The following is a 144,179-nucleotide window of genomic DNA, read 5'->3' on the forward strand; positions in this document are numbered from 1 at the left end:
GATCTTTGTGGAATTTATAAGTAGTCTATGAGGTCTGAGTTGGTGTATCAATTTTTCTACCTATTTAATTACTATTTATCTTCCCACAGAGGTTGCTTTCTATATGCTCCATTTTTTTTTTTACAACACCGTTACTGTTAGCCTAAATTTTAAAAATGCTCCCAATTGAACTCTAAATACTCTTCCTTGTATGAAGGATAGACAATAAAACTGCCACCCATGGCTTTGAATTTTCTTTTGTCTCTGCTCCCTATAGCCATACTCCCTCATAGTTTCAATAATGATTGAGATGTCAATTTTTAGATAGGGTAAAAAGGCTTTATTGCCCTTTTGGTTGGTCAGAGCAGAAATGGAAAGAAAATTATTTTTGATTTTAAAGGTGATTTGCTTAAAATAAATTAGTTCAAAGTGTTTTTTCTTTTCTTACAGCTAAATGTTTAAAAGACTGGTGAAAAAGAAGTGTGGTAATTTAGTAACTGTAAGAGGACAAACCCCTTAGCCCTCTGTAGATGTTACTTCAACATGATTTCTTTTGTTAATTTTTATAATTTAATATAAAGTCAAAAAGATACAATTGCTTTAGATATTTATATTTAAGTTACAAGTATAAAAGCTCTACAAATATTTGTAAGTCCAACCTCCCAAAATGTAATAATAATATCCAAATAAGGGTTAAAATGAGGATAAATTGCTTTTAAACATATAAGTGTATATTAAAAAAATTCTCTCCTTTTACAAAAATGCGTCGAATTGTAGGTAGCTAGATTGGAAGAGTTGCTTATATTATAAATAAATTATGCCTCCTGAATTTTAAATTAAAAAACCTTTTTTTTTTTTGTTCTCTAATGCATGACAAAATAATGTATAAGTGACAAGCTTTGTTAAGAGAAAATCCAGTTTTGTAAGTACACAGTTTAATAAGGTAAACATGAATGGGGGTATAATATTTTAAATGGAATAATACACTTATCTACTAAATAAATATAGTATTCCTTCACGCTAAGAAGAATAGGTAAAATAACATATATCCTTTCCAAGGTTTATAGTTAAAATTATCCAAAATGTCAGCAGTCAACTCAATTAGAAAATACCTCAACTGAATTAATTGAAAATAAATAGTTAAATGGATATGTGATTAGAACTTTAAGAAGGAACTCTATTCTTCACAATCTAGCATCCACACAGAGGTCTCAGGGGTAGCCACAATTTTATAGGCTGAAACAAAAAGTTTCCTTATAATCAATTTATCAGAACTGAACAGTAGGGGACGATATTTCACCAGCTTGTGCAAAATCCTTCAGCATTAAAACAGAAAAAAAGCCTTTAAGCATGTGATATACCTAGCCAAAAGTAAAACAAATCTACAGATGATGATTAAATTTAACTACTTTTATTTAAAAATGTTTCCTTTTACTTGTTTATCAAAATCAGCTTTTGTTACTTGTAGAATATTTGGCTGTACTCTCATCAGCTTTTTTTTTATATTTAGATTTTATTGGAAGGAAATACTTATCATTAGTGCTATTTCCACTACATCTTCCCAATTAGAATTCTCCATAGAGGAAGAATTTACATTAAAATAGATTGATTTATATTGGAAATGTTTTATCCTCTAGCTTTGCCAAGAAAAAAAAAAAAGCCAAGAGTTAAAAACATATCAGGAGGGGCAATATCACTGATTACGTTTCAATGGAGTTTATATCAGTGCTTTCAATTCTATTCTATGTAATACTCTGGGCAAAAATGAACCTTATCAAAATTACATTTTTTTAAATTGCGTTCCCAATAAGAGAATTCAGGCAAAGAATGGTTCTAGAATTTTCACTGACTAGGTTGAATTTCACAAAATAAATGGCAGAACATAAATCCATATTTATATACAGGTAAAAAGCAAGTGTGTTATAGTAAAATATTCCTGAGTAGTTTTTGCATGCTTTTGAGGTTTGCTACATATTTCTAGCATGACATTGTCATGAAAACCAGAATTGGGAAATATATATGTTATTTTAAGTAGAGCATATTTATTGGTTACAATTATGTGGTTTTGATATCAAGCATTTTAACTATATATAAATGAATAATTAAAACTAATTAGTAAAAGGTTTTAGCAAGACATTTCATAATTCATATTTCTGTATTTTTTTCTAGAAATAGGATTTCTATTTAATACTCCAAGAAATTATGCTGAAGTAATTGGAGTATAAAGCCTCATATATATCTTAGTTTTTCATCCATTTACTTAATGTGAATTAGAATCCTACTTTTAAAAATTACAAAATATAATGCATTGAGTGAATATATGAAGGCAAGTTCAGTAAATTGTTGTTAAAACAATGTTCCTGAGAGTTTAATTAATCATGGAATAATGAACAAATCGCATAATCTCCATAAATCTTAATTTCTGTGATTGTCAAAGGCCCAGAAAACCAAATACAAAATTTACCCCTTTATAAGTTTGTCAATGATTGGATTGATTTGTAGAGAGTATTTTCTTAGGAGATCTGATTTGGCTAAAAGAGAATTTTGCTGAAACAAATCATAGTACAATGCAAAGATCATTTACAATACAAAAGTAGGACATGGTTTGAGAGGAATTTCTCATACTGATCTGAGCTTAGCTGGAAAATAAACTAGACCTTAGAATTCGTCCTGAGTTTCACAATAATGACACTTATATATGACTCGGATAATGAAAGGGATATAAAAGATCAATAAGGGTAAAAGATGATTAAACAAGGAAGAAAAAATATCTGAGCAGATGGAATGAGAGCAGCTCTCAGATGGCATGCTGTCCCTAACTTCTCTTGTACCTGAGGATTTTGCAAACCAAGAAAAAAGATCCTGGACTAATAGTAGTACATATAGGATTGATTTTAGACCTTGTCATCACAAAGATTTTATATACAACACAGTAATAGATTGTGCTTTATCTTTGAAGATCTTTTCAACATACCAAACACAAAAGAACAACTACCTGGCATAATGAAGTTCATGGTCTCATTGAGCTCCCATCAAATTCAAGGTGTTTGTCTAGTTCTACAGAAACCATCTGGCCCCAAACAACAACACAATAGAATCCCCTTCGCTATCCTAGGAGCATGTGAGCTTTGTTTTCTGAGCCACATGTGAATGTATGTGTAGAAGTTTAAAGGCACTAAAATAGAACTTTTAAATTACTATGAGTAAAAAATGAGTAATAGATTTAGTGAAGTTTTTCTCCATGGGAACAATTTTGCCCCTTACGGGACATTTAGCAGTGTCTGGAAACATTTTTGGTTGCCATGACTTGAGAGGGCTGATGCTACTGGAAATTGGTGGGTAGAGTCCAAGGATGGTACTAAATATCCTACAATGCACAAGACACCCCCTCCTTTCTCATAAAGAAGTATTATCTGACCTACATATCAATAGTGCCAAGGTTGAGAAATTCTGATTTACAGGGAAGGGAAGAATAGTCAGGAAAAAGATAATTCTCTCTGCTACCTTTGAGGTCAAGTGGAACAAAAGAGTAAAGAAATATGAACGATTCTTTGGCTAGAGACAGGTTGGAGAGCCCTGAGAAAAGCCCTATGGAGATTTTTCAAACAAACACTATGTGCTAAGAGATGTGATCCCTTCCTGTGACTTACAAATCTTCAGTAAAAGTACAATTTATCTGTTGTGCTTGATATCCCTCTAAAATCCTATGCAGGGACTGAGTGTTGCAATTAAGGCTGTTGAGTCCATGAGGATGTAAGAGAACAAATGCTATTTTAGTCAGTATTTAGTTGGTGCATGCTAACTCACTGATAGTTCAAGTATTGTTATATTTTCACAATATTTGATAAATAATAACTATCTTGAACTCCCTAAGTGTTCTTGATGCTCTGACTACCCTCCATACCTCTCACAATCCAGCAAATAAAGGGATGATGTCTGACCCAGTTGGGGGCCCAAACTGGACTCCAACACTAGGCCAGTGTCTTTTCAGATGGTTTTGTGTCCCTACTATACTGCGGTTAAATATTTTGAACTTAACTTGTTATACTCTTAATACAATCAAACCTCAGTCCTCCAAAGTTGGCACCTAAAGGACAACCTACATAGGGGGTCACGGGGAGGGCAGTAAAAAACAGTTACTCTTTCATAAGTATAGATTTTTCTTTCTATTGCAAGATTGGAAGTATAAATTTATTAATGAAGGTGGCATATTTCTGATGAGACATTTAGTGTGTGAATCTTATCAATATGCTAATTTTCTAAGTAAAGCTAAGGATATTTTAAATAGCATAATATTTATTTGCTTAGTTTAGGACCCCTGAAGTGAAAATGCTTTGAGAAAACTGGCTCAGTGTCAAAATAATAAACATGTCAAGGAATGGAAATCTCCTTAAAAGCAAAATGAAGATGGGGATGGAAATGTCACGTTTGGGCTGTACAGGTTCTCAACTCAATGATCTCAAATGCATTTTCATTATCTGAATTTACTTGCTATATTTGATTTTAAGAAATTTTTATAGTTGCTATAATACTCATGGCACAGCAACTTGAATTGGTTTGCATTTTTCTCTAAAGGGAGATCTCTGAAGTAATGTTGTGCATAGCCAAAGTAAGACAGAGGTCCTGCATACTGAAAGGCTATGGAACTCTACATTTGTGTGTAGGAATACAAGATCAAAATGTAGCCTGAGCCAGAAAGTTGTATAGTAGTAGATATCTTACTGTGGCATTTGAACAGTTTTTTTTTAATTTTTCTTTTTTTATTGAATTATAGTTGATTTACAATGTTTCAGGTGTACAGCAAAGTGATTCAGTTATACATATATATATAGATATGTATTCTTTTTCAGATTGTTTTCCATTCTAAGTTATTACAAAGTGTCAAATATAATTCCTTGTGCTATACAGTAGGTCCTTTTTGTTTATCTATTTTATATATAGTAGTATGTATCTGTTAATTCCAAATTCCTATTTTGTCCTTCCCCCCTTCCCCTTTGGTAAACATAAGTTTGTTTTCTATGTTTGTGAGTCTATTTCTGTTTTATAAATAAGTTCATTTGGGTCATTTCTTTAGATTATACATATAAGTCATCATATGATATTTGTCTTTCTCTGTCTGACTTACTTCACTTAGTATGATAATATCTAGGTCCATCCATGGAAAATCCTAAAGGTGCCACCAGAAAACTGCTAGAGCTCATCAAGAAATTCAGTAAAGTTGCAGGATACAAAATTAATATACAGAAATCTGTTGCATTTCTATACACTAACAATGAAATATCAGAAAGAGAAATTAAGCAAATAATCCCTCCAGTATACCATGTTCTTGGATTGGAAGAATGAATATTGTAAAAATGACTATACTACCCAAGGCAACCTACAGTTTCAATGCAATCCCTATCAAATTACCAATGACACTTTTTACAGATCTAGAACAAAAATTTTTAAAATTTTTATGGAAACACAAAAGACCCCAAATAGCCAAAGCAATATTGAGAAAGAAAAACAGAGCTGGAGAAATCAGGCTCCCTGACTTCAGACTAAACTACAAAGCTACAGTAATCAAGATAGTATGGTCCTGGCCCCAAAACAGACCCATAGAGCAGTAGAACAGGACAGAAAGCCCAGAAATGAACCCACTCACTTATGGTTAATTAACCTTATGACAAAGCAGTTAAGAATATACAATGGAGAAATGAAAGTCTCTTCAATAAGTGGTGCTGGAAAAACTGGACAGCTACATGTAAAAGAATGAAATTAGAAATTCTCTAACATCATATATAAAAATAAACTCAAAATGGATTAAAGGCCTAAAGGTAAGACCGGGTACTATAAAACTCTTAGAGGAAAATATAGGCAGGACATTCTTTGACATAAAACACAACGATATCTTTTTGGATCTGTCTCCTAGAGTAATGGGAACAAAAGCAAAAATAAACAAATAGGACCTAGTCAAACTTATAAGCTTTTTCACAGCAAAGAAAACTGTAAACAAAATGGAAAGACAAGCTATGGAATGAGAGAAAATATTTGCAAACTATGCAACCAATAGGGGATTAATTTCCAATATATATAAACAGCTCCTACAGCTCAATATTAGAACAAAAACCAAAAAACTAAAACAAACAAACAAAACCACAACCCAATCAAAAAATGGACAGAGGACCTAAATAGATATTTCTCTACAGATGGCCAACAGGCATATGAAAAGATGTTCAACATTGTTCATTATTAGAGAAATGCAAATCAAAACCACAGTGAGGTGTCACCTCACACCAGTCAGAATGGCCATGATCAAAAAGTCTACAAATAATAAATTCTGGAGAGGATGTGGAGAAAAGGGAACCCTCCTACACTGTTGGTGGGAATGTAAACTGGTGCAGCCACTATGGAGAACAGTATGGAGGTTCCTTAAAAAACTGAAAATAGAGTTACAATATGATCCAGGATTCCCACTCCTGGGCATATATGCAGAGAAAATGCTAACTCAGAAATATACCTGCACCCCAGTATTCACAGCAGCACTATTTACAATAGCCAAGACATGGAAGCAACCTAAATGTCTATTGAGAGAGGAATGGATATATATATGTTATATATATAATATATATATATTATATATATACACACACACACAAAATGGGATGAATGGAATATTACTCAGCCATAAAAAAGAATGAAATAATGCCATCTGCAGGAATATGGATGGACCCAGTTATTTTTCTTAAATGAGTAGAAAGTATCAGTTATTACCTTCATGAGATGTTCTCCCAGATGCATTATATTGTAAGGCTAAATGACATTTCAGTGAAATACTAGCCTACGTAGCATATTGTTTTGAAGAGTGTCAAATTCTGTTACAGAGGTTTAGTAAAGAAAAAGTTATCTGATTTAAAGAAATGGATATTTAGATGATGAGCTTCACAGCATGGAATATGGCAGTGTACCAAAACCAGAAAGATCAGATGGCTTTGGTAATGAATATTAAAATATTATTCTATTGCTTACACTGATATTAAAATAATTTTCTATTGCTTACACTGATAAGAACTAAATAAACTTTGTGTTCAGCCCACATGTATACCCAGCTCTATATCCACACCCATCCAATTTGCTCTCATGAAAACACTCACATGTGCACACAGAAACATGTCACTCTGCTTGTTTTCAAAGAATCAAAACTCCAGTGCCATCAAGACACATCATAATCAAATTGTCAAAATCAAAAACTAAGCAGATTTTACAAGCAGCAAGAGAAAAGTAACTCACCAAGTACAAAGAACCACCATAAGTCTGTAAGTGGATTTCTCAGCAAAAATCTTACAAGCCAAAAGAAAGTGGGATGATATAATCAATGTGCTGAAAGAAAAAACTACCAGCCAAGGATACTATATCTGGCAAAATTATCCTTCAAATGTGTAAGATAAATAGAAATATTCTCAGGTAAACAAAAGCTGAGCGAGTTTATCACCACTAGAGCTGACTTGCAAGAATTGCTAAAGGGAATCTTTCAAGTGAAATGCATAGATGCCAAACAGCAATATGAAACCATATGAAAATATAAAGCTTGCTGGCAAAGGTAAATATATAGACAAATACAGAATAATATAATACTGTAATGGTGATGCATAAATCACTTTTAATTCTTATTTAAAAGTTAAAAACAAAAGTATAAAAATAACTATAACTAAAATATGTTCATGGATATACAATATAAAGGGATGCAATTTGTGATATCAATAGTATAAAGTGGGGGAATGAAAAAGTGTAGAGTATTTGTGTGTGGTTGAAGTTAAGTTGTTGTCAGCTCTAAAGAGGTTATTATAACTATAAGATGCTTTATGTAAGTCTGATGGTAACCATAAAGAAAATAGAGAAGATATACAAAGAAAGTGAGAAAGAAATCAAAGCATGTCACTACAAAAAAATCAACAAAACATAATGGAAGACAGCAAGAGAGGAAAAGAGAGGGAAAAAAGCAGCAAGACAGACAGAAAACAATTAACAAAATGGCAATAGTAACTTCTTCCCTATCAATAATTACTTTAAATATAAATGGATTAAACTCCCTATTATGTATGTGATTTTTTGATGTGATTCTTGTGAATATATACGTGTGTGTATATATTCATATATATATATATATTATACAATAGGAAAGGAGTTCTTTGAGGCATGGTGTTAGCTCCATCAAGCATGAACTAAAGCCTAGACTGGAGAGTGACTCCATGCCTTATGAGGTTTCACTTTTTGTTATTGTTGTAACTTAGCCAAGATTGATCTGTGTGTGCTGATACAAATAAATGGAAAGATACCCAGTGTTCATAGATTGGAAGATTTAATATTGTTAAAATGTCCATACTATCTGTGTGGCTGAACCACACTGACTCCATTTTGTTGGCTCCATCTTAGGCCTGCAGTACTACCTGCTCCCCTTTCTGTGTGACTGAACTTTAGCCTACTCACACAGAATGCACCCTAGCCAGATAAATTCCCTGCCAACTTTTACCCTTGCCTTTGTCTGATATGAAAACTGGAAGTGTGCCGTTTGCTGATGCATAGATAGTGAATGGTCAGGAGACCCCCCATGGTGAAGAAAAATCCCCAGTTCCAGTCAGTGCAGATGTGCTTCTCACTTGGTAGTCAGATTCTATTTTTAACTTTGTTCCCTTAAATCTCCCTATGCCCCTTTGGGCAGTGTGGAGTGCAGCTATGAATGCCTCTAGTTTGTTCATCCACCCAATCTTTCCCGCCTGTATGTAAGTTGCCCACAATAAACTTCATAGTTGCACTTTATGGAATTGCCCACTTCATATTTTGGTCTCCTTCTCAGTTCAGAGGATATTATTCCATATCTCCACTTTCCAAACGCTATCCGAAGTAGTGTACAGACTCAATGCAATCCTTATCAAAATCCCAATAGCATCCTTTAAAGATATAGAAAAATTAATTCTAAAATTCATATGGAACCACAAAGGACCCCAAATGGCCAAACCAATCTTGAGAAAGAAGAGCAAAGCTGGAAGCCTCACACGTCCTGATTTCAAAACATATTATAAAGCTACAGTAATCAAAACAGCATGGCACTGGCATAAAAATGGACATATAGGTCAATAGAACAGAATAGAGAGTCCAGAAATAAACCCACACATATATGGTCAGACATGATCATGGACAAGTGTTCCTAGACTACATAATGCGGAAAAGATAGTCTCTTCAAAAAATGGTGAAGGGAAACTAGATATCCACACACAAAAGAAAGAAATTGGATCTTTATTTTATGTCATACACAAAAATAAAGTCAAAATAGATTAAAGACATAAACATAAGACCTGAAACTATAAAACTCTTAAAATAAATCATAGGGGAAAACTTTCACAATGTTGATCTTGGCAATGATTTCTTGGATATAACACCAAAAGCACAGGCGATAAAGCAAATAGACAAATGAAGTATACCAAACTAAAAAGCTTGATGCACAGGAAAGGAAACAATCAGTACAATGAAAAGCCACCTACAGAATGTGAGATATTGTTAAACCATATACCTGATAAGGGGTTAATATCCAAAATATATTTGGTACTCTTACACCTCAATAGTAAAAAATAGACAAATAACCCTGCTGAAAATGAGCAAAGAACTTGAATAGAAATTCCTCTAAAGAAGACATACAAATGGCCAAGAGGCATATGAAAAGATTTCAACATCACTAATGTCAAGGAAATGCAAATCTAAATCACAGTGAGGTATCAAAAAATGAGAAAAAAACAAGTGTTGTCAAGAATGTGGAGAAATTGAAACTCTTGTGCACTGTTAGTGGGAATATAAAATGGTGTAGCTGCTATGGAAAACACTATGGAGGTTCCTGAAAAAATTAAAAATAGAATTATTGTATTATCTAGAAATCTTGCTTCTGAATATTTGCCCAAAATAATTAAAATCAGCATCTCAGAGATACAGCTACATTTCCAAATTCATGGTAGCAATTTTAGCAATAGCCAAGAGGTGGAAAGAATGTAAATGTCCATGGATAAGTGAAAAAGGAAAATGTGAAATATATGTACATATATATATATATATGCACACATATATATATTAGAATATTATTCAGCCTTAAAAAGATAGCCTGCCATTTGCAACAACATGTATGGACCTTGAATATGTTATGCTATGTGGAATAAGCTAATGACTAAAGGACAGATTTTACATGATTCCACCTTTATGAGGTATCTAAAGTAGTCATACCTGTAGGAAAAAAAGTTGAATGATGGTTGCCAGGGGCTGGGGAAAGGAAGAAATGGGGAGTTGCTATCAAGAGATCAGTCATACTAAATAAAAAAGTTCTAGAAGTCTGTTGTTCAACATTGTGTTTATAGTTAAAAATAGTGTACTGTACATTTAAAAATTATTAAGAGGGTAGATCTCATGTTATGGATTTTTTACCACAATAAAATAAAAAAAATAAGGAGGAAAGCCATAAATATGGAAGACAGAAAAATAGTGGGCTATTGGGTCTATGTGGGCAGGGGTTCTGCCATCTTGTTCACTGATGTACTCCCAAGGCTTCGAATAGAAGTATCACAGTTGTTTAACTCAAAAAATGTATTGACTAAAGGAAATTTAAGATCTGCATTGTTCCCAGGGGGAAAAAGGAAGAAAGGACAACCAAAACCCAAAGCATTTGCAAAAAACTTACCTAGAACTGGAAAAATAACATGCTCAAAATATTCTTGAGAAATACAATGAAACCTTAAAAATTAAAAATGTACTGACAACATTTGAATTAGCATGGTGAAAGGGAGTGAGAAAATGGAGAAACGCTCCTAGTTCTAGTAAGATAAAACGCTGACATATCTTTACATATATTCTTTTTAGGTGTTAGAATGTTGATGCTGAATAAAATATATTAAAACTATGATAAATGTAATAAAAATATAAATCATGAAATATAATAAATGTTAATGGAAATCTTTTGGCAAAGGGGAAAAAATGAGAAAACGCATGGGAAGCCCTCAAACTAACACTGATTTCCCTTAGTGTGTAGAAGGTTATTATCCCCCATTTGTCTACAACTTCATGTTTTAAAGCCTAAATGAATAAGGAACAAGGCTTTAACCACTGGGTGAAGTATGGAGTTTAAATTGAGACCCCCCCATTTAAACTTGGGCCTTGGAAATTGTGATCCTAAGAGACATGATAACAATTCTGTTCTCTGGCATAGTGGATTTGAGAAATTAAAACTCTTGACCTGTGCTCTCCATAGGTTTAGGATTTAGATTTATACTTCTCACTTAGTTCAACACCCCAGATAAAAAATTAACAGCAACAAAAAATGGATCCTTAACTGATGATGCCTTTCAGGTGCTTGGCAGAAACAAGTGCAAAACCATTCTGGAAGGAACTCATACATATTTCTTAAAAAAATATACATTAAAAAAAAAACTTCCTTAAAGGTGAGCTCACAAACGTACATAAATATATAAATACATACATGATAGTATATAAACAATATGCTAGCAACAGATTCCAAAAGTTCTGAGAACTTGAGTTTCCATGACAACAATGTCCCATGACCTTATATAGCATCTATATAATGACAAATCATAAATGTGTATCTCCAGCTTGACCTCTACTCTGAATGTTCATATATATGAGAATAATAATATATGAATAGTAATAATATATCACTACACTTATAAATAAACAAATATATTATGAACTCAACATCTCCAATTGGATATCTAATGGCCATCTCAAACTTAGTATGCCCAAAATTATTAATTTCTTTAAACTGTTCTTTTCCCTGTCTTTACCATCTTTAATTTCTAATTTTCTTTCACATCCTTTGTCCAAATATTTGTACATCTTCTAAGTCAACCTTTAAAATGCATTCTAAGTTTGATAACCTTTTACCACTTTCTCCAAGCTTACCCTAGACCAAGCCATTGTTAGCTCCTTGTACTCCTGCAGTAACCTTCTAAGTGGCTTCTTGTCTTCTACTCTTATCTGTCTTTCAGTTTGTTCTTTACATACAAACCATTCATTCAACAAGTATTTATTGAACATCTACTATGACCCAAGTACTCTTCTAGGTTCTTAACATACATTAGTGAATGAAAGGGACACATTTTCTATGCTTGCAGTGTACATAGTTGGCGAGAATTTTTTTTTTTCTTTAAGTCAGATCATGTCATTCTTCTCAAAATACTCTGATAGTTCCTATCTCACTCAAGGCAAAATCTAGACTCCTTATAGGCATGAGGTCTTAAACAGTCTAAACCCCTTTGGAAAATTCCTGATCTCACTCATCTCCTACTGTTTCCCCTTACAATTCAATTTCATCTACACTGTTTTTGTTTTTAATCTTCCTCTTGTATGTGAACCATGCTTCTCCCTGAGAACATTTATGCTTCTGTTCTCTCTGTGAAGAGTACTATTCCTTTTGTTCCTTCACACCATTCAAGTCTGATCCAATTTCACCACTCTCAGTGCTCGCATGATAACCATTTTAAATTGCACTCATATCTACCTCTTGATCCTGATTTATTTTTCTTTAGATAATTCATAATGTACTAGGATTTTATATATTTACTTGTCATACCTCTCTACGCCTGCAGTTCATAAACTGCACCAAGAAGTACTGGGCCACCACAGTGAACTCACAGGGCCACTGCCGGATATTGTAAATATGTGAGGGCAGCATCATTATACTTTGTATGTTTCAGAAGCCACATAAACTGCTAATTTGAGGAATATTCATTTTAATGTTAGATCAATTACATTCTTTTGGGGTGCCATATTTTACAAAACTGGGTTTTTGTCGGGGTGACAGTGATAAAAATGCAAGGACCATGAAAAAAATCAATATGAACTAATAAATGAGGATGGTGGGTTCTAATGTAATTCCAAAGTCTGGGCAGTGCCCAACAGCTGCACACTTCCCATTACTAATTCATTGTGGTCATTAAAGAATAGGGTAAAATATTTTTTCAACTTATGTGTATTCTTGTTTTAAGTGATGTATTAGGACATAAATACATTGTTTAGACCTAAATACTTTTTTTTGTTTTTAATTTATTTGGCTGTGTTGGGTCTTGGTTGCTGCGCGCAGGCTTTCTCTAGTTGCATCGAGCGGGGGCTACTCTTCGTTGCGGTGCTCAGGCTTCTCACTGCGGTGGCTTCTTTCCCTGTGGATCATGGGCTCTAGGTGCGCAGGCTTCAGTAGTTGTGGCACGTGGGCTCAGTAGTTGTGGCTCGTGGGCTCTAGAGCGCAGGCTCAGTGGTTGTGGCACACAGGCTTCGTTGCTCTGCGGCATGTGGGATCTTCCCATACCAGGGATCGAATCCGTGTCCCCTGCATCGGCAGGCAGATTCTCAACCACTGCACCACCAGGGAAGTCCCTAGACCTAAATATTTAATAAATGGAACTGTTAGGTATTTCTTTTGGCCTAGGGCTGCTGCAAAAAATTACTGAGAAACTAAGGGTGCTGTGAGCCAAGACAGTTTGGGAACATGAGCCCTAAACTATTAGGTTCACGCAGGCAGGGACTTTGTCTCTTTTGGCTTTTTCCTCAGTACCTAAAAGAGAATTGACATATAGCAGTACTATAACATTACTCAGAGGTAGCATTGAAAGACAGAAGTAAAAGGAAGTCTTCCTAGGGAGAAGGATTTTAGATATTTCTGGTGGTTCACTTTATGTGAAAGAGATGGCCTGAGGCTTGGATTGATACTGACTTACAGTGGCTAATAGTTTAGGTGGTTGATAAGATAAAACTGGAAAAGTGATAATTAAGAAATCCAGGTGAGAAGTATGGGGTTGGACCTCTCATAAGTGGAACAGGGTGTGAAGATAATACCTCACAGAATGCCCGCCAGAGGCCATTCATTAAAAGGAGACTCTCATTAAACAGATAGACAAGATGACCTATCCTGAAGATATCAGTTTGTTTCTTTCCCTAGACAACCTTGATCAAAAGGCTTATGTACAAAGGCCTATGGACACAGGGATTGAAGCTGTACATTGGCTCAGCAACATGAACTTCTTTTCACCAAGATTGTTCTGGCTTCTTTCCCAGTTGAGTTTTCAACTTGCCAACATCAGAGGACATTCCTGATCCCCTAACAGGGCACCATCCACCACTGGCAGGTAAATTACATTGTCCCGTTGTCCCATGGATAGGAGCAGAGATTGACACATTTTATGCAAATTAGGTTTCTTCCCTTTGGGTGGTGCTTCTGTCAAAACAACCATTCAGGAACATTAAGAATGCCTTACCTATCACCGTGATAAAATTCCATACAGCATCACTTCTAATCAGATGATTCATTTTATGCAAAAGAATTTCAACAGTGGGCTCTCCCATAAAATTATCTAGAAGCTTTATGAGGCTCAGCGGAACCTGGCTTTCATCACCCAGTAGCAACAGCTTTGATAGGATGAATAAGTAGCCTGCTGAAGACTTAGTTGTGGTGCCAGCTGGGAGAAAACATGGGGCATTTTCCTACTGGATATGCCATATGCTATAAACTTGTGGTTGATAACTGCTGGGACTATCGCATACCCAGAATTTGTTATTCTAAGGACAAAAGGGTAAAAGAAGTGATCCCTTCATTATTCCACTAAATTACACACTGGAAAACATTTTGCTTATCTTCTCTGCTACCTTGGACTTTGTGTGTTTGGAAGTCCTACTTACTACTCCAGAGAGGAATCCTATCTGAGAACACTGTCATAGGTCAGATGAATTGGAAGTTAGGCTGTTATGGGTATGTTGTTTAAACAAAAGGCTGAGAGAGGGGGGTCACGTAAAGGCAGGGAGAGTGATCCTAATTATCAATGGGGATATTGACTTTCAGCTATACAATCGAGGCAAGGAGGAACAAGAGCCCAGGGGATTTACTTAGGTACCCCTTCGCACTCTCGTGCCTAATATTCCTATCAGTGGAAAGCTATAGCAACTCCATAAAGATAAGATCACCAAGGACTCAGATCCTAGGAAAATGAAGGTTTGGTTCACACCAGTAGGGAAAGGACACTATCCAGTTTAGATGATGGATGACTAAAGCTAAGGGGAGCATGGAATATGTGATGGGAAACAAAAACTGAAATTATCAATTTGGGTCTCATGGTCAGTTATAGAAGGAGGATTATAGCAGTGATTTTTTTCCTTCCTTCCTTCCTTCCTTCCTCCCTCTTTCTTTCCTTTTTTTGTTTTTCCCTCTTTCTTCATTTTTCCTGTTATTTTGCTATTTATATTTTCCTTTTCTTCTTATTTGCTCATGACCTTTAGAAAAGAATACAATAAATTGTGAACTGAAATTACACAGCCATTATCTGAAAACAGAAAAAGAATACATTTTACAAGGCAAAATGTGTGGATTTTACATGATATTTTCAATTTTCCCCTTCATATCTCTACCATTTAACTCCTTGCTTATTTCTTTGGGAGACAAAACTGTATGGACTTCATTATGGGATTCCCTTGCCTCTGGCTTCTGGTTGGGTTAGGCTTATGTGGGGTACCAGCAGGAGATTGTGGGGCAGGTGATGAGTGAGGTCCTGTCTCCTTTGTCTGCATTGGCAGTTAACTCCAACCCTCTATTTTAAGGCTGCATCTGCTGTGAGTTGTCCTTCCCTGTTTTACAACTACTCTCTAAGTTCCAGTAAACGCTCCTTCTACTTGTTCATTCAGATCTTGTGCTAGGAGCTGCACCAGTCCTTGTTAGTTTCATTTTTTTCCTACCCACCCATTTATAAATGGTTCTTTTTAAAAAATTTTTTTTGCGGTACGCAGGCCTCTCACTGTTGTGGCCTCTCCCGTTGCGGAGCACAGGCTCCGGATGCGCAGGCTCAGCGGCCATGGCTCACGGGCCCAGCTGCTCCGGGGCACGTGGGATCTTCCCGGACCGGGGCACGAACCCGCGTCCCCTGCATTGGCAGGCGGACTCTCAACCACTGCGCCACCAGGGAAGCCCCTATAAATGGTTCTTTTATTAAGTTCTTAAGTGTGCTATTTAAATGTGCTATATCTTACATGCCAGGACTCCAACTGATAAAAATAAATAAACTTAAGCAATAGTCTTGGTGGATATACGCTGAGGTCTGTTTAGAAAACTGGGTGTTGTGGGTAGACAGTCCTACTCCAGACCCTCTCTTAACTACTCTATATCATCTTCAGGAAGTTTGAAAACACTTTTTTGAGGTCTTTGCCCTCATTCTTTAACTCAGACTAAAGTTTGGTTACATTGTCTCATCCTTTCCTTCTATCTGCAAACAATTTCTCTGTTGTCTGCTGTCTTACTCAAGATGATACAGTGAAACTGTACCCCACCTTACACGGTCAGCAAGTGCCAGTCCATTTATCTGTATAAAGCTTAGTCGAAACATAAAATGATTAACAACTTATTACAGATGTTTATATTTGAATCTTGTATTATAAATATTATTTAGGCATCCACAGTGTACTGATTATTGTATTTCAGCTAAACCAACAGCCAAAAATAATTATCTCCTGGAGAATAATCAATAATCTCACTTCTCATCTATCTGCTAATGAACCTAGATACTTTCCAATTAGATTTCCAATTAGTACTCCATTCTACACGGCAAAATAATTACCTTTTCTCTGACTTGTTCCATATTCTCAATGGAAAAAAATCCCTTTCATGTTCTCTTTATCCAAAATCTGAGTTTGAAACAAACTTTAAGCTCAAACAAATGGTACGGTGGTTATTGGCAAGAAAAGAAAAAATGGCACGATGGTGTGCAGCAATAATGAAACACAGAATACTCAAAAGCATTTCAAGCAGGTGGTGCCACCTGTACCCATCTAATTCCTATCCTGACAGTCTGCCATCCACTTGTTAAAAGGATGGAGAACTTGATACTGGTTCAGTTTTGGTGGGGAAAGGGGCCTGTGGCTCTAGCTCAAGTACTAAGTCAGATATGGAGGAGGGGATTATTACTATTAGTGCCAGTGGATGATTTTCTTTCTGTGAAACAACTGTGGGGATCCCCCCAACAAATCTAGCTTTGATATTAGCAAGATATCAAATGCGAGGCTGGACACCTGTGGGCCAGGAATTCCCAGCTGTACTTGTTGTCCTGCCGTTCCAGCTGGCTGGCATTTCCTGACAAAGAGTATAGAAGAGGGTCTGGATGAGGGGGGAGATAATCCATTAGAGAAGATCAGCCTGCTCTGAAATCAAGATATATATTAGGAGATCATTTTAAGGGGTGTCATCTTTGCGGAACCCATAGAAGAAGAATGAACCCAAATAAAGGAGTATCTTTTAAGAAATTCCTAGGGTGTTCTTTGTTTCAATACCATTATGGTAGGGATGCTATGTGATCGGCTCTGGAAAGAAATAATGTGAAGGATGTTGAATGAATAAACACATGACTAATTGAATCAATCAATGAGTGTTATAGTTTGTTTTTTTTCCCCACATTCAAACATCATAATCAGGCTATACATGCAGAGTTCACTTTTGCATCTTTTTACTGAAGATGCTGTTGTTAAAGATGTTACTATGTCTGCCTTGTGTTGGGATATAAAATTCATCACAACTATTTCTGGCTCTGTTTGTGTTTGGTCATAGATGAATCACTTCACAATAAGCCTTAGATTCCCTACCATCTAATACTTCTGCACATCATTGCAAAGAAATTGGACTAATATTGTAAGAAAACAGTGTCAACTTTCCCAGGCATAGGAAAATCCAAGCTTCTCTGATAGATAATCCTAATCTGAGCATTTCTTTTTAAAAGAAGTAAGACCATGTGCCTTTGAGAAAATCTGTCAATAGATATTATTCCTCAGCAAATGATAATTTGCTTCAAGTTACTTTATGTTGATTTTCTTCAAGTTGTACTTCTTGAGTAAAATCACCAAGATAGGCCGTGTCTTAGCATAACCCTATGATCTCTGGCCATTGTTTCCTTTCTGGTCAATGACAGCAGAGGAAGAGAGTCATAATGGTGGTGATGTCTTTAGATTCAAACTCAGCCCTTGATTTATCCATTTCCCAAACATGCGGTCACTGATGGACAAGAGTATTTACGTCATCTTCTCCATCTACCTAGATGTTGCATCTGAAATCCATTCTGGTTTGTGTGGCCATAATTATCTAACAATAGTAGGTAATCTATGGAATTATCCCATCTCCCGTAATAGGGAGAAGTAACAGGCAAAAGATGTCTCTTGGAGAAACTAAAGTAGCTAGCATTATAACAGCAATTATTGAGAGCTAACATGAGTTATCCAGGTTTGAAGTAGTTAAAATTGTCTTTTATAAGGTAATGTGTTCTTCCGCTATTAAGTCATTTTGTTATTACCTGTATTCCAGAGAGAGGAAGAGCCTGACAGCCCTGGTGGTGTGAGGTCCAAAGTAGGATCCTGTTACTAAATTCCTTTTAGAAGCCTAGAATTTCTTCAAGAAAATGAATGTCTTATGCTGCTATATCTTAATGGATCAAAGGGGCCTGTAATTTGTGTAAAACATCTATGTACATGGCAACATATCAGAGTTCCATGTTAAAAAATTTTTTTTCTAGTAGGGATATAAAGGAACTAAAAACCTAAGAAAAATAACAATGGACACTTTATATTCATTTTCTAGGCAACCTATTCAGATTGTCGTGTGAAACAGCATTCAGCACCATACTTAAATCTCACACCAAGCAGAGTAACTAATCTCAGTACAGTGGTGACAGGTGCAAGCCTTATGGCTTTTTACTGTAGGTTCACTGGGAAAAGGCACCTAATAATGCTGCCCAGGTTCATACTGATTCAGAGAATCTGCTTTCTTACATCTTTAAGTCACAGATTTTCTAATTTTTTAGAATGATGTTTATTAGTAATCATTCAGCTCGGTAAAAATATTTCCACTTTTCTTTTTTTTTCTGCTCACCCTGTTGTAAAGAATTTTTGTTGTTGTTGTTTCCTTTTACTGCTAAAGGAATAAGACTGGTTTAGAGGAATGTGTGAAATGGTTATGTGCAAACCACTCTGAATTCGAATGTATTTAACATTTCTCCCAAAGAGCAATACTACCAAAAGCAAATGTTTATTTAACATTATGCATAGAAAAGATCAGGTGTGCACTACGACATATGCAAACAGATCCAATTATGTGTGTTATATTTGCAAATGGCCATGATGCCGTCATTTATTTCTCATATCATTCCTGCTATAGTGGTTCATTTGTATTTTTAAAGACATGAAAATTGTAGGTTGAGGCTCTTCTTTTGGCCAGGTACAGATTTAGTCTCGTTTACTGGCTCTTTTAAATCATAAGATACCTTTGTAATTTTGAAGAAGAGGAAATATCATTCATAAACTCCTTTTATTTCACAATCCAAACAAATGAATAGTGACCGTCACCCGACCCACGCCAACACACACACACACACACACACACACACACACACACACAGAACAACATTATAATTTAACAGGAATTCACATTATTTCATAGTTAATGAATATTTTCACATTTGTTTACTTATGGAGTCACAGGGGTTGGGTGGAGGGGCTTAGGGAGGAAGAGGGTGTACTTGACTTATTATGACTGCTGTCCCCTCGTCCATCCTGAATTATTCTCCTACTGGAATCTCACCCTTAATTTTACCTATCAACAAAGATTCTAAATAACCTATACTCATACATCCTTGATGGTCTGAAGAAAGCTCACCAAATCACTAACATAGATACTCTTATAATGCTGCCAATTAATGAGTGAAGAAACTGAGGCATAAAGAGGTTAGGGGACATTCTTCAGGACCAGGGTTGGCTTTGTGGGCATGAGACCTGCTGTTGTATAGGGCCTCATGCTCAGAAGGGTCCTGTACTTGAATTAGTGCTCAGTTGTTACCTACTTAATAATTTTTGAAAAAGGGTTTATGTGTTTTAACTTTGCACTGGGCCCCAAATATTATATAGCTGATCCTGTATGGATACATGACCAGTTAAGTGTAAATTGGATTCACTACTCTTACAACAATATGATTTGAACTCAAACTCTTAAAATTTAATGTCTATTGTTCATTGTTATCCTTGTAGCAGTTAGTATGAGCTGCATGGAATAGAAAACACAATTAGGACTCTGTATCAAGGCAGGATGACTGAGTGGCTTGATCTAATCTGGACTTAGCTTTAGGAACTGCTTATGGACCAGCCTTTACCAAGGCATGTGGACATGTAAGAGTAAATTAAATTGCTGAGCAAAATTAGAACTTGTGAAGAAAGGAGGAAAGAGACTCTATATTAACAAACAACAGTATTTATCTCAACTCTGAATTTTTTACTTAGCAGGTTATTAGTGCTTTTAATTGCTGTAATTATTGCAATAAATTATTTAGAGAAATGTTTTTCCAAGAGTAGAGTCTGTAGATTAATTTCACAAGTCTGCTACGGAATGAAATAATAATTTAGTAAATTTTTCATAACACTAAATTTATTTAATTTCAAATCTATTCTTTTCTCAATATCTGTCCAAATTTTAGTGTCACAACATTTTTCCTTTATAGAAATAACAATAGATAACAGATAATTTTACTTGACAAAATTAAGTTTGGTAATAATATAGCAATTCTCTTATTATGATTATTATCATTGGAGTTATTTTTTGTTACTTTTACTGTTTATTGAAATCTTTGAAATTTAATTAGAAAAATTTAAAAATTTAAAGTAATAAATATTTCTGAGACAAAATTTGGGCCTCAAATATGGTAATTAAGTGAATAATAATAATAAAAATAGGTAAAGTTTCTTGAATTCTTGAATGCTTCCTCTTTGTCTGGCGTTATTCTAAGTTTTTATATGGCATGAAACTCTGGACAGTAGTAAATTTCTGATCAAATGCTTGAGTAGGTGATATATTGATAATAGAGGTGATACCTCTATTTAAAGGTAGTGAAGCCAACGCTAACAGAGAGGAATAAGTGCTTGGTTAAGAGCGTAATCTATCTGGATTCAAATTGTGCCACCACCACTTACTACCTGTGTGAACATTGGCAATTAATAAAAATGCTCAGTGCTTGAGCTTTTTCATAAATTTAGATAATATTAATAACCTCCCTAATACCGTTATGTGAAGATTAACTGATTTAGTAAGTATAAAGCACTTTGAAGGAAGTCAGTCATGTCATATTGTAAACTTTATAAATGTGTTAATTACTACACAAGTCAGGGTTCAATCAGGGAAACAAATACTACCCTGCATGTTTCAAACAGAGAGAATTTAATGCAGGAATTGATTACACTGGTGATGACAGAGTCAAGATGCCACCTATGGCACAGTGAGTCAACAGAGAGATTAGGAACAGCAGAAAGCTGCTCTCATAAGGCTGAAGGGATATGGATAGGAAGAGAGGTTAAGGGAATTTAGAGAGAATTCACCCAAGAGAAACTGTAACTAGACCAGAAACTCTGGAGGAAGTTGAAGTTATGGAGGGGATGTTGTTGCAGCTGGAGTCACTGTCCAAAGGAGGAGTTGAACTATTCTAGCTTCTCCTGTTCTCCTAATCTCCAGTTTTCCACCTGTGTCTCTCCTGAGCCACACCTAGCTAGAAGTCAGCAATGCAGGCACCTAGGGAGCCTACAGAAGCTAGCCCTCCTACCATACAGAGCAGAGCAGCTGAACTGTGAAGAACTAATCTGTGAGCAAACAGAGCCAGTGCTGGTGTAGATACTGCTGTTATCACTTCTTTAGGTGAAAAGTGCCTTGGGGAAATTGTTGCCCTACTTGTGGTCTGTTTTTTGTGATAAAAAAGATAAATAAGATATTCATGTTTATCAGTTTATACTATTTCACATGTAAATTTATTTTTTCTTTAAATTGCCTTAAAGTTTTTTTCTTTCAGGATGTATTCATGTCTGTTATCTCTTGGTAGAACATGAGGTAAAATAAAAGGCAACTATTATATTCTCTTTGCAACTGAAAAAGTTGAGTGTTCAAGTTTATATATCCAATTATTTAAGGCTCCTTAGTGGGAAATGGGATGGATTCCTTTCATTTCTGTAAACTTTAGTTCATTAGTCCTAATAAGAGTCCAACTGTAGATTGTTATTTTAGGTTACATATTAAAGTGTTCTTTCTGCTAAGTAACCTCTATTCCTACAGATATTTAGCATTCTAAAGAGCTGTAGCCTGGAGACGTATCTAAATAACTATCTGTCTATCTATCTATCTATCTATCTCTGGTGTATGCAGCTGTTAATTTTTTCCTAAGGATTCTGGTAGTATAATTTTGCAAAATAATGTCTTTTGTTTTGTTTTAAAATTTAAATTTATACATGAGTATATGATGAATTCCTTACATATTGGGTTCTATGATTTTTATATATTTGCTTTTCAAATTCAAGTGTATTATCTTCAAATAGTCCAATTTTCGACCACTCAGATTCTACTGAAGTATTTTATTTGATCTCTTAGCAATGGCTTTTTATATTGGAAAGACTTTCATGGAGCAGAAAACCTGGTAAATTATTTTAAGATTTAGTATAGCATTTTATTATTTTTAAAATTAAAAAAAAATGTTTTAAATCAAAGTATAGTTGATTTACAATATTGTGTTAGTTTCAGGTGTGTGAATCAGTTTTATATGTATATTTTTTCCCAGTTATTTTCCATTATAGCTTATTACAAGATATTGAATATTGTTCCCTGTGTTATACAGTAAATCCTTTTTGCTTATCTATTTTATATGTAGTAGTATCTGTTAGTTCCATACTACTAATTTATCCCTCGCTTCCTTTCCCATTTGGTCACCATAAATTTATTTTCAATGTCTGCAAGTCTGTTTCTGTTTTGTAAATAGATTCATTTGTATTATTTATTAGATTCCAAATATAAGTGATATCATATAATATTTGTCTTCTGTCTGACTGACTTCACTTAATATGATAATTTCTAAGTCCATCCATGTTGCTGCAAATGGCAATATTTTATTCTTTTTTGTGGCTAATATTTCATCATATACACACACACACACACACACACACAAACCATATATTCTTTATCCATTCATCTGTTGATGGACACTTAGGTTGCTTCCATGTCTTGGCTACTGTAAATAGTGCTGCTGTGAACACTGGGGTGCATATATCTTTTTGAATTAGAGTTTTTGTCTTTTCTGGATATAGGCCCAGGGGTGGGATTGCTGGATCAAATGGTAACAGTTTTTAGTTTGTTTGTTTGTTTTGTTTTTGGGTTTTTTTCTTTTTGTGGTACGTGGGCCTCTCACTGTTGTGGCCTCCCCCGCCGCGGAGCAAGGCTCCGGACGCGCAGGCCCAGCGGCCATGGCTCACGGGCCCAGCCGCTCCACGGCACGCGGGATCCTCCCAGACCGGGGCACGAACCCGCGTCCCCTGCATTGGCAGGCGGACTCCCAACCACTGCACCACCAGGGAAGCCCCAGTTTTTTGGTTTTTTTTTTTTTTGCAGTATGTGGGCTTCTCACTGCCGTGGCCTCTCCCGTTGCGGTGCTCTGGACGCGCAGGCTCAGCGGCCATGGCTCACGGGCCCAGCTGCTCTGCGGCATGTGGGATCTTCCCGGACCAGGGCACGAACCCGTGTCCCCTGCATCGGCAGGCGGACTCTCAACCACTGCGCCACCGGGGAAGCCCGAAGCCCCAGTTTTTAGTTTTTAAGGAGACCCCATATTGTTTTTCCATAGTGGCTGCACCAATTTACATTCCCATCAACAGGGTAGGAGAGTTTCTTTTTCTCCATACCCTCTCCAGCATTTATTATTTTAGACTTTTTGATGATAGCCATTCTGACCAGTGTGAGGTGATACCTCATTGTGGTTTTGATTTGCATTTCTCTGATAATTAGCAATGCTGAGCATCTTTTCCTGTGCTTATTGGTCATGTATGTCTCCTTTAGAGAAATGTCTATTGAGGTCTTCTGCCCATTTTTTGATTGGGTTGTTTGTTTTATTGATATTGAGTTGTATAAGCTGTTTGTATATTTTGGAAATTAACCCCTCATTGGTTGCATCATTTACAAATATTTCCATAGGGTGTCATTTCATTTTGTTTCTTTCTTCTGCTGTGCAAACCTTTTAAGTTTGATGAGTTTATTAGTTTATTTTTTTTAATTAGTCATCAGTTTTATACACATCAGTGTATACATGTCAATACCAATCTCCCAATTCATCACACCACCACCCCCACCCTTCCGCAGCTTTCCCCCCTTGGTGTCCATACGTTTGTTCTCTACATCTGTGTCTCAATTTCTGCCCTGCAAACCGGTTCATCTGTACCACCTTTTTAGGTTCCACATACATGCGTTATATACGATATTTGTTTTTCTCTTTCTGACTTACTTCACTCTGTATGACAGTCTCTAGATCCATCCATGTCTCAACAAATGACCCAATATTCCATTGTATATATGTACCACATCTGCTTTATCCATTCATCTGTTGATGGCACTTAGGTTGCTTCCATGACCTGGCTATTGTAAATAGTGCTGCAATGAATATCAGGGTGCATGTGTCTCTTTGAATTATGGTTTTCTCTGGGCATATGCCCAGTAGTGGGATTGCGCTATCATATGGTAATTCTATTTTTAGTTTTTTAAGGAACCTCCATAGTGTTCTCCATAGTGGCTGTATCAATTTACATTCCCACCAACAGTGCAAGAGGGTTCCCTTTTCTCCACACCCTCTCCAGCATTTGTTGTTTGTAGATTTTCTGATGATGCCCATTCCAACTGGTGTGAGGTGATACCTCATCGTAGTTTTGATTTGCATTTCTCTAATAATTAGTGATGTTGAGCATCTTTTCATGTGCCTCTTGTCCATCTGTATGTCTTCTTTGGAGAAATGTCTATTTAGGTCTTCTGACCATTTTTTGATTGGGTTGTTTGTTTTTTAAATATTGAGCTGCATGAGCTGTTTGTATATTTTGGAGATTAATCCTTTGTCCATTGATTCATTTGCAAATATTTTCTCCCATTCTGAGGGTTGTCTTTTTGTCTTGTTTATGGTTTCTTTTGCTGTGCAAAAGCTTTTAAGTTTCATTGGGTCCCATTTGTTTATTTTTGTTTTCATTTCCATTACTCTAGGAGGTGGATCAAAAAAGATCTTGCTGTGATTTATGTCAAAGAGTGTTCTTCCTATGTTTTTCTCTAGGAGTTTTATAGGGTCCGGTCTTACATTTAGGTCTCTAATCCATTTTGAGTTTATTTTTGTGTATGGTGTTAGGGAGTGTTCTAATTTCATTCTTTCACAAGTAGCTGTCCAGTTTTCCCATCACCACTTATTGCAGAGACTGTCTTTTCTCCATTGTATATCTTTGCCTTCTTTCTCATAGATTAGTTGACCATAGGTGCGTGGGTTTATCTCTGGGCTTTCTATCTTGTTCCATTGATCTATGTTTCTGTTTTTGTGCCAGTACCATATTGTCTTGATTAGTGTAGCTTTGTAGTATAGTCTGAAGTCAGGGAGTCTGATTCCTCCAGCTCCGTTTTTTTCCCTCAAGACTGCTTTGACTATTCGGGGTCTTTTGTGTCTCCATACAAATTTTAAGATTTTTTGTTCTAGTTCTGTAAAAAATGCCATTGGTAATTTGATAGGGATTGCATTGAATCTCTACATTGCTTTGGATAGTATAGTCATTTTCACAATATTGATTCTTCCGATCCAAGAACATGGTATATCTCTCCATCTGTTGGTATCATCTTTAAGTTCTTTCATCAGTGTCTTATAGTTTTCTGCATACAGGTCTTTTGTCTCCCTAGGTAGGTTTATTCCTAGGTATTTAATTCTTTCTGTTGCAATGGTAAATGGGAGTGTTTCCTTAATTTCTCTTTCAGATTTTTCATCATTAGTGTATAGGAATGCAAGAGATTTCTGTGCATTAATTTTTTATCCTGCAACTTTACCAAATTCATTGATTAGCTCTAGTAGTTTTCTGTTGGCATCTATACTATACTATGTATGTACTGTTTTTATATTCGTTTATTTTTGCTTTTATTTCATTTGCCTTGGGAGACTGATCTATGCTATGATTTATGTCAGAGACTCTTCTGCATATGTTCTCTTCTTGGAGTTTTATGGTGTCATGTCTTATATTTAGGTCCTTAAACCATTCTGAGTTTATTTTTGTATATGGTGTGGGGGAGTGTTCTAATTTCATTGATTTACATGAGGCTGTCCAGTTTTCCCAACACCACTTGCTGAGGGGACTGTCTTTTCTCTGTTGTATGTTCTTGCCTCCTTTGTTGAAGATAAATTGACTGTAGGTGTATGGGTTTATTTCTGGGCTCTTTATTCTGTTCCATTGATCTATGTTTGTTTTTGTGACCATACCATGTTGTTTTGATTACTGTAGTTTTGTAGTATTGACTGAAGTCTGAGAGAGTTATGCCTCCAGCTTTGTTCTTTTTCCTCAGAATTGCTTTGGCAATTCTGGGTCCACATAAATTTTAGGATTATTTGTTCTAGTTCTATGAACAATGTCATGGGTAATTTGATAGGGATCTCATTAAATCTGTAGATTGCTTTGGATGGTATGGCCATTTTAACAATATTAATTCTTCCAATCCAAGAGCCTGGGTAGTATAGTATTTTAATGGTTAAACAAATAATAGGCTAGAAAATGTAAATTTCTGATAAGACACCAGTTTAGCTACCTTCAATTTTTTCCATTAACATTTCAGTCTTAGGAATTGAATAAAAAGACCCTAAGCCAATGTAGCATTTTTAGGTATGCCAGAGGTTAGGATTTAACCTTCGTAGACTCTTGGTTTTATTTGAAGGTAGATAATGACCTCTACAAATTTGAAGACTTCCCTTTAGAATATGAATTTTTCTACCTAATCAGCCCTCACCTGTGAGAATACAAGGCCTTCAGGATCCATTCCAAGGATCCTTTTTTGATATAAATAAGTTCAGTATATTTAAGATACAATTAAATTTTAGATTCTTAAAACATTATCTTAAATAATTATTCTCTCAATTATCATAGAGCTATGCTAATTCTAAATTTATTTCACAGTAAGAAGAGGAAAGGTTCCTTTTATTCAATATTATACATTTATAGGGATCACATAGCAGGGTTGCTTGGACACAAAGTAGTACAAGTGTTTAATGAAATGGCTTATGCACAATATGTCACATAATGTCACAGAGTCACAATGTCACTCTTTCATTCTTAGGATGCATAACCTGTCCAGTGTGCCTGGGTCAAGAAGACTTTAAATAACAGCCACTAAGCTATACCTTACTGACTTTCATGCTTTATTACTGAACCCCCCATATTAGGTCTGCTTGGTCTTTATTTTAATATTAATTTTTTCTCCCAGAGGCACAGATTCCCTCATGGTAGATTCTATCATTTCTTTTTCTGCATCCTTTTATCCCAGTTAACTTTAAGCCAGTGCAACAATCATGAACAGAATTAGTTTACTTTAGGAAAATCCATATCATTACATATACCAGGAGAAACAAATCTTACGAGAAGGTGTAAATAGTAGCTGTAATGGGGTTAAACCAGTGCTAAGCACATTGTATGCACCAAGTGCTTTCTATTAAATTATTGCATGTATAAATGAATGAACAAGTTAATGAATAAATGAATTGGACTCCATCCCAGATTTATTTGAATCTTCACTCCTAGACCAGTAAGTAACCGTAACAATACAAAATAATTATTTATATATTTTCTCTCAAAATAAAAATTATTTTCCTTAGGAAGCTGATCTGGTTTAAATTTGGTAAATAAGCCCCAGTCTTTCTCCCACTCATAGACCCAGACTGGTTTTTGACATCTGCAACTCTCCTGGGATGGAACTTAATGCTGGTCCACATGGTTACACCAGTGTTGAAGTTTCAACCTGGAAGCTGGTTATTTCCAGACATAGCCCACCGTCCATAGTTAATACTGTTATTCATAAATATGTCTGATTAGCCCACTACAGTTTACATGCTTTAGAGGGAGAAACTAAGCGTTATGTATCTCTTTACTAGAAATTTGCATCAAAATGATTTGTACATAGTTAATAGGTAATAAAATGATTTTCTAATTATACAAATAAAACAAGGAATGGTAGCTTTTTATATTTCAAATTTTTATCTTTAAGAATAACCTATCATTAGTGGAATATTTGGACTTAACCTATTGACAATGAAATAATTGTTTTATAGATAATGAAATTGTCTCCTGAAGTTCTGTTTTCTACTTTTATATTTAAATCCTCAGATATGAGACTTGATAATGACAAAATATTCAAATCCTTGAAGAAATTTTCGTGAAAAAAATCCACAAAATATAAATTACTTTTATGAATCTTTATCTGTAAATTAAAAGTTTTATGCATATTTAAGACTTTTCAAAGACACATGATAAGAATTGCAAGTTAAACAAAAGAAACACTCGAATACAGTTTAAAATTTGGTGGCAAAAGTGCTTCTGTCTAAAGGTGCTAATCTTGCATGCATGTCTATATAAACAGAAGGTATTTTCCAAGTTTTTATGATGGACACTTTTCAGTTTCTGTTTGAAAAAGAAAAAGGAAATATCTTAAGCTTTCAGGAAGTAAAAAAAAAAAAATGAGTTTAAGCTCATAAAAAAAAAAGTATTTGTGGCCCTGCTTAATGTTCATGTCATCAGTTAAATTAGATGTGACAGGACCAGTAAGCCTGGAGATTTTCACCACTACTGTGATTGCCTTGAAGTATTTTGTCTCCTTAGAATCTCTTTGGCTCCATTTCCCAAGGAAGTTGACTCCATGTTAATCCTGTTGACTCTTTCACAGCGGTTTTAAACAGTCTGCATCCAGCCCCAGGGAAGAGAATGCTTCTCTGAAGACTGCTAGCCCATTTAGACACCCAACCATCATCCTTCTCCTTGGAAAGAATGCTAATTACAACAAGAGATTGCTTATATCTTAACACAGCGGTGAGAGGTGAAAGAGTCAATTACTTATTTAGGGATTGTGTATGAGGTTAAAGAGTATGCCCTCTCAAAGGCCTTTAAACTGAGAATTGCCACATTCAAAGAAGAAATGGCTTAAAATGGTGATGAAGCAAGACAACATATTTTCATCACTCATAACACAAGCATACTTTATAAGCAAGCTGGTGTTTGGTTGACTTCTAGGGATCTGAACTCTTTATCATAATACACAAGACACTTGTTCAGTAGGTTGACCAATTCTTAATTAATTATTATCACTTTAAAAGTACCATTTGAGTAACTTGCTGTTACATTACACATAGGTGAAGATTTTAAACTTTACCCTGTTTTTGCTTCTATGATGAAAATATTGGTGTTTGCTTTTATGCCTCTTCACCATTTATATAACTTTTAAGGTAGATGATTTATTTAAATAGTAAGGAACAAGAATCTCGAAGGAAATGAATGAATAATTTTGAAATAAATTACTACTAAGAAAACATGGTTTATTAATAACCTAGATCATAACTTTGGATGATGAGTGACAAAAGACTACAACTTAGTAGGAAAGAATTGCTTTTGAAGGGTAGAAAATATTCCTTGAGAGATATTCAGCTAGAAGGAGAAGTATACACTTTAGAGCAATACTCTTATATTACCTAGGGTTTAAATACATTTAATTTTTATATTTTTTATCATGATTATGATTCAGTTATCTGATTTCTCTAATTGTATTTCCAGTATGAATGTGAAGTAGTTACTGAGTAAGATAAAATTATTACTCTGTAAAACATTAACCCATATCTATAGAGCTTTCATCAGTTTTACAGATCATTGATAGACCATCTGGTTTCTAACAGATTTCTACTCGAGATGGTTATGTTTCTCATCTTTAATTGTTATCCCTTCTAATGTAACAAAATAAAACTGAAAAAAATTCTCATGGGATGTATTCATATAAGGCCTTTTAGTAAATAGTAATAATAACAACTTAGACTAAACTATTTGTAGGGAAAGGTAAAAGCTGACATTCCTTCCCAGGAGCTACTTTTAAGCAAGGGGGCAATTTGAGATACTGTTGGTACATTCCAGAACTCCCCTTGGTATTAATTAGAACAATTGAAAGAAACTGTTAATTTTGATCAGCTGGTGAAAAGCCCTGCTGTTGCAGTCAGTCATTTCTATGGAGTTCAACTTTCAAGTTCATAAGCAAAAGGGTTAGATTAAAGGATTTTTCCTCCCGGTAAATCATTAGCACAAATGCATCATTTCAAAATTAATACTTTAAGATTGAGCTGTATTTTAAGGTTATAGAGTTGCTAGTTTAAAATGTGACACACAATGTATGAGTAATTCATTTCACAGTGGGTAGTATATTTTTAGTTTCCATATTTAGAGCTAAATAGAATATTTTAATTTGTGGAAAATCCATCTTTGGGGAACATGTGCTGATATTCATGCTATACATCTACATGATAATAAAGAATATTTTAGGGAAAAAAGGGACTGTAGAAAGGCCACACAATATGTTAGAAGGGGCTACAGTGAAGGGAAAAATAAAGCAGGAATGTGATGGGTGACGTGCCTTCAACAACTTTTATGTTTGTAACATAAAACTAAACCATGGGATAGTGAGAAGAGAAAGCAAGATAAGACACCACACACAATTACTCACAGGAAAAACTGCAACACAAGATTTCTCATGGACTGAAACAGCAAGCAAAGAGGGTCTCCATATGCTTACCCAAGAGATCTAGCATTGATGGTCGACAAATCAGCTGTTGGTGTTTTTGATTTGCTTTCCCTTTCTATGTGGATGGTGATTACTTTTGCTACCGCGGTGATCTCCAGGTATGTGCACTTGATGGTACATGCCGGGTGCTCTCTTACATTGATGAGGACAACACTGGAGCTTCTGGGTATATTTGTTATTTTCTTTCGTATTTTCTTGTATGGTTTATAATATGAATATTGTATTAATACAGTAGTTCACATATATCTGTTCACATTAAATACACAAATATAATGGTGCACAATTGAAAAGATTTGGAGGCTACTGATCTATGTAATGATTAGGTGTCAGTTATGATCAAGGTCACTTCACACCTAACATGTAGATTCTAAGCCTGTGATTTTGTGACTATATATTTGTATACAGATTCGATATCTAAAAAAATTTTTTTTTTTGTGGTACACAGGCCTTTCACTGTTGTGGCCTCTCCCATTGCAGAGCGCAGGCTCAGCGGCCATGGCTCACGGCCCAGCCGCTCCACAGCATGTGGGATCTTCCCAGACTGGGGCATGAACTCATGTCCCCTGCATCGGCAGGCGGACTCTCAACCACTGCGCCACCAGGGAAGCCCTAAATAACTTTATATCTATATTTTGTATTGCGCAGAGGGAAGGTTTTCTGTTAACTACTTAGTAACATCAATTAAATACAAGTATTTATGTACACATCTCCACTATCTGGCCTGCAACTTGGGTGCATATCTCATCTCATCTTTGAACACTACAATTCTTGATTAATCTCTGTTGAGAGGGAGCGTTTCTTAAGAAGTTACAGACATAGTTTCATTTGCCTACAAAATTCAAAAAGCATAGGATATTAGGACAGTTGTTAAATATCCATTTATATCTCCATAAGCATCCTTAAGTGGTAATAAGTAAGGAAGATCCAATGTAAAAAGCAACAGCAGCTGGATGAATTCACCAAGTATGGAGGCTGAGGGGAACTAGAGGCTGGATACCAGAAGAAAGTATACAAAGCTGCTCAACCCTAATTCGCAGGGAGTTCATCACTGGGCGGTCTCAAGAATTGTACTGGTGGAAGCCAGCCTCAAAAGTTAATCAAAACACATACTTTAGTTTTTCAATTGGGGCAATGCAGGAAAGAATAGGCTATCTCCTCCCTTTTCCCCAGATGGATACTTACCAGAACATAGGCTTTTGTGTAGCTTTCTGGAATGGTCAGTTCACAGCTTCTCTATGTGCACTTAGGAGAGTAGCCACTAAGGTGTATGTGGCTCCTTTTGCTTTCTAGTGGATAGAAGAGGGTGATTCTTAAGCTAAGCAACAGGCATTACCTGGGGAGGTTGTTTAATAATGCTAGAGCTCAGGGCATTTCCCCAGATTCTGAAATCCTAGTGTCACCCAGGAGTCTTCCCTTTCAAAAAGTAATCCAGGGGATTCAAAAAATTCTACAAAAATACTTTTCTCTAATCCCTTATTCATATTTTTAAGCATTAGAAGTATTTTGGAATTCTCAAGTTTTTGAATTTTAGAATGGTAATATGGCATATATCATATATTACATAATATGCCCAGTAGTTTCTGGGGTAACATGCCAGTATCAGTCAGGGTCCAATAAAGAAAAGAGAAATCTCACTAGGTACTTCAATACTGGAAGTTTCATGTACAAGATGGGTTATACAAGCATTGAAGAGATGAAAGAACAAAACAAATCTCTAGATCCAGAGAAAATAACAGCAAGAAGAGTTTATGGGAACTTACAAGGTTAGAAAAGGTCATCGCCCAGCTGGAGCTATGAGGCTGATTCTGGAGATTCCAGAAGAAACTGGAGGTTGGAACCAATTGTGGAAGTGGTTCTGTTGGAGCAGGAAACCACAGAAAGAAGCAAGGCTCCTCCCCCGTTTCTGCCTCACATTAGTGCCAGTTACCAGTAAAACAGAATGAGAAATGAGTTGGCAAAGGAGAAAATCTCAGCCCCAGATTTTCAGAGCCAAATATGGAAGGGTGGATTGGAGTATGAGACAATAGCTTAATGAGAGGTTACTATGTCTATAACAAAAATCATGACTATTCACCCCAAGTATGAACAATAAATAAATGGTGTAACATCTGTTCAGTTGATGTTTTGTAGCCAAATGAGTTGGCTGCAAATAAAACAATAAATTAGAGCTTTTTGGATTCTGAAGTTATGGATAAAGCAGTGTGGACTTGTACTAGTATTCTGGGTTAGAGGGAAGCACCTTCTCTGAAATTATTCCTGAAAGATTTTTCCCTAAGCACACATTTTGCTCCTTTACTGGCTGTAAACTCAAAAAAGGTAGAGTGACTTCTTTGAGAAGAATAACTAGGCACACTCAGATCATATCTGGGCTTTTCCTTCCTCATGAGTACAAGCTTGACTCCAGAAGCAACAAGTTCCCTTCTGCTCCTTCACGTCATAAATTGGACCCAAGAAGGCTCCTTCTATGTGAGAAATCTTGTCCTAGTTCAGCTTTGCCAGTAACTGGAATTTAATAGTGCAAATACGTGTGGCAAAGAGACCTAAAGCCACATCTACCATTTGGCCCCAGACAGTAATAAAGGTGATATTTTTGCCTCCTGATTTACTTAGTAGAGAAGGTAGAAAATAGTGGTATAAATATTTGGGGATCTCTAAGAGAATTTATTGTTTTATATAGTAATGCAAATTGCAAAGCTCATGATAGAGAAGGCACTTTGTAAATACTTTCTACCTCTTGATGGTAGTAGCTAATACTGTCCTTAAAAATTGTTGGTTCTTGGGAGATGTATACAATGAGGTTCTGTTTACAAGTAAAATATAGTCAAATAGGTTATCAGGTGTGTTGAAATTTACACTGATGAGGAAATCTAATCTGGTTGGCCTTGACTCACTCTGGAATCTTTCAAAACATGGAGCCCCCAAGCCTCTTCCCATCCAGCACTTACTGTGTTGCTGATAGAATTCTGAGATAATATCTAGATTTAATGATTCACACTTGGGAAATGTAAAAATAGGATAAGAGAGATAGATCCAGGATGAGGTCCTAGCCTATGAATGGAGTGAAGTTTCAGGTAAGAAATTTTGAAGAAGGAGTTGGGGGGCAGTGCCAAATCTGAAAGCAGGGAAAGATGATTAGGAACTGGAGGCCCATGGGGAAGCAACACCTTTGTGAAGAAGAGCTTAACCTCTCAGCTGGTAGTCCTTTGGATCCTAGAGGAAAAATCTATTTATATTAACCTTGAACCTTTGACCAACTTTAACCATTCACCACCTTTGCTAAAATCCCACTTATAAATAGCCCTAACCCCCAGGTTTAAAAATTGTGTACTATATTTATTTGTCAAGACAGTCATCTTGGATTAACTGAGGGGATGGTTTATAATCTTGAAGTGTGATTTTCTTATTTATATTCATCTGCTGTTGCCTGTTAATTCTGCCTTCTTGCACTCTACACTGCTACCGAACTCAGGTTCAAAAGCCAATACATGAGAGGGAAGTGTTGGTAGAAATGAAAGTTTGCTTTAATTAGAAGCCTGGAAATCTGTTACCTAGTGATCGCATTTTTATAATTAAGGTTTAAGGGGAACAGAAATAGGCAAACAGGAAAGGGGCAAAAGGGCTGTTTACAAACCCTCAACTGTCAGACATCATTCCATTTCTATGGGATTAGGGGTGAAGGTCCATCTTCTGTAACTTCTTCATGATGACATAGGGCACCTTATTCTTAAGAGTGGAAGGTGTCAACATGAGTTGGTCGCGTCTCCTTGCTGACATTTTTAGATGCCTGCTCACATACATGGGCCGAGCAAGCTACAATTATTTTGTTGCCCACAAAGATATAGATTATTATTCCTCATAATGTTAATCCCATTATCTTGAGGCCAGTTCTTGAAATTGTGCTAGCCATAGATTTAGCACTGCTCAAGATAGAGTAGCTTATGTCATGGCTACAGTCTGGTCATCATGCAGTTAGCTTCTTCCCTCTTGTGGCAGTTACAGTATCTGTAAAACAACTCAGAAATGTGCATCAGACACTGAAAGATTCTGTAACTATTTTCCTAATCATTAACTGCTTGAGCTTGCTTTTTTGTGACTCAGGGAGGCTTGGGAGACTTCAGCTTTTCTACAAACAAAAGGCATGGGGCATAGAGGGGCTTTTGTACTTGAGGGAGGGTGGCTGCAGTGTTCTCTTTGGCTTCAACACTACTGCTAACTTGTACTGCATTATGTTCTTCTACTGCTTCCTTGTACCTACATGCCTTTACGAGACTCTCTCTCTAGAAAGTCTTTCTTTGTATCTTCACATGATCAATTTGTCAATTGTTATTTAGCTCTAAAAATGTTTCCCATCTCCCACACTTGAGTCTTAACATCCTTAGATTTGACTATAATAACCTGTGCTTCCTCACGTTATAGCACCGACTTCTGGTTTCTGCCCTAACGTGGAAAGAGATTAGAATTCATCACTCCTTTCCTTACAAGAGGAAAACAATTGGACAAACTGAAAATCAGTGACATATTGGTTCTATCAAATAACTGAGGTACAGGGCAAACTGCCGCTCCAAAATCTGGAGAGATAGACTCACACCAAGAAACATAGTTGAGGTCTGCTTGTATGGAGCATACGTTTGTTGGAGCCTTACACTGGTAGGAAAACTTAGATGGTAATTTTAACAAATTATTGGAATCTGAGTGTTGACTGGCATGAGAAGAAGAAGCTCCTGCGGTCACAGTCTTATGCAAGCCATCCCTTTTCATGGGCTTTACGTACCCAAATTTTCATGGTGAAGATCTGAGAAAGATCCCCTTATGATTCTGACAGGGAGTAGAAAGAAGCAACCATTGTGAAACATGCTCAGAACCTTTTCCATATAAATTGGGCTATGATGAAAGAAAATCCATGTAAATGTCTACTAATTCCTTTTGTAACCTAGTAGAAATATGGGAAGATCGATTGACGGGGGAATTGAATGTGTACCTTGTATTTCTTATATTACCTTTCTTAGGAATCTACTTTGATTGTAGTTATCTATTTCAATAATAGCAGTAGAGAGATATGATTTCTAAAACTTGTGTTGTGATAAAAACAAAGCAAATCTCTACTTATTTTCATGAGGATTTGGTCATTAAGTACTATACTGTTTATCAAGGGTAGTGATGACATGAGCTTTTGAGAAAAATTAAAATAAAGCATCATTCACTTGATGTAAGATTCATAGTTAATTCATTTAAGTGTCCTCTAATGCATGTCTCACTGGGTATTCCGAACTTGACAGCTCCTAGAAATGTGCCCACCTTACATAGCAAACTTTGCTTACAGGTTATGGGGTTATAAATGATGAGTCAGGTCTCAGAGCTTTTTAAATTTAAAGTTTGTTGGTACTGAGACAGTAACACATAAGTTTAGTTGGCTGAATTACAGAGTGAACGCAGGGAAACCTACTCAACCACATTTTGGTAGGTCAGATAGTATCTGTTGCTTACTACTCCGGTCACTGCTTACCCCAAGTCTTCCCTATAGAATGATAACTAACTTTCCTCATTACTCAGTTTCACATTCAATTCTTCATAACTTTCTAATGTAATCCTATGATGACATACAATTTGTAGAAAGCATTTTGGATTGCTTTGCTTATTTTTCTTTTACTGGCACCAGCATAGTTTCTCTGAGCCCTTTCAACATAGGTTCTCTAAACCTGCTTCTGGACTGGATTATTTCCTATAATGCAAGAATACCGCTAAAAATGCTTCACTGAAAATAGAGGATGGGCAAAACACTTAACAAATAATAATGGAAAGGTAGGTAATATTAAACAAATTTTGTGACAGGCTTTGCATGTTTATTGTAAAATAATTATTTTCCTTATTTTAATTTTATTAGACAAACTATTCCTTCAGCTTAGAATTTCCTATTGAAATAGGAAATATTTATCTTTGGAGACCTGTTGTAAAAGAAAATATTTTTGAAGTAGATAGATTACTCTCCAGTGATAAAAGCTACATGATTACCATTTAGATTTTCTCTGTTACTGATTTTTGAGCAGCAGAGCCTTACAGAAGAGTACTGTAACTAAGAGTATTGTGACTTAGTTAACTGGATGAATTTCCATAGGAATTTCAAGTGCTGTCAAATGAACTCATTTTATTTTAACTAGAGTATGTAAAAACCTACTTTTCTTGGATATTTATACTCACAGGACATTACTAGCAATGACCTGAATCCGTAATAAGACAACACATTTCCTTAAATATCTTCTCTTGAGCTAGACTAAAAACTTATCATCTTCCATGAATGCCAGTACTAACATAACTTTATTTCTCAAGCAGAATAATATAAACTCAGCCCAGTGGGTCGGGGGAAATTGATGTTCTGCCCTGCCATTAAGTAACAAAGAAAAAAATCCTAATCAGCATTAGAGTGTAGTTCTATGCAAAATAAATAATATGAACCTCCAGTCAGTAACAGGTAATATACAAGGTATTATCAAAGATGAATTCATTTGGGACTGACAGGAAACTGAGAAAGCTGTAAGTATAGATTTATTTTATATCAATGTTTGTATTATAGTATCTATATACCAAAGTATAGTGACAGAAAAATATATCACTCACAGAATGACATTTAGGACAGATACCAACATATAACTCTAAGATTCACTCACTCTTAAATCAGAGACCTTCATATACCTATATCATTCAAGAGGAGGATGGATGTCACATAACAAAATCTGTGGGAAAAATGTTATATGGATTAAGGTTTTCTCAAATTGATTTTAAAATAGAACATACCATATTTTGCATAGGAAAACTTATTTACTTTCATTTTCTCCAGCAATTATTTGCCAAAGCTAATTTATACTTCCAAAATAAAGTGAAGAACTTCAAAGACTACCCACAGAATATTTATAGAACACATGCTTTTTACAGGGTTTACATAAGAATGTGCTTGCAGTGGAAGTGGGTGGGGAAGCAGAGACAGGGAGGGAAAGAGTAGAATTTTATATGTGGTCTAAAAAGCACTTCCATTTCCCACTTTTCCCCCTCATAAATGAAGACAGGATGAACAGCTAAAATTACTAATTGGTTTACTGATCAGTTGTACTTTGTTCGATTGATTTGCAATTAATTCTGGTTTGTGGTGCACTGAAGAGGAAGGTTGGCGCCAACCTTTGAGGCAGCTGATACTTAATACCCTGCTGGAGACGGCAGGCCAGGGTATCAATATTCGGTCTGGAGACAGCTCCTAGACCCTCGTGTGAAGAATTTCTCTGCTCCCTCTTTCTAGGGAGGCTGAACTCATGTTATTTGTTTCAAGAAACAATAAAATGTAAGCTTTATAATTTTATGTTTAATCTTAAATAATTAAGAATGAAAACACCACATACAAACATAATTTGGGAGTATAAATCCTTTTGCTCATTGTCTTTCCTCTTATCTGTGTCCACATCGAGTCATACAGTCACACATAGGCACACTCCCAATTGGCTAAAGAGAATCTGATGAACTGATTTCTACTAAGTAAAAAAGGATTAATAAAAACTTAAGTATTAACTTTCCTAGGTTAATTTTAAATGTCATTTCCATTTTAAATATCAGAGTCAGAGGGCTGAAGAAATAAAGCTCTAATATTGAAATTACCATTATTAGACAATCAATGGGTTAAAAGTGTGGAAGGCAAAAATACCATATTGGTCTTCATGGCATTGTGCATTTGCTGACTCTGCTAATATTAGTCCCTCTCTATCGACCCCCTACTAAGAACATTATGAGTTTGGTGCCTTCTGTTCTTTTTTTTTTTAACTTATATAGATATTTATGAAGATTGATTATTTTATTGAAGTATAGTTGATTTACAATGTCCTGTTAGTTTCAGGTATACAGCAAAGTGATTCAGTTATACACATATATATATATATTTCAGATTCTTTTCCATTATAGGTTATTACCAGATATTGATTATAGTCCCCTACGCAATACAGTAACTTCTTTTAATCTATTTTATATATAGCAGCATGTATCTGTTAATCCCATACTCCTCATTTATCCTCACCACTGCCCCCCGCATTCCTCCCGTAAGTTTGTTTTCTACATCTGTGAGTCAGTTTCTGTTTTGTAAATAAATTCATTTGTATTACTTTTTAGATTCCACATATAAGTAATATCATATAATATTTGTCTTTCTCTGTCTGACTTACTTTGCTTAGTATGATAATCTCTAGGTCCGTCCATGTTGCTGCAAATGGCAATATTTCATTATTTTTTTATGTCATGCCTTTGGTTCTTTTTTTTTTTTTTTTTTTTTTGCGGTACGCGGGCCTCTCACTGTTGTGGCCTCTCCCGTTGCGGAGCACAGGCTCTGGACGCACAGGCCCAGCGGCCATGGCTCACGGGCCCAGTCGCTCCGCGGCATGTGGGATCTTCCCGGACCGGGGCACGAACCCGTGTCCCCTGCATCGGCAGGCGGACTCTCAACCATTGCGCCGCTAGGGAAGCCCATGCCTTCAGTTTTTAAGTGATAATTTTTCTGTCCATGTCCAATCTTTTATAAGACTTTTAACAGGGTCATTTGTTTACTGTATTGTTTTATAATCAGGAATATATTAATATCAATATTATTAAACTATATGATCTTGTTTAATAAGAATTGAAATCATAATTAATGCATGTTTTTCTGGCCCTAAAATCTAAAATCCTCCTATATAGATACAAAATGTAAAGTTTCACAAAAAAATTTTAAACATTACTTGTATATTTTCATAATGGTAAAATATCTCTCACATTAACTGCTGACTCTCTGAAACATGCGCACACATTTTTCTTCCACTTATACCTGAATAACCACTGAGTCAGCTAGGATTGCATTGGGGCGCACTTAACCGAAACCTAACTAAGTGGCTTAATACATGTCTGCTTGTTGGTTTATTTTTCTTACCCGACACGGAGCCTACAGTTAGGCAAGCCATGGCTGATACTGCTACTTAAGAACTAGGCTCTTCTCTTCCTACTTTGCATCCTTAGGGCATGACTAATTTTCATGGTTGATAATCATCTGTTCCACTTTTCAAGTAGGAGGATGGATAAAGAAAAGAAGGCGAAAAGCAAAAGAGCCTTGGCTGGCCCATCCAGTAACTTGAGCTCATTGGTTAGGAGTGCATCACATGGACATACTTAATTACAAGGAATTCTTAAAAGTAGATAGGTTGAATGACACACTGCCATCTTAAAACAAAGTTGGAGTTCTCTTAAAAAAATGAGAATTGATATTAAATATAATATTTACTTATTTAATATCTGTATTTAAGGCTCCAAGATTTTATATTCTTTCTTTTGTTTGTTTACCTTACTCTTTTTGAAGTTACGTATTTAATGTTTATTTCTATCTTTTCCTAGTAAGTTAAAAGCTCCAAAAGAGTGGAGACTTTGTTTTCTTTTAGCTCATTTTATTTTTAGGGCCTAGACCAGTTCTTGAAATATAGTAGTCATTTAATATATATGTGTTGAATGAATGAGTGAATACATCAAAGTGCTTAAAGTTTGTGAAGAAGTCAGTCATGGAAACAGGTGAAATGATACGTGATAAAGGCCACCATCAAGGTTTGTACTGAGACGTTTTCCTGGAGACAGGGCATCTAAATCCAGGTTCAAAACAAAAGGTTCTATGAGCTGGGGGAAGTATGGTGGGGATTAGATGGACAAGAGAGGGAGGAGATATGTTAATCAATAGGACAGAAGAATAGTATATGAAGTCAGGAGCTCCTGGTACAGTCAGGAAACCCTAAGTAGGCTAATATAACCAGACAAGAGTTTGTGTGTGTTGGGCATGGGGGAGAGGGTGGTGGGGGTGTGTTGACTGTGTGAAGAAGGTTAGAGTTGGAAAACAAAGGCCAGGTTATAAAAGGCTTATTAGTCAAGCTAAGGAGTTTGATCTTGAAGGCAAATAGAAAGTTTGACACTGGTGTATGACATGATATGATTTTTAAAAGTACATAAGGTAAATCAGAGGTAAGGAAAAAGTCGAGAGCAAAAAGACAGTTTAAAATGAGTTGGATGAGGGAATAAGGGAGATGGATTCCTAAAGAAGAGAGAAATTACATGACATGGCAGCAGTTTAGGTGGTGGGTTAGTGTAACAAAGGGAAGGAAGAGTCATGGATGACATGATTTCTGAACTGGTTACACAGAAATACAGAAGGTTTACACCTTAGTGGGGGACAAAGGGGAGAGTTCGGTTTTACAAGTGTTCAATTGCATTTTCATTTCTTAATAATGTTTCTTTACCCTTTGTTTTCCTCTCTCATGGTAATTAATTGAAAATAATTTAAATTCTCCAGTTTGTAACACCCACTGAATACGCTATTAGCAACATTAGAATCTTTTCTTACCTTTTCAAGTTAGACTTCACAGGGTTTTCTGTATATAGTTCCTTACAGAAAAAAAATGCCTAAATTAACTTGAAGCAACTTGTGGAATTAATTTTAAGTATGACATAACTTCTTTTTTTCCCCACATATTACTTCAGAAAATTTATCCTGCTATAAAGCAAGTTTCAATGAGTAAACAAAGAATGTATTCAGCTTACTCCGTTGTAAGTTTCACTTGGCAATGAGAACAGTCTCATCTCACCTGGAATATATTTTACAAAAGAGGTACCTATTTGCATTACTAGAGTTTTAATTTCAGCACAGATGAGTTCTGATTTCCAACAATCCTAATCTTGAATCTTGTTCTTGTGTAATTTATTAACACCTGATAATGGAGGCCCTGTTTATAAATGGACATTTGTTTCTTTTCAGTAAGAATGTGACGGCATGCCACAGATGTATAACCAAAAGAACAAAATGGGGCAAATAAGTTGTTCAGACTCCGTAGAACTAATAAGTTAGGTGCATGATTTGAAATATTGAAGAACAGTGATCAGAAAATGAATCTCAGACTACATATTACTCTGGAGTGCCCTTTTCACTCTATTGTGATCTTGCCTCTGGTGCTGAATGAGTTTCCAGCTCCATTTATAATCAGCTACATTAGGGACACTATAGTCACCACAGAGCATCCCCATGAGAACGGTGAGAGGGTTTCTTGACTCCAGTGTAAGAAAGTTATCTGTCAATTTATCTGATTGAGCGCTTTTAGCTGATGCCAAGCCTGCTTATATAAAGGCATCCATACTTTCTCAGAGAAGCTTGTGTGGTTAGCGAGGATGTGAGGCAAGATGGGGGGGGGGGGAGGAGACTGCCTTTGCTGAATGAATAAATTGATCCATGTGATTTTTTTTAATCCGATCTATTCATTGTGATATTTAGCCGTACAGCTTCTCAATTGGGAGAACATGAATCCTTAGGGGACAATTTCATGACTTATGTCATAATTTAGCCAGCGTGTCACATTATTTATGTGTTATAAATCAAGAACCCTGATGTTGAGTCTAAGAAATCTATAGATCTTGTGCTTGATAAAGAGAAAGCTACATGTTCTAGTATTCAAACTATCAAATCAATCACTTACTATTAATTGAGCACTAGTCCAAGGACAGTAGTTGGTAGAGAGGATGTTAATAAGGCAAAAGATGCAATTCTTAAGTTCACAGATAAATAATTATCACACCACGTGACATTGGTGATGAATCTACAGGGTAAGAAAATGGAGAAAACCACCATGAGGAGAAAGAGAGAGAAGCACAGAAATACAGGAGTTGAATTAAATTGTGAGAGACAGTGGAGAGGGTGGGAAAATAAATCATTATATCTTTTTTGTTTGTTTTTTATATCACATCCTTTTTAAAAGTACATTCTCAAAAAATAGATGTGGTGCTTTAAGACAGCATCATCTGCATGAACCACACCGCAGATCTGTGGTTCCCTACAACAGGAATAACAAATAAAAGTTGTGCTTATTAAAAACCATTTGAAGGGAAGAGGAAAAGTTTGAGTGGAAAAGAGTTCAAAAGATGCATTCTCCAAAAGCAAGCTTATGAGAAATGTGCTGTCTGGGTCTAAAGTAATTGTCAAGGTGCAACCATACCCCAAGGGACGAATAACTTCATCACAGGTCAAGAAGCAGGTAAAGAAGACATGGGCAAGTCTTATAGACAGGGAAAAGGAGTAAATTTTATGTATGATTTGGAAAGAAGGAGTAGTAAGAATATTGCAAACAAAACAGAGGATAGGAAATTGATGAGGCTGTTAATAAATCAAGCATTATGACAGGGCCAGTGTTCAAATGCTATACAATAGAATGGGCATTATGATTGATAAAATGCTGGGATACTACCATGTAGATGGTAAACAGTGAGTGCCCCAGACCCTCCAAGTGTCTATGCTGTTCTAGTCCCTTCCATGAAACTCTCAAGAGTTTTCCCAAATCCTCAATTAAGTGCTTAAACCTGGAGCAGCAGGGTCTTTAGAACCCTGTCCCAGATCTAAGGTCACCTTCCATCCTGATTGCAGCACTAGTGCTAGTGCCTTACTATTATTCCAGCATTGGGACATCAAAAAAATACTTTAAAATGTATTTTAGTGTTTTTCTATACCAAAATGAGGATAATGCCTTAGCAAATTTAGAAGTGGGACACAAATTTATAGACCTGTACAGTTATAGTGGTGCAGATGTATTGTTCTTAACAGAAATTAATTTGAAATAGGGCTCTATAGCAGAAGCACCACAATCACGTAGAAAACAGAAAATTTTCATCAGTATTTATAAGCACTCTGTGTCTATCATTGGGCTGAGTTTTGGGAGTAATGGGAATGGATATAAAATGTGTGTAGAAAAATTTAGAAATCTTACAGCTGCAAGGGGTTTTATTTTTCTCATTTTCATAATAGTTAAGCATACCGGGTAACAGGTACTAACAGGAAAATGACTATTGGATATTTTCTTTGTATTGTTTTCATGCAGCATTTTTCATATGGGTAACAAAGTGTACGTATTTGACACTAATGGAATTTAACTTTTTCTTTCCAAATTCTGAAAGATTGTATTTCATCTCTTATACATGTTACAGCTACCAAAACATCAGGCCATACTTCTATCATTTCTTCCCCTAAGATCTTAACATATTTTACTTTAATTTTTGTTTTTACAATCTTCCTCCAGGAAATATTTATCCATTTAACTTTTTGCTCTCCAATCCTCTTTTCTCAAAGTTATTTTAATCCATTTTCCACATAGCCAACAGTTGGGTTTAATGTGGTGGTTGTTATTATCATTATTTTATATTACATTCTGCTTAAAAACCCTCTGTGGTTTTTCATCGTCTTTAGGATAAAAACAGAAGTTTTCCACAATCTATCCTGCCTAGTTACCTTTCCAATTTTTCCTTGTGCATCTAACTCTCCTATGTCTTCAGCCTTCCACCCTTCCACAGACACACATTCTGCTTCAGCCAACTTCTTTTACTTTTTGAGTGTCACATGATCCTTAAACTTTAAGACTTTATACCAGACATTCCTTCTGTCCGAAATCCTTTTATCCCCTCTAGTCTTCCACACTCAGCCAACTCTTACTGATTCTGCAGATCTCAACCATTTCATCTTGAATTGTCTTCCCTATGCATGTGTTGACTATGTAACACTGATCACCATGTCTTGAACGTCGTAGATGCTTGGCAAATATTAGTTACATAAATACATAAAGAACACCCCTCAACTTCCTATCCTCTTTTTAAATCAGTTTGGAACATGACTTTACTGAATTTTTTTTTTTTCCTGTACTTGAAGAGGGGATGTCCTTTTTGCCATCCAAGGCTAATTTCTCCACAGGAACTCTCATCACCATTTCCTAAAACCCCTTACACAAAACCATCTTTCATCACTTATCCCTTCCTACTTAGATATTGTCAAATTTTCCCTATTTTCATTGAATAGGTTTTTGGCATCTTAAATGTAAGTATAAAAATAAGGATACTTATTACTTACATATAAAAGGAGACATTATAGATTTCCTAAGAGTAAACTAAAATGGAATAAATCTCACCATCCATATTTTCTTTATATTTCTATAATTCTCTGGTTAATGCCAAGCATGCTACATTACAGGACCAAAGTAAGCTACTCAAATTGCATTGTTTATTGATTGAATCCATTTGAAACATACAGCAGGAAGTAAGGGAAAAGAGGTAGGTTTACACACTTCGAAAAGGGTATAGTGGGATGGACTAACCACACTACCCAAATCCTATGGTATTTAATGTTCATATGGAAAGTAGGTGAAACTAAGTACAGAAGCAGGTAGCTTGTGAGACATTTTAGACAAGATAAAATAAGTAAAGTATATGTGTGATCATAGATAGGAAGGGATAGAAGGACCAAATAAATGATAAATGTTCATATACTCATCACTTCCCCATTGACAATGTGGCTATCAGGACCAGAGTTGTAGGCATGCAGAGGCACTCAGCACATGAAACTTTCTTGGAGCCAAACACACTTGCTCTATTAGAGAGATGCATGGCTCACAGGACAGCAACCATTTCTGCACTACCACTCCTCATGCTGCTTCTGCCTGGGATATCTGTCTTGCTTCCATCTCTGTTTGAGAGATCTTCACCACGTTTCAAATTCCTGGTCAAGCCGTCTGCCTCTAAGAACCCTTGATCTCTGCTTTTGAAATTCTAGGTGCTATTGTAGCAGAAGACTATCCTCTACGTTGCTAAATAGAAAATATTTTAATGTAGAAAGTGTCCTTATCATATGTTATACATAATTATATATCTGTAATATGTGTATCTGTAATACATATATGTAATAATATGTTTGCAGATAGTTTGAATTATTGTTGAATTTGTGTTCTGTGGACCACCTGTCAAATGCTGCTCCTTGTCAAAGATATGTATTTTTCCAGGACATCGCTAGTAAATATTAATATTTGGATTTTAGAGAAAGCGATACATACAGTTTTATTTCTAGTAGTGTAAATCTAGTAGTGATGCCTGCTAATTCAATTTTGTGTGCATATTTCCTCATTTATAAATATGTATCTATATATTATAATTGGATTAATTATAAAAATATGAGGTTATTTTTTATGTTCTTTGCTCTAGAGAGCTAGACTAGTTATTTTAACTTCGATTAAGGCTAGAATGAATATTTATTAAAAAGAGAATCCTAGTAAAGAGGGGAATCAAGGGTACTTTCGATATTTAAACATTCAGTAAAAATTGTTAAAGTGAAAGATTATTACCAGTATCTTCTCTTTAAAAAAATCATGCAAGCATTTCATGTTTTCTTTTTATTAGAGAGAACTATTACTTCAATAAAAAATTGTTAGTTTCGGGCTTCCCTGGTGGCGCAGTGGTTGAGAGTCCGCCTGCCGATGCAGGGGACACGGGTTTGTGCCCCGGTCCGGGAAGATCCCACATGCCGCGGAGCAGCTAGGCCCGTGAGCCATGGCCGCTGAGCCTGCGCGTCCGGACCCTGTGCTCCGCAACGGGAGAGGCCACAACAGTGAGAGGCCCGCGTACCGCAAAAAAAAAAAAAAAAAAAAAAAAAAAAAAAAAATTGTTAGTTTCAGAAATAGTACTTAGTGATTCAAAACATAGAAAGTTAATTGCATGGTTAAATATATGTACCCAGGACCCTCTGAAAAGTTATGGTCCTAAGACCCATATAACATGTTCCTATTTTCCTAGTACTTGCTTATCTGCTTTTTATCAACAGGAGTTTTACAAGGTCCTTATTTTCGCAGGCAATTTAATAGTGAGTTGTTGTAATGAAATCTCAGCTAGGCACTTTGATTTCCCAACATTCTAGGTTACATTCTCATTCTTGTTTTTTACTAAGTTTTTTGCTTTCAAATAATTAATCAGAATTTTATTTTTTAAGGGCTTCTTGAGTTCCTTAAATCAATCACCTGTTCTCTACTTATGGCTTCCATATGATTGCTTCTATCATTTTAGGTAAAGAAATGGAACAATTTTAGAAAAATTATTACATATACTTCAGTTCTGAATCTGTTGCTTTCACATATTACTACTTATTCAATTTTAGTTCAAAATTCTTTACACGCATGTGTTCTGTGTGTTGCGTGCCAGTTGCAAAATGTATGAAATTATTTTCTAAACTTTTCTTTTCCTTAACAACAAATAGATTATTTTAAATTTGATTAACATTGGGTTATTTTCTAATGAAACAATAGTAATAAATTATAACAGAGGGAGAATCAAAGGCCAGAAAGTGTTCTTGCCTTCCATATTCAAAGATTCAGTAAATATTTGTTAAAGTGAAAGATCATTAAAAGAAAATATCTTTCTATTCAATTTCCCATAAAGATAGGGGGTGGGCAGTGGTATTAGTAGTCTGGGGTTTCTTGAATTTAATTGCCTGAGAGACTTAATATGCTACTTAGTAACTTCTTTTACCTGAAACAAGTACCTTCTCTGTTTCTCTCTATATAGAGATGTAGAGTTGAGCTCACCAACTGTCTGTCTTTTGTATTCCTCACTCATTTTTTTACATGTTTAACGTGTTGAGAACACAAAAATAATTCGTGAACCTCAGTTTTTGAAAAGTTGTTTTTTACCCCAACAAAACCATCATTCTTCTGAATCCACTAGCTCCTAGGGGAGAGAAGTAGAAGGTTTGGAGAAGGATGTTCTAAAATACAATAGATTTTTAAGAAGCATCTGAATATTGCCCTAATTAGTCATATGACATGAGATGAGAGGGTTATTTGTTTTTGCTCTTTTATTTATTTTTGAGCAAATTGAAGTTAAGAGGCAGGTCAGTATTTAATTACTGGATGAGAAAAGAGGTAATTATGGTTAACTGAAAATATTACATATATTTGTTTAATTTCCTACTATTAATAAAAAGTAAAATCTCCCCTATTATGTGGATTATGGCATGTGGACATTGTTTCCCCAACTGTTCAGAGAAGATCAGTTGATAAATAAATATAACAAAAGACCGATCAGGCATCAATGAGCTTTGAAAAATGGTGATAAAAATGAGAGGATGAGATTTGGGGTAAAACAGACTGAACTTCCATTCCTACTTATAGCATTTACTGGTCATTAACACTCTGTCACTTGATTTTCCGTTATGTTTTTAGAAAGGTTAAATGGGAAATGGCACATAAGAAAATTATTTTCAGTCTCTAGTTGAGTATGTTTTAATTACCCCTGCTGTCATTTTCCCACTTTGGCCATATTGCCCCCTTCTCCTTTACCTGTTTCCACATATATACATATATATTAGATTTCTCCCCAAGGTCTTTCCCTGTACCTCTTTTCTTTTGTCTTTATTCTGAGGTGTAATCAACTCAAATGTCTTTAACTGTCAACTGTGCAAATGACTCCCAAATCTCCATCTTTTACAGTGAAACTGCTCCAAATCTTACATTTTCTTACTTTTAATTTTTTTCTCATTTTTCTCCATAAGTAGTTTCTTTACCTACCCTATTTTACATAAAATTCTTGAGGTACAGCCTTTATTTCATCCACATTTTGTAGATAGTTTCTTTGTCTTTTTAATCTTTTATTATTGCAAAGCTGCTCTAGTTTTATTTCCCAGCCATTAGTGCTCATTAGAATTTCTTGTCTTTATCTTTGTAATTAATAAGTAGGTATCTTTTTTCATTAATTTACTTAGAACACAGTGAACCCATGAGGAGTTTAATTTGAATTGTTATTATAAACAAACCGTATTATTCAAAATTTGTATAACTAATTCATGCTGCATTTTAGAATTCTAATTTTTAAAATTCAGGCCCAAATGTTTATATATCAAGCTTCCTGACTTGAATTTAAAGATAAAAATATGTTAAATAATACCCATTGATTAATTAAAAACTAATTCAGAAGAAACAGGGACCGTAAATTTTAACCTAGAAATTTTACAGGCTCTTGTTTCAAAGGAACAGTATAATTCTTAATTTTGAACAGTGTACAGTTCTGTGAGGTTTGGCAAACACAGCCAAGATTTAAATGGCTCCATCATCCCTCCAAATGTCCTCCTAACCTTTTGTAGTCTCCTCCTGCCAGCCCTAGGCCCTGGCAACCACGATCTGTTTCTTGTCTCTATTGTATTGCCTTTTCCCAAACGTCATGTAAATGGAACCATCCGTTGTGTACTCTTCTGGGCCTGGCTTCCTTCACTTAGCAAAATGCATTTGCAATTCATTCACGTTGTTGCATGTATCAATCATTTTGTTACTTCTTATTTCTGATTAGTATTCCATTATAATGTTAGTATTCCATTACATGAGGGTATCAGTTTAACCATCACCAGTTAAAGGACATTTGAGTTGTTTCCAGGTTTTGACAATCATGAGTAAAGCTGCTCTAAACATTTGCATATAGATTTTTGTGTGAACACAAGTTTTCATTTCTCTTCAGTAAATATCTAGAATTGCTGGGTCATATGGTAAATATGTGTTTAAATTTAAAAGACAAGTCTGTTTTCTAAAGTGACTCTACAGTGTATGTTTCCACAGGGGATGCATTGATGTCCAGTTGTTTTAAATCCTTGCAGCTACATTTTATTGTTAATTTCTTCTTCTTTTAAAAAAAATAAAAATTTTTAGTCATTCTGTTAGATGTGTAGTGGCATCTTGTACCACTACAATGGTGGTACAAAATTGATTTAATTTGCATTTCCCTAAAGACAAATATATGAGTATCTTTTCATGTGCTTATTTGCCATCTGTCTATCTTTTTTGGTGAACTGTCTCCCCAAAAGTTTTGTCCATTTCTTATTGGATTGCTTTCTTATTCTTGAATTTACGCATGTATGTATGTATACATACACAAATATAGACATATTGATATATATTTTTTCCTGGATACATATCCTTTGTCTCATGGATTTTTCAAATATTTTCTCCTAGTCTAAGAATTATCCTTTTTTTTTTTTTTTTTTTTTTTTTTTTTGCACTGCTCTAAGTGCATTTAGAGCACTTCTGCCCCTGATTTATAGTAAAATTTGCCTTTTTCTTAAAGGACTATTTTTTAGAGTACTTTTAGGTTTACCACACAATTGAGAGGAAGATACAGAAATTTCCTATATACCTTCTGCCCCCATGTCTGCATAGCCTCCCCCATTATCACTCACCAGAATGGTACATTTTTTATTGAAGATGATCCTACATTGACATATCCTAATCACCCGGAGTCTGTAGTTTACCTTAGCGTTCACTCTTGGTTGTTCTGTAAGCCTCCAGGACCTGTGGTTTGGTGTCTGACGTTAGTTTATGGGAATCCTCAATCATTATAGTTTCAAATATTTCTTCTGTTTCTCTCTCTTTTTCTCCTTCTGATATTCTGATTACATGTATATTATCCTTTTTGTAGTTGTCCCACAGTCCTTGGATATTCTCTTCTGGTTTTTGCCAGTCTTTGTTCTCTTTGCTTTTTGGTTTTGAGGATTCTAGTGATATATCCTCTAGCTCAGGGATTCTTTCCTCAGCCGTGTCCAATCTACTTATATGTCCTTCAAAGTCATTCTTCATTTCCGTTACAGAGTTTCATCTCTAGCGTTTCTTGTTTTTGATTCTTTCTTCAGATTCATATCACTCTGCTTAGATTACCCATGTGATCTTGCATGCTGTCAATGTTATCCATTAGAGCCCTTAGCATATTAATCACAGTTTTTAAATTCTCTATCTGGTAATTCTAACATCCCTGCCTCCAGGTCTGCTTCTGATGCTTGCTGTCTCTTCAAGTTGTGCTTTTTGCCCTTTAAGCCTTGTACTTTTTGATTGATAGCCAGACATGCTATACCAGGAAAATGGAACTGCTGTAAGAGGCCTTTAGTAATGTGGTGGTGAGGCGTGAGGGGAGAGGGCAGGTGTTTGATAGTCCTATGATTAGGTATCAGTCTTTTAGTGAGCCTGTGCCTCTGTACTGTGAGCTTCACAGGGTTTCCTTTTTTCTCCCCGCTTGGGTGGGACAGGATGGCTAGAGTGGGCTGGAGTTTGTTAACATATTTCCCTTCTCGCAAGGAGAAGGCTAGGCTCAGCTGGAGTTGGATAGTTCTCTTCCCCTTGGTTAGTTAACTAGTTTCACCTGAAGGTAGGCCTCGTTAAAAGGAATGGAATGGTCTGCAAATGGTTCCTTTTCCCTCCCACCTGCCAGGAAGCTGAGGGGATTTCTCTTCCATATTTACGGTGGGCGTTCCGTTTACCACTCCTGGTGGCAAATCTCACAATACTGATGATGGAGTCTTCCTGGAGTTTTTAATCTCTTGAGTTGTCTGCACTGAGCCTTCAGCAATTTGTCAATTAAAGTTCAAGTTTTCCTACCCACCCGTGGTTCCCGTGGAGGTTTCTTTTCGTGAGTCTCTGCTCTGGTAAGCCAAGACTCCCTTTATCTGTCTGTTTGTGTCCAAACTTGGGAGTAGTGTTTTGCTCTGTGTCCTCCCCTATCTTATGGATGCAAGAAGAATTGTTGATTTCTTAATCTATTCAGCTTTTTACTCGTTATTAGGACAGCATGGTGACATCCAAGCTCCTTTCGTGTGGAACCAGTGAATTATTTTCTCATTCTCTTAACAATGTCTTCACAGAGCAAACTATTTTAATTTTGACAAAGTCCAATTTATCTTTTTTTTTTCTCTCTCTGAAAGATTATATTTTTGGTGATGTAGCTAAGAACTCTTTGTTTAACCTAAGGTCAAAAAGATTTTCTCTTGGGCTTCCCTGGTGGCGCAGTGGTTGAGAATCCACCTGCCGATGCAGGGGACACGGGTTCGTCCCTCGGTCTGGGAAGCTCCCACATGCCGTGGAGTGGCTAGGCCCGTGAGCCATGGCTGCTGAGCCTGCGCATCCGGAGCCTGTGCTCCGCAACGGGAGAAGCCACAACAGTTAGAGTCCCGCGTACTGCAAAAAAAAAAAAAAAAAAAAAGGTTTTCTCTTCTTTTTTCTTACGCAAATTTTATAGCTTTATATCTTTTGGTAGATCTTTAAATTATTTAGTGCTAATTTTTGTTAATAGGTGAGGTTTAGATTAAATTTTTTGTTTACAAAATGGATGACCAATTGTTGTCAGCAACATTATCTGAAAAAAATCTCTTCTTTTTCACTTAAATTGTGTTTGCGTTTTGTCAAAAATCAATTGCCAGTATTTGTGTGGGTACATTATTGGATGTTCTATTCTGATAAATTGATCTATGGGCCAACCTTGACAACAATACCACACTGTAGTCTGGAAGTCAATTAGTGTGAGCCTTTCAACTTCATTCTTTTTTCACAATTTTTTTTGGACAATTCTAGTTCCTTTCTTTCCATATAAATTTTTGAATCAGCTTGTTCATCTCTCCAAAAAGTTCTGTTTGCATTTTGATTGAGATTTCTTCAAATATATAGATCAATAGAGGAGAATTGTCATCTTAAGAATATTGTCTTCCAATCCATGAACGAGGTATATCTCTCCATTTATTTTATTTAGGCCTTGTTTGATTTCTTTCATCAATATTCTGTAGTTTTCAACCTATAGTTAGTAAATATATTTTGTTGGATTCAATGCTATGTATTTTATTATCATCAGTGCTATTATAAATGGTACTTTAAATTTGAATTCCAATATTTTATTGTTAATATATTCAATTGATTTTAATGTACTGACCTTGAAACTTGTAACTTTTCTAAACTCACTTATTAGTTCTATGATAGTGTTTTTTAGTTTGAGAGGTTTTTTTTGTTGTTTGATTTTTATGTAGACAATCGTCATTTGCGAAAGGATAAAATTTTATTTCTTCTTTTCTAATTTATATTCATTAAATTTCTTCTTTATGCCTTATTGAACTGATGTTAGGACCCTAGTACAATGGTGGATAGGAGTGGAAAGAGAGAACAATCTTACCTTTTCCCAGTCTTAAGTGTAAAATGTTCAGGTTTTCATCATTAAAAGATTGTATAGGGCTTCCCTGGTGGCGCAGTGGTTGGGAGTCCGCCTGCCGATGCAGAGGTCATGGGTTCGTGCCCCGGTCTGGGAGGATCCCACGTGCCGCGGAGCGGCTGGGCCCGTGAGCCATGGCCGCTGGGCCTGCGCGTCGGGAGCCTGTGCTCCGCAACGGGAGAGGCCACGGCAGTGAGAGGCCCGCGTAACACAAAAAAAAAAAAAAAAAGATTGTATAAAAAGATTGAATGAAAACTATTTGTTCATTAAATGTGTGATAAATTGTGCAGTAAAATCATCTGGGCCTTAAGTTTTCTGTTGGAAGGTTTTTAACTATGAATTCAGTTTCTACAGTAGATATTGTCAACTGAAGGGACCCATGGACTATAAAGAGGCAAAATGCAGTTTATTAATCTGGGGTCTTAGAACTGCAATTTATGAATCACAGATTCCAGAGGAACCCAGAATATTGTCCCAACAGAGGAAAATGGGTGAGGGCTTTTATGAGAAAACAGGGAAAGTTCATGCAGGGTTATACAAATTGTTTACCAAATATTTGGATTGGAGGGTAAATTTTTTCTGTGCATGTAATTGGGTTATAGAACACATCTCATTTGTCACTAGAGAAAGGTATATTTTCTTTGTCCAGAAAAAGTCCCATTCTCAGCATTATTTCCTTTTGGCAACTCACCAACTATTCAGCAGTTTTATTTCAGAGTCTTTAGCAAAGGTTCAGCTCAGGCAGTAAATATAGAGGTCCTTAGGTCACGTCTCATTCATTCCTGATATAGCTCCTTTCACAATATAATACTATTCAGATTATCTGTTCCTTCTTGAGTAACTTTGGTAGTTTGTGTCTTTCAAGGTATTGATCTATTTCATCCATGTTTTCAAATTTATCTGAATACAATATGATTCCCTTATTATTCTTTTAATATCTGTTGGGTTTTGAATGATGCATCTTCTCTTGTTCCTAATATTGATAATTTGAGTTCTTTCTTTTTCTTTTTTTCTTGGTCAGTCTGGGTAGAAGCTCATCAATTTTATTGATTTTTTTCAAGGAACTAATTTTTGTTTCTATTAATTTTCTTATTTTAATTTCATTGAGTTCTGTACTTATTATTTTCTCCTATTTGTTTTGTATTTATTTAGAAGTCCATTTTCAAATATTAGAATATTTTAAGAATATATTTTTGTTATCGATTTTTTTAATTTTAATTTGATTTTATATGAACAGAGTATAACCTTCGTATGATTTGTATTTTCTTTAAGTTAACAAGGTTGATTTTATGGTACAAAATATGATCTATCTTAATTAATGTTCCATGTGCACTTGTTAAGAATGTGTATAAGAAGAGCTGTCGTTGTAAGAAGTTTATATATGTAAGTTAGATGAATTTGATAGAGAGTGCTTTTCTGGTCTTCAATATTTTAACTTTCATTTTCTGCCAATTAGTTCTGAGAGAGGAATGTTGAGGTCTCCAACTGTAGTTGTGGATTTGTCTATTTCTCTTCCAGTTTTGCTTTATGTATTATGAAACCCTGTTGTGGGTGCATACATATCTAGGATTTCTCTGTTTTCTCCAAGAATTGAGTCCATTATCATTATGTCATAGCTCCCTTTAACTGTGGTAGCATTTCTTATTCCAAGTCTTTTTTTGTCTAATATTAATATAACTACTTCAGCTTTTAAAAAATTTGTTTTCATATTATATCATTTCCCATCCTTTAACTGTATATGTAAAATGTGTTTATTGTTGACAACAGTCAGATCTTGCATTTTAATCTAATCTTACAATTTCTCTTTTAATTGGTGTGACTATTAAAATGACTGGTATAAATTTTACCATCATGGTACCTGTTTTTGCTTATGCAGTTGCTTTTTTTTTGGGTGGGAGGGGAGCTATTTTCTTTCTATTCCCCTCCCTTCCTTTCAGTTGATTAAGCATTTATTTATGATTTATGTTTTTCTACTTTTTTATTATTTATGCATTTTTAACTATTCTAGGAATTTCCTAACTTTTACAACATACAACTTAATTTAATTAGAGTCTACCTTTAAATAATATTACATTGCTTCACATGTTGTGTAAGGACCTTAGATACATATATTTTTAAAATTTCCACCTCCCAACCTCTGGGCTATTTTTGTCACACATATTACTTTTACATATTCTATAAACACAAAATACATTGCTACTATTTTTGCTTTAGATAGTGTGATGGTTAATTCTGTGTCAACTTTGAGAGGGTTTTTGTATGAGATTAACATTTAAATTGGTGAACTTTGGGTAACACAGACTGCCCTCCATAATGTGGGTAGACCCCATCCAGCTGAAGGGCTGAATAGAAAAAATGACTGGCCTTCCTGAGTATGGAAAAAAAATTCTCTGGCAGATTACTTTTGGACTAGAGCTGCACCATTGGCTCTCATGGGTCTTGAGCCTACTGGCCCATCCTGCAGATTTTGGACTTCCCAGCCACTATAATCACATGAGCCAATTCTTTACAGTAAATCTCTGTCTCTCTCTGTACCTGTATCTCTCTGTCTCTGTCTCTGTCTCTCTCCCTCTCCACACCCCTCTCTTCATATGTATACCTGGAGACCTCTAACTAATACAGGTAGTTACGTTTCAGAGTAATTAAAGGAAGAAATATATTTATTTTATTTTTTTTACCTTTGTTTATTTTGTTTTACCTTCCATGTTCAGTAAACTTCATTTCTTCGTACAAATTCAAGTTTCAGTCTGGTATAATTTTCTTCAACCTGATAAACTTCCTTAATATTTCCTTTAGTGCTAGTCTTCTAGCAATAATTTCTCTGTTTCTCTGAAAGAGTCTTTATTTGAAATGCATTTGTGGGAAGTGAATTTTTTCTTTTTAGCACTTTAAAATATCACTCCATTGTCTTCACATGTGTGGATTCTGATACGTGTAATGTAATTTATGTCATTCTTATTTCTCCATTGGTAATGTATCATTTTTCTTGTTTTTCAAGGAGTTCTTCATTTTTCTCTGGCTTTGGTAATATATACGTGTGTGTGTGTTTTAAATTTATCTTGCTCAGTGTCTCTGAGCTCTTGGATCTTTGGTTTGTTATTGTAAACTGTGGAAAATTATTGGCAATTATTTCTTCAAATATTTTTTCTTCCCATTCTGGAATTCTGATTTTATGTAAGTTATCTCATTTGATATTGGCTCAAAGTTCTTAAATCCTTTAGTCTTTTATTCTATTATTTTCATCATTATTATTATTAATTTATTTTATCTTTAGTTTGGGTCACCTCTTTTGACTTATCTTCAAGTTAGGTCTTTTATTCTTTCCTTAGCTAAGTTGTGTGTACTTTCTTTAACTGAATCTATGAGCCTGTTGAAGGCATTCTTCTTTTCTATTACATGCTTTTGTTTTCTGTTTCTAGCATTTCCATTTAATTCTTATAGTTTCCATCTCTGCTGAAATTATCCATCTGATTTTTCATTTTGCCCACCTTTTCTATTAGAACCTTTAACACATTGATTATATTTATTAAAAAAATTTCTCTCAGTTGCAACATATGTGTTATATCTGAGTTTTTCTTCATTAACCTCTTGGCAGTGAGTTGTTTTTTCCTTTTTTTTTCTCTACTTCATAATTTTTTGTTGTGGTTGAGTGCTATGTATCTTATGTAGAATAATAGAGACTGAAATAAGTAGTTGTAATGTCTGGAAATGGGAACAGCATTCTTTTTGTTATCCCTTTAGTATCAGGGTTTAATTTAATCAAATGAGGAGATGAAGTGGATTTGAGGTTTGTCATTGCTATGGTTACCCTCAGTGAAAACAGGGTTCAAAATTTTCTAATGATACTGTGTTTACGTTGAGGGCTTGTATGTCAAGGAGATTTTCTCAATGCTTGCTCCATCCTCAGCTTTTATTCTTTTCTTTGTTTTAAAGCTCAGAGATTGTCTCTCTCCATGTTCTTATGTGTCTCTCAGCAACATTACCCTCTTAATTGTTACTCAATGCTTATTTGCCTGGTAGCAGGAGTTATTCTCTGTTGTTCTGGTTAAACCTCAGTCTTAGGCAGTCACTGTTTCCAAGAAGGAGAGAAATCAGAGAGACAAGAATGTTAAAAACACTTGACCCACCGTTGGTAGCTTCGAAGATGGAGAAAGGGACCCCTTGATTTTAATGCCCTTTTTATTGCCTTAATTCACCTGCATGTTATCTCTGGACTGGATGTGGATAAACTCTACATGAACTTCCTTGACATTAGATTGACCCTCTTTTAATCCATTGTTCACATTGTCAAATTTATTTTTTAAAGCACTGATAAGACTTTGGCACATCCATGCTTAAAAGCATTTCATGTTTTTTTAGTGCAATGATTCATGCATTTATTCTTTCATTTATTTGTAAAAATTGAAAATGATTTTTGAGAATTTACTATATACCAGTTATTACCCTAAGTGATCAATCTGTACCAATTCATATAATAGTCATAACAACTTTATGAGGAAGATAGAGTTATTATTTTTTTTTAAGTGAGAAAGGTAAAATTTCCAAAAGATAGATTTTAAAAGCTAGATATAAAATTCTGGAAGCCTAATTTTCAGAACTCATGAACTTAACCACCATATTATTCATTCAACAAATATCCTCTGGCTGCTAACTAAATGCTAGTTATGCATTATGCTACATGCCAGGTCTATTTGAAAAAAGAAGATAGAAAGAGAGTCTTACAGAAACAAAATTATACAACAAGAGGACTATGGCAAAGGAAATGGAAAAACAAAAGATTAAAATGAGAGAAATATTATGAAAGAAGTTTACCAAGAGTTATTAATTAATTTTGAAGAAAAATAAGTATAAATATTAAATAATAATTCTGAGATTTAAAAGATGCAGACCAGTAAAATGATGGTATCATAAACATAGATGAGGAAATAAAAAATGATCAAGTGAAATAGTGCTATATTAAGCCATTGAAGCTATCCATTTCTTCTTGAGTGAACTTTGGTAGTTTGTGTCTTTGAAGGATTTTTTTTCATTTCATCTAGGTTGTCTAATTTATTGGCATAAAGTTCATTATTTTCAATATTAGTAGAATCAGTAGTGATAGTACCTGTCACATTCCCAGGTCAGGGATCAATGACATTCATTGACAAATATCCAGTGTCTTAAAAAAAATTGTTTTCCATTTATTTTGTTTATTTATTGGCTGTTTTCGGCAGGAGGTAAAGTCAATTTCTTTTCATCTTTCTAGGTAGAGAGCAGAGATACATACCATAAATTGGATTTCGAAAATGTCAAGAAATTTGCATTAAAGTAATTTAGTCATTAGAGAGAAGGAAATAGAATTCAAGAAAAATTCTGGATTAATATGTAATCATTGTATCTATAAATGGATGAACTGTTTAATGAAAGAGTATATAGGTGTAGAAAATAAAGTGAAGAACTCAGGAGTAGTCTTTGGAGATAAAGATTTAGAATGGAAATATTCTTTAGGGATGTTTAAATCAGTGATTTTGAGGGAAAAGCATGCCCCACTCCCATCTCATCTCCCAAGGAAGTATGGTAAAATCTCTTTGGGTGAGAAGAATTTTGTTTGAAAACATAAAGTAGGATCTATCTAACCTCCCTGTTTTACAAATAAGAAACCTAAGGTTAAAATTTTTTTTAAAATCACGAATTATGAGTTTGGGATTAACAGGTACAAACTACTATACATAAAATTGATCAACAACAATGCCATACTCTATAGCACAGGAAACTATATTCAATATCTTGTAATAAACTATAATGGAAAAGACTCTGAAAAAGAATATATATATACACATAAATATGCATGTATAAAACTGAATCACTTTGCAGAAACTAACACAACATTGCAAATCAACTATACTTCAATTAAAAAATTAAAATTAAAAAAATCACATGACATCACAAACATGAAGTTACTTGGCAGCAGAAATATTTGAAGCACAAAAATTATATTGAAGCAAGTATTTGCTTGATGCTGAATCCCCATTTTGGTTGATTGGGGTTGAAATACGTGGATCTACAAATTCTTTTATTCGTCCAAGTATCTGTACCTTTTGAAATGTTATTTTGTAGCTCCTGACCACAAGATGTGAAATTTATCATTTACTCTTTTATATCTGGTCTGGTTGTGTGAATTGTGTTGGCAAACCTGTGTCAGAAGTGATGATATTGCTAGTTCTGAGCTTAGCTTTCAAGAGGCATTACATTCTTCCACTCACTCTTTCTCTTCCTCTCTGCACCCTTCTCCAGAATGAGAATAAATTCAGGCTAACCTCCTGAAGGGTGGGAGAACACATGCAATACAGACAAGTTGTCCCAGCTGAGGTTATTCTGAACAAGCTTGTCAAAACTTACCTGTCAACTGACCCCAGAATCATAAGCAAACCCAGCCAAGATCAGCTGAGTCTGATTCTTATCAGAACTGCCTAAAAATCAGCAGAATTGTATGATAAAAAAACATTTACTGGTTTAAACCATGCAGTTTTGGAGTGGTTTGTTATACAGCAATTGCTAACTGATACATCCATTTAGCGTTCTACCAAAAAAAATAATAATTATAGTTTTGTTCCTCTCTTGACTAACAAAGATTTTCACATTATTTTCCTCTTTAGCATAGTAAGAAAAATCGAGTTCATTGTTTAAAGATTTTCTGATTTAATCATGTGCGTTGGCAGTTTTACATGCTGAGGAAGATAACATGCATGTTTTGATCCATGCTCATAGTTTTGCATCTCCAACATGAACAATACACTTCTAAAGCAGATTGAAAAAAAAACAGATTAAACTTATTTCTTTCCTTTAATTCAGATATGAATTTCTAGGAGTAACTCAACTTTTCTTAAAAGTCAGAAGTTTTGGGCAGAAAAAATGTTATCTCCTAAACCATAGCCCATTGTGAATTAATCTGTCACACTAACCTGTCATAGATTTGAAAATGTTAATGCTATCCAGAGAGATTTGGCAACCTCTACTACATTTAATTGCAGAATTTTTCTGTATATATGATAAGGCTTTTGTATCAGTTCTGCGTCATAAAGTTATTTTCTTGAAGACATTTGGAACAAGAATTTAAGATTTATTTTTAAGTTCAATCAATTCTAGAACTACCAATAAAAATATCTCAACTGAGATGACAAGCAGGTACCTTCTAAGCATTTCTAAATTTACACAAAAACAAGAAATGACAACTATATCATAACCTAATCCATTGCCTGACAGATGACACATTTCTCTGGCATAAATCATAAGAAGAATTCCCATCTTAGAGAAGATAGAATGTAATAAAAGTATGTGATAGAATTGAAGAAAATTAGTACCTACCATTTATTGAAGGCATTCTGTATGCAAGATCTTTCTAGTTCCAAGCATTTTTATGTGGGCTTTATGTGTATCATGCCATTTAATCATTATAAAATACCCTATGAGGAATATAGAATTATACCCCTTTTCATATGATGACACTAAAATTACCAACCAGGAAACAAAGTCTGTGATCCCATAATCCATCAGTGGTGAGGCATGAGGCCTTGAGAAAGATGATGCTCACTCCCAGGACATCTTACCTGACCACAAAAGCTCAGCACTGTGCCTCTCAAATGGGTTTGGGTACCCTGTCTCTATGATCATGAAATCACACCTATATAAATATATCACTGTTTTTCACATTTTATTATAATTATCTATTTATGTGTTTATCAAAAACCCAAGAGTCTGAGCTTCTTGAAAGCAAGAACTATATTTATTTAACTCTGTTGACTGATGAAGCAGAACAGAGAATTCTAGCTGAGGATATATTTGACCTTTTTGGTTTAACTCTAGAGAGGCCCAGCACTAGGGAATATCAGGTTTACGAAAGGGTAGATATAATATGTGGGTGGAAAAAATAGAGGATATTTTACAAGTCCATATATGGAAGAGTAGACTGGCTTGTACCTTCCAGTAGAACAGCAGCAGCTGAGGACTCTCCCCTAGGCTCAAAATGCAAGTATTCTTACCTAAACAAAGTGAATGAGACATCTGGAGGAGAGCTAGGCAGCTAGCATAGGTGACAGACCCCTAGAGTCAAGACCTTTGCATTCTGGCATTTAGAGCACCCCTATATAATATTGGCTCCCAGATAACCATCATAGCCTCTCACTTAAAATAAAGCCTATATATTAGCAAACCCACCTATGTTCACAGAGCTTTGTAAAACTTTATTTTGGGGTAAGCTTATTATTAAATATGAACGAATACCTATGGGTCACCAAAGATTTGAGAAAAGCCTACAATACAACATAGGCAAGAAAGATTAAGAGAAATAAACACATAACCCTAGGAGAAAAAAGAAATGATTTGAAGTACAGTATAGAACTTAAAACAAAACTCTAAGTAGAATCCTCACATAGAGTTGAAAAAAATATTATTTCTGAAACTCTGGAATAGGATGCCAATATAAAGGAGCCAGTAAAAAGAACTCTTAGAAACTGAACACTAGCTTCCAAAATCTAACAAACACCAAATAGAAGAAGTATAAGTACAATTGAGGGAAACTCCTAAACAAAAGCAAAACAGCAATGAGATTCAAAAATTGAAAGAAAAAAGAGTACAGAATTTAAGCTCTGGGTGGCCAAAATCTGATCAATAGAGGTTTGAGAAAGAGTAGAGAAAACGAAGAGATTTTCAAAGAAAGAGTACAAGAAAATCAAGATAAAGAGAGATTTCTGCAAACTAAAATGGCCAACAAAATACTAAACAAGATTAATGAACAAGACCTAATTAAACCTATCATGAAGTGGTAGAACAATAAATTAACAGTCACCACAACAATAATAATAATCACAAGCAGCAAGGATTGAGTGCTTACTGTAACGTGCTATTTTACAAAGATCCTCTCTGTTTTTGCCCATCCGTATACCTCTTTCCTGATTTCATTTGTCCTGGATCTTTAAATTTTGCTTCCTAGATATGGGAGCATATGTATAACTGATTCACTTTGTTATAAAGCAGAAACTAACACACCATTGTAAAGCAATTATACTCCAATAAAGATGTTAAAAAAAAAATCTTGCTTCCTTCTGGTTTCTGCCCAACTGACTAAAGCCATTTGCCCCTACACATTATTCCAAGTATACACTTATTGCGGGATACTTCTCTCTTCCCAGAAAGGTGATGAAATGTACTGTCTGAAGCCCTGCCCTTTGTAAGGATTTCCCCTTACCAATGAGGACCACCTTTGAGTGGGTCTGTGTTTCATGAGTAGTTTATATTTAGCTTGTTGTCACATGCCAAGTTGACCCATCTGAGAACAAAGTTCAAACTATATTCTCTTTGTTAGTTGGTCTTGGCAATCTTTCATGAAGCCATATATATATATATATATATATATGTACACACACCAAGGGAGAGGCATTATTTCAATTGTGGCAGATTATAGGGGTCCTAGGCCACCTCTTCATGCAAACTTACTTGTACAACATGAACCTTCTCAAGGTTGATTCCAGGTGCATGGCTTCCACTTTAAAATGGATTGCTATTGGACCTACCTAACGAATGACTTGGTAGGTCTGACAGAGTTCAACTCATGATGGACAGTTCTAGTCACATGGACAATTAGTGTCCCCATGATTTGGTAACATATTCACAGGTTCAGGGAGTAGGATACAGATATCTTTGAGGGAACATTATTTGTCCTACCCCAGGTTAAAATAGTTTCAGACCACAGTACTATTCCAGAAAGATTTTGGCTAGGCTGGTGGGAAGTCCTTAGGCCACAGTTATTAATAAGATCTTGCATCTTTCAGGAATGGGACTGCATTTGTACTCTTGCTGTTCTCAGTCATTGACTGGGAGCAGTTTGTGGGAGGTGTGGACTCAGTGCAAGCACGGCAGTGGATCCAAAAGTGGAACAGCCAGTGCCATTAGTCAATTATGATCCCTGAAGAGGTGTGTTTTTATGGCTTCTATAGAGGCCTGTCAAATATCGCAATTCTTTCTGATTATTAGTTGACTTTTCAATTGCCTACTCTTACCCACCATAATTCACATAGGTTTTTCAGATTCCTTACTGATGAATTAAATGGGAATTATTATGGACAGATTAACACAGAGGTGTGCCACCCAGATCCCCTCTGAAGAAGAACTTGCTGCCTACTTGTATGGAGTGTGGTCAGAAGAGAGTATCCGAGCTCCTTCAGAATCTGTTTAGTTTCAGAGAATTGCTTTGCTGAAGTCATGCTCATTCAACAATTGATCAGGGCAGGATATAAAAGGCCAGTGACTTACCAATGTGGGACATTCAGAAAAACATACTAAGTCCAGAACTCCCAGCTGGATTGGCCAGAATTTATAAGCTCTGCATTGAATTTTGACTTCTGCCCATAGTGCTTTATCCTCCTTCTTTCCTTAGGTGCTGATATCTAATAAATATTTTACACCAAACTCCATTTCAACCTGGTTCCAGAGAACCCAACCTACATCAGACAAGAGCCACTACCGCTTCATTCTTTAAGTATTTGAAGGTATCATAATCACTGCTACTTTACTTCCATCCCTGGGCAAATATTGTTTTTTATTTACTGTATCAGACGGGGAAGGTGAGAAGAATTTCCTACTACAGTAACTCTTACTGTGCAGAGGAAGGAACTCTTAAGAGTGTTTTGCGAATTGTTGAGATTTATATACTCTAAGATTCTTTCGAGCAAGTTTATCTATACTTTCTCTCTGCAGCACAAGCTGCTGGTATATTTCATGACTCATATAAGACACTCAATACCTGCATGTTGAATGGATAACTGAATAAACAATTGAAAGAATGCAGGTACAATAAATAGTGTTTCCTACTTAGGCAATCACTCTATTATAACTTTACTTCTAGCTATCTACTTAGAGTAGAATGGTCCTACCCCTTTGAAATATTTTTCTGCAGAAAGACACTATATACAGAAGTCTGACCATTAGCCTTTGGTGATTCTGCATGTTTTCTTTTTGAAAGGCCATGTGACATTGTATAGTAATTCCTGTTAAGTTCCAGGATTAATTATTGGAATTCTAATTGTAGATTTGCCACTAACTCATTAAGTGGCTCATTTGATTTTTCTGAACTGCAGAATACTCATCTTTAAAATGAAGATATTAAGACTTGCTTTCCTTATGACATAGATTTCTTGAAAATAACAAATGTATTAATCTATGCAAATCAGTTACAAAGCATTTGGCTGCAAGTAACAGAACAGTCAGTTTAAAATAGTCTATTGCCTCAAATAATGAGTTAGGAAGAGGGTGGCTCCAGGTTTGACTAATTCAGTGACTTAACAATGTAATTGGGTCATTGAAACAATGGTCTTTCCCTTTTCCTCTCTGCCATCCCAAGCACGACTCTTTAATCTATGACTCTCGATATGGTACCAAGGTGGTTGCTGCATTTCCATGTCTCACATGCAGTTATGACAACATCTGGAAACAAGAGAAAATAAACTATTTCTTTTTTAATGCCTCTTTTTAAGATTTAAGAAAATAAATCCCCACTGACTGCCCTCATGATTTACTGACAAATAGGACTACCATGGTTTTCCTTATAACAGTGATTCTTAAGCTTTATGCATAATGATTAAGATCTTTCCATTTCCGCTTCTTCTCTGTAAGCTCATCATTTACATTACATGGCACACTGTACACAGATGAGCAAAAGTAGTGAATAAACACCCATGAATTTATTTTCGGAGATCTAATCTTAGTTGAGTAGTAAAAAGACAAAGTAGTACAGGCTTCTTATAATACTGTTGAAGAATGACCCACCATCTGTGACACATTGCTGAGTTACAGTTATCTTATGTCAAGGTATAAAACTCCTAATCAGGATCAAATTCTGCGGTGCTGAGAACAATGAACTAAATGCTGACACTAACTTAGATTTCTACCAGTGTACTCCTTTAAACTCTTGATCTCTCAATGTTTTTCCTTCTCATGTGTACCTAATCTTGCTACTCTGAAAATTGCAACAGTATACATCAAATCTGTTACATCCATATTGTGATCCCAGTGGATAGGCTCAATCTCTGTTTTCCGATAAAGACATATTTTGTCACCTGCTGGTACGTCTTATAGATAAATGCAACTTCTAATAAGGCAGTAGGAAATGAAGTAACAAAAGAAGACCATTTTACCAGGGACCCAGCAACATGGGCAGCATTTGCATCAAAACTGTGAAGAAGGTGGCCTAGGCCTTTATAGAGAAGTACATGTGCCTGGGCAACAATTTCCACATGAATAAGCACATGTGCAAGGAGATTGCCATTATTTTCAGCAAGAATTTCCACAAGACAGCAGGCATCTGATGAAGGGGGTTCAGAGTGGTCCCATGAGAAGTATCTACATCATACTGCAGAAGGAGGAGAGAGAAAGGAAAGGTAATTTTGTTCCTGAGATCTCAGCCCTGGATCAGGAAATCATTGAAGTAGATCCTGACACTAAGAAAATGCTGAAACTCTCAGACTCTTGGGAGTCTGTCCAACCTGCAGCTCACTCAGCTCACAGTTGGAATGGTTTTTAAAATACTGCATGGAGCCATTTGACTCTTTCTGTAATGTTGTAATTTTGTCAAAAACCCAGGACAACAACAAAAACAAAGTAGACCAAGCAGCGAATCTAGTTCTCCAAGAATTTTACCCAGTGTGACCGTTCTTCTCACAGAGATGCAAAAGAGAACCATTGTGTTTAATGAATAGCAAATGTTGATTAGGATGAGCAAGTTCAAAAAGGACAAAAAAAGAGGAGCAGAAGTACTGAAAATGAAAGTTCAAGAACTGGGTCCAAAAGGATAAGTTAGAACAATGTATTTGCTCTTGTACAATTGCACGTATGAGTATTTGTGTGTGTGTACACATACAATTTTATGGGAGCATATACACACACATGTACATATACACATATATACACATACATATATAAATTTATGAATAGATTACTTATTAAAGATTGTGTTTGATAGAAGTGATCTGATCCTCCTTTGAGAGACTAAATGAGAGACATGGAAAATAAGATCAGTTGGTGGTTAGAGGCAGAGACAAAGAGGAGCTAAATCAACAAGCTCATGGTGGATGAGAAGTGCTTCTCAACAATGGGTCATGGGCAAGAGCCCACTGAACAGCATGACCAGAACTAGCAGAAGTTTTTGAATACCAGCTTCAGGGCATCACTCATGAAGAATCTGATTCAGAGGGGAGGCCAGGGAAATGCATATATGTGACCAATCCCAATGGCCATGTCAGATTATGAAATAAAGTACAAAGAAGGACTAGATAATCCATACCATCTTCATTTGTACTGTTCTCAGAAGGACCTTTTGGTTCCATCATTCTATTGAGCCTGGCAGTGTGGCTTGTCCTCTTTCCCTTAATTCTCTATGCATCCTTAAAATACATTGCTTCACTTGAGGAAATATGAGTTTGTTTTTTTGCAACAGAATAGAGTCCAACTCACTATAAGACATCTCACCTTTCATTTACTTTACACTGATTCAAAAGAATTGCTTCTACAACTACTTATATTGAAGATGGTAATTATTCATAGAATAACAAAAGTAGACCTTGAATTGTAAATTTATAATCCAGTTCAATTTTTGAGAAAGAAATAACCTGGTTTCCAGGTGTCATAGTGTCTGTAAGATCATGTTTGTTTTACAAAGGTACATATTATTGTTTCATAACTCTAATATTTAAGAAGTTCTAACACATGCCCTATTGAAAATCCAGTCCCCAAATTATTAAACTATACAAAAAAATTCTGTATGACTTAAAAAGTTAAATAATACTGAAATCCACATTATAAAGTATTACAAGAAAATATATAAAGGTAAATTATATATATATATATATATATATATATATATAGGCTATAGCTATTGAGTGCTTACTCTGTGCCTGGTATTGTTTTCAGCTTTAAGTGTTAGACACAGACTAATTCATTTAATTTTCAAAACTACTATGTGAACAAGTGCTATTATTACCTCATTTTTCAGCTGAGGAAACAGAGGCATAGAGAGGTCAAGTAAAATGTTCAGGGTCACACAACTAGTAAGTGGCTGGATTGTGAAACAGACAGCTGGACTCCAGAACATGCACACTTAACCAACATCTAAGAAGGATAAAACTTAACAGCATGTCAAGTTGAGCAGACTATTTTCCCCAAAAATGTAATCCATGTTTTGAATGCATATACCTTCGCCATTTATGCATAGATTTTTCATGATCAGTAAACAAATCCGTAATGATTGGATTATTTTGAATAGCATTTCCCAAATTTACTACCAGAGCTCTAGTGACCATTTGCTGACCTGGAACTTGGGTGTCAAAAGTTCTTACTGATCTTTAGCCGTGCATACATTGTAGATTCCCAGACAAGCAAAGGGGCTTTATTTTCTGCCTTGATAGATTTATGGATTTATTTATTGGAAATTACTCACTAGAGAGAGACATTTCATTGTAAAAAACCCCCTAGTATTGATTCAGTAAAATAAGGGTGTCATCATTAAACAAATCTTCCCGAATACTCATGCTATTAAAACTAATTGACCATGTCTCTTCTTTAATGTTAGCTGTGCATTTCATGTGCTCTCTAAGGAAGGTTTTATCTGACATTCCTACCCTATACGTACAGCATCTCAGGATTATACCTCTTACTGAAGTCCTCGTGAAGGTTTTCTTCATCTTTGGATAAAAGGAAAATCTTCTAGAAATGCTAAAAACAACTATGACTTTTAAAATTATTTTCACTTAATATATCCATTTTCTATTTAAAAATTTATGTATCTAAACCACTAGAATCTGAATTTTAAGAAAGAAACACCAAAGTTTTATTTATAGTATTTTCTGTGGAACATGTTAGAATTTTCTTTTCAGTGTTTTTAACTTTTCTCAGTTACCCTGTATTAATTCTTCTATTTGACTAATGACTTAGAGGAGAGGTCATCGTCCTCCTTGCTCTTGATAGCTTCTTCAGATAATTATTCCCCAAATCACCTGCTTAAGATAAAGTAAGAATATCTATTCACTAGAGCTAGTGCTCTGTAGCCAAACCATTAGCTCCTTCTTCGTAAAGTGTAAATTCTGGCACATGATTCATGGTTTTCTCTGTCACTTGTGGACATGTCAGTATCCACATGACAGACTCACCCAATTCCCTGACTTCCAAGTTTCTTGATTTGTTTAACTCTACTTCATCCACACTACCAGTGTCACATGCTGAACACTGTCTACACCAGAAATTACTCTACTACTCCAGATCATTGAAACAAACATGAAAGTCTCTGATAAGATTTCCCTGCTATTACTGCTTGAGAGCTCAACTGTTCCTACTGGGACTTTTCCTTGACTTCTTGCGGACTGTCTTCTTTCTATGGATCTAGTCCCCTCCTCTTTTTATTTTTATTCACATCCATCTTAGGCTCCATTGTCTATCATTTCAGTAACAATTGCTTCTTAATCTTATATTGTCAATCTGGCAAAACCTCCACCCTGGGTGAACAAAAATATTCACTTTCTCTCTATAACCTTGCAGCTGATTGTTGCATGGAAAATTATGCATTAGTATAGATTGGTACCACTGTTAGTGTGTGAATAACGAATGCCAAATACACCTAAGTCAGCACGGAAATTCTATTATGTTTCTCTAGTTGACTCACTGTCCTGGCACTCACTTGCAAAAACTGTTTTAAACCTTCTTAATGCTCTTCAAAACTCTGATTTTGCCAATCCATTGCAATTACTCTCAACAAATGGGCATGTTTTCTCCATCACAAAGAAAATAGAAAGCATAAGACAAGAATTCACTCAAATATTCTTTAATTTTTGGACACCTGCACATATTTTTTCCTTGTTTCCTTCTTTGAGAGAAGGTGTTTATCTTCTCTCTATAGCCAACTTTTCCACCATTGCTCTGGATCCTACACATTCTAAATTTCTCAAAGATTAAGAAGGATAGTGGTTTTCTGCCCTCATTCTGTGTAAGGAGAGATTTAGAGGGCTAAGAAAGAGTTGTTTGCTATAGTATGGTGAGACCTATACTATACTACCAAAGAAAAATACAAATATTCATTTGCAGTAATGCTCATGTAATTATTCCACAAAGGTCAAGGTCAAATTCATGTTCAAAGAAAGAACTCAAGTGAGATTAGACTGTATTACCACTGAAATAACATTCATATTTTCTTGGTTAAAATGGGTTTTATTTTTAGTTAAACAAGTGAAACCTTAGTCCCTGATTAAAAAAATAAAGTAAGCTAGAATGGGAGCCTCTACTTTTACTCTCACACCCCTGTGCCTACAGGACACAGTGCTTCCTATTTACAATCACAAGAACTAAGAGAAATCCTCGTGATCATCTGGACTACGTTGAAATACTTTACTTGGCAAAGGTACAAAAAGAGACTAAGGTTGAATCCCGGAATGGTAGGGAAGGGAGAAACACAAAATAGATTTCTCTTGGACAGGTAAGGGGGTAGATATGAAAACTTGAAAATGGAAATTAGAGAAAAAGAGATGGTATACCCTCACAGTGAAAGTCCAAGTCTATGAATCAGGAGGGAATAGAAAAAGGCAAAAGTACCTTCTTTGCATTCTGTATGCTATATTTTTCTGAGAACACTTGCTTCTTCAGTGAAGAACTTGGTTTTCTGCCTGATAACTGAGGCTGTGTTAGGTCCAGAGAAAAATAGCCTAATAAGCAAAATGTAGGAATAGAGCAGTGATTACCTCTTAACCATGTTGAGGGGGCTCCAGTGGAGACAGAGGCAAAGCTTGATTGACTTGAGAATTACTACATAATTTTTACTGGTCATCACAGTTATAGTGTGACCCAAGTGCCATGAGCATCAGAGAAATCCTTCAGAGATGTTTAAATATGAAGAACAAATTTACTGCCTCTTCACACCCTCACTGCCCCCAAATACTACCATCAAACATAGCATGAAACTCTTTAGGACGAGAAAGAAGGTCCTGTAATAATAATTACAGTGCCCACACCTGGGTACTCTTCATTTACTTATATCACTCTTATCTTTTTGTCTACTAGAATCTTCTCAACTCCCTTACCTTCTAAGACAATAATATCAGCAACAAAATGAAGCCCTCCAGCTACCATCAGATTTCTCCTCTGTAATTACAACATTTAATAAAGAAGGGAGTAGTTGTTCCCACTCACCTTCCATATTTCTTATTTATCTACTCAACTCAGATTTGTCTTCTATCCATCCTCATCACTCTCTTGAAATCATTGTACTAATCTCCCTACTGTGTTTTTTCAATTCTAATAATACTTGGTCTTTTGATGGCATTTAAGATGTCTTTTCCATTTTTCAAAACTCCTTTCCCTTGGCATTGGCAATGGCATTTTTTCCTCGTATTCTTTGGCCAATACTTGCCAGTCTTCTTTCCACTTCAACTTTTTCTACTTTATTCTTAAATGTTGAAACTCCTCAAAGATTTTTCCTCATTTTCACTCTTCTTTCATGTTTTGCTCTCTCTTTAGCATATCTTATCCATGCCAATGGCTTCAATTACTGTCTCTAGGACAATGATTCTGAAAATTCTGTTTCTAGCTCTGAGTTCTCTGAATTCCATACCACTATCCACCTGACTACTACATCTTCACTTGGATGTCTCAGAGGCACCTAAACTCTACATACTAGAATCTAACTATGGCTTTCTTTTTAAGCTTTGTCATCTTCCAGTCCTCTTTGGGTAAATTGACATAATGATACTGAAAATTTATATTCAGAATTTGTGATGATATAGATTTGAGTTACCTTTAAGGAACAATTCTTTTAAACAGAATTATACATGGAAACAATTTCTAGAGTGAGTGGTCTCATTTCAATAAGGTGGCTTCTCAACTGTTACTGCAGATTATTCTGGGCTGTTGAATTTAAAGCAATTTTATTATGTTTATAATATATTGCTACCATGTTAGTTTTCTTAAAAAAAACTTTGCCACTTGTGTCATCAGAAAAATTTAATTTTTTAGAGTCACACAATGATGTGAATATAGTATATTTTCATTTTGGGTAAAATTCTCATGATAGGAATTGTTATAATTGAAAACTGCAAGTAGATTTTTAAAAATATATATCACGTTGTATCATGCCATTTTGTTCAAAAGTAATTTTTAGTAAAATTGAAGGAAAAGAAAAGTTGCCATCATTTTGGATATTACATTTTGGATTTCCCAAGCAGAATCATAGTATAATCTCTACTATTAGGACTAAGTATGATGTTCCATCAATTTTAATTAAGGAAACTTTCTGTGGCTTGTCTTCTGAAAAAAAAAACTTAAGAATTTTATATCTCCCTTCAAATTACTGACACAGACAGAGGTGTGAGATCATTCCTTAGACTTTTTCATCACACCCAAAGTGAAAGAGAAATGGAAGCATGATGAGAATTAGCCTCATTTGCCCACTTTGAGCTTAATAAGGCACTTTTACACAGATACTTAGGGCTCTCCTGTATCTGCACTAGTTCTAATTAATGCTTGCTACCTCTCATCCCTGGGCTTAAGAACGAACCCAAGAGAATCCCATTAGAAATAGGAAAATCATTTTTTTTAAAAAAGGTCTCTCTGAAAGATTTAATATAATTACTTTATGAAATAATGTGAGATGATTTTAAAAATGTCTACATGTTTTTCATTAATATGCTCACATTCATGCTATATTTGTTGAATAATTAACAGAAATAAGTGAACGTTTCTATGTATGATGCAAACATTATGGACTAGTCCACATTTTAATTTCATACTTGGTGCTTCAGCTTATGCTATGCTTTTATTAGTGCTGGCCTATTAAGCTGCTAATTTATCTACTGTTGTGAAGGCCTCTGGAAATGCTGCTCCATAAATAATAGAGCAGTGATCCATAGCCACCTCCCATGTAACAGCATCAAGTCCACTGAGGCTAATAGGAACGAACTGCCGGTTGCTAGGTGCCAAAATGCTGCTTGCCTATTTAGGAAGTGATATAGTTTTGTCTCCCTGCTAAGATGACAAAACTGTAATTAGAGATTAATCAAGAGCTACATTAGTGCCACAGTTTCCTGCAGTCTGACTTTTGTTGCCCACCAGCAGTTAAGTGCATCTGCCTGTATTTACCAGTTCTCTGGAGATTTAGAAATTTATTGTAATATTTACAGGAACAGCTGCCGTGCAAGTTGTCAAATCATAAAGAACTAACTCAAGAGAATGCATATAATTAACTACTCTGTCTTTATTTATTTTCAAAATGAGGCTTTATTTAGAAAGATTAAATAACACGTTACATAACCAGCTAGTTTTCTCATTCTTGGATTTTGTTATTTTTCATTAAAACATTTCTACCAACTATACAGTAATTTATACTGGATAAATAAAGATCAATTCAAATATTGGAAGGGAGACAAGTACATGCTGGTAGCAAAGGAAACATGAATCTTGTGATTATTCTGGGAGCTGGGATGGTGATATATGTTAACATCACTTAAAGATCTATGGTGCTATAGCGTTCTTAAGAAAAATAATATTAAGACTTACTGTGGAACTGATCTTTATTTAAATTTCACTTGATATTCCTTTAGAATTCTTGCTATATCTGCTTTGGGGCAAATTATTTTTTCTTTTATATTTACATATGTTGCCCTTTGTTTTTTCAAATGCTATAGCATAGGGGCATGTTAACCACAACCTTTTTTTTTTTTTTTTTTGTAGAAAACCTGGTATCCTAGATAATGGCTTCTTTGTTTTAGTTGATTACTATAGCAAAGACAGTGTTAAAATTAAGACTATTCTGAGGGTTGTCTTTTGGTCTTGGTTATGGTTTCCTTTGCTGTGCAAAAGCTTTGAAGTTTCATTAGGTCCCATTTGTTTATTTTTGTTTTTATTTCCATTACTCTAGGAGGTGGGTCAGAAAGGATCTTGCTGTGATTTATGTCATAGAGTGTTCTTCCTATGTTTTCCTCTAAGAGTTTGATAGTTTCTGGCCTTACATTTAGGTCTTTAATCCATTTTGAGCTTATTTTTGTGTATGGTGTTAGGGAGTGATCTAATCTCATACTTTTACATGTACCTGTCCAGTTTTCCCAGCACCATTTATTGAAGAGGCTGTCCTTTCTCCACTGTACATTCCTGCCTCCTTTATCAAAGATAAGGTGTCCATATGTGCGTGGGTTTATCTCTGGGCTTTCTATCCTGTTCCACTGATCTATCTTTCTGTTTTTGTGCCAGTACCATACTGTCTTGATTACCGTTGCTTTGTAATATAGTCTGAAGTCAGGGAGCCTTATTCCTCCAGCTCCTTTTTTCGTTCTCAAGATTGCTTTGGCTATTCGGGGTCTTTTGTGTTTCCATACAAATTGCGAAATTTTTTGTTCTAGTTCTGTGAAAAATGCCAGTGGTAGTTTGATAGGGATTGCATTGAATCTGTGGATTGCTTTGGGTAGTAGAGTCATTTTCACAATGTTGATTCTTCCCATCCAAGAACATGGTATATCTCTCCATCTATTTGTATCATCTTTAATTTCTTTCATCAGTGTCTTATAATTTTCTGCATACAGGTCTTTCGTATCCTTAGGTAGGTTTATTCCTAGATATTTTATTCTTTTTGTTGCAATGGTAAATGGGAGTGTTTTCTTGATTTCACTTTCAGATTTTTCATCATTAGTATATAGGAATGCCAGAGATTTCTGTGCATTAATTTTGTATCCTGCTACTTTACCAAATTCATTGATTAGCTCTAGTAGTTTTCTGGTAGCATCTTTAGGATTCTCTATGTATAGTATCATGTCATCTGCAAACAGTGACAGCTTAAAGACAACCCTCAGAATGGGAGAAAACATTTGCAAATGAAGCAACTGACAAAGGATTAATCTCCAAAATTTACAAGCAGCTCGTGCAGCTCAATAACAAAAAAACAAACAACCCCATCCAAAAATGGGCAGAAGACCTAAATAGACATTTCTCCAAAGAAGATATACAGAATGCCAACAAACACATGAAAGAATGCTCAACATCATTAATCATTAGAGAAATGCAAATCAAAACTACAATGAGATATCATCTCACACCAGTCAGAATGGCCATCATCAAAAAATCTAGAAACAATAAATGCTGGAGAGGGTGTGGAGAAAAGGGGACACTCTTGCACTGCTGGTGGGAATGTGAATTGGTTCAGCCACTGTGGAGAACAGTATGGAGGTTCCTTAAAAAACTACAAATAGAATTACCATATGACCCAGCAATCCCACTACTTGGCATATACCCTGAGAAAACCAAAATTCAAAAAGAGTCATGTACCAAAATGTTCATTGCAGCTCTATTTACAATAGCCAGGACATGGAAACAACCTAAGCGCCCATCATCAGATGAATGGATAAAGAAGATGTGGCACATATACACAATGGAATATTACTCAGCCTTAAAAAGAAATGAAATTGAGCTATTTGTAATGAGATGGATAGACCTAGAGTCTGTCATACAGAGTGAAGTAAGTCAGAAAGAAAAAGACAAATACCGTATGCTAACACATATATATGGAATTTAAGGGAAAAAAATGTCATGAAGAACCTAGGGGTAAGATAGGAATAAAGACGCAGACCTACTGGAGAACGGACTTGAGGATATGGGGAGGGGGAGGGGTGAGATTTGACAGGGCGAGAGAGAGTCATGGACATATACACACTAACAAACGTAGTAAGGTAGATAGCTGGGGGGAAGCAGCCGCAAGGCACAGGGATATTAGCTCGGTGCTTTGTGACAGCCTGGAAGGGTGGGATGGGGAGAGTGGGAGGGAGGGAGACGCAAGAGGGAAGACATATGGGAACATATGTATATGTATAGCTGATTCACTTTGTTATAAAGCAGAAACTAACACACCATTGTAAAGCAATTATACCCCAATAAAGATGTTTAAAAAAAAAAAAAAATTAAGACTATTGGAGTATCTTTAATCTTAAATTGTAAAGTTATGAGTAATACTAAATAATAAATGACAGCATTTTCATCGATATGAAATCATCTTAAAAGTTGAAGTGTAATTACATATAAAATGTATTTTATTGTTCTAGTTGTATAAAAGATAGTTGTAAATGAAATCAATGGAAGCTATATTCTTATGAGTACACTTTATAAAATTATATACATATCACATACACAGACTCAGGCAACCATGTTTAAGCACATTCATAGTATGTATATTATTTTTTATTTAAAGGAAATAGTCTTAGATTCCATTTCGATTCTTCTAGCTTATAGCAGAATTTTAGAGCAGTTGTAACTCATTCTAATACCAACTCTGTTGATACAATACTAGTACCATTAGAACTTACAAGTCTTTAATAACATTGCAAAACTAAAAGCTATTTCAAACTGAGTTGAGGTTTTGTGTTCAGATTTTTAATCACAGTACCATATTTCAAATATAAAATGCTCTTGGAATCACTAATTTTTGGCTCCATGGGAAAAATATAATTTTCTCAGAGTACTTGATACTTTATTTTTCCTCCCTAGAAGGAAGGAGGAAAAAATTGACTGTTACCGCTGTTATTTTTTCTAAAATATGTGTAATGTACATGTATGTACATATATTTATATGTACTCAGATAAAAATGTCAGTCATTAGAATTATAATAAAAGAAATTATAAGATCAATTACAGAGCAATTTGTGCTAAAGCACGTCAGATTTACTTTGGAGTTTGTGTTTTCGTTTTCTCTTCGGTCTAATGTGACAAACTTCTGTATATTTGAGAAATATCATTAATTTAGAAATAAAAGGTGAAATAGAAGAAATAAAATATAGAAGGAAACTCAGCATCTGTTAACTGAGAGTGCCCTGCAGGGACTAATTAAGAAACTAAAATGGATCCTGCCTGCCCTCCATACTTTTGTCTGAGGAGTATCCCTGCACTAGAGCCAACTCCCGCACTGGCAGTAGATAAACACCTGGTCATTAACAAATTCTGAAATCAGATTTTTGCTGACAATTTATACATATTAAATTATGGTATTATATAATTTTTAAAGAATATGAAGCTTTGATTGAAGCAGATGAGTTTATTTTTGGAAATACCAGAGACTTCATTGACAATTTTTTATAATAATTAATTTAGCTGACATAGAAATAGTTTTGAATAAAAAAGTCAATATCCTTCTCATGTAGAGTTACAGATATTTTTTAAACACTAATAATATGCACTTCAAATAACTTAAATTTTTGATCACACTGATTCAGTCTATTAATAAATATATATTAAAATGTAGAACAATATAGAATGAAAACACTATTAACTAGAGTCTCACGGAAGTTAAGTGTAACTAAGCTGTTAAAAATAATTAATAGGAATTTTTCTCCCTCCACAATGTGTTCCCTTCAGTTGGAAACATGGTTAGGACTGAGAGTTCTTAATGTTAATTACAGGAAGACCAGTTATAAGCTAAGGCCAAAAATTTATTTTACATAACATGTCATTATTGATGTAGAAAAGCATGTCTGGGCATTAAAAGAAGTGTGTTAGCAGCTAGTCACTAGACTTGGTTTCATTATTACTATATTATTTGTTTTCCAAGGCTATTTAAGAAACATCAACAATAACAACAATAAAACTTGTTATTTTCTCGTAGGAAGAAATCCAATACAAATGTTAAAACTAAGAATTGTCCATGAGCCTTGAATTATCAAATTCCAATGATGTAGAGTAAACTGAGGCTGAATATCCTACTTAACTCTGATGTACTAAGTACTTTATTTATTAATTCATTTATGTGTGAAGTGTTAAAAAAATTATTACTGCTGTAATTTAGTGGATTAGACTAAATTCATCAGAGTGAAATATGTCTTGGAACTAAGTGCCATTCTGCTATATTTTTGTTTTACGGGCTCAGGCAAATTAATTGTCCGTGCCTCAAATTTCCCATATGAAAAAAATGGAGAAAAAAAAATCTACCACACAGGGTGGTTTGAGGTTCATATTATTTGCAACATGAAATGCTTAAGGTGGTACATATTACTGTTTCAAATATCCATTTTAGGAAATCAGGTAAACATAAATATGTTTATAGAGAAGAAGCTGAGATGTATTTTCACCACCATCTCTCAGCTATATCACTGTTAATATTCTAATTCGATTTATTTTTAGAATACACTCACACAAATGTAGAATGTATTTACTTAAATAAAAATTCAAATTATGCAATTACACAATTTGTAATCTGTTTTGTCCCTTTGTCCCATTTAATATACTTCGAGCATTTTAAATGCCATTAAAGAGCTTTAAAAATGGACTTACCTGGTGACACAGCGGTTAAGCATCCGCCTGCCAATGCAGGGGACATAGGTTCCAGCCCTGGCCCGGGAATATCACACATGCTGCAGAGCAACTAAGCCCATGCGCCACAACTACTGAATCCGCGCTCTAGAGCCTGCGAGCCACAGCTACTGAAGCCCACGTGCCTAGAGCCTGTGCTCCGAAACAAGAGAAGCCTGCGCACCTCAATGAAGAGTAGCCCCTGCTCACTGCAACTAGAGAAAGCCAGTACGTAGCAACAAAGACCCAACACAGCCAAAAATAAATAAATAAATTTATTTAAAAAAAGAAAACAAAGAACTTTAAAAATAATTTTGACATTTACATAATAATTCAATTAATGGATATATTATGTATTTAACAATTTCATCATCATCATAATTAAATTACTATTATTATCACAAAAGCACTATAATGAATATTATTCTACATATATCTTTGTTACCCCTCTCTTTAGGATAGAAATATGGCAATAACTATTATTATTGGAAAAACACAATGAAAAAAATGAAAGCTCTATTTTTCCAAATTACTTACCCAAAAGGCTAAGCCAATTTCTACTTTTCTAAGTACCTTGTGAAAATCCTTGTGTTATCACACCAATTTCTATATTGGAATTTTTTTCATATTTGCCAATTTTATGAAAGTTAGTGGCATCTTTTAAAATTTTGCAATTCTTTATATTTGAATCATGATACTGAGCCGCATTTTTCACTTTTGGTCACAAGAGGAAACGTGGTATCTATGGCAACAGAAAAGTTGAAGTGTGGTTCCTGACAGGGTTTTCATGTGACAGAAATGACAGTCATCTTTGTTAAGTAGTACTATGTTAAGATGGTATCTTTTGTGTCAAATTTACTGTGATATCCAAAATTGGGGAATTACAACTTTAAAGGAAAAGACAGCTCAGCAATTAAAGTGTATATTTGAGAGTCTTTAGACAGAGTCCTTGTGACCTGCCTTTTGGTTCAATGCTTGATTTATAAAGGCATGGACTAATGTTCCAAAATCATGATTAGAGAATTAAAAGATGTCAGCATTGAGCCTGGACTGAATATATTTCTTATTCAGCCTGGACTGAAATTACACATGTGGGTAATTTTGGCTTCTTTCTTATCTAACATATTGTAAAAATGGAAAATTCAAGTTATTCAAAAGCTGTTTAGCAAAATTTAATTAATATTATTTGAAATGGCCTTTTTTCCTTCCCTTTTCATTTTTTTAAAAAGTGTACTTCCTCGGGGGCTTCCCTGGTGGAGCAGTGGTTGAGAGTCTGCCTGCCGATGTAGGAGACATGGGTTCGTGCCCCAGTCCGGGAAGATCCCACATGCCCCGGGAGGGCCCGTGAGCCATGGCCGCTGAGCCTGTGCGTCCAGAGCCTGTGCCCCGCAACGGGAGGGACCATAGCAGTGAGAGGCCCACGTACCGCAAAAAAAAAAAAAAAAACAAACAGTGTGTTTCCTCGAGTTCCCTAAGACACACACAGACACCCTACACGATACTTCTAAAAAAATTCACTTTTGCTTTGTTTTTAATTATAGTAAAATACATATAAGACAAATTTATCATTTTTAACTATACTGTTTGGTGGCATTAAGTACATTCACATTGTTGTACTACCGTCACCACTATCCATCCATAGAACTCTTCATTTTATAAAACTGAAATGCCCCCTTCTTCCCTGACCCCAGCCCCTTGAAACCACCATTCTATTTTCTGTGTCTATAAATTTTACTATGGTAGGTACTTCATATAAGTGGAATTGTATAGAACTTATTTTGTGTCTTGTTTCACTTAGCATAATATACTCAAGTTTCATCTGTTTTGTAGCATGTGCCAGAATGTCCTTCCTTATTAAGTCTGAATAATATTCCATTGGATGTTTATACCACATTTTGTTTATCCATTCTTCCACCAATGGATACTTGTATTCTTTTCTCCTTTTGGCTATTGCAAATAACGCTGCTGCAATAAACATGAGTGTATAATATCTCTTCAAAACCCTACTTTCAATATTTTTGGGTATATACCTAGAAGTGGAATTGCTAGATAATACAGTAATTTTTATTTTTAATTTTTGAGGAGATGCCATACGGTTTTGCATAGTGACTACACATACCATTTTACATTCTTACCAACAGTGCACAATGTTCTAATTTCTCTACATCTTCACAAGTCCTCAACAATACAGCTAACTAATATATTTTAAAGATGAATTTCAGAGATGTTGAATAAGAAGCCCAATGACATGGAGCTAATACATGGTGGAAAAGAGATTCAAACTCAAAGGTATATCCTTGGCTCACTATGTTACACTGTCTCAATTTTGTAAGTGAAGGCAAACAAAGTGTCTTAGTTCAGACTGCTATAACAGAATACTACAGACTGGGTGGCTTAAACAACAAACATTAATTTCTCAAAATTCTGGAATATGGAAGTCAGAAATCAAGATGCCAGCGTGGTTGAATTTTTGGTAAAGTCTCTCTTTCTGGCTACAGACAGCCATCTTCTCATTGCATCTTCACATGGCAGAGGGATGGAGAGGGAAAGAGAGAGAGGGAGGGAGAGAGGAAGGGGGAGGGAGAAGGAGAGACAGAGACAGAGACTGAGAATTAGAATATGAGAGAGAGAGGCCTAGCTCTCTTCCTGTTCTTGTAAAGACATTGGATTCCATCTCAGGGGCTCCACCCTCTGAGCTAATTGCTTTCCAATGGTCTCACCTCCAAATGCCATCATGTTAGGGCTTCATTATGAATTTTGAGGGGCCACAAATATTCAGTTCAGGGCATGAGCATTTAATGTATGAAGGTCCCAGTTCCACATAACAAACAAATAGAGTGAATAATTATATTTCATTTTATTCATCCAAATCCTTTTTTTTCAAAGTCCCAGCTCCTCCATTACCACATGAGGACTCAATAGTCAGCCTCTTCTCACTACAGATTTCTTTCCTATTGTCTATATCATTCCTTCTATTCCAATCAGTTCATCAAATATTTTTTATTAATTCAGATTTTGTAGGTACATCATCTTACTGCGTTATTAGATTCTTAAAGGCAGGAATCATTTGATATATTTTTTCTTCCCTGATTATTTACTTTTGTATATAACATTGTTATTGATCAATTTGCATCTCATAGTTTGCTAGTAATAGAATTTGACTAGTCCTAGTAAAACCCTGCTGCTTTTGTAACATTTGCATGTATTTTTTAAAAGGCCATTTAGTAGATTGAATGTTTATATTCAGAAAGGGTTTTACTGATTATCCTATATATACATAAATGTGTATATTTATATATATGTATATTTATATTATCCTAAATATGCATATATATGTATATTTCAATACATATATATGTTTCAATACATATATATATTGGAGTCTCTGTTATGTTTCAGTCATATAACACTGGATGGGTTCTAAAGTTGGATGAACCTGGATTAGAATATTGGAATACCAATTCTAAAAATTGCTAGCTACCTTAGTTTTGAAAAGTATACTAAACTTTGATTATTTACATGGAAAATGAGAATAATCCTAGCCATAGAATTGTAAAGATTTAAAAGGGTAACACATACAAAAACTCAGGAAAATACCTACCATACAGTAGGCTCAGAATAAATGTTAGTCATTACAATTGTAATTATGAATGCTTTGTAATGATAGGTTTCTCTAAATCTAGACTTCTGTATCTGTAGGTTGGATTGTATTAGCATTTTAGGGGCTCTGATTCTTTAAATTAGCAATAATAATTTTACCGAGAAAATGCACCCTGTAGTTTTGCTACTATAATACTATTGCTATTACGACTGATACTATTACACTATTACTGCTACTGCTTGGTTTTTTTCATGGGGAGGACAACTAACTGTCCACACAAAGGCAAAGACAGTATTTGGAAGACAAGCAAGTAAAAAGTTAGCGTGGGCACTACTGAGGGAGGAAGGAGTGTTTATCGCAGCTGAGAACAACCCCATACACACCCTGTCCACTGTGGCTCAATACAAGTCTAAGGCCAGGCAAAGCAGAGGACACAAGTGGTGGAGCTCATTCCGGGAACCCTTTTGCACTGTTGGTGGGAATGTAAATTGATACAACCATGATGCAGAACAGTATGAAGGTTCTTTAAAGAACTAAAAATAGAAATACCATGTGACCCAGCAATCCCACTGCTGGGCGTATACCCAGAGAAAACCATAATTCAAAAAGACACATGCACCCCAATATTCATTGCAGCACTATTTACAGTAACTAGAACATGGAAACAACCTAAATGTCCATCAGTAGAGGAATGGATAAATAAGATGTGGTACATATATACAATGGAATATTACTCATCCATGAAAAGGGAACAAAATTGGGTCATTTGTAGAGACATGGATGGACCTAAAGACTGTTATACAGAGTGAAGTAAGTGAGAAAGAGAAAAATGAATATCATATATTAGCGCATATATGGAGAATCTGAAAGAATTGGTATAGACGATCTTATTTACAAAGCAGAAATAGAGACACATACGTAGAGAACAAATATATGGATACCAAGGAGGAAAAGGGGATGGGATGAATTGGGAGATTGGGATTGACATATATACACTATTGATACTATGTATAAAATAGATAACAAATGACAACCTACTGTATAGCCCAGGGAACACTACTCAGTGCTCTGTGGTGACATAAATAGGGAGGAAATCCAAAAAAGAAGAGATATATGTATACATATAGCTGATTCACTTTGCTGTACAGTAGAAACTTAACACAAAATTGTAAAGCCACTCCAATAAAAATTTTTTAAAAAAAGATTCAAAATGTGGGAAGCAGATAGTTTTATACTCATGAAATAAACATTGACTAAAATTTTAAAAAATATAAATGTATGCTTTTTTTACTTATTAATTTGAAGATTTATAAATGATAAAGGAATTGTTATATGTGATAAACATATATAAAATCAAGGCAAAAACTATGAATTTAGAAAATATGTTAATTTTTAAAGGATTATTTGTTAATAAAGGCCTTCACCAGTAATGTCAAAAGGTACTTTTTCCACTGGGGGAAAATATCCAAGTAAAGCAGAAAACTCCCATAAATTGTCTTTTCTTAGTATCTCCAGGTTGAGCTGTCTCTCAAATAGTTCTAAAGAAGAAAAATTGAAAATGTCTTTAGTAATGGCAACACTTTACATCGCAAAACATTTGAAGAAATGGATTAAGATACAGAATTTAACTTTAGCCAATTGAATGCCATCAATACATGATAGATATTCTGATAGATTATCCAGAATATCAAATACGTAGACTCAAGATAAGAAAAAATGGGTATAAATTTTTACACATTCAGCCACACTAAAAGATATAAAATTCAGAGTCACATTTTAAAACTGGTAATATTATTTCTGTGTCTTCAATGAAGTGTCCAATTCTAAGTCAAAATTTCATAATATGATTTAATTACACATATATTCAAAATATTTTCCTAGTATACAAAGTTTCTTAACTAAGTGTTAAGAAGCCAGAACACTTACAACTGAATTGAAGGCACAAAATATTTTGAATGCTTATAGAAAATTAGTAAGAATTATTTTTAGCATCAAATTATCCTGCATTTTTTTAACTGCTGTAAGATTTATGTGTTATCTACTGAGTTTTTAGTTATTCATGTATAAATCTGCAAGGAAGAATGAAGAAGTCAAAACAAGTTTTTAAAAAGTGATTTTTAAAGTAAAAAAGTTCCCCTCGATTAGAGAAGGACACTTTATAGTTGTAACTTCAGCAGTCACTTGGGATCAAACGCTAAATCCAAAAGGCAGCTGCACAGCACAGATGAACAATTTTGTTCTCCACAATTACCTTGATTGTAGATAATCTGATTTGGACCGGTGTGTGTGTGTGTGTGTGTGTGTGTGTGTGTGTGTGTGTATCTAATCTTATATAAGAGTTGATGCCTTTGGTGGCTGAATTAGGTCAAAATACAAAAGACAAAATAGCTAATAAGTAAGAAACATCATCAAGATTTTAAATCCACAATTGTACTCTATTTCCCCAAACCCAGAGCTTTGATGAAAATTGTTTATTGCATGGCTAAGTTCTTATCTGGAAGACATCTTCTGGGCTTTGAAGATTTTACCATAGTCATAGAAATAAAAAATTGAGCAAATTGCAGTGCTTTTCTGTAATTTTGTAAAACAGGGTGTTTCAAGATAAATTATACCAGTGGACTGTATCTGTCTTGTACCACAAAACACATGTAAAATACCTGTAATTTAGTCATTTCAAGGCATGCATGAAAAAGGTAATAAACACAAACACAGGCATCCTAGTTTGCAGACATGCAGACTTCACAAGTTAGAAAGATCTCAGACTTACTAAATATCAAAGATGAAATCTGTACTGAACACCAAACTACTGAAAATTGCCTTCAAATTTAAGGTGTAATTTATTTCAAATGGGGTAAAGTTGTAGCTGGAAGAATTGAAGCATAGAGAGCTGCACCTAGATTTATTATTTTATATTTATAATACAAACCCACAAACACATACATGCAAACAACATATGCCCCAAATTATGTTCTTTTTCATTTTGAATGGCTTGATAGTTTTAATTTATGTCAACAACTTTTATTTTAAAGGATAATATTTGTCCTTCAAAACTTTCTGATTTCCAGATTTTCTCAAGATTTTTTGGGATGCTTGGAAATTTTTTCTTAGAATAAAATTTTGTTCATGACATTAAATTATAAAACCATCTTGTCCTTATAGTAAATTATAGTCAATAATAAAAATGTGGGCTTTTCTGGTGGCGCAGTGGTTGAGAGTCTGCCTGCCGATGCAGGGGTCACGGGCTCGTGCCCCGGTCCAGGAAGATCCCACATGCCGCGGAGCCTGCGCGTCCCGAGCCTGTGCTCCGCAATGGGAGAGGCCACAACAGTGAGAGGCCCGCGTACCGCAAAAAAAAAAATAATAATAATAATAATAAAAATGTTACTTTATTAATAAAATAAATATTTTTTTCTCTTTCAATTGACCCTGGTCTCATTTTCCTAAGAAATATATGCAACTCTAGGCAGACAGGACACCCAAAAAATGTATAAACACAGTACAAGTATAACTGCAATATTTAGGTTTTACTTAACTTTCCCATTACAAGATACTAATGTAAAGGGGATAAAAGTATTGAGATTCTTTTTTTTTTTTAAGAATGCAGACAAGTTCTCCCATGCTCACCTGCATCAGATTGTGAGTAGATTAAAACTCTGTTTTCCTTGCTATTTCAGCAACAGATACAGGTAAATACGTGGAAAATTCCACAACTGCAATATGGACACAGTTTCACTGGACAACTTGTCATATATAGAACATTGCAATTGATCTCAGGAAAACAAATGTTTTGTCTTTTATTTGTTCAAAAGTCTAAATGAACTTGACCTCTCAATTGATCTTTGTAAGTATGAGAATTCATTCTCACTGTGATAATAGGACTTGTCCTATCTATGTCAATTTAGGGAAAGACATAGATAATCAGTAAAACTCATCTTTTGGTGAAAAGTAAAAAGCTAAGAGTGGTAATATACATGTAGGAGTAGAAGAGTTTTTACCTAGAGTGATAATAATTGTGCAGGATGTAATTGGGTAGGTGTCAGAGGACTTCTGGTTGGAGTCAATTTTACAGAGTACTTTCTGGCATTTTTGTGTTCCTTTTGCAACCTTGGTTACCTCAAAGGGTCTACCTTTCCTTAACAGTCTTGTTTATTGCCATGATAGACTCAGGAAAGCTTCTCTATACTTCTATAAGGCCAGCTTCATGGGCTTATGACCTGTGATATTGAACAGGGCCTATCATTCAGAGGGCTTTAAGGTCACTTGGTTTAACATCACTGTGTTGAAATTCTTGATAATATAATCTTTGAACTTATGTTTGTAAGTGAAATCCAGTGAGACAATGGGACGTGCAAACAAGCAGAGGAGAGGCTCACATTATGTGTCTGCCCCAGTTCTTGCTGTGTCATATGCATAGAGCATTTTTGATGCCCAGGAGCACAGAATTCCTATGGATCCATGATTGTGGGAGTTCAGTCAGGCTCAGAGTACAACATAAACATGCTACATTTCCATTCAGTTCATGAGGGCACTGACAGGAAACCACCTGTTCTGTTACTTGAGCCAGACTTGCTTTGAATACAGAAGGAAGGCAATGACCTTCTAGAAACCCAATGGCCAAGGAACCCTCATATCTTTTAACCTGTGTTACTTCTGTATATTTGCCAACCACTTAGTTTGAAAATGATGATGTAAAAAGAAAGGAAAAGAGGGCAACCCATAGTTCCTTTCCTTTCAGTTCTTCCTTACTCGTGATAGAATATATGTGTATCAAGTGAAATAAAACCAGTTAGTTAGTTTTGTGCACTTTTCTCACTGTTCTGGAAAGAATGAAATATATGTGCAAGCATGAGCTAAGGAATACAAGTGTGTAATTTTGGTGATTCTGTATATGAGTTAAATGCTATTTTCTTTGCAGTTAAAACTGGCATTGCAAAGTATAAAGGTGATTGGCAAAATCCATGCTAATGATTTTAACATTTAATTTGTCTTTACTTATAATATTAAATAGAAAACTATATTATGACAAGTTGAGAGGGAGTGTGTGTGGAAGAAAAAAAGGCTTTATATTTTAGTGCTTTTAATAGTAGTTTTTCATGTTTTTTGAACAAGAGACTCTGCATTTTTATTTTTCATTGGGTCCCACAAATTATGTAGCTGGCAGTATCTTTCTAAATATTAACAAACATGTCCTGAGTGTCTACTATGTGTCTACAATGGTGCCAGTCACCTGGGGTGAGGTGTGGGAGGGCAAAGCAGTTTGCAAACCCTTCATTTTGTTTTCACAATTTGGTAATTATGTGGTAATATACCTGTTTACCAGATGAAGAAAATGAGATCCAATGTCACAGAATAGGTAAAAGGCAAAGTCAGGATTTAATCTGAAATCTCTCTGACTCCAGCCCACATATTCTTTCCCCTCTCTTGTGACCATATAATTAACATTCCAAACTGGTATACTTTGGACAATAAAATGGGATGATATTAGTAAATACTCCAGGACTATTGACATAAACTGACTGCGTGAAGTAAACCAGGATGTGTCATCTCTCAAGCTATAATTCCTCCTCATATGTAGATGGTCATTGATTTATCTTGTATACTCCCCCTATATCTGTAGGAGGACAGGTCTTGTTCAGCACTTGATAGCTGCTTCATAAATTATTTGCTGAATAAACAATTCTTTGCTGAGTAGATCCTAAATATCATGTGGTTAAGATTTTTCCAGTGGTAAAGTACACAAATAAGTGTAGAAGTTGAAAAAAAAAAAAAGGAAAAGAATTAAATAGAATTATAAGATGTTTCATTTTATTTCATTTAGTTTTATGCCTGATAAACTTCAGGTATTATTTCAAATTTAATAAGATATTGGCTTACAAAACAAATGGAAAAATTAAGACTCTTTCTAGGCTTCACATGTTTAAAAATTTTAGATATAGTATCATACTTAGAAAAGTTGTCATAGGAGTTTTTTTTTTTTCTCTAAGGGATTAAATTGGATATAATCCCAACACAGTCGAAAGCCAAGTGCACATATATAAATTAGTGGAGGAATTTAATCCACCATCCAATGTGCAGTGGACTGAGAAAGAAAACTTTTTGGGTATTTATGATGCTTGGATTGTTGACCAAATCTCTTGTCCCATTATGAGTTTATTTTTACTAGATCGTTTACTACTTTGAGACAGAAAGTATCTTGTCTTATTTACCTGTGCATCCTACACAACAATCAGTGCAAGTCTGAGGGCAAAATTAGGACTTAATCAGTGTTTATGAATGAAACTGGCTATCAGAGCATTTATGGAAGCTATGGATACAATTCTAAGAGTAATTGTTAAGAACCTTCTTATTAAAATGTAATTGGGGGAAGAATTAAGATACTTTCTTGATAATAAAAGATGTGATTCTCATGTTCTGGAGGAGGGAAATAGAAGTTGCATACTCTGCTAGATGGAGCCTACAATATGTTTAAATTTGAGGTATTTTAAAGAAATTTGGATATGGTCATAAAAGTTTCTTGAGACTTACAATATTTAAAGCATGATTGTCCTTTTTCATTCTATTTCTATCTCTTGCCCTAAAATTATTGATGAGAAAACTTCCTGTCCTTCACTATGGTAATGATTACCATTTCTGGGAACATTGTCTCTGAATGCAGGACACACAGAAAGGACATCTCACTGCTGGATATGCTGATTCACTGGCACTAGTATGTCATTTTCAGAAGCATTCCCTCTCACAGATATTTCAGGATAGCAGATTTGTGGGTCGAAGGGTAAAAGCAGGTTACCTATGGGTAGAAGCAGAAAATGGGCATTTTATTACCCAGACATCTCTCATTTTAAAGCTGCTATTCTCAAGGATTAGACAGATGACCTCCAGTCATGATTTTGATTCCATAAATTGAAATTGGTTGTAATACTGTTCATTGCTCACACATGATTATGCATGGAGTTAATGTTATGGGATTTTCTATGTGAGGTGATTTCTTAACCTTTTTTCTGCCTCAGTCCCCTTAAGTGCACTGCATTCAAGTTCCCACAGGAATCTGCTAAATTCCATAAAACTCCGGAATGAAAGCAATGAGCCCATTTAAGAAAATAGCATATATTTATTTTTAGGACTCAGAAAGCTCAAATTTAATAATATCATTTTTACAGTTAGTCACCTGGCTAGATGCTGAGTGGTACACATGGTCCCCACCTGGAAAAAGATAGCTAATTATAATAGCAATGTTGACAGTACTTATGATTATAACAGCAAACCCTTCTGTAGTGCTTACTGTATACACTTTGTTGTTCTAAATGTTCAGATATATTAATTCATACAAGAAATTTGCATTGTTTCTGGTAAAATAAAACAAGTGCACAAGTAATTAAAACATAAGTAGTTTTGCATTAAATATATAAAAACATGTACAGAAATGCCATACAAATTTGGAAGGAGGACCACTACCTAGCTGCTATAATCAAGAAAACCTATAAGAGGTTGCTTATTGGATGTCTTCTATATGCTACCACTGTGCTAGGTATATCAGAAGCCTCCAAGAAGAACATGAGATTGGCCTATGCCTCAAAGAAGTTCAGGAAGAAAGACTCATACATAACACATATTTAGAGAACCAAAGAAGGTAACATATACTTTTAAATTCCTTGTATTTTTATGTTTTTGCATTTTAAAGCATTCTCATATGTCTTATTCTATTTATTCCACTCCTCAAGCTTACAAAATAGGTATGTTTTTTTTTTTTAACAGCAAAAGCTGAAACTGCAGAATCTGCCTGTTTAAAGCACATGCCTATTTAAATAGAAGACCCAAAACGACTAGTAAATGTAGCCAACACGTATTGAATACTTACTATGTATCAAGCACTTAAATCCAAAACGGCACTATGATATAGGCATATTACCAAGGAAACTAGAATGTAAAGAAGTTATGCAATTTGTCCCAAATAGTGTAGTTTTTAGTAGCAGAACTGACGTTGAACCAGGCTGAATTACTTGAGAGGTCTCCCTCATGACCAGTCTGCAATTCCCTATGTTGGTGTTGTCTAAATGTAAATGAAGACAGAACATAATGACCCTACATTCACTCAGTGAAAGTGATGACTCTGTGTTGCTGGAAACAAGACTATCAACATGGAGGAAAGTCTATCATTCCAGACAATAAAATAATTCCTAAAACTTTGTCTTGTACCCTGATACTCATCATCTAAGAAGTCCTTTCACCTTAAATATTCTTTCCTTTCAGAAGCCTTCCCTTGTATGACCATGTCAGTTATCACCATTATGAACAAAGCACCTTGAATTTCAAGCATTTGATATGCTATATGGCATTTTTTTAATTAAAAGAAAGGACTTGCTATCAAACACAAATGAGAAGGCTAGTCTAAAGATTATCAGCCAATGTGGTTATTAGCATACCTTGATGATTCACCTGAGTGGTTTGTTAGTAGATTTTTCTTGCTTATGGAAATAGGAAAATCACCACAATTTTGAAGGTCCATCAACAATATGATTTAAATTCCCACTTTAACTGTCCATCAACATTATTTAAAACCTGATTCTGTACAGGAAAATATGGTAGTCCATAGTGGTGATAGGAACAGTATATGGATTATTGTTTAACACCAAGAAAATTAATAAAGTTCAGAAGTATAATTTCTCTTTGTATGAAATGGGTACACTAATAATATTTACTTTATAGATTCATGGTGTTTATATTATTATTAAATGAGATAGTTGGATTAAAGTAATTTGGAATCACTGCCTCTTAGTAAGCATAGTATTTTTATTATAATAGTACTTCTAGAATAAAGTTTTATGCTTCTATATAAATGTGGTATCTTATGTGACAAACTTAGCAATTAATCTTGCCCAGAGATGATAAGGTCCTAATGACATCATTATAAAGAAAAATCTCATGGAAATGGAGACTGGTTTGCAATTTATTAATTTACAGTGGAAAATCTGTCATTCCAACTGCACTATTTATGTCACCATGGTCTGTAAATGATGGTTGAAAGCAAATTTGTTAATGTGTCATTAGATGTTAAGCCATATTTGGGCAGGAATTGACTGTCATATCCCCTGCAAGTAGCCCAATGATTAACATGGATGCATATTTTTTGAAAGAATGAATAGAATGGGTTTAATGTAACTTAGATAAAAATAAATTGTCATATGGACTCTGTTAGATCAGTATTGCACTAAAAAGAACTACTAGTTCATTACCCAGAAAAACAATTTATATTTTACAACATACAGTATAATGTCAAAATATCGTCTTCTTTTCGTTTGGCAATTGCTAAAAGAAATTATCTCTTTCTTACCATCTCATTATAAATTCTTTTTTTTTTACATCTTTATTAGAGTATAATTGCTTTACAATGGTGTGTTAGTTTCTGCTTTATAACAAAGTGAATCAGTTATACATACACATATGTTCCTATATCTCTTCCTTCTTGCGTCTCCCTCCCTCCCACCCTCCCTATCCTACCCCTCGAGGCGGTCACAAAGCACCGAGCTGATCTCCCTGTGCTATGCGGCTGCTTCCCACTAGCTATCTCCCTTACATTTGGTAGTGTATATATGTCCATGCCTCTCTCTCGCTTTGTCACAGCTTACCCTTCCCCCTCCACATATCCTCAAGTCCATTCTCTAATAGATCTGTGTCTTTATTCCTGTCTTACCCCTAGGTTCTTCATGACATTTTTTTTTTCTTAAATTCCATATATATGTGTTAGCATACAGTATTTGTCTTTCTCTTTCTGACTTACTTCACTCTGTATGACAGACTCTAGGTCTATCCACCTCATTACAAGTAGCTCAATTTCATTTCTTTATATGGCTGAGTAATATTCCATTGTATATATGTGCCACATCTTCTTTATCCATTCATCCGATGATGGACACTTAGGTTGTTTCCATCTCTGGGCTGTTGTAAATAGAGCTTCAATGAACATTTTGGTAAATGACTCTTTTTGAATTATGGTTTTCTCAGGGTAAATGCCCAGTAGTGGGATTGCTGGGTCATATGGTAGTTCTATTTGTAGTTTTTTAAGGAACCTCCATATTGTTCTCCATAGTGGCTGTACCAATTCACATTCCCACCAGCAGTGCAAGAGTGTTCCTTTTCCCCACACCCTCTCCAGCATTTATTGTTTGTAGGTTTTTTGATTATGGCCATTCTGATCAGTGTGAGATGATATCTCATTGTAGTTTTGATTTGCATTTCTCTAATGATTAATGATGCTGAGCATTCTTTCATGTGTTTGTTGGCAATCTGTATATCTTCTTTGGGGAAATGTCTATTTAGGTCTTCTGCCCATTTTTTGATTGGATTTTTTTTTTTATTGAGCTGCTTATAAATTTTGGAGATTAATCCGTTGTCAGTTGCTTCATTTGCAAATATTTTCTCCCATTCTGAGGGTTGTCTTTTGATCTTGTTTAGGGTTTCCTTTGCTGTACAAAAGCTTTGAAGTTTCATTAGGTCCCATTTGTTTATTTTTGTTTTTATTTCCATTTCTCTAGGAGGTGGGTCAAAAAGGATCTTTCTGTGATTTATGTCATAGAGTGTTCTGCCTATGTTTTCCTCTAAGAGTTTGATAGTTTCTGGCCTTACATTTAGGTATTTAATCCATTTTGAACTTATTTTTGTGAATGGTCTTAGCGAGTGATCTAATCTCATACTTTTACATGGACCTGTCCAGTTTTCCCAGCACCACTTATTGAAGAGGCTGTCCTTTCTCCACTGTACAATCCTGCCTCCTTTATCAAAGATAAGGTGACCATATGTGCGTGGGTTTACCTCTGGGCTTTCTATCCTGTTCCATTGATCTTTCTATTTTTGTGCCAGTACCATACTCTCTTGATTACTGTTGCTTTGTAGTATAGTCTGAAGACAGGGCGCCTGATTCCTCCAGCTCAGTTTTTCGTTCTCAAGATTGCTTTGGCTATTCGGGGTCTTTTGTGTTTCCATACAAATTGTGACATTTTTTGTTCTAGTTCAGTGAAAAATGCCAATGGTAGTATGATAGGGATTGCACTGAATCTATAGATTGCTTTGGGTAGTAGAGTCATTTTCACAATGTTGATTCTTCCAATCCAAGAACATGGTATATCTCTCCGTCTATTTGTATCATCTTTAATTTCTTTCATCAGTGTCTTATAAATTTCTGCATAGGGGTCTTTTGTCTCCTTAGGTAGGTTTATTCCTAGATATTTTATTCTTTTTGTTGCAATGGTAAATGGGAGTGTTTTCTTGATTTCACTTTCAGATTTTTCATCATTAGTGTATAGGAATGCCAGAGATTTCTGTGCATTAATTTTGTATCCTGTAACTTTACCAAATTCATTGATTAGCTCTAGTAGTTTTCTGGTAGCATCTTTAGGATTCTCTATGTATAGTATCATGTTGTCTGTAAACAGTGACAGCTTTACTTCTCCTTTTCCGATTTGGATTCCTTTTATTTCCTTTTCCTCTCTGATTGCTGTGGCTAAAACTTCCAAAACTATGTTGAATAAGAGTGGTGAGAGTGGGCAACCTTGTCTTGTTCCTTATCTTAGTGGAAATGCTTTCAGTTTTTCACCTTTGAGGACGATGTTGGCTGTGGGTTTGTCATATATGGCCTTTATTATGTTGAGGAAAGTTCCCTCTATGCCTACTTTCTGGAGGGTTTTTATCATAAATGGGTGTTGAATTTTGTCGAAAGCTTTCTCTGCATCTATTGAGTTTATCATATGGTTTTTCTCCTTCAATTTGTTAATATGATCTGTCACATTAATTGTTTTGCATATATTGAAGAATCCTTGCATTTCTGGAATAAACCCCACTTGATCATGGTGTATGATCCTTTTAATGTGCTGTTGGATTCTGTTTGCTAGTATTTTGTTGAGGATTTTTGCATCTATGTTCATCAGTGATATTGGCCTGTAGTTTTCTTTCTTCGTGACATCCTTGTCTGGTTTTGGTATCAGGGTGATGGTGGCCTTGTAGAATGAGTTTGGGAGTGTTCTCCCTCTGCTATATTTTGGAAGAGTTTGAGAAGGATAGGTGTTAGCTCTTCTCTAAATGTTTGATAGAATTCGCCTGTGAAGCCATCTGGTCCTGGGCTTTTGTTGTTGGAAGATTTTTAATCACAGTTTCGATTTCAGTGCTTGTGATTGGTCTGTTCATATTTTCTATTTCTTCCTGATTCAGTCTTGGCAGGTTGTGCATTTCTAAGAATTTGTCCATTTCTTCCAGGTTGTCCATTTTCCTGTCGTAGAGCTGCTTGTAATAATCTCTCATGATCTTTTGTATTTCTGCATTGTCAGTTGTTACTTCTCCTTTCTCATTTCTAATTCTACTGATTTGAGTCTTCTTCCTTTTTTTCTTGATGAGTCTGGCTAATGGTTTATCAATTTTGTTTATCTTCTCAAAGAACCAGCTTTTAGTTTTATTGATATTTGCTATCGTTTCATTCATTTCTTTTTCATTTATTTCTGATCTGATTTTTATGATTTCTTTCCTTCTGCTACCTTTGGGGTTTTTTGTTCTTCTTTCTCTAATTTCTTTAGGTGCAAAGTTAGGTTGTTTATTCGAGATGTTTCCTGTTTCTTAAGGTAGGATTGTATTGCTATAAACTTCCCTCTTAGAAATGCTTTTGCTGAATCCCATAGATTTTGGGTCGTCGTGTCTCCATTGTCATTGGTTTCTAGGTATTTTTTTACTTCCTTTTTGATTTCTGCAGTGATCACTTTGTTATTAAGTAGTGTATTGTTTAGCCTCCATGTGTTTGTATTTTTTTACAGATCTTTTCCTGTAATTCATATCTAGTCTCATAGCGTTGTGGTCGGAAAAGATACTTGATACAATTTCAATTTTCTTAAATTTACCAAGGCTTGATTTGTGACCCAAAATATGATCTATCATGGAGAATTTTCCATGGGCAGTTGAGAAAAATGTGTATTCTGTTGTTTTTGGATGGAATGTCCTATAAATATCAATTAAGTCCATCTTGTTTAATGTATCATTTAAAGCTTGTGTTTCCTTATTTATTTTCATTTTGGATGATCTGTCCATTGGTGAAAGTAGGGTGTTAAAGTCCCCTACTATGAATGTGTTACTGTTGATTTCCCCTTTTATGGCTGTTAGTATTTGCCTTATGTATTGAGGTGCTCCTATGTTGGCGGCATAAATATTTATAATTGTTATATCTTCTTCTTGGATCGATCCCTTTATCATTATGTAGTGTCCTTCTTTGTCTCTTGTAATAGTCTTTATTTTAAAGTCTATCTTGTCTGATATGAGAATTGCTACTGCAGCTTTCTTTTAGTTTCCATTTGCATGGAATATCTTTTTCCATCCCCTTACTTTCAGTCTGTATGTGTCTCTAGGTCTGAAGTGGGTCTCTTGTAGACAGTATATATATGAGTCTTGTTTTTGTATCCATTCAGCCAATCTATGTCTTTTGGTGGGAGCATTTAGTCCCTTTACATTTCAGGTAATTATCGATATGTATGTTCCTAATCCCATTTTCTTAATTGTTTTGGGTTCATTATTGTAGGTGTTTTCCTTGTCTTGTATTTCTTGCCTAGAGAAGTTCCTTTAGCATTCCTTATAAAGCTGGTTTGGTGGTGCTGAACTCTCTCCGCTTTTGCCTGTCTGTAAAGGTTTTAATTTCTCCATCAAATCTGAATGAGATCCTTGCTGGGTAGAGTAATCTTGGTTGCAGGTTCTTCCTCTTCATCACTTTAAATATGTCCTGCCAGTCCCTTCTGGCTTGCAGAGTTTCTGTTGAAAGATCAGCTGTTAACCTTATGGGGACTCCCTTTTGTGTTATTTGTTGTTTACCCTTGCTGCTTTTAATATGTTTTCTTTGTATTTAACTTTTTATAGTTTGATTAATATGTGTCTTGGCGTGTTTCTCCTTGGATTTAGCCTGTATGGGACTGTGTGCTTCCTGGACTTGATTAACTTCCCATATAGGGACGTTTTCAACTATAATCTCTTCAAATACTTTCTCAGTCCCTTTCTTTTTCTCTTCTTCTTCTGGGACCCCTATAATTCTAATGTTGATGCGTTTAATGTTGTCCCAGTGGTCTCTGAGACTGTCCTCAGTTCTTTTCATTCGTTTTTCTTTATTCTGTTCTGCAGTAGTTATTTCCACTATTTTATCGTCCAGGTCACTTATCCGTTCTTCTGCCTCAGTTATTCTGCTATTGATCCCATCTAGAGTATTTTTAATTTCATTTATTGTGTTGTTTATCTTTGTCTGTTTCATTTTTAGTTCTTCTAGGTCCTTGTTAAATGTTTCCTGCATTTTGTCTATTCTATTTCCAAGATTTTGGATCATCTTTACTATCATTATTCTGAATTCATTTTCAGGTAGACTGCCTATTTCCTCTTCATTTGTTAGGTGTGGTGAGCTTTTATCTTGCTCCTTCATCTGCTGTGTGTTTTTCTGTCTTCTCATTTTGCTTATCTTACTATGTTTGGGGTCTCCTTTTTACAGGCTGCAGGTTCGTAGTTCCCGTTGTTTTAGGTGTCTGTCACCAGTGGCTAAGGTTGGTTCAGTGGGTTGTGTAGGCTTCCTGGTGGAGGGGAGTAATGCCTGTGTTCTGGTGGATGAGGCTGGATCTTGTCTTTCTGGCGGGCAGGTCCACATCTGGTGGTGTGTTTTGGGGTGCCTGTGGACTTATTAATATTTTAGGCAGCCTCTCTGTTAATGGATGGTCTTGTGTTTCTGTCTTGCTAGTTGTTTGGCTTAGGGTGTCCAGCACTGTAGCTTGCTGGTCGTTGAGTGAAGCTGGGTGCTGGTGTTGAGATGGAGATCTCTGGGAGATTTTCGCCGTTTGATATTATGTGGAGCTGGGAGGTCTGTTGTGAACCAGTGTCCTGAAGTTGGCTCTCCCACCTCAGAGTCACAGCACTGACTCCTGGCTGCAGCACCAAGAGCCTTTCATCCACACGGCTCAGAATAAAAGGGAGAAAAATTAGAAAGAAAGAATTAGTAGAAGTAGAAAGCAATAAAGAAAGAAAGGAGGGAGGGAGGGAGGAAGGAGGGAAGGAAGGAAAAAAAAGAAAGATAGAAGATAAAGCAAAATAAAATGTAATAAAGTTATTAAAATAGAAAATAATTATTAAGAAAAAAATTAAAAAACAAAAACAAACAAAAAAAAACGGACGGATAGAACCCTAGGACAAATGGTGGAATCAAAGCTATACAGACAAAATCTCACACAGAAGCATACATATACACACTCACAAAAAGAGGAAAAGTGGAAAAAATCATAAATCTTGCTCTCAAAGTCCACCTCCTCAATTTGGGATGATTCGTTGTCTATTCATGTATTCAACAGATGCAGGGTACATCAAGTTGACTGTGGAGCTTTAATCCGCTGCTTCTGAGGCTGCTGGGAGAGATTTCCCTTTCTCTTCTGTGTTCGCACAGCTCCCGGGGTTCAGCTTTGGATTTGGCCCCTGCGTGTAGGTCGCCTGAGGGCGTCTGTTCTTTGCTCAGGCAGGACGGGGTTAAAGGAGCAGCTGCTTCAGGGACTCTGGCTCACTCAGGCCGCGGGGGGGGGGGGGGGGGGGGGGGGGCGCGGGGGGGCGGGGCACAGAGTGATGGGCGGGCCTGCGGCGGCAGACGCCAGCGTGACGTCGCACCAGCGTTAGGCGTGCTGTGTGTTCTCCCAGGGAAATTGTCCCTGGATCCCAGGACCCTGGCAGTGGCAGGCTGCACAGGCTTCCCGGAAGGGGGGTGTGGATAGTGACCTGTTCTCTCACACACAGGCTTCTTGGTGGCGGCAGCAGCAGCTTTAGCGTCTCATGCTCGTCTCTGTGGTCCGTGCTTTTAGCCGCGGCTTGCTCCCGTCTCTGGAGCTCCTTTAAGCAGCGCTTTTAATCCCCTGTCCCAGGTATGTGGGGAGTTTCTTGCCTTTTGGGAGGTCTGACGTCTTCTGCCAGCATTCAATAGGTGTTCTGTAGGAATTGTTCCACGTGTAGATGTATTTCTGGTGTATCTGTGGGGAGGAAGGTGATCTCCGCATTTTACTCTTCCGCCATCTTCCTCTCCGGGCAATCCTGCGGTTTTGCTGGTAGCTCACAAAAAAGCAAGTTGAAAAATGGAGCTCAGCGGCACTGCAATTCACAAACCTGGAACAAGGTGGCCATCCCTGATTTCACATCAACATGATCTCAGGCACAAACCTCCTTGTTTTTCCATTTTGTCTTTAAGTTACTTGTTGAAACAAACAGCCCGCCGTCCCTGGGACTGTCGCGGCTTTGGCCTCCGGGGCCCCTCCAGAGCCGGCAGCCTCAGTGAGGCCGCCTCCCCTCGGGCTCCGGGGCAGTTCTGTGACGGCAGAGGGAAGAGACCCCAAGCCAGGAGTTCCAGCTCTGCGGAACCCTCATTATAAATTCTTGCTCAAACTCCTAACCTTAATGTTTTCCCCATTATTTTCCTACTTTCTTTTGTTTTTTTTCTTAATTTTATTTATTCATTTATTTTTTATTTTTTTGGCTGCTTTGGGTCTTCGTTGCTGTGCGCAGGTTTTTCTCTAGTTGCCACAAGCAGGGACTACTCTTCATTGTAGTGCGCAGGCTTCTCATTGCGGTGGCTTCTCTTGGTGGCTGCTCTTGTTGTGGAGCACGGACTGTAGGTGCACGGCCTTGAGTAGTTGTGACACGCGGGCTTCAGTAGTTGTGTCTCGTGGGCTGCAGAGCACAGGCTAAGTAGTTGTGGCACATGGGCTTAGTTGCTCCTTGGCATGTGGGATCTTCCCAGACCAGGGATCAAACCCGTGTCTCCTGCATTGGCAGGCGGATTCTTAACCACTGCGCCACCAGAGAAGTCCCGATTTTCCTACTTTCTGTCTTCTCATTCTCTTATGTTCTTAAGTTTTCTTCCCCCCCCCCTTTTTTTTTGTTTTGAAGAGCTGCTCTTAATATTTCTAATAGGAATACCTGTTGTCTGCTGCAATTCACAGAACCATTTGTATTTTTTGCCACCCGGAAGTCCTCCACAGCCAAGATGCTCCTACCTCTCCTCCTTCCCTACTCCTTCCTCCTCCTCCTCCTGGTCCAGGATGGAGTTGGGTTCCTCCAAGATGGGGGGAATGGGGAAATTGTACAATTCATCTTGTTGGTTTTATCATTTCATAATCCAGCCAAAGCAGATATTGGTGAATTTGAATTCTCAGAGCAACAAACATATCTGAAACTGGGTTTAATGCTTCCTAAACTCACTAGAACTGATTCTTCTGCAAAGAAAGACAGAAAGAATTAAATAGGATTCTTTTTTATCATGAATGAAGTTGGCTACTAATTATCCTTCTTCTTACAACTGAATCAAACAGGGACTTCTACATTCTAACCCACAAAATTTCTAGGAAGTTCCAGTTTCTCATTCAATCATTCTTACATGATCTGGGGGTTTCCTAGAACATTATGAGATTAGCATCCCATTAACTAAAGTGATTCATTTGTGATAAGTGTTGTTCCTCAATAAAAAAAAACAAATGAACAAACAAATCAGGGGGTACAATTCCTAACCCAAAATGATTCTCAGCTTATTTTTTGGTTGACTTTGAGCATCAGCCTTTATTCTTGCCTATTCCAACCTTGATTGTTGACATCTGATATAAGGAGAGTGAATTGTCTACATTCATTTTGGGTCCCAGAGAATTTGGACATTTCAAGTCCATGATTCCTTCTGATATCTCATTCTCTGAGAGTCTCCATGAGAGTAACTTTCTTTTCATCCTCTCTAACTGGCTTTAGTAATGTTTGACATATAAGTGTCCCTTTGCTGCTGTTGACTTTTAAGCCCCATTAAAATAATTGGCCAACCAGCTCTCTTTCTTACTTGAATTCTTTGTTTTTTTTAAAAAATCATTTTGCTTTGTTTTAGTTCTCAAAACAGTGCCCATCACTGTAGCTGACCTGCTACAAATCCTTAAGACCTAAATCACTTAGAACAATAATTTTCATTCTTAAATGCAGTTGTAAACATCATATCAGAATCCCAGAAACACTCCCTCCTGAAACATACTTTTCTTGGGCAGTCAAGCTGTCCAGCAGAGAAACGGAATTCTTTGGGAATTTGATAAATAATATATATTCTAATGCTAGAAGTATAAACTCTCACTTACCCACATATTTCAAAAGACCTACTCTTTAACCACTTCAATAGCATTTTTCAATCAGTTACAAAGTTCTTTCTTTTCATTCATAGAAGAGTGTTCTTCATGAATTTCTTTTTTAGGTCTTGTAACAAGGTGACAATGTGACCTGTGGTTGTAAGGGCTGCACAATCTATTATTTCTCAGTGAGAGTCTATTTCCACAGTTCTAGAATCATCCAGAAAAAATGAGTAAAATGCCTTGAATTAGACTGAGCATGACAGCTACTATTTACTTTTCTTAGGAAAAATGGGAGTCCATGGAGGTTAGGCTAAAATTCAATTTCTAATTGAAAATGCTATAGGATATTCTCATGGACTTTCCCAATTATGTAAATTAATATAACTCTACATAAATTTAATATTTCATGTGGTATACTCTATTCTGAACAGAGAATTTTCCCCAAATCATAATTTTAAACACAAAGTCTCCACTTCATGTCTGACTTTGCGGTGCTATTCTAAGAGCCACAATGCTTGTGTTTCCTCCACTGCAACTGCTACACTGTAAGTCTAACCTCCACTTGATAGTGATGCAAGTGTGCTCTTGGCTTCTTGTCGTGGTCAGAAAATTATCTGTCGATCAGTGAAATGTTATATATTAGGTGCAAAATTCAGAATAATAACTTCTAAAATGTGCCCTACATAAAAGTGGACAATCTGTATGCTCTCCAAATACTGTATCGCATTAAAAAATGCACAGGTTTATTATTTAAAGAGTATTTTAAGTGATTTTAAGACTTTAACTCCTGCGGATGGTAAATTAGCTTATATCAGACTAACCCACCTACTGATAGCAATTATAAAGTCTGGATAAACATCTTTAAAAAAAAGAAACCCGTCTCTTTTGAGGTAGTAGAGAGCAACCTGTGGAAGATAGAAACAGGAAGACATAAACCTTTGAATTCCACATTTGGTTAGCTTCTCTAGTGAGGGCATTTATCAGTTCTTTTCTTACATGGAAAATTAACCTGAAACATAAGATAGAGTTTTATGGGATAAGAAGTCAGAGACTGGGACTTCCAGAGCCAATATAAGTTAGGGTCAAAATCCTGAAAAGGAGGGAGACACAGAGAAAGGAGGCACCCAAACCTGCAAACAAACACCTGCAAATCCTTGATTGACTTCTGAATTATACATATGTGAGTGAGACTCACAGGTGAAAGCAGCAGTGGGAAAGATGACAGACTGAACACAAATATGAACAACTTCTCATAAGAGTTTGGAGTTCAGATCATGTCAAAGTAGACATCCTTGCTAAATATCTTGGGCTATCTGTTGAAATTCCAGAAGGATAATATCTTACAGTTAAGATCCCTAAGGACCAGGAATAATAACTATTGCCTACTGTTAAGAAAAAGTGTTAGTAGATATGCCCTGAAGACACCTAAAACCAAACCTTCTACAAGATTAAGGTGACCAACAGTAATTTAACTGCCTAGTAGCACAAAACTCAATCCTATTCACTATATAGTGTTATATCCAGTATAAAATAATAATTATGTATTTATATATCAATCACATAAGGAAGCCCCAAAACATGGCTTATAATGATGAGAAAAAATAGTCAATAGAAACAGATCTAAAGATGACATGTTGGAATTAGCAGAAAAGAACTAAAATTTACCATTTTAGATATGTTAAAGTATCTACAGAAAACAGTTAATGAAAGTGGTGAAGAGATAAGAAAATTCAGAATATATAGAAAAACTCTATTAATAAGGCCTAAGGAAATTCAAGAATGGGGCTATGTAATATCTGAAATCAAAGTTCATGGAGTATAATTAACACAAGATTGGACAGTACAGAAAAAAGGATAAGAATTTAAAGAGCCCTCACAAAAAATTATCCTAACTGAAGCAAGCAAAAATAAATAAATGAAAGATAATAAAGAAGGCTAAAAATGTGTAGGACATCATCAAGTGATTTAATATGAAGTTCACTTGGAATTTTGAGAAGAATGGAGAGAAATAATTGTTAGCAAAAGACTTTGAAGAAATATTGGCCAACACTTTCCTAAGGATAAAAGGAACCATCCACAAATTTAAGAAATCCAGCAAATTGCAAACAAAAGAAATTCAAAAGAAAAAAATACACATAGGTGTATCACAGTCAAGTTGCTAAAAAAAAAAAAGTCAATCAAAAAATCTTAAAAACACTGAGAGAAAAACAATAAAAATGATGATTGGCTTTACATCAGACACAAGGAAGTCTAGAGAAAATGAAATGACACCTTGATATCTTTAAAATGCTTAGAGGAAAACTAACATTTAGCCCATAATTTTAGACCCATAATTTTTTTAAGAAAAAAATTCTGAAATATGAAAGTGATATAAAGATAAATTCAGATAAACAAAAGCTGAGAAAACATGTTGCCAGAAGACCCATAATAAAAGAAATGCAAAAAAGAACATATTTAGGCTGAAGAGAAATGATCCAGATGGAAATTCAGATCCAAAAGAAGACGTGCGAAGAACTAGAAATGGTAAACCTATGGGTAAATATAAGGTTTATTTTTCTTTTCAAAAATTATTTAATGATCCATTCACTGTTTAAAAAAAGATAAAAATATATAGTGATGTTTATAAGATGTATGAACATAATATTACATAAAGTCTGGAAGAGCATAAAAAGAATTATGGTCTTTTAAGGTTCTTATGGTGGTATAAAATGAATTTATGGTAGGCTGTGATGAGTGAAGGCTGTATAATATAATCACTAGAGCAATCATTAAAAATGCAAAAAGTTCAGGCAAAAATCCAATAAAAGTGATAGAATGAATTATTTAAATTGTTAATGAGCCCAAAGAAAACTAGGGAAGGACCTGTAACTCGAGATATTTAGCAAGGCTATCTTGACATGATCTGAACACTAAACTCTCATGAGAAGTTGTTCAAATTTGTGTTCTGTCTGTCATCTTTCCCACTGCTGCTTTCACCTGTGAGTCTCACTCCACATATGTACAACTCAGGGAAGGAAAAATAGGGAAGGACCTAACAAGCATACAAAAGTAAGACAAATAAAAAACAAATAGCAAACTGATAAGCTTAAACTGAACTGTATCAAATAACCACGTTAAATATAATTGAAAGAAGTATTCCAATAAAAAACCAGGATTGTAAGAACGAACTGAAAGAAATGTTAAGCATGGAAACACTGATGTGGATGCAATACATCAAATAAAGTAGACTTTACCAGTAGTAAAGAGAGTCATTTCATAATGATAGAAATGTCATGAACTCATCAAAATAACAATAATAATAATCCTACATAAGTATGTACAAAATGACAAAGCTTCAAAAGTACTTGATGCAGTCTGAGAAGATAATAGTTATAAATACACAAATCTATATTTATGGTTAAGATATTAATACTCTTCTTTCAGTAACTGATGGACCAACATGTAAAAGTAAATATATTGAAGATTTAAACAATACTCTCAAACAACTTGACATAATTAGCACAATTAATATGTATAGACACTCCACCCAATAACACCGGAATATTCATTCACCAAGAGAGACCGTATACTGTATAGTAATAGTGTGGGTAGATAGAGACAAAGTATATATACAAGTACATATATAAGTATATACCATAGTGTGTGTGTATGTATATATATATATATATATATATATATATATAATACTATACTAGATATATAGTATTGTATATATTTCTATATAAGTGTATATGTAACAGATATTCATAAAAATATACATGTATATGTATTAGATATATACTTATAGGTATAATAGAATATGTTTACAACTATAATAGGTATATTCTTATGTCTATAATAAGTATATTCTTATATCTACAATCAATATATACTTACGTCTATATAGGTGTATATATGTATACGTGAGTATATATATATCTATATGTGTATGGATATCTATCTCTATCTCTCTATATATCTGTCTATAGAGAAAGAGAAGGAGAGAGACAGAGAGAGATAATTTTCTCACACTACAATAAAATTAAATTAGAAAATCATACTTAAAATACCTAGAAATTCTCAAATATTTGAAAAATAAACAACATATTTCTGGATAATACATATGAAAGACCAGAAAGCACAAAGGTAATTAGGCAATATTTCAAAATTAAAGATAATTAAAATCCAATATTGCATATTTGTGAGATGCATGAAAATTTTTTCTTAAAGAGAAATTTTATTTAAATGCTTTTATTAGAGGAGGAGAAAGATTTCAAATGAATTATGTGGCTACTTACCTTAGAAAGCAAAACATTAATAAAAGAAAATCAAATCTGAAGAAAGCAAATAACAAAGATGAGTATAAATTAATAAAACATGAAACAAAAAACAATAGAGAAAATGAGGCATATGTTAATCCTCAACATATTAACAAAATTGGTAAATTCTTAGCTAGACTGATTTTAAGAAAGGCAGAGAGAGAGAACATACAATGCCAATATCAGGAACACAAGAAAAGATAACGTTAACAATTTTTAGTAATATTAAATGGATTATAAAGGAATACATTGAACAACATTATGCCAACAATTTGACAACAGATAAAATAGACAAATTTCTCAAAAGACTAAAATTACCAAAACTCACGTGAGATTAAACATAAAATATGAATGTTTCTATATCTATGAATAAAATTGAATTTGTAATTAAAAATATTCCCCCAAAATATCTTCAGGCCAGGATTATTTCACTGGTGATGTCTATCAAATATTGATGAAAGAAGCAATGCCAATCTTACATAAACTGTTTTAGAAAATAATAGATTTTAGAGCATTACTCTAAAGTTTTATGAGACCAGCAAAACCTTGATACCAATACCTAACTGGGAATTTACAACAAGAGAAAATTGTAGGTAGCATCCTTTATGAACAGAGATACAAAAAATACTTAACAAAACTTTTCTAAACCAAATCTGGCAACATAAATAAAGGATAATAACTCCTGACAAGTGGATTTCATTCCAGAAATGCAAATTAGGTTTATCTTGTAAAAAATAATTATTAAAAATCAACAAATGTATAGACTATTTGAAAAAAATATGATCATCTCAAAATATGCCAAAAAATCATTTGACAGAATTTAATATTCATTCATAATAATAATAATAATTCCTAGTAAATTAGGAAAAAAAGTAACTTAACTGAATAAAGTGCATCTATGAAAAACCTAGAGTTAACATTATACTGAGAGGTCAGGAAGAAGCTGAGGATATTTGGTCTTATCAGCTGTAGTCAACATTGTACTAGAAGTCCTAGCTAGATCTTCAAGACAAAAGAAAGAAAAAGCCTAAAAGCAGGAAAGGGGGTAACTCCTCATTAACAAAGAAAATACTACAAAATAATCACGACCATACTACTGAAACTGATAAAACATTTAGGAAGGTCAGAGGATCATGGTCACTGTAGAAATACCAACCACATTCTGTGTATCAGCAACATACAATTAGAAGGTGAATTTATTTGTCTTTCTCTGTCTGATTTACTTCATTCAGTACGACAGTCTCTAGGGTCATCCATGTTGCTGCAAATGGAATTATTTTGTTCTTTTTTATGGTTGAGTAATATTCCATTGTATATATGTACCATATCTTCTTTATCCATTCCTCTGTTGGTGGACATTTAGGTTGCTTCCATGTCCTGGCTATTGTAAATAGAACTGCAATGAGCATTGTGGTGCATGACTCTTATTGAATTATGATTTTCTCCAGTTATATGGCCAGGAATGGGATTGCTGGGTCATATGGTAGCTCTATTTTTAGTTTTTTAAGGAACCTCCATACTGTTCTCCATAGTGGCTATACCAATTTACATTCCCACCAACAGTGTAGGAGGGTTCCTGTGAAGTAAGTCAAACACAGAAAGACAAACATCATATAATATTGCTTATATGTGGAATCTAAAATAAGGATATAAATGAAATTATTTACAAAATAGAAGTAGAGTCATGGATGTGGAAAACAAACATGTTTATCAAGGGATAAGGAGGGGGCAGGGATAAAATGGGAGATTGGGAATGACATAAATACACTATTATATATAAAATAGATAGCTAATAAGAACCTGCTGTATAGCATAGGGAACTCTACTCAATACTCTGCAATGGGCTATATGGGAAAAGAATCTAAAAAGAAAAAAGACTGGATATATGTATATGTATAACTGATTCACTTTGCTGTGCATCTGAAACTAACACAACATTGTAAATTGACTATACTCCAATAAAAATTTAATGAAAGAAAGAGAACTTAAAATACTGTTTACAGTAGGCTCACAAACATAAAATACTTAAGGATTGATTTAACAAATATGTGCAGGACCTCTGCATTGACAACTCTTAAAGACTACAGAACAAATTTAAATAAGTCCTAAATAAATGGAGAGATATATAATGATAAGATATTGGAAGATTCAATATTGTTAAGATCATTTCCCCTAAATTGATGTACACATTCAGAGTAATCTGAGTCAAAATTCTACTGGGCTTTTATTTTTGTAGAATTTGACAAGCTAAGTTTATAATTTGTATAGAAGTATATAAAAGCTCAGAAGACTGACAACAGTCAAAATATACCTTAAAAAGAACGAACTTAGAAGATGTATACAACTGATTTTAGGATTTACTATATGACTACAGTAATCAAAATGCCATAGTATTGGCACAGGATATAAAAATAGATCAATGGGACAGAATAGAGAATTCAGAAATAGACATATATATATATATATATATATATATATACATAATCAATTGATTTTTTTAAAAAGTACTAAGGTAATTCAATGTGGAAAAGGAAACATTATCATCAAAAGATTCTAAAACAACTGCCTGTTGTCTGAGAAAAATTAAATCTAGATCCATACCTCATGCCATAAATAAAAAGTAGTTTGAGATGAATCATGACTCTAAATCTAAAAGGTAAAAACATAGAAATAGATCTTTGCTACATATTGTAGGAAAATATATAGTACAGGACATCAAAAGCAATAAAACAAGAGAAAATAATTGACAATTTGACTTACTCAAAATTAAAAATTTCTGCTCATTAAAAGGCCATTAAGAAAATAACAAGTCATGCCACAAGACTGAGAAAATACAATACATATATCTGACAAAGGTCTGTGTCCAATATAGATAACCCCTACAAATGTGTATTAAAAAGTTAAAATCTCAGTATAAAAATGGGCAAAACAAATAGCTACTTCACCAAATAATATATAGTTATGACCAATAAACACAGAAAAGAGTGCTCTCATCATCATTTGTTGTCAGGAAAATACAAAATTAAATTTTAAAATGTTTTATTATACACTGTGATATCATTGTGTACTTGCTAAAATGGTGAAAATTTAGATTGACAAATTCAAGCCTTGGCAAGGATGAGGAGGAACTTTGGATCTCTCATACATGGTTGGTGTGATGTGAGTTGTTTAGCAGTAATGCACTTGGCATATATTTTTAAAATTAAATTGACAAGTACTCCATGGCCCATCTATTTCATTCTTAGGTATTTTCCCAAAGTGAAAGGGAAATATAAGTCCACCAAAAATTTGTATAAAAATATTCATAGCAGTTTTAGTCTAATTAGCCCCAAACTTGAAATTGTATATTCATATATGTAATTCAGTGTCCGTAAGAAGGTATCAATTAGTGATATATGCAACAGTCTCAATGCAAAAAAAGAAGCCAGACACAAAATAGTACCTTACTGTATAATTCCCTTTACGTAAAGTTCTGGGATAGGCAGTTAGAGAAATCAGTTATAGAAGTCAGAACTCTGGTCAGTTCTGTGGAAGGTGACAGGCATTGGACATGATGAAAAAATCTAGGAAGAATGGAAATTTTCTATATCTTGATTTGGGTAGTGGTTAGATGGGTGTATACCTTTGTCAAAGCTCATTAAACTGTACTCAAAATCTTTACACTTTTGTGAGTTATACCGCAATAAAAAGATTTCTGGAAAAATTATTTTAAAAAATAAGTTTTACAATCCTCTTTTTTTATATTATAGGTAGAATGTTATCTTTTTAAAAAATTATGTTATCTATTTATTTTTATACAGCAGGTTCTTCTTAGTTATCTATTTTATACATATTAGTGTTTACATGTCAATCCCAATCTCCCAATTAATTCCACCACGACGCACCCCCCCACACTTTACCCCCTTGGTGTCCATACATTTGTTCTCTACTTCCGTGTATCTATTTCTGCATTGCAAACCTGTTCATCTGTACCATTCTTCTAGATTTCACATATATGCATTAATATATGATATTTGTTTTTTGCTTTCTGACTTACTTCACTCTGTATGACAGTCTCTAGGTCCATCCATATCTCTACAAATGACCCAATTTCATTCTTTTTTATGGCTGAGTAACATTCCATTGTATATATGTACCACATCTTCTTTATAGATTCGTCTGTCGATGGACACGTAGGTTGTTTCCATGACCTGGCTATTGTAAATAGTGCTGCAATGAACATTGGGTTGCATGTGTCTTTTTGAATTATGGTTTTCTCAGGGTATATGCCCAGTAGTGGGATTGCTGGGTCATATGGTAATTCTATTTTTCGTTTATAAAGGAACCTCTGTACTGTTCTCCATAGTGGCTGTAACAATTTACATTCCCACCAAGAGTGCAAGAGGGTTCCCTTTTCTCCACACCCTCTCCAGCATTTGCTGTTTGTAGATTTTCAGATGATGCCCATTCTAGGCACTGTGAGGTGATAACTCATTGTAGTTTTGATTTGCATTTCTCTAATGATTAGTAACTTTGAGCTCTTTTCATGTGCCTCTTGGCCATCTGTATGTCTTCTTTGGAGAAATGTCTATTTAGGTCTTCTGCAATTTTTTGGATTGGGTTGTTTGTAATATTGAGCTGCATGAGCTGTTTATATATTTTGGAGACTAATCCTTTGTCCATTGATTCATTTGCAAATATTTTCTCCCATTCTGAGGGTTGCCTTTTTGTCTATAGCCTCCTTTGCTGTACAAAAGCTTTTAAGTTTCATTAGGTCCCATTTGTTTATTTTGTTTTATTTCCATAAATCTAGGAGGTGGGTCAAAAAAGATCTTGTGATTTATGTCAAAGCGTGTTCTTCCTATGTTCTCCTCTAAGAGTTTTATAATGTCCGGTCTTACATTTATGTTTTTAATTCATTTTGAGTTTATTTTTGTGTATGGTATTAGGGAGTGTTCTAATTTCATTCTTTTACATGTAGCTGTCCAGTTTTCCCAGCACCACTTATTAAAGAGGCTGTCTTTTCTCCATTGTATATTCTTGCCTCCTTTATCAAAAATAAGGTGACCATATGTACGTGGGTTTATCTCTGGTCTTTCTATACTGTTCCATTGATCTATATTTCTGTTTTTGTGCGAGTACCATCCTGTCTTGATTACTGTAGCTTTGTAGTATAGTCTGAAGTCAGGGAGTCTGATTCCTCCAGCTCCACTTTTTTCCCTCAAGACTGCTTTGGCTATTTGGGGTCTTTTGTGTCTCCATACAAATTTTTAGATTTTTTTGTTCTAGTTCTGTAAAAAATGCCATTTTTAATTTGATAAGGATTACATTGAATCTGCAGACTGTTTTGGGTAGTGTAGTCATTTTCACAATATTGATTCTTCCAATCCAAAAACTTGGTATATCTCTCCATCTGTTTGTGTCATCTGATTTCTTTCATCAGTGAGTGTCTTATAGTTTTCTGAGTACAGGTCTTTTACCTCTTTAGGTAGGTTTATTTCTAGGTATTTTATTCTTTTTTTGCAATGGTGAATGGGACTGTTTCCTTAATTTCTCTTTCTGATCTTTTGTTTTTAGTGTAGAGGAATGCAGGAGATTTCTGTGCATTAATTTTGTATCCTGCAACTTTACCAAATTCATTGATTTGCTCTAGTAGTTTTCTGGTGGTATCTTTAAGATTTTCTATGTATAGTATCATGTCATCTGCAAACAGTGACAGTTTTACTTCTTCTTTTCCAGTTTGTATTCCTTTTATTTCTTTTTCTTCTCTGATTGCCATGCCTAGGACTTCCAAAACTGTGTTGAATTATAGTGGTGAGAGTGTACATCCTTGTCTTGTTTCTGATCTTAGAGGAAATGCTTTCGGTTTTTCTCCATTGAGAATGATGTTTGCTGTGGGTTTGTCGTATATGGCCTTTATGAGGTTGAGGTAGGTTCCCTCTATGCCCATTAAGAAATCTTGAGGGGGGACCTTGAAGATGGCGGAAGAGTAAGACGCGGAGATCGCCTTCCTCCCCACGGATACACCAGAAATACATCCACACGTGGAACAACTCCTACAGAACTCCTACTGAAGGCTGGCAGAAGACCTCAGACCTCCCAAAAGGCAAGAAACTCCCCACGTAACTGGGTAGGGCAAAAGAAAAAACAGAGACAAAAGAATAAGGACGGCACCTGCACCAGTGGGAGGGAGCTGTGAAGGAGGAAAAGTTTCCACACACTAGGAAGCCCCTCCGCGGGCGGAGACTGCGGGAGGCAGAGGGGGGAGTTTCAGGACCGCGGAGTAGTGCACAGCGACGGGTGCGGAGGGCAAAGCGGGGAGATTCCTGCACAGACGATCGGTGCCGACCAGCACTCACCAACCCGAGAGGCTTGCTGCTCACCCACCGGGGCGGGCGGGGCTGCGAGCTGAGGCTCGGGTTTTGGTTTTGGACGGAGCTCAGGGAGAGGACTGGGGTTGGCGGCTTGAACATAGCCTGAAGGGGTTAGTGCACCACGACTAGCCGGGAGGGAGTTCGGGGAAAAGCCTGCACCGGCCGAAGAGGCAAGAGACTTTTTCTTCCCTCTTTGTCTCCTGGTGCGTGAGGAGAGGGGTCTAAGAGCGCTGCTTAAAGGAACTCCAGAGACGGGCGCGAGCCGCGGCTAAAAGCGCAAACCCCAGAGACGGGCGCGAGCCGCGGCTAAAACCGCGGACCCCAGAGACGGGCGGGAGACGCTAAGGCTGCTGCTGCCGCCACCAAGGGGCCTGTGTGCGAGCACAGGTCACTCTCCACACCCCTCTTCCGCGGAGCCTGTGCAGCCCGCCACTGCCAGGTTCCCGGGATCCAGGGACAACTTCCCCAGGAGTACGCACGGCGGGTCTCAGGCTGGTGCAACATCACGCCGGCCTCTGCCGCAACGTCACGCTGCCTCTGCCGCTGCAGGCCGGCCCCGCACGCAGTGCCCCTCCTTTCCCCATCCCCCAACCCCCGGCCTGAGTGAGCCGGAGGCCCCGAATCAGCGGCTCCTTTAACCCCGTCCTTTCTGAGCGAAAAAACAGACGCCCTCCAGCGACCTACACGCAGAGGCAGGGCCAAATCCAAAGCTGAGCTCCTGTGAGCTGTGAAAACAAAGAAGAGAAAGGGAAATCTCTCCCAGCAGCCACAGAAGCAGTGGATTAAAGCTCCACAATCAACTTGATATACCCTGCATCTGTGGAATACCTGAATAGACAAGGAATGATCCCAAATTGAAGAGGTGGAATTTAGGAGCGAAATCTATGATTTTTTTCCCTTTTCCTCTTTTTGTGAAGGTGTACGTGTATGCTCCTGTGTGACATCTAGTCTGTATACTCTAGCTTCCACCATTTGTCCTAGGGCTCTATCCGTCCATGACTTTTTTTAAAAATTCTTAATAATTAAGTTTAATTGTAATAACTTTATTATACTTTACCTTCGTTCTTTCTTTCTTTCCTTCCTTCCCTCCCTCCTTTAGACAACGAATCACCCCAAATTGAGGAGGTGGTCTCAGGGAGCAGGATTTATGATTTTTCCCCCTTTACCTCTTTTTGTGAAGGTGTATGTGTATGCTTCTGTGTAAGATTTTCTCTGTATAGCTTTGCTTCCAACATTTGTCCTAAGGTTCTATCCGTCCCTTTTTTTTTTCTAAATATTTTTTAATTCAATAACTATATTATACTTTATTTTATTTTTACTGTATCATCTTTCTTTCTGTCTTTTTTTCCTTCTTTCCCTCCTTCCTTCCTTCCTCCCTCCCTCCCTCCCTCCCTCCTTTCTTTCCTTCTTTGCTTCTTTCTTCCTTCCTTCCTTTCCTCCTTTCCTTCTTTCTTTCCTCATACTTCTACTAATTCTCTCTACTTTTTCTCCCTTTTATTCTGAGCCGTGTGGATGAAAGGCTCTTGGTGCTCCAGCCAGGAGTCAGGGCTCTGCCTCTGAGGTAGGAGAGCCAACTTCAGGTCACTGGTCAACAAGAGACCTCCCAGCTCCACATAATATTAAACAGCGGAAATCTCCCAGAGACCTCCATCTTAACACCAGCACCCAGCTTCACTCAACGACCAGCAAGCCACAGTGCTGGACAACCTATGCCAAACAACTAGCAAAACAGGAACACAACCCCACCCATTAGCAGAGAGGCTGCCTAAAATCATAATAAGGCCACAGACACCCCAAAACACACCACCAGACCTGAACCTGCCCACTAGAGAGACAAGATCCAGCCTCATCCAGCACAACACAGGCACTAGTCCCCTCCACCAGGAAGCCTACACAACCCACTGAAACAACCTTAGCCACTGGAGACAGACATCAAAAACAACGGGAACTACGAACCTGCAGCCTGCAAAAAGGAGACCCCAAACACAGTAAGATAAGCAAAATGAGAAGACAGAAAAACACACAGCAGATGAAGGAGCAAGATAAAAACCCACCAGACCTAACAAATGAAGAGGAAATAGGCAATCTACCTGAAAAAGAATTCAGAATAATGATAGTAAGGATGATCTGAAATCTTGGAAGTAGAATGGACAAAATGCAAGAAACAGTTAACAAGGACCTACAAGAACTAAAGATGAAACAAGCAACGATGAACAATGCAATAAATGAAATTAAAACCACTCTAGATAGGATCAATAGCAGAATAACTGAGGCAGAAGAACGGATAAGTGACCTGGAAGATAAAGTAGTGGAAATAACTACTGCAGAGCAGAATAAAGAAAAAAGAATGAAAAGAACTGAGGACAGTCTCAGAGACCTCTGGGACAACATGAAACGCACCAACATTCGAATTATAGGGGTTCCAGAAGAAGAAGAAAGAAAGAAAGGGACTGTGAAAATATTTGAAGAGATTATAGTTGAAAACTTCCCTAATATGGGAAAGGAAATAGTTAATCAAGTCCAGGAAGCACAGAGGGTCCCATACAGGATAAATACAAGGAGAAACACGCCAAGACACATATTAATCAAACTGTCAAAAATTAAATACAAAGAAAGCATATTAAAAGCAGCAAGGGAAAAACAACAAATAACACACAAGGGAATCCCCATAAGGTTAACAGCGGACCTCTCAGCAGAAACCCTACAAGCCAGAAGAGAGTGGCAGGACATACTGAAAGTGATGAAGGAGAATAGCCTGAAACCAAGACTACTCTACCCAGCAAGGATCTCATTCACATTTGATGGAGAAATTAAAACCTTTACAGATAAGCAAAAGCTGAGAGAGTTCAGCACCACCAAACCAGCTTTACAACAAATGCTAAAGGAACTCTAGACACGAAACACAAGAGAAGGAAATGACCTATAGTAGCGAACCCAAAACAATATATAAAATGGAAATAGGAACATACATATCAATAATTACCTTAAATGTAAATGGACTAAATGCTCCCACCAAAAGACACAGATTGGCTGAATGGATACAAAAACAAGACCCTTATATATGCTGTCTACAAGAGACCCACTTCAGAACTAGAGACACATACAGACTGAAAGTAAGGGGATGGAAAAAGATATTCCATGCAAATGGAAACCAAAAGAAAGCTGGAGTAGCAATTCTCATATCAGACAAAATAGACTTTAAAATAAGGACTATTAAAAGGGACAAAGAAGGACACTACATAATGATCAAGGGATCGATCCAAGAAGAAGATATAACAATTGTAAATATTTATGCACCCAACATAGGAGCACCTCAATACATAAGGCAAATACTAACAACCATAAAAGGGGAGATCAACAGTAACACATTCATAGTAGGGGACTTTAACACCCCACTTTCACCCATGGACAGATCATCCAAAATGAAAATAAATAAGGAAACACAAGCTTTAAATGATACATTAAACAAGATGGACTTAATTGATATTTATAGGACACTCCATCCAAAAACAACAGAATACACATTTTTCTCAAGTGCTCATGGAACATTCTCCAGGATAGATCATATCTTGGGCCACAAATCAAGCCTTGGTAAATTTAAGAAAACTGAAATTGTATCAAGTATCTTTTCCGACCACAACGCCATGAGACTAGATATCAATTACAGGAAAAGATCTGTAAAAAATACAAACACATGGAGGCTAAACAATACACTACTTAATAATGAAGTGATCACTGAAGAAATCAAAGAGGAAATAAAAAAATACCTAGAAACAAATGACAATGGAGACACAACGACCCAAAACCTATGGGATGCAGCAAAAGCAGTTCTAAGGGGGAAGTTTATAGCAATACAAGCCCACCTTAAGAAGCAGGAAACATCTCGAATAAACAACCTAACCTTGCACCTCAAGCAATTAGAGAAAGAAGAACAAAAAAGCCCCAAAGCTAGCAGAAGGAAAGAAATCATAAAAATCAGATCAGAAATAAATGAAAAAGAAACGAAGGAAACGATAGCAAAGATCAATAAAACTAAAAGCTGGTTCTTTGAGAAGATAAACAAAATTGATAAACCACTAGCCAGACTCATCAAGAAAAAAAGGGAGAAGACTCAAATCAATAGAATTAGAAATGAGAAAGGAGAAATAACAACTGACACTGCAGAAATAAAAAAAAATCATGAGAGATTACTACAAGCAACTCTATGCCAATAAAATGGACAATCTGGAAGAAATGGACAAATTCTTAGAAATGCACAACCTGCCAAGACTGAATCAGGAAGAAATAGAAAATATGAACAGACCAATCACAAGCACTGAAATTGAAACTGTGATTAAAAACCTTCCAACAAACAAAAGCCCAGGACCAGATGGCTTCACAGGTGAATTCTATCAAACGTTTAGAGAAGAGCTAACACCTATCCTTCTCAAACTCTTCCAAAATATAGCAGAGGGAGGAACACTCCCAAATTCCTTCTACGAAGCCACCATCACCTTGATACCAAAACCAGACAAGGATGTCACAAAGAAAGAAAACTACAGGCCAATATCACTGATGAACATAGATGCAAAAATCCTCAACAAAATACTAGCAAACAGAATCCAACAGCACATTAAAAGGATCATACACCATGATCAAGTGGGGTTTATTCCAGGAATGCAAGGATTCTTTAATATACGCAAATCTATCAATGTGATAAACTATATTAACAAATTGAAGGAGAAAAACCATATGATCATCTCAATAGATGCAGAGAAAGCTTTCGACAAAATTCAACACCCATTTATGATAAAAACCCTCCAGAAAGTAGGCATAGAGGGAACTTTCCTCAACATAATAAAGGCCATATATGACAAGCCCACAGCAAACATCATCCTCAATGGTGAAAAACTGAAAGCATTTCCACTAAGATCAGGAACAAGACAAGGTTGCCCACTCTCACCACTCTTATTCAACATAGTTTTGGAAGTTTTAGCCACAGCAATCAGAGAAGAAAAGGAAATAAAAGGAATCCAAATCGGAAAAGAAGAAGTAAAGCTGTCACTGTTTGCAGATGACATGATACTATACATAGAGAATCCTAAAGATGCTACCAGAAAACTACTAGAGCTAATCAATGAATTTGGTAAAGTAGCAGGATACAAAATTAATGCACAGAAATCTCTGGCATTCCTATATACTAATGATGAAAAATCTGAAAGTGAAATCAAGAAAACACTCCCATTTACCATTGCAACAAAAAGAATAAAATATCTAGGAATAAACCTACCTAAGGATACGAAAGACCTGTATGCAGAAAATTATAAGACACTGATGAAAGAAATTAAAGATGATACAAATAGATGGAGAGATATACCATGTTCTTGGATGGGAAGAATCAACATTGTGAAAATGACTCTACTACCCAAAGCAATCTACAGATTCAATGCAATCCCTATCAAACTACCACTGGCATTTTTCACAGAACTAGAACAAAAAATTTCGCAATTTGTATGGAAACACAAAAGACCCCGAATAGCCAAAGCAATCTTGAGAACGAAAAAAGGAGCTGGAGGAATAAGGCTCCCTGACTTCAGACTATATTACAAAGCAACAGTAATCAAGACAGTATGGTACTGGCACAAAAACAGAAAGATAGATCAGTGGAACAGGATAGAAAGCCCAGAGATAAACCCACGCACATATGGACACCTTATCTTTGATAAAGGAGGCAGGAATGTACAGTGGAGAAAGGACAGCCTCTTCAATAAATGGTGCTGGGAAAACTGGACAGGTACATGTAAAAGTATGAGATTAGATCACTCCCTAACACCATACACAAAAATAAGCTCAAAATGGATTAAAGACCTAAATGTAAGGCCAGAAACTATCAAACTCTTAGAAGAAAACATAGGAAGAACACTCTATGACATAAATCACAGCAAGATCCTTTCTGACCCACCTCCTAGAGTAATGGAAATAAAAACAAAAATAAACAAATGGGACCTAATGAAACTTCAAAGCTTTTGCACAGCAAAGGAAACCATAACCAAGACCAAAAGACAACCCTCAGAATGGGAGAAAACATTTGCAAATGAAGCAACTGACAAAGGATTAATCTCCAAAATTTACAAGCAGCTCATGCAGCTCAATAACAAAAAAACAAACAACCCCATCCAAAAATGGGCAGAAGACCTAAATAGACATTTCTCCAAAGAAGATATACAGAATGCCAACAAACACATGAAAGAATGCTCAACATCATTAATCATTAGAGAAATGCAAATCAAAACTACAATGAGATATCATCTCACACCAGTCAGAATGGCCATCATCAAAAAATCAAGAAATAATAAATGCTGGAGAGGGTGTGGAGAAAAGGGGACACTCTTGCACTGCTGGTGGGAATGTGAATTGGTTCAGCCACTGTGGAGAACAGTATGGAGGTTCCTTAAAAAACTACAAATAGAATTACCATATGACCCAGCAATCCCACTACTTGGCATATACCCTGAGAAAACCAAAATTCAAAGAGAGTCATGTACCAAAATGTTCATTGCAGCTCTATTTACAATAGCCAGGACATGGAAACAACCTAAGCGCCCATCATCGGATGAATGGATAAAGAAGATGTGGCACATATACACAATGGAATATTACTCAGCCTTAAAAAGAAATGAAATTGAGCTATTTGTAATGAGATGGATAGACCTAGAATCTGTCATACAGAGTGAAGTAAGTCAGAAAGAAAAAGACAAATACCGTATGCTAACACATATATATGGAATTTAAGGGAAAAAAATGTCATGAAGAACCTAGGGGTAAGATAGGAATAAAGACGCAGACCTACTGGAGAACGGACTTAAGGATATGGGGAGGGGGAGGGGTGAGTTTTGACAGGGCGAGAGAGAGTCATGGACATATACACACTAACAAACGTAGTAAGGTAGATAGCTGGGGGGAAGCAGCCGCAAGGCACAGGGATATTAGCTCAGGGCTTTGTGACAGCCTGGAAGGGTGGGATGGGGAGAGTGGGAGGGAGGGAGACGCAAGAGGGAAGACATATGGGAACATATGTATATGTATAGCTGATTCACTTTGTTGTAAAGCAGAAACTAACACACCATTGTAAAGCAATTATACCCCAATAAAGATGTTTAAAAAAAAAAAAAAAGAAATCTTAGTTGTAGGTTCTTCCCTTTCATCACTTTAAATATATCCTGCCACTCCCTCTGGCTTGTAGAGTTTCTGCTGAGAAATCAGCTGTTAAACTTATGGGAGTTCCCTCATATGTTATTTGTTGTTTTTCCCTTGTTACTTTTAATAATTTTTCTTTGTCTTTAATTTTTGTCAGTTTGATTATGGTGTGTCTTGGCGTAAACTCCTTGGGTTTATCCTGCCTGGGACTCTCTGCACTTCCTGGACTTGGGTGGCATTTTCCTTTCCCATGTTAGGGAAGTTTTTGACTATTACCACTTCAAATATTTTCTTGGTTTCTTACTCTCTCTCTTCTCCTTATGGGACCCCTATAATGCAAACGTTGGTGTGTTTAACATTGTCCCAGAGGTCTCTTAGGCTGTCTTCATTTCTTTTCATTCTTTTTTCTTTATTGTGTTCCACAGCAGTGAATTCCACCATTCTGTCTTCCAGATCACTTATCTGTTCTTCTGATTCAGTTATTCTGCTATTGTTTCCTTCTAGTGTATTTTTTATTTCAGTTATTGTATTATTCATCTCTTTGTTCTTTAATTCTTCTAGTTGTTTGTTCCTTAATTATTCTTAATTATTGTTAAACATTTCTTGCATCTTCCCAATCTTTGCCTCCATTCTTTTTCCGAGGGCCTGGATCATCTTCACTGTCATTATTCTGAATTCCTTTTCTGAAAGGTTGCCTATGTCCTCTTCATTTAGTTGTTTTTCTGGGGTTTATCTTGTTCCTTCATCTGGTACATAGTCCTCTGCCTTTTCATTTTGTGAATCTTTCTGTGAATGTGTTTTTTGTTCCACAGACTGCAGGATTGTAGTTCTCCTTGCTTCTGCTGTCTGCCCTCTGGTGGATGAGGCTATCTAAGAGGCTTATGCAAGCTTCCTGATGGGAGGTCCTGGCAGTGGGTAGAGCTGGGTGTTGCTCTGGTGGGCAGAGCTCAGTAAAACTTTAATCCTCTTGTCAGCTAATGGGTGGGGCTGAGTTCCCTCCCTGTTGGTTGTTTGGCCTGAGGGGACCCAGCACTGTAGCCTGCAGGCTCTTTGGTGGAGCTAATGGCAGGCTCTTTGGTGGGGCTAATGGCGGACTCTAGGAGGGCTCATGCCAAGGAGTACTTCCCAGAACTTCTTCTGCCAGTGTCCTTGTCCCTTCAGTGAGCCATAGCCACCCACCGCCTCTATAGGAGACCCTCCAACACTAGCAGGTAGGTTTGGTTCAGTCTCCTATGGGGTCACTGCTTCTTCCCCCTAGGTCCTGATGTGCACACTACTTTCTGTGTGCCCTTCAAGATAGGAGTCTCTGTTTTTCCCAGTTCTGTCAAAGTCCTGCGGTCAAATCCTGATAGCCTTCAATGTCTGCTTCTCTGGGAATTCCTCCTCCCATTGCTGGACCCCCAGGTTGGGAAGACTCATATGGGGCTCAGAACCTTCACTCCAATGGGTGGACTTCTGTGGTATAGTCATTCTCCAGTTTGTGAGTCACCCACCAGCAGTTATGGGATTTGATTTTATTGTGGTTGCACCCCTCCTACCATCTCATTGCAGCTTCTCCTTTGTCTTTGGATGTGGGGTATCTTTGTGGTGAGTTCCAGTGTCTTCCTCTTGATGATTGTTCAGCAGTTGGTTGTGATTCCAGTGCTCTCACTAGAGGGAGTGAGCACATGTTCTTCTACTCTGCCATCTTGAACCAATCTCCAAAAATAAGTTTTACAATTCTATATCCAAGTCTTCCAAGGGGATCCAAAAAATAACATAATACCATTAAGGATCTTTTCCACTTATCCATATTCCTAAACTCATCAGAGCATCTGATTAAAATTTTCCCAGATTTTTCTAAGTCAAAATTCCATCATATACCCTTCTTCCCCCTTTTTTAAAAATTCTTGTCCATCATTCCTACTTTTCTGATGTTATTTTTATCCATAAGCAGCTCTGTAATCTTTCTCATAGTAATTATTATAATTTAGTCTTCCATGAATCTTTCCATTTTGAAGCTCTGTTCTTTAGCACAACAAAAGAACATGCCTATAATTTTGTTCAAACAGCCAAGAAATCTTTCCCCGGAGGAAACTGGGCCAGAAGAATGGTTTGGATGTTCCACTCAGGCACAGATAGAACAGAATCAAAATGGTGCTTGTGAAATGTTTTGTCAGAATAAAAGACTTTTAATGATTATAATGGTTAATGGCTTTAGGCTCAGAACATCCATAAGAGGAGTTAAGACTGAAAAGATTCCAAGGCAGTATCCAAAGCTTTCTCCAGAGTTTTAGACAGATGTGGCTGGGCAGCACCAATATTTATCTGCATGATTCTCATTTTTCTAAATGCCATGACTGAAACACCCCATTGGAGATGGATATTTTCTTTTTTATTTTTTTGGAGGGGTCATTTTCTGTGCATTCATTCTGTGTTTTTTCCCCCAGGTCTATTACTAGCTTATACAATGAAGAGAAGAAAAGTGTTTCCCTTGGTAGATGCAGCCTAGGAAGTTCATGGTTTTGTGAAGAGTGACATCGCAATGGTAAGTGCAGACCTGTATCCAGGCACAAGGTACCTGTGGATTATATGCTAAATTTCACCCCCCGTGTCCTTTCATCAAGGCCCTTTGTGCACAAACTACACAGACATTCATAGTGACTTTGCCTTTTCTCTTTCAAGAAAATGTCTATTTTTCTTCTATCCTGATACTAATGCACTATAGTTCTTTATGCCCTCTGTATCAATTTCAGTTCTTCGTTGCAAATAAGAGAAATAACCTAGTGGAAGCAGGTTATTTCTATTTGTTCAAATTAATGTCTGCACTGCTGGTTGAAAACACACATGTATATGTCCTTTCTGCTAATTTATTTCCATGGAGCTAAATGAAATTCATGTCCATGTATCAAATGGATCTTTCCCTTTACTACTTTGCCTCTCCTAATTTAGAGTAGTTGTTTGTGCTTTAAGAATGGGAGATCCAAGCTTCTCCCTTATGCTCTCATGTATCACCTTTTCTTCAGATAACATTGTCTTGATTCTAAATGGTATTGGAAATAAAGATTATGATTTTTAGACCTAACTTCACTGTTTTGCACTTTAAACGATTTTTCTATGTAAATATTTTCCTCTTCTGTCTAAAAAGACTATGAACTTTATGTTTGTCAGAATTAAATGTTGCCTAACTATACCTAACTTTATTTTAAAAAGTCAATATCTCAAGACATATAATGCCATTAAAGTCAAAGATATAAGGCTGCCTGTGTGACTTCCTACATATCAGGCCTGCCAATGCTTCAGATGTGGGGCAGGGATGTATCTGTAGACTCTGCTGCTGGGGTGGATTGGGCCGCAGTGTCCTGGATATGTGACACGATGTGGGCCCCTTGTCTGTTTCTGGTGCTGCTCTCGACCAGGTCTGTCACTGCCCCAGGTTTGGGGGCAAGGGATGAGTCTCTGCCCTAGCTCTGCTGCTGTGGTCAGTTGGACCCTCTGCGCCCTAGGTGGGGATGGTGGGATGTTTCTCCCAGCTAGGTCTCTGATGTGCTGTCTCTTTCCTGGCCTTTTCACCAAAGAGAACAGGGTTTTTTGTTTGTTTGCCTGTTTTTTGATCTACACATATTGGTGCTTCCAGGTTGTGGGCCCCTCAGGTGCCCAGTTGGAGATCTGTGGAAGATGAAAAGAAAACGTAGGGAACTCAGGACTGTGAGGCTACCTTTTTCTTCACAGCTTTCAGAGTTTTGAGTCCATTTATGATTGTGGAATTATTTCAGGACACAGATGTTTTTAGAGGGGAGGAGCCAGGAAAAGTGAGTCTGTGACATCTCACAACATTTTAAAATAAGGTTCAGTTTACAGTACACAGTTGAGCAATTCCAAGGACTCTGGTGCCTTCCATAGTGGCCATTCTTCATTGCCCATATTTTATCAGTGATTTATTTCTAAAAAGTTAGTTCTTCTGAATTTTTGTTCATTAAAATATTCCAAACCTTTTAATCTAATTACAGAATATTTTGCTAGCCTAAATTCATCCTTTCCTGCTACAGTTGTCCCTATGTATACCAATATTTATGCAAGATATATTTCATTATCCCATTTAAGCAAACGTTGTGATAATTACATGCTTCATAATTAAATGTCTTCTTAAGTAAGCCCTAGCAGTTATAATAAATTCAGCTGAGTGATTGACTCTGGGATGGGTAAATATGTAGGAGAAGACCATTTGGCTTTGTTTATTAATACATCAGATAAGCTGCCTTTTGACATCCTAATAGAGACAATATTTCTCTTTTGCTTTAAAAATGAGTCATTTAACCTCCTACAGCATAAAAGATTACACTGACTTTGAGCTGACCTAGGTAGCAAAAGATCAACATATTTGCTTTGTAAATTCGATCAAGTATGAGGACAAATTTTACTTAAGGCACAAATGGCTTTACTAATGTTGAGGCCAATGCAGTTTGCCTTCAAGCTTTACCAAAGCTTTAAAGTCAACTTTTTAAACAATGAAGTTTTCCTACTGTAAAACACCTTTGGATACAAGTATCAGATACAGATAAGCCGGAAGAGTTTACCATTAAAAAGTTTGACTCAGTCCTTATATTTCCAGTAATTAATATATATTAATTTTATTTATGTGCACACTTATATGCAAATATTATATATTTACATGTGTGGGTTAATATTTTTGCTTTTATTTTTGTGCTTTCCTATAGATTTCAATTTTCTATTTTGAGCATATTTTTGATTTTATAAATAGAAAAAGTGTTATTTTAATGCATAAAACTGAAAGAATATTTGAGACTTATGGGGGTATATCAGTTATGGAAACATGAAATAAGGAATCTTGCTTAATGGTATTTAAATATAATCATTTCTCTTTAGAAAGGGTGACCCTAATGTCATGAAACACCTTGTACAAGTATGTCTATAGTGGCACTGTTGCAAATGCAAGTATCTGGGCACTGCCCAAATAACCATCAACAGAAAAATAGGTAGATCAGCTCTGATATAGATTATTGTGCAGCAGCAAAAATGAATTCACTTCAGCTAAACACAACCAGCGAATGATGAAAAGAGAAAAGGGCAAGTCAGGGATTTTGTATGAGTCCATTTATAAAATGTCCAATACATGCACAGCAAAATATATCATTTGGAATACCAATCTATGCAGTTAAAAATATTCAGAAGTTAGGGAATGTTAAACAAAAGACTTAATATAGTGGTTAATGGAGAGAAAAGGAGAAGAAACTAAATGAAGGATCAGGGAAGGTTACACAAGAGAATTCACATGTAAAGTTAATTTTCTCCCTTAAATTGATGCATATTACTGTATTGTTAGCCTTACACTTCACACATAGGTTATGAGCAATTTTTGTCTACTCAGTATTTAATAAAATATTTATATAAAACCTTAAATAGTTAAAACTATAGGATCCACAGACATAAGCTAGTTTGGTGAAATGCAGTAATCTCTAAACACGTCTCTAAAAAATTTTGATCCCAAGGCCTTGCTGTAGTTATTTTTTGTTTTGCTTTGCTTTGTTTTAGAAGACAATGTTTTAAAATTTTAAATGGATTTTCAAGTAATTTTTTAATGTTTTTAATTTTTTAATGTTTTGGGATTCAAGTTCTATTATATAGTGGTACAAAAATGTAAACTTACATTTGCTCTTCAACATTTATCAATGTATTTCTTTTAGGTTAATACAGGATTGATCTTTCACATACTTTTCCATGAGGCTGTTATTTTGGGGATACAAAATATATTTTATATACTTGTTAAATCAAATTTTAATTGTATTTCCAGATGATCTACCTCTATATTTAATTGTGAAATCAGTTAAGACTCAGTGAAATGTCCTAAGACTTCTACATTTATGATGTTTTTTAGTTTCTTTTAATTTCTAGCACCTTTAGATATTTAGGTATTTTGTTAATTTATACATAAAATTTCATGACTGCTATAGCATCCTCTTTTATCTTTTGTCCATTTTTATGTTTAATATTTTGACCTTAATTCTAAGGTAACTGTCAGTTTTAAACACCATTTGTACTTTCCTTAAGTATTTCTGTTTGCCCATATTTTTTTCCTTTAGTATTTATAAATCACTTTATTTTAGTTTTATCTCAAATTGACAGTTTTTCTGGAGAGTGAATTATAAATTGGATTCTATGCCTTTTATCAATTTGTTACTCAGTATTCACTAAATCTACCAAAAATATTCTTAAGTTTCTGGCATGTAAATTTAACTTTAATATCCATTGTAAGTTTTCTATTTTCCCTTTCCTCTCCACTCTTTTTGTCATATCATTTGGATTTGAGTGTGGACTTATCGGTAAGTCTCCATAAATATTAAGTTAACTGAAGAAAGTCCAGTAAATGGCAAGACTTGTATTTGGGTATCCACTTCATTTGCTGGACACTATATGCAATCTGGAATAATTAAAATATTAATCTTGCCTCACCTACTTAAAATATTAATCTTGCCTCACCTACTTACCTGGCAGTGGACATATAAGTATCATCTCACTTATGAAGCCTTTGAGATAAAGTTTAAATATATGCTATAAATCAATATTGGATTCATGACTCAATCGTTAGTGGTTATGAAAAGAAATTGTCCTTGACCACAAGGGTTAGAATTATTTATTTTTCAACCTCTTAGTTTTGTTGAAGACAACTCTGATCCTTTGTAGATCTCCAGATGAACATGCTTTTTCTCCACCAAATTTTTCTTTCTTCTTGAGTCTTTCTCAGTCCTCTAACTGTATCCAGTTATTTTAGTAAAAGCAACAAAACTCTTAGTTTTCTCTAATTACTCCCGCATCCTGTTCATGTGCTTATATTTAATTTTTAGGCTTCTTACTGCTTTAAAATTGGTTGTTTGAATCCATAATCTACAGAGATAAGAGCTATATCATTCCTTCTGTCTAGTAGTTTACCAAATTGTGTTTGGGGTGATACTGATTTGGATGCACTGAGTTAAGCATATCTGGAAGTACAAATCAGATTTAATTATCTCTCTCTGTTTCTCTCTGTATCATCTCTATCTCACCTTTTCTCTCTAGCCTTCTCTTCAGACTCAGTTCCCATTCAGACCATGACCCATGTTAATTGACATTAGATGTTCAAGGAAACATCAAATAGGGTTTATTGATATTCATTCCAAAGAGAATCTAAACACTTCAGAAGGCAAACCTGGGGCGTTCCCTGGATGTCCAGTGGTTAGGACTAGGCGGTTTCACTGCTGTGGTCCTGGGTTTGATCCCTGATCACAGAACTAAGATCCTACAAGCCTCCCACAATCTGTGCAGCACAGCCGTAAATAAATAAATAAATAAGCAAGTAAGTAAGCAAGTAAGCAAGTAAGTAAGCAAGTAAGTAAGTAAGTAAATAAATAAAAGAAAGAAAAGAAAGAAAGAAAGAAAACTGTCTTTGATTGAGATTCCATCCCTATAAATGAATGAGAAAAAGAAAGTTCTGAAATTTTATGGTGTAGCCCTCTTCACAGAAATGAGAAATGGCTGCCAGCTCAGCTGGAGTGTATTGCACAAAGCAAATAGAACTTTTTCCCTCTCTACTTTTATATATAGTTTCTGCAGTCTATAAAAAGGGACCTTCTCACGCAGCAAGTTACAGTGGAGTTACTACAGTCACTTACATGTTTAGTGTCATTTTTTAATTGAAACTCTAAGGTAGAAAGCAGTCGACTCTGTTGTTAAAAGACAGAATATCCTAAAATGTAAGAAAAATAAATAAATAAAATAAAATGTAGCTAAATATAGGTAATTCCTCACTTTTTAAAAAAAATGGTGAAATAACGTGTGCTTTCCATATTAACCTATGCTCCCCCTCTAGTGACATCAAACTCTGGCAAAATTAATTGTCCCACTTGATGTTTACAATTTATATATTGAATACAAAACATCCACAGCATATTGACAAGCTTGTCACTTGTATCTCCGCTGAACAGTGTATAAAGCCTTTAACTAATCCTTCTCATGAAGAACAAGCTGCAAGAAATCAGTCAATATTTTGTCATTTCAATATTACTACATTTGCCCACAAAATCCTATACAGATGGAGATAAAAGCTCTACTACAAGCAAAGAGGGCATTTTTTTCCTTTGCCACAAAATATTGATGAAGTGCTTTATTGAGGTGGAGATCTCATTAATTATTTGATTTACAGAAAAAGAAGGCAGAGGGAAATGAGTGCCCTGGCTAATACCATGATGTACCATCTTGAGACTTAAGATCTTTTTAATGTATTCATCAGGGATACATCTGAAAGAGGAAAGAGTGAGCTGAATGGGTCCATTAATTTAATTGAAGCAAGCTCAGACAAGAGATAAAACATCCCAGCCGGCTTCTTTTCATGCAGCATGAACGCTGTAGTAAACAGGCAGAGATCCAAACACACCAAAAAGAAATAAAGGTACATGGAGACTCTAGAGACTTCAAGGCCACATAATATCAACAGATGCAGGGGTGAATACACCCCGAAGAGCCCCTGTCTTCATACACCACCATGTCAGTGTTCCGTGGGCACTGTCTAGGCTTTCTTGTGAAACTCTGAACGACTCTGAGGCTACATGTAAGTAATTTAGACTTCCTAAGGCAAAGTTGGATTTGTTCTTTTTTTTTTTTCAAACTTCTGAGAAATAGACTCCATCTCCTGCTCTTGAAAAGAAGAGATGGAAGCAGGGAAATGGATTTCCACTGCTCTCAGAAGCAGTTTTAAATGATATTGCTCTCTTTCAGCTATCTGTTTTTGAAATGTAGCAGTCAGAAAATTCTTTTAGTCCTGAAGAGGTTGGAGCCTCTCAGTGCACTCAGCATTTGTCTTTCAGTGGTCAGCATGATTGTACACAGCACATTAATTCAGTCCCAGGCTGTGCACGAGAACACAAAACAACCAAAGAAAGTCTCCCAGTGAACACAAAGCCTGTCTATTGCAAGTTATTTCATGTGATAAAAAACATTTTCATCTGATAAAAACCATTTAGTGTGTTTAATCAAAATTGTATTACATTCAGATGTGCATGAAGTCCTTAATACCGTCATTTAGAGGCAAACCATGATGTATGCATTAAAAATTATTAGTCAATATCAAACTAAATGTATAGTTTTCATAAAAGTGTTAGAAAAAAATTACCATTAAAAAGTGCTGCCAACTAGTTTTCAATGTGTGAAAATAAATGAACAATTCGTAAGAGAAAGTGTCTTTTAGTCATATTAGATGCTATCCAATATTATAATTTTAATGACAATAATAAGCATGATGAATGAAAATGCTTTGGTGTCTTGGCATGCAAATTTTAGATGGTGACAAAATACAGGTATTTTCATATTAACAACTAAGAGATATTTTCAGACCTATAAATTATGATTAAATTTTGGGTACTAATTTTACAGCTCAGTAAAAACACTAGAAATCTTTAAAAACAAGTAGTTTTAGGAAAATGAGACACACTGTAATGATTAAACTAATTGATTTTTTCATAGTTTTTTACAGTGCCGATGAGGCATTTCTGTTTTTGTTTTAATTTTCATTACTTTTTTATTCTTCAAATGTGGACAGTATTTCTTCTCAAAACATGGTAAACATTTGTCTTGTTTAGAAAGCTACTTCATCAAAAGAACTCATTTCTTATCAAATAAATGTTTATGTGGATTGCCAGTACATAAAATAGTTGAAAATAATATTTATTATGGAATTATATAAATGTATTTTATAAGTTCAATAACATCACAAAGGAGTTCTAATGAGTTAAATATATAGTCTATATTTGGGTATATAAGTAACTTTTCAAATCACCAAAAGAAGAGGGGCAAACCAAGAAGCAGCTAATACCATGCTGTTTTAGACCCAGATGGGGTTCAGCAGAACCCTGTCCCAGAAGAAGAAGGGCAAAACAACACACGTGCAATGCTGACCAGAGCAAGTGCACCCACCCCTTCCAAATGACACCTCTCAGAGCCAAACAGCTTCCCTCTCACAGACACAACCACTGAACAATTCCTGATACATTTTATACTGTTATGTTATTCAATTTGGTGGTTCCACTTAAGTGTAAGATTTTCTTCTACCTGGCCTTGAGTCACCAGAAATTTTAAAAGGGAGAATTCCTGTGCATCCATCTAAAAGTTGGCATATATTTAGCATTTATCCAACATTGCATTTGAGAATGAAATAAGTAAATACATTCTACAAGTAGCATAGGTTTTATTACTCATAAAACTAGGGTATTCAATTTGATTTTACAAAATGTATGAATAAATTAGTAGATACCATATGAGGCAATAGATAAATTAAATCATCTCAGTAAATCTTTTCTCTGTTCACAATTATTTAAATAAGTATTATTGTATATGGCTCCTTTCTTGAGAATATTATATTTAAAAATAAATTTACATACATTTCTTGATCATAGCTTATAAACATTATTGTGGTAAGTATGTAAAAATATAACTACTATAAGATTGCATGAAGACTATGAATTATTTTCATTATTTGCACAGTTAATCCAGTTTGCTATAAAACAGTGTGACTAGAGCACAGCAATGAGTATTGGCTGAATAAATGGCCAAAACATAATTTTCTTTGGACTTACTCTCAAGTTCTTTGGCAAATTCTTCCTAAATCATCAATGTCATCATCATAATCTGTGTTAATAATAGATGTAGAAGAAAACAGTCATTTATATAATGCTTAAGTATTTTTTTTGTTAGATATTATGTGAAAAAACCCCAGTATAATGGTTGAGAGAATAGGCCTTAGAATCAGCCTGCCTGAGTGAAAACTAGGCCAAATTACTTAATTTTTGTGTATCTTGGTTTTCTCATTTATAAAATAGGGCTCATATTATGTACCATATAGGATTGTTGTAAGGATTAAATGAGGTGAAATATGCAAAACTTTCATGGCTCTTTTATATGGAACACACACACATATGCACACACATATTCACGCACACACTGCTTTCTTGGATTTCCATGACACACTAAAATGCTGATTCTAAAATTATTTTGTTATGATAACTCTATAGTGATACATTACTAACTATTTTTGTTTGAGTATTTTTATTCCGTACCAGAAAATGAGTGTATTTGCTTCCAGGATCTTTAATCTACATTTTGGAAGAAATAATATTATACTTAGTTTGGAAAAGATGTTATCACAAAAGATATTCTGTCAGTATGCATATTTAAATATTATTAAAACCTCTGGCCAATTTTATAGCTGTAGCATTAATTTTATATATATGACTGTGTATACATAGTACTAAAAAGCAGAGTAGTAGAGCAGTTAGGTGCATATACTTTGAAGAAAGCCACCACTTGTTAGCTATAGAATAGGTGGAGTTTAAGATGTCCAGTATTGAAATAATAATTCAGGTAGTCAATTGGATGCATTCTTCTAGAGCTTAGGAGAAAGGTCTGAGCTGGAGATATAAATTTGGGAGTGCTTTGCAAATAGATGGCATTTAGAATTATAATCTTAGATAAGATCACCAAAAGAGTAAGTACAGAACTGAGTACTGAGCCCTCTATCATTCCAACATTTAAAGGTTGGGGAGAATAAGAGGAAGGAAGGGGAAAAAGACTGAGAAAGAACTGAAGGAAAAGAAAACCAAGTGAAGAAGGTATCAAAGAGGAAAGATATCAGCCCCCCCTAAATATTAGTAGGAACAGAAGAAGAATGGCTAGTGACCATTAGATTTAACATAGGGATATTGTTGGTCACTTTGGCAAAAGCAATTTTGGTAGAATGTTACTGGTGAAAATTTGATTTGATTGAATTTAAGAGTGAGAGGGTGAGGGATAAATTAGGAGTTTGGGATTAACATATACACAGTACTATATATAAAATAGATAAACAACAAGGACCTACTGTATAGCACAGGGGACTATATTCAATACCTTGTGATAACCTACAATGGAAAAGAATCTGAAAGAGAATATATATATATATATATATATATATATATATATATATATATATATATATCTGAAATACTTTGCTGTACACCTGAAATGAACACAGCATTGTAAATCAGCTACAATAAAAAATTTTTCTGAATTTTAAAATTTGAAATATAAAATCTTACACTGGCAGCTTTGCCATATCGATTGAATAGCCATGGAAAAATGAAAAATAAACAGTATATGTGCACAAAAGACAGAGTGAGTGGCTGCTAGTTTGTATAGATAAATACTTCAAGGCAATGGAATTCTCTTTACCAAAGCAAAACAACAAAAACAAACACAGCAAATATTAAAATACTCTAAAAATAAAACTCTAAATAATTGCAATTAAAAATCAGGAATGAAATAAGGCTACTCTCTCAGCACTGGTATTTGATATTGTCTTCTAGTTTTAGTAAAGCAATAGGAAAAGAAAATGAAATAATTACCAAAACATTGGTAAAGAAGATATAAATTTATTTTTCTGATGTTATGATGAAAACCCAAGAGGTTCAAAGTGAAATTTTACAAAAATTAATGAATTATGTGAGTTACTTTGACTTGATAAGTAAGAAAATAAATATCTTTTCTATAGTCTAGCAATTAGCACTCAAAAATGTAAATGGAAAAGAATTATTCATAGTAACTTAAAAATTAATAAAGCATATAAAAATAATTTTAATTCAAAAATCATTGTATCTCTAATAAAGAAAACTTTTAAGAGACTAAAGTATAACTAAAAAATGGAAAGAGAGGCCATAATCTTAGAAAGGAAGACATCATAAAATTGACAATTCTCCAAATATTTTTCTGTAAAGTCAAAGCATAAAATTTTTAATCAAGTATATTTTTTCAAGCTCATAGTAAGAATAATTTTTAAATGATTTTCAGTTAAGAGAAAGCACAACTATGGGTCTTTGTCTTACCAGGGAATTCTGTAAAGCTACTGTAATGATTCTATTTGATATTGCCATAGCTTCTAGGAATAGAGAGAGAATATAGAAACAGATCCCACTATAAGTGAAAATGGAACTGGTAGTGAAGTAAAGCAAGAACATTTACTATTTTCTTTTAAAATCTGAGGATAAAGGAAATATTCAAAATGAAGTCTGGAAGCACTAACAGTATAAAAGAAAAAAGTATATATACATATACACACACACGACACATATATATGAAGTATGTTATACTTCATACATATGAAGTATATGTAATGTGTATGATTTTGTAGAATAAGTGATAGCATTAACAGATCTAATAGATAATAGATTTGGAGGGAAAGTATTTGCAACATATTGAGAATTTCTGTGATAACCAAATATCTTTTATAAATTAGGGGGAAAAAATCAATCAAATACGAGCAAAGAATAAATAAAGAATTTTACAAAAGAGGAAATCCAAATAGCCAACAAGCATATGAAAAGCTATTCAAATACAATAGCAGTCAGGAAAACACAAATAAAGGAAGAATGAGGTATTAACTTACAGACAGTTTAGGAGAAATTGAAGTGTAATTGATACAGATGTGAGGAAGCCAGCATTCTCATAAATTGCTACAAGATGTGTGGGTTGTTGGAGATTTTTTTAAAAAAAACCAAATTGTTATCATCTATTGCAATTAACCATGTAATGATGTAAATAATTTTTGACTCGTTAATCGTACTCCTGGGATTCTATACCTCAGAAATAAAAAAACTATTAGAACTCAATCACAAAGGACATGTATAGTAACATTTTTCGTAGAACAAGTGGAACACATGAACACAAACACACACATCAAAAACAAAAATGAAAAGGTTTAGGAAATGTCCACAACATTCACACTATAGAATAAAAGGCTGCCATTAAAAAGAATGAATTGCAAATAAGTCAGTTACTTTGAAAAATTTTTACCAGATATTGTTGATGGAGGAAAAAAATCAGAAAACATGTATATGATAAGGCTCCATTTTGTAAAACAAACTGACAGAATATTAGTGGTGTGTGTGTGTGTGTCTCAAATAAACTTAGAGAAAAATTATGATGGTTGTTACCACAGTGAGGTAAAGGAAGGCTTTTTTGTTTGTTTGTTTTGGAGGAAAAGACTGAAAAAGAGAAGTGCAAGAGTATGTATAATATCATATTAATCCAGTTTTGTAAAATTTTCTGTGAATGTATAGTTAAGAATTTTTTAATAAAATAAAAACTCTGTACCAAATTAATTGATGCAGTTTGTGGAATAACTCAGATAGATTTGAAGTATATTTTACGTCTAATCCTTTAAGAGTTTTGTAAGCCCACTCTTGTTTTCCTTATGAATCTGCTTGATTATGAAGATAAAAAGGTAATATTAAACCTGGCTTTGTGGAATTAATTATCTTGAATTGTCTGATTGAGAATATTATACTTTCTGACCATTTGTGTAATTCAACATTGGGGTTCCTTTGGCTCTGATCCCTTTGGCAGTCTCTTGCATAATAATCTCAGAAATCTGGAATATTTATAGGCTAAAATATTTTTAGCCAGAAGACAGAAGCTATTATTAATAAATTAGTGCCCTGTTAGGCTGCTATTACAGACAAATACATGGAAATGAATAACTAAATTATAGTGTTATAAACAATTTTTCTTTTGCTCTCATTTAGAATATCCCCCAAACTTGGGACAGTTGACTAGTTTTAAGACTGTATATCAGAAAACCTGGATTCTAATTTCCTTTCTACTACTAACCAACCATGAATCTGGATTCTAATTTCCTTTCTACTACCAACCGACTATGAACCTGGATTCTAATTACCCTTCTACTACTAACTAGTTATTTATGTCAATTTATTTTTCACATTTATTGGGCAGGACTACTAATATTTAAGCTACATAAGTTCACAAGGATATTTGGAGTGTGGCATCTTTGAAAAGGAAGAGATGTCTGGTGCAGTTCTTATTAAAACAGTCATCGTAATTAGTCATAAAAATAAAAGTAGAAAATTTATTTTTTTATAGCAAAAGAGAGACACTTGTGTTCAAATAGTCAATATTATACTAGCAAAGGTGATTTTTATATATTTTATATAAAAATGTATGACCTACAATATTTTATATTTTATATAAAGCACAATTTCTTTGGGATATTAGATATTTATGGTAGAGAAAAAGTGGTTTGTAATCAAATATATTTATAGTAATCCCTGAGTAAATCCATATTGAATAGGCATCATTTTTGTAGGAATTCTCTGAATTTTTATTATGCTTACACTTTCTTTAATTTTCTCAGAGGAAGATAGAGGATGTACTACACAAACATGCTTCATGACCAAAATTTTTTCCTCCAAGAGTTTCCAGGTTAAGCATGTTTTTGAATGACCTATGAGGAAATGTTGAGCAAGATGTCACATTTTCAAAGTAAAGTTTAAAGTAAATAGAAATAAGCCAACAACAACAAACTTTTTAAAGACTCAGATACAATCCCAAACTGTATATAGAATGGATATTTTTGGCTTAGAGGTTGTAAAGATACAACCACCTGGGACCACAACTTTTCCTTCCAAGAACTGCTTTAAAATCATTTTAGGAAAAAGAAATTATTCATGGATTAACTCGAAGTATTTCTTCCTTATTTTGCAAAGTGCCTTTCAAAGATAATGGGGTGAAACAAAGATCATAATATTGAGATATAAAAAGCAAGTGCCTGCATGTTGGTAAATTTACCTCTTGGAGATGTAATCACCCTCTCATTTGGCATTTTCATTTCTGCTTTTCTGTCTTCAATTGTCACTATATATCTTGCACTGTTTTAAAGGCACTGTGGGTGCTCAGAAAGTCATGAATAGCAGTAATAAGAAAACTAATAATACAGAAAGAGATTTTTCTATAGGTTAAGCTGTGAGAAGGAATGTTGAGATTAATCAGAAATCAAACGTATCAGAATTATGAAGCCTTCATTTTGGAAAGAGAAAAAACAAAACAAGTCTGTGGTACTTGAGTTATCTCATTTAACATCATTGTGTTGAGAGGTTCAAGGCTGGAGAAAGCTGCTTGGAGGAGGATGTTGAAGCTTGCCTTTTTTATGTTGTCTGTACTTAAGGCATGACATTGGGCCCCTTTGTTAGTCAACCAGGTATTGATGGAAAATCTTGACATATTCTTGGTGCATTCTAAAAAGAAAAAAGTAATGACACCGTTAAACATAAACCATAACGGAACTGTATTCACAGTGGCATTACTAATGAACATTTTCATTTCCAGCGTGTAAATATATTGAAAGTAGAAGCTAAGGCATTGATATAAAGATTTGTTACTGTTAAATAAGCATGCCATGTGGCTCATTATAGTCTTTTAAAAGTAAAATCAAATTAGTTTTCCAGCTGTTATTTTCTCACGAACTACTGATTTGGAGATAGCCTAGCTAGAGATGGCAGAGATGGCATCTGATGACTAGAAGAAGGCTTCATAGTGACACAGATGCTCAGAGACTGAGAATGGGCAGTTATGGGAGTTGACAAGGACATGGAAAGGGATGTCATAAGACATGTTAATGGAAGAGTTTTTTCATGAAATAACACTCATCAATTTTCTCTTTCTGTTTTCTATGTTATGACATATTTAAGGTTTTTTTGCACTTTTAGCATATAACCTAGAATTATGGCCCGGAATTTATACTTCTGATTTCATAAATAACCATATTCATGGTCCGTCAAAATGTTGAATATTAAAACATTTTTATTTTGAGGTGATATTGAAGAATTATCTTAGCATATATTATAATATTTTATCGAGAGATGTCTTTTTTGATGGGGGTAGAGCAAGTTTCAGGTCTTTGACTAAGATGCCTTGCTTATATAAGAAATGTTTCTATTAATTTTTAAAGAATAAGTTTATGTGATATTTCATCAAGAAATTGAAACAATTTTCATGAAACATTATGTACAATGGAATCCATAACCAAACATCTTAGTGTTTATGTTTCAATATTTCCTTGAACTGAATAAAATCTGTGACTCCTTAATCTTGGGATTTTTCCCATCTGGTTTTCTTGATAATCACTCTTCTAATGAGAATCTATCACATTCTCATAATGAATGCAACATAATGAATTAAACTACAGCTTCCTTGAAACACATTTTTCTGAAACTGTATTTTATTTATCTAACGCCACCTGACATTTCTGAGATCTGGGTGTTAGCTGGCTGTTAACTGATCTAGGATAGCCTTAGCTGGAGTTACCTGGAAGGCTTGGGTGTGTCCCATGTGCATCTCCTCTTCCAACAGGTAACTGGAGCAAGTTCTCATTGTTATGGCAGAAGGTAAGAGAAAGTAAGCTCAATTATGCAAAAGCTTCTCAAGAGTCTACATTTCCTACCATTCCATTAGCCAAAACAAGTCACATGAGTGAATTTAGAGTTAAAATATAGTCTTTTTTATAGTCATGCTGCCTGCTCCTCTCATAGTGCACAGGGCACTGTAAAGTCACTTGGAAAATGGATTAGATACAGAAAGTAGTGAAGAGCTGGGGCCATTTGTATAAGTTACTCCCAACTCTTCTAGTTTTACTCCATTCATGGTAATTTACAAAAATCAGATATAAGGACTAATGTTTAATTAATATATGTTGCATTCTTCCTGGAAGATCATTTTTTTCTCAAAATATAAATGTTTCTAAAACTACATGCTAAATATACACTTCCCCTTTTAAAAACAGTAGTTATTGAAGGAAAGAACTCCTTTAGATATCCATATTGACCCTGCTGCTTACTAAAATGAGCATATTACTATAATACCATATTACTATTTTGTTAAATGGTTAAGATAATGATTTTCAAATTTTAAACATTAGTTTATGGGAACTTATGCAAGGTGGAGGTGAAACTAGACAAGTATGAAAGTGTAAGATAATCAACAAAAAAGATTATTATTTTGGCAGTGAGCATTATGCAACAATTTACAAAGTAATTTTCACTCATTGCGTAGAACATTAATAAAGTTGTGTCAATGCAAATGATATATATATTTATATATAATTGCAGTACTAAAGCATACTTAAATGGTACTAAATAACTAAAATTAAAACTATATAAGTGTAATCTGTCATGGACTATTCTGCCCTTGAGGAAAAAAAGTTGCAATGATTCTGATGTTCTGTTGGAATTTAGCATTCTATGACATTTTTATCTTCCATAAATTATAACTCTTTAAGCCTCTAAAAAGGCAATTTGATAGTGTTCATCTGTTAAAACAAAACACCAAAGACAAACAACAAATAGAAAAAATTCGTGAAAGGTAAGTATAACTATTCAAATTATTATAGAGAGCTATTAGAAAGAATTCAGATGATAAGGAAAAATATAGCCCACACACGGAATGATTTTCTTACTAATGCCATTTTAAAAGAGCATAAAAATTTTTATCTTACGAGACATCTCTGGCTTAACTGAATTTATATCTAGGAACATTTTCTCTTTTAGGCATTGTTGGCTCCACATATGCCCCAGAAAGCGTTGAGTCTAATTATGTTCTCTGAAACACACACACAAACACACATTTGACTAAGACAATATTTTTAAAGGAGTTTATGTAAAGAAAATAACTCCTATACATCTCATGGTCTAACATTTGTTTTATAAAGGTTTTACAGATGCAGTGAAGATTTCTTGTTATGCCCTTAATTATTAAATCAACGTTTAAAATGTGTCAAATTATTTACTCTGGAAGGTAAACTAAATCACAAATAAAAGTATTTTCCCTATTGACAGTTCCTTTCTATACAGTCATTGATTTGAAATTAGGAAAGATCATGGTTTTGAATGTGTTATATAAATTTAGATATTTTGTCCTATCAAATCTAAATGTGCTATACAACAGTGTAATTTAGACATCTTGGCTCTTTGATTTCATAAAGTAAATATTATCATGCTATGTACACTATAGGACACTCAATAAATCCATGATAAATTAATAGAAGAAAGAAAGCAAGGAATAAGTAGGCAAACAAAAAGTGTTTGCATCAATAAAATGTAAACAAACCTTTGAAAATGTGCTTGTATGAGACAGAGTTAGTAGGGTAACTTTAAATATGAGATTTAAAATCAATTCAACATGGAAACTAATATGCAGGAATGAGTACTATCTATTTTTATTTCAAATAATAAAATGGATTGTGTAGCAAATCAGTAGGAAGTCATATTTCCATTATAATTTATTCTGGTAAAAAATTCATAGTTGTCAAGGTACTCAAGGTCTACTCTTTTATATAAAACCTTTCTTAGTCTCTCTTTTATTATTCAAATAGGTTGCTATGGAATCATTGATTTCTGATACTTTATTATCAAAACACATCCTTCGACACTACAAAGAAAATGCATAAAATTTCAGCGAAAAAATAAAGGTTTGAGATAAAATTAAAATATCTAGTAGAGATTATAAAATATACTACTTAAAATTTAATTTGTTTTTAAAATAGAAATGAAAATATTAGGGTGTTTGACCCCAAATGCAAAATTCTTGACATGCAAATGTATATAATATTAAAATAGGTAACATTACCCAGACATACACGCAGAGACACATGGAGTTTTTTTTCTGTACTTAATTACAGGAAAGTTAAGTCTGCTGCTTCAATTAAACATGTATTTAAAATAGTTACAAGCAAATTACATAGGTCCTATATGAATGAAATAAATCATTTTTATAGAAAAATAAAATAATTAAGAAAAAAATATCCCATGAAGTAAAAATTATAACAAATCAAATAACTGGATAAATGGAAGGTACAGTTGATTCAGTTAATTGTATTCAGCTAGTTACTATTCATCATCAAAGGCTTAGAACATTATGCTTGCCTGAAAATATCTATTTTTAAACTAAATGCATTTTTTGGAAATTATTTACTTGAGATCCCTTATCTTTCCCCCCACCCCACCCCAGCTTTATTGAAATATAATTGACAATGAAAAAGTGTACATATTTAAGATATACAACCTGATGATCAGATATAGGTAAATATTCACCATAGCCAAGCCAATCAACATATCCATCACTTCACATGTTTACCATTTTCTTTTTCTTTTTTTTATGGTAAGAACATCCAAGATGTGATCCCTTAACACAACACTTCATTTGTCCATATCTTATTTTGAAACTTTCAGGATAATGCCTCATGCTTTCACTTATTTTCCCTAGGTAAATATTTTTAATTCCTTTATTAATAGGCCAACTGAGGAAAAACAATTTTACTGGAAGTAAATTTATGAAAATGGAACAATATTTTATTTTCTGAATTGTTCTACTTGTAATTGTAGAGCCAGTTGCCATTATAAGTAATGTAGATACTCCATTTTTGATATACTATTCACACTGTAAGGTTTTCTTCTGTAAGTGGCAAAATAAGAATATATCAAGGGTTTTGTAGACAAATCTTTAGTCTTTAAAACTTCTACCTATATCTTCCCAAAGATATTTTTTGGAGAAAATCAGCATACTTTTTTCCTTTCTGAGTACCTGAAATAGAAAAAAAAAATTAAGGTATAGATATAGCTTTCTACAGGTTTTAAACAATGAAAACATTTTAATAGACATACTTAAATGGTAAAATAATTTTAAAATAAAATATGTATGACTATCAAGTGTTGACTAGGATACAGAGAAATGGGTATGTCCTAAAACTGCAGATGGCTTAGCCACTTTGACAATTATTTGAAAGTATTTAGTAAAATTGAAAGTGTGCAAACTGTATAAGTTTTCAATTTTACTTTGAAATATTTGTTCTACCATACATGCACAAGGAGATGTATACAATGGTTAATTGGAGTGGCAAAAGAACAGATAATTAGAAAACAATATAAGTATCCCTCAATAGGGGAACAGATAAATTGTTATTTTTGTACAATGAAAAATCTTGAAAGCAGTGGGAGAAAAATGACACTTCACCTATATGGGAAAAACAATTCAAATGGCAGCAAATTTCTCCTAAGAAACTGTGGGAGCCAGAAGGAAGTGGCACATTTTTCCAATGCTGAAATGTAAATTCTGTCAACCTAAATATAGTTAAAGAAGCTCTCTAAACAGAAAGGAAGTGAAAAAAGAAGAACTCTTGGAAAATCAGTAAAAAAGAGCAACAGAAATGAAAAACATGGGTAAATTCATGTCCTTCTCCTCTTGAGTTTTCTAAATTATGTCTGAGAGTTGAAGCAAAAGTTATAATACTGTCTTAAGTGGTAATAAATACATGTAGAAAAATATTTAAGAAAATTATATCAAATGTAAGGGAGGGTAAAAGTAGGTACGATTTTCATATTCCCTGTAACTGCCAAAATAACAACAGTAGACTATGAGAAGCTATGTGTATATTATGTAATATTTAAAACAAAGCAAGGCTATACAAAAAGATACTCTCAAAAACACTATGAAGAAATTAAGATGATATCCTAAAACATGTTGAAATAACCCACACTAATATAAACAGATGAATGAGTCACAGAAGCAAAACATCAGTCACTAAATGATAAAATGAAAACTTATGCCCTAACATATTATAATCACCTCAAATATAAATGGTCTAAATATACCAATTAAAAGGGATTCACTGAATGGATTAAAAAATAACTTAATATGTGTCTACAAGAAACTTGCTTCAAGTATAACAATATAGAAGTTTGATATTAAATAGGTGGAAAAATATATGCTATACAAATAATAAAAGAAATCAGGGAAGATTATATTAATATCAGATAATATAGACTTTAGGGCAAAGAAAGTTACCAGAGACAGGGTGAGGACACTGCGTAATGATAGAAGACTCAATCCACCAAAAATACATAGCAATTCTAAATCTGTATTAATCACAAAACAGAGCTGTAAAATATATGAAGCAAAACTGATAGAACTGAAAGGAGAAATAGACAAATCTATAATTATAGTTGATGGCTTCAAAACTGATCTCTCAAAAATCAATGGAACAACTAGATACAAAATTAGCAAGGACAGAGAACTCAAAAAGCAAAACAAAACAAAAATCCAATAGCCATAAGGATCTAATGAGCACTTATAGAACACTCCACCCCAAAACATCAGAATACATTTTTTTTTAATTGCCCACAGAACATATACGAAGGTAAACCATATCATGGGACATAAAATACACCTAAACACATTTTTAAGAGCTGAATTCATATGTACGTACTGCATTCTCTGACCACATGGGATCAAACTAGAAATCAATAACTGAAAGATAATAAGATTATCTCCACACACTTGGAATCTAAGCAACACACTTATAAAGAGTCTTTTGGTCAAAACAAAAGTCTCAAGGGAAATTAAAAGAAACATTGAACTGAAAGAAAACGAAAATAAAATATGTCAAAATTTGTGGGCCACAGTTCAAGCACTGTTGAGAGGGAAACTTACAGTACTAAAATGCTTACATTATAAAAGAGGAAATGTCTCAAATTAGTACTATAAGCTCTTGCCTCAAGAAACTAGGAAAATAAAACCAAGTAGTCAAGAGGAAGGAAATAATAAAGATAAGAGCAGAAATCAATGAAACTGAAAATAGAGAAAATAAATGAAGCAAAAAGCTAGTTCTGGAGGAGCTTCAAGATGGCAGAAGAGTAAGACGAGATCACCTTCCTCCCCGCAAATACATCAGAAATACATCTACATGTGGAACAACTCCTACAGAACACCTATGAATGCTGGCAGAAGACCTCAGACCTCCCAAAAGGCAAGAAACTCCCCACGTACCTGGGTAGGGCAAAAAAAAAAAAAAAAAAAAAAAAAAATAACAGAGACAAAAGAATAGGGATGGGACATGCACCAGTGGGAGGGAGCTGTGAAGGAGGAAAAGTTTCCACACACTACGAAGCCCCATCCTAGGCGGAGACTGCGGGTGGCAGAGGGGGAAATTTGAGAGCCATGGAGGAGAGCACAGCAACAGGGGTGCAGAGGGCAAAGTAGAGAGACTTCCGCACAGAGGATCGGTGCCGACCAGCACTTACCAGCCCGAGAGGCTTGTCTGCTCACCCGCCGGGGCAGGCGGGGGCTGGGAGCTACGGCTCAGGCTTCAGAGGTCAGATCCCAGGGAGAGGACTGGGCTTGGCTGCGTGAACACAGCCTGAAGGCGTTAGTGCACCACGGCTAGCTGGGAGGGAGTCCGGGAAAAGTCGACCTGCCGAAGAGGCAAGAGACTTTTTTTGCCTCTTTGTTTCCTGGTGTGCGAGGAGAGGGGATTAAAAACACTGCTTAAAGGAGCTCCAGAGACGGGCATGAGCTGCAGCTATCAGCGTGGACACCAGAGACGGGCATGAGTTGCTAAGGCTGCTGCTGCAGCCACCGAGAAGCCTGTGTGCAAGCACAGGTCACTATCCACGCCTCCCCTCCCAGGAGCCTGTACAGCCCGCCACTGCCGGGGTCCCGTGACCCAGGGAAAAATTCCTCGGGAGAGCACGCAGCATGCCTCGGGCTGGTGAGGCGTCACGCTGGCCTCTGCCACCGTAGGCTTGCCCCGAACTCTGTGCCCCTCTCTTCCCCTGGCCTGGGTGGGCCAGAGCCCCCGAATCAGCTGGTCCTTTAACCCCGTTCTGTCTGAGCGAAGAACAGATGCCCTCAGGTGACCTACATGCAGAGATGGGGCCAAATCCAAAGCTGAACCCCAGGAGTTGTAAGAACAAGAGAAAGGGAAATTTTTCCTAGCAGCCTCAGGAGCAGCAGATTAAATCCCCACAATCAACTTGATGTACCCTGCATCTGTGGAACACCTGAGTAGACAACAAATCATTCCAAATTAAGGAGGTGGGCTTTGGGAACAATGATATATATATTTTTTTTTTTCCCTTATTCTTTTTTTGTGAATGTGTATGTGTATGCTTCTGTGTGTGATTTTGTCTGTATAGCACTGCTTTTACCATTTGTCCTAGGATTCTGTCTCTCCGTTTTTTATTTTTTAGTATAGTTTTTTGCATTTGCTATCATTAGTGGATTTGGTTGGGTTGCTCTCCTCTTTCTTTTTTTTTATTACTTTTTAAAAATTTTCTTTTTAATAATTTTATTTTAATAAATTTATTTTTTAAATTTTATTTTATCTTTCTTTCTGTCTTTTTCTTTCTTTCTTTCTTTTCTTTTCTTTTCTTTCTTTCTTTTTTCTCCCTTGTATTCTGAGCTGTGTGGATGACAGGCTCTTGTAGCTCCAGCCATGTGTCAGGGCTGTGCTTCTGAGGTGGGAGAGCAAAGTTCAGGACATTGGTCCACAAGAGACCTCCAAGCTCCACGTAATATCAAATGGCGAAAATCTCTCAGAGATCTCCATCTCAACACCAACACCCAACTCCACTCAACGACCAGCAAGCTCCAGTGCTGGACACCCTATGCCACACAACTAGCAAGACAGGAACACAACCCTACTCATTAACAGAGAGGCTGCCTAAAATCATAATAAGCCCACAGACAACCCAAAACACACCACTAGACGTGGACGCTCCCACCAGAAAGACAAGATCCAGCCTCATCCACCAGAACACAGGCACCAGTCCCGTCCACCAGGAAGCCTACACAACACACTGAACCAACCTTAGCAACTGGGGGCAGACACCAAAAACAATGGGAACTACGAACCTGAAGCCTGTGAAAAGGAGACCCCAAACACAGTAAGTTAAGCAAAATGAGAAGACAGAGAAACACACAGCAGATGAAGAAGCAAGGTAAAAACCCACCAGACCTAACAAATGAAGAGGAAATAGGTAGTCTACCTGAAAAAGAATTCAGAATAATGATAGTAAAGATGATCCAAAATCCTGGAAATAGAATGGAGAAAATAAAAAAAAGTTTAAAAAGGACCTAGAAGAACTAAAGAGCAAACAAAGAGTGATGAAGGACACAATAAATGAAATTAAAAATTCTCTACAAGGGATCAATAGCAGAATAAGTGAGGCAGAAGAATGGATAAGTGACCAGGAAAATAAAATAGTGGATATAACTACTGCAGAGCAGAATAAAGAAAAAAAAAAAAATGAAAAGAATTGAGGACACTGTCAGAGACCTCTGGGACAATATTAAACACACCAACATTCAAATTATAAGGGTCCCAGAAGAAGAAGAGAAAAAGAAAGGGACTGAGAAAGTATTTTAAGACATTATAGTTGAAAACTTCCCTAATATGGGAAAGGAAATAGTTAATCAAGTCCAGGAAGCACAGAGAGTTCCATACAGGATAAATCCAAGGAGGAACACGCCAAGACACATAATAATCAAATTATCAAAAATTAAATACAAAGAAAAAGTATTAAAAGCAGCAAGGGAAAAATAACATACAAGGGAATCCCCATAAGGTTAACAGCAGATCTTTCAGCAGAAACTCTGCAAGCCAGAAGGGAGTGGCAGGACATATTTAAAGTGAAGAAGGGGAAAAACCTACAACCAAGATTACTCTACCCAGCAAGGATCTCATTCAAATATGACGGAGAAATTAAAACCTTTACAGACATGCAAAAGCTAAGAGAATTCAGCACCACCAAACCAGCTTTAAAACAAATGCTAAAGGAACTTCTCTAGGAAAGAAACACAAGAGAAGGAAAAGGCCTATAATAACAAACCCAAAACAATTAAGAAAATGGGAATAGGAACATACATATCGATAATTACCTGAAATGTAAATGGATTGAATGCTCCAACCAAAAGACAGACTGGCTGAATGGACACAAAAACAAGACCCATATATATGCTGTGTACAAGAGACCCACTTCAGACCTAGAGAAACATACAGACTGAAAGTGGGGGGCTGTAAAAAGATATTCCATGCAAATGGAAATCAAAAGAAAGCTGGAGTAGCAATTCTCATATCAGACAAAATAGACTTTAAAATAAAGACTATTACAAGAGACAAAGAAGGACACTACCTAGTGATCAAGGGATCGATCCAAGAAGAAGATGTAACAATTGTAAATATTTATGCAGCCAACATAGGAGCACCTCAATACATAAGGCAAATACTAACAGCCATAAAAGGGGAAATAGACAGTAACACAATCATAGTAGGGGACTTTACCACCCCACTTTCACAAATAAACAGATCATCCAAAATGAAAATAAGGAAACACAAGCTTTAAATGATACATTAAACAAGATGGACTTAATTGATAGTTATAGGACCTTCCATCCAAAAACAACAGAATACATTTTCTTCTCAAGTGCTCATGGAACATTCTCCAGGATAGATCATATTGGATGAGTACTGATTCTGGGACATGATTTTTATAATTGATGCTGTTCTTGGTTGTTGTTTGGTTTGCTTTCCTCTCTTATGATAAAATTCCCTACATGTTGTCTCTGGCTGACCAGCAGACTCAATTTGCCTGGTACTATCGTGGTTATCCGTTAGTCACGGGCAAATTGGAATGGTTGGCACCATAATAGAATACAATATTCAGCAGTTAGCAATAATTTCTTTATGGCATAAAGGTTACATTACATTCTGTAATTCTATCTGTATTGAGAGACATACATAAATGTTCCATATAAATTGTATAGTTACTATTTGCATTAACTAAGTAGATTTATAAGGGAAGGCTCCAGTTTTAGGTGGTACAAAGCCATTTGCTGAAGTGAGTTTGCTCTTTTATTGACTTGAAATGTGCATCTTTCATTATCCCCCATGGATATTTAAATTATAAACTTTCTTAGAGAAGACAGTAAGTATAAGTTTTTGAAAATTTCTTAATGATATATAAAACATTTTAGAGATAAGCTTATAACAAAGTACTTAAATATCACTTTAAAATTTTACTTTTGTGAAGTGTGGGTGTTACTGCTTTAGTTAATCAACACCATAAAGATGAAATATTATATATTTCTTGAGTGAGCTTTTGTGGCAGACTGTGCTTATGACTTACAGTTTGATATAAAAGCAATTGTTTTCAAATCCCATTTGAGAGATTGTTTACTTTATATTAAAAAAGAAAGGCTTCCTTCAAAATCAGCCTGACTGCTCCTGTTTTTCTGACTTTTCTAAAGTGTAATTGTAAGCTCATCTCTGATGTGGGATTTTGTTTATGCCTCTTAGACTGGTCTACTTCATCCTTCTTTCATTGGCCAACACATGGGCTTTGTCAAGTTCAACTCCTGTCATGATCCCATTGACTATAAAGCATTCATAAGAGAGAAAGTGCTCTCCACTGGAGCATGTGACTGGTAGAGCTCAGGAAATGCAGGGTCAGTTATATATACATACATACAAACATTTAGTATATTTAATATATAACATACTGTATCTTTAGTAATTTGAATGGCTTTCTACCAAATTGGAGATTCATGATTCTGAATGTTTGTGTTACTAATTTAATGTTGTCATTCTATATTTCATCTATAAGACTATTGATTTAGAATTACAACACATCTATAACTTGAGTGCTTCATTATGGAAAACGTAACTCAGTTTGCTCTAGAATTTTGTTTAGCTGTACCTGTATATACAGTTGTCCAAGACATATTTTTAATAAAATGCTTACTTTGGATTGTGGTTTATTTATAACGTTTGCTTCAAAGAATTGCTTTATTATCATTTTCACAATCCAGAAATTTTTTAAATCATCAATTTTTAAAATCAACAATAACCTTTATGTCTGTTTTTTATTATATTTCTGTTTTGCAACCGAGAAGACAAAATTAGGATTTACAAGTACAATTTATAGACTCCAATAAAAGTAGAATGGTTAAAACTTCATAAGACTATAAGGTATTATTTAGTTTAGATAAAGAGCAGCAACTGAATATTTATCTTAAATAGCTAAATTAAGTTAGTAAATAAGCCACACATAATCTAGACATTACAGAAAAAGAACTTCATTCTTAATAAGTTTCTCTCATTAATAGGTCATCTGTTTATTCATTTATCCGACCAGTGTTTATTAAGGG

General features: G+C 35.3%; 1 pseudogene; it reads left to right on the forward strand.

The window, feature by feature from the left end:
• Window positions 1-64,659: 64,659 nt before the first annotated feature.
• LOC116751902 lies at window positions 64,660-65,052 on the forward strand (annotated as a pseudogene).
• Window positions 65,053-144,179: the final 79,127 nt, after the last annotated feature.

This window comes from Phocoena sinus, chromosome 3, assembly GCF_008692025.1.
Source record: "Phocoena sinus isolate mPhoSin1 chromosome 3, mPhoSin1.pri, whole genome shotgun sequence".
Lineage (NCBI taxonomy): Eukaryota > Metazoa > Chordata > Mammalia > Artiodactyla > Phocoenidae > Phocoena > Phocoena sinus.